Source organism: Hoplias malabaricus, chromosome 5, assembly GCF_029633855.1.
Source record: "Hoplias malabaricus isolate fHopMal1 chromosome 5, fHopMal1.hap1, whole genome shotgun sequence".
In the NCBI taxonomy this organism is placed as follows: Eukaryota; Metazoa; Chordata; class Actinopteri; order Characiformes; family Erythrinidae; genus Hoplias; species Hoplias malabaricus.
Window position 1 is genome coordinate 17,946,524 of NC_089804.1, and position 144,179 is coordinate 18,090,702.

The 144,179-nt window shown below is 40.1% G+C and overlaps 1 protein-coding gene across 1 annotated transcript; it reads right to left on the minus strand.

Moving 5' to 3' along the window:
• Positions 1-23,721: 23,721 nt before the first annotated feature.
• On the minus strand, positions 23,722-93,676 carry LOC136696765 (teashirt homolog 2). Its single transcript, XM_066671437.1, has 2 exons — positions 93,242-93,676; positions 23,722-27,518 (listed from the first exon to the last, which is right to left on the minus strand). Exons 1-2 carry the CDS (start codon positions 93,279-93,281, stop codon positions 24,487-24,489), a joined length of 3,072 nt encoding a protein of 1,023 aa, XP_066527534.1. The 5' UTR covers positions 93,282-93,676; the 3' UTR covers positions 23,722-24,486.
• Between the last annotated feature and the right edge of the window lie 50,503 nt (positions 93,677-144,179).

Below are 144,179 nucleotides of genomic sequence, written 5' to 3' on the forward strand. Positions count from 1 at the left end.
ATCGATGCCCAGTACCATAGATCAACTGTAAATATCTTGCTCCATCAGCTGTATTCGGCAGTATAGGAAAGGAGGCCTTAATACCACAACTCGATGGAACACCAGGACTGACCATGTGTGGGATAGACAGTTCTTTCCCCATGGTTATTCTGCTCCCAGAAATGGAGCTGCAGGAGACACGTCTCTCTCTTTGCAGGTCCTCAGTTCCAGGGATGGAGCTGCGGGAGACACTGCCCTCCCTACGTGGAACCTCTGCTCCCAGAGACGGACCAGCATCAGAGATGGCTCCCTGGGCGCTGCTCTTCTGTTCCCAGAGAAGGAGTAGCATAGTCAGTCCACAAAGCAGTTCACATAGGTCGATATGAGCTGTGAATGTTCTGCCAAAAATACATTTACATTGAATTTATTCCTTTTTTCTGAACTCCTGAACCGAGATCAGCTTCAGCTTTATTTAAACAGTAAACACATGTCTGTGAATGTATGACCGGGACTGAAAGCACGATTGGACCCATGAAATGGCATGGCATCACACTTAACAAGCGGATACATACATTGCTCTGTTTCACTGAGGCGAGCAGCTCCCTCTCTGAGCAGATCCGACACCAACCTTTGCACCCACATTTGTGCTCTCAGACACTTCTATTAGAATTAACTGCTCTGTTCTGGACTTGATTGCTAAGCCTGAATGTGAAAAACATGCCTCTTTCATTAACATATAGTGAGGTGGAAATACATAAATAAATAAATGGATAAAATAAAAAACTATAAATAAATTAATAAGTAAATCAAAAATATAAAAAAACAATAATTTAAAAAATGTATATAGGAATGAATACAAATAGTAAATAACAAAGACATAAATATATTGAATAATAAATAAATGCACAAAATAAAAATAAATAAATAAATAAAACTTAAAAATCATTTTTATTTCAGTATTTATTCATTTATTTATTGTTTTTATATACTTCATTTCCTTTTCTTCTTTATGTAATTTTACTTTTATTCATTAATTTATTCATTTTTGTATATATTGGCTGGTTTGGTTCTCCATATAAAAATTCCTGACAATTAGTTATACAGTTTTAATGTTGCTTGCCATAATTTAAAAACCTCATGTAAGTTACAGCATCAAACAAATTTAGGAAGAGCCTCACAGGCCCAGCACGTCAGGTGGGATTGTTTTGTGTCATGGGAAACATGGGGTAAACCACTGTAAGCCTTAAGGTCTTCAAAATGACCACCCATCCCCCAATTATAACTGCGATATTAAATTTACATAATTATTCATGTACTCCATACACCACAGAAGTAGGTAAATACTAGCTAAGTGCCCCTCTAACAACAGTAATTTGAATACTAACACAGATATATCTTCTAAACTTGTGCCAGGCTTAGTTTACCTCTATACATTAGACTCCTAAAGTTCAGGTCCCAGCTGGGCTTAAACAATACTTAGTGTTTGATCAAGTCTCCTAAATAGTTTTTAGCTTGTGCTAAAATAACTAACAATTTGTACGCATTTGCTAGCTATGCTACCAGAGTTCCATTTCCTAGCATCAAGTTGAAAGTTCCCAGTATATTCTAATGCTAGTAATGCTAGCACGCTAACCACTACACACACCACAAGGCAGGATAGATTCCAGTTAAATGTTGCTACACTGACACAAATCTGAGGTGGAGCTGGATTTACAGTTGACTGGACCTGTCCCAACTCACGACTGAGCCTACAGCTGATATTCCAGAAGTTCAGCCATTTTGGATGTTAACCAAACCTTAAAAGACATCAAGCGGACATTTTTTTCAGTAGCAAACAAACCGTTGGAAGAAAGAGTGACGTTGACGTCCTGCTGATTTGGCCTTTGATGAAAGAGATGTTGCTGGTTTGATTCTGCAAAAACAGAATCCAAAGTAAATATCCCATCATCTGTAGGGTCTTTGCTACTTGTCAGGACATAGGTTAATGGAGACACAGCGATAAGGGCTTTTCCTCAGCTGTGAAGCTGAAGAGGCTCTATCCTTCATAATAAACCAGCATGGAGAAAGTCATAACTGAGAGTCATAAAAAATAATAATAATAATAAAAATTGAGACAAAAAATAAAATGAGAGTGGGAAAGAGAGCTGAACACAAATGGTCTGCTGCTCTGGATGACTTACACTGTAGCTCAGTCAAACTTTTATAAACTTCATTAAGCCAAAATGAAAGTGCTTCACAGCACACTTCAATTTAATAGAGGATGCTTTAGAGAGCGGGAGAGGGAGCAGGCTTCTAATTATGGCTTTCACTGACTTTCCTCAGAGTTCAAATCAAAGCAAATAAGGAAACCTGTTTGTAAGCCCCCCTTTTTCAGCACATTTAGAAAGATAATAATAATTGTGAATGATTTCTCCCTCAGTGGTTAATGCTGGGTGTGCATGCCTCTGTGTATAGGAGAAGCAGATAGAAAAAAGGCACAGTTGTGGTAAATTAATAAATGGATTAGGAACTGAAATCTGATCTCCAAATGACTGAGGTTAGGCCATTGTACTGTTGGAAGTACCCTGTCTGTACCCACTGTTATTACTGAAATTAGCTCTGTTAATAATTGATAATACGGTTCCCCTGAGCCATAGCCCAGTGCCATGGTGTAGGCTTTTATAATGCCTCTGACACACTCTGGGCATTGAGCCTTATAACCTTAGGCTCATGTGCAGCTGCTTTAGAACATCCCATACTTTTTTATACAGGTTGTACAGCAAAATAAACCAACCCATTGCACACTTTACCAGCTCCTCTGACCATACAGGAGCACTTTGTAGTTTTGAATGATAAACTGTAGTCCTGCCGTTGCCCTGTATCATTTTTAAAATATACATTTTTCCCTGTTTTTCAATGGTCAGGTCCCCCACAGGACCACAACAGAAAAGGTATGATTTTGGTGGTAGGTCATTCTTAGTGTTGCTGTGTCATTGATGTGGTGGTGGTGGTATGTTAGTGTGTGTTGTTCTTGTATGAGAGTATCAAACAGTTCTGTAGGAGTTTTTAAACCCCTCAGTGCCTCTGTGGGATAATTTTAATATCATGGCTAATTGGTGTCCAAGCAGCATGTATATAATATCCCCATTCCCTCTCCCCTCCACTTCCCCCTCATCATGTCTACGTCCTTTGTGTGTGTATATATTGGACAGATTCACATTGTGTAATGCTCTCGGAAAATTAAGCCATTCAATGAGCGCCTTGCATCCAACAACCATTTACTAAAGCACTGGAAGAAGATGCACATACCTTTGACGACAACAAGAGACAGGAAATACAGTGAAATGCTGTGAGAAAATCTGCTTAGGAACAGCCAATCAGAAGAAAACAGAAGAAGCAGCACAGACATTTCTTTCTCTCTCTTTCTCTCTGAGCTTTAAATGTATTCTGTGGCCTGGGGATGAACTTGCTGACCATGTGACATATGATTTAAAGGCAAAAGGCCAAGGATTCTTTTACACTGATATATCTGTGCTTCGTCCACTCAGACCCTGCCCTGACACGCAATCGCTCTCTTTAAACTCTGATATAGAGATGGATAACTAAATGTTATAGACCTATTGATTTCCCCGTTTCTCTACTGGCAGCTTCTATTCTCTCAGTGTTATAGTTAACCATGACCTGCTCCACAATGACACAGGGGTTAGTAATCTGTCTCAGAGTTAGTCTGTTTCAGTGTTAGCCTGATCCAAGGTACACCTGAATCAGGGACATTTTGATTCAAGATTAATGTGATTCAGGGTCAGAGTGATTCAGGATTAATACTGAATAACACTGACCATGAATCACTCTTTGCAAGAATTATACTGACCCTGAATGACTTTAATCAGAGTGATTCATGATTAATGTGATTCAGGGTCAGTGTGATTCTGAGTGTGCATGATCCAGGGATAGCCTGATACATTTATAATAATAAAAAATATCAATAATAATAATAATCTGACTTGCTAATTTTATTATCTAATGATTATATCTAATTATTATATGTTAATTAAAATATCTAATTTTAGTTTCTAATGAGCATGATGAAAGCAGTTTTTTTAAAGTTTCATGATTATTTATTTTTGGTGTTTTCATAATAATACAGTTAATCCAATATATATAAAACTTCCACATTGTTACAGCCTTCTCTCCTCTCTCCCTCATCCACTGCAGGGTGTGCATTGAGCATGAGGATGAGGGGAGGATTCATGCTACCTTCGAAACTCATTTATCCTGCAGGGTCTTGGTGCTTTCTAGCAGACCTTGTGTATATAAAAATTTCAGGGGGACATAATAAGAAACACAAGGTTACTTACGAGTACAAGACGAGGTTCTGGGTAGTAGCCAGGTCCGAGTGGGTTCTAAACATCATTCTACTGGCCACTATACCAAACATCAATCAAATGTCATGCAGGTTGTAGATGTACATATACTGTACTGTATTTCTGTTAAAATAAAATATTGGTAAATATATTAACCAATTTTATCAGATGATCTTCCGGAGCAAACATGGTGTTAGGAGTCTTGCCCAAGGAGTTTTTGCCTGCATTGGGAATGGAACCCAAGTCTGTAGCTAATGTAATGTTAAAATTTTGGATTTGACAAGAAGATAAATTTGGAAATGTATATAGTTAGACCCCTGTAAAACCACACTAAAAATCAGTGCTTGCTTAGTAGGTGACAACAATATACACACATTAATATCATTACATTTTAAGAGGATTTCATGTAGAGCAGAATGGGGAGATTTGTCCAAGATTATTACAAAATTAGCATAGTGGTTTGGCCAAAGGTCACCATTTCCAGTGCCAAGTGTTGGCTAGAAGGGTATAAAGCACCTTCAGAATTGTGATGTGCATCAGTGAAATAGTGTTTTCTGGAGTGATGGACCTCCATCCAACACCGTCGGGATGTACTGTATCTGACTTTTACAAATGTTAATGTCACTGAATTCAGTCATTATGGCAGGTGAAGGATAAATATAGCTTACAAAACTGGAGGAGGGGCTCCCCCAGTAAAACCTAGCAAGTTCTAGTTGCTTATGATGTATGTGAACATGCATATCACTACAAAATGATAAAGAGAAAGAGAAGGGTCAATGATAGAGTTAATACCTTAAATGAGGGACTGTTTAGCAAGTCTAAGGAGTGATAATATCTGCAATAGGTGAAGGGAGGATGCACTAGGCCTGCATCTTTCACAGATTGTTTGTGCTTTGCTTGCGCACGACTTTGCAGACGATCGGAAGTAGCAGCTTGCCCATACCATCACACACAACTCTGTCCGTCTGCCAAATTGTTCTGAAAGCGTTTAAACCATTTTAAGCTCCCTCTGTGTCATCATTCCTATTATTCATAGTCTGATGGCTTCAAAACATCAGAACGGCTTATGTTTCCGCCACGAGTTCCTTTTCTCTCTCCCTCTCTCAAGTTTTTTTTTTTTTTTTCAGAACCTACTAATAACTCCATTCTCAAAATCAAATTATGCACATAAGTACGCTCGCATTGCGCCAAGAGAACCGAGCTCGGGCGAAATCGACGCCAGCTTGCATTTGCAAATCCTCCGTCAATCTGTCGTTAAACATGTTATCAAATAATGGTAAGTGCATGCTTCTCGCTTGCACTGCCGTGCCGCTCTCTGATGCTGATGTGCTGTAATGGGGCAAATGTGCAGCGAAATTTGCCCGCTTGAATACACTCGAGGCATCTTCCCTATCTGCCTCACTCTGGTTTCTGTTTAGAGGATGCACATTTTTCTACAATGCGCATCATGGCAAACTTACAAGGGGCACAAGGGCTCTTCAGGCTCATAAACTGAGAAGTTGAGGAATTTAGTCAGGTGGGCCTTAAGGACATTAAAGGAATACTCCAGTATTGTTCAATTTCATCTTCATTTCTTGAGTCTGTATCATACCATCGTTTAGAATAGGTAGTGATTTTGATGTATTTCTAGACTTACTATCCCACAGAGCAAAATTGGTCTGGCCTCGGACTGGTCCACATCCCCTATATTCCTGGCCCACATGCCACATGCCACTTGCCTTTTGGGCCACTTTTGGCTCACATTTAGTTTGTCACAGCCAGCCCAGCTACATTTCAACAGATCTGGCTTTATGGCATGTGGGCTGAATGAGCATTTTTAAAATCTGCATGTTGTCTGGGATATATCCACTCTGAAATTTATTGCTGCGTGTATACATTGTTTAAAAAAAAAAGAAATAAGCGCAAATTTGAGTTTACTTTTTATGTGCTTATCAGTGATATATTTTCATTATCTGTAACCACTTAAACACTTCAGGGTCGTGGTATGTCTGGAGCCTACCTGGAATCACTGGGCGCAAGGTGGGAACACACACTGGAGGGGGTGCCAGTCCATTGCAGGGCAATTCACACTCATACCTATGAACACTTGAGTAAACAATCCACCTATCAGTCTGTTTTTTGACCGTGGGAAGAAACTGGGGAACCCAGAGGAAGCCCACGCATACACAGGGACGACCTCCAACTCAGACAGACAGACAGTCATCTGGAGCAGTATACAGAAAGGTCAAAATATATTTGGAGTGTACTTGTACTTATTCTTTTGATGGTGGTACAATTAAGTAAACTAAGTATTCTTGAATTATTCATAAAGTTTAAGTACATTTGATAGTTTGGGGTTGAATAGCTGAGAGTAAATAATACAGGGTAGAACTGTATACAGTTTTAACCAGTTAACAAAGAAACAGGTAAACATTTGGCAAATTTTCTGGACAATATTCCAAGGTTTTATCAGTATGATTTCACATCTACTTCACTCAAGACAGTGTCACTGGAATCATACTCTGAAATACCTAATGTTGGTAAGTATTTTAAAATCACAGCTTTATCAGAAAGAACTCAGAATCATTTACACATTTGTCATGTCTGACTTTGATCTGTAAACAGTGGATTAACCATGACTATGTCCTCACTGTTTATTAAAGGCTCTGGCAAAGGATTCAGTCACAGTGATGCTGAGCACAGTGCCCTCCCATTGATGATGTATTCTTGGTTCACAAAATTGGTGAAAACATAGGCTGGTTCACTGGATTACACCAAAGTTCTAAGATTCCTAAAGTTCCTGGTTCAAGAATACATTCTTTTGGTGAATAAATGGCTGTATTGGCAATTTGACACAACAGAAAAAGCAGTTCTGGTTGTGAGCCAGACCTAGGTCATAATATTTTGCTTGGATGATAAACAAAATTAAAATCATTGTTAAATGTAATACACTGAAGTTCCAGTAGATGGATACTAGGTTTAAACTGCTGTAATATTTAAAAAAATTGATTCAAAAGGTCATTTAAAAGAGACCTGTGGTATGTACTTGGTACTAAAACAGCACCACATTGTTTTCTGTTGGTTTTCTAAATTTGGAGAATCACGGTCATCCTAGCATTCTGAAGTCAGACATCTCCAAATGTATCCCTTTCGAGTCGATTTCTTCCTCTTAAAGTGTAAAAGCAGCACAACTGGCAGTAGCTGTCAATCTGAAAGCTGCCCTAATCCCTCATAAAAGTTTCACATCCAAGAAGTAATCGCTGTATTGTGCTCCAGGTTCTCTAACAGCCCTCCATCATGCAGCATATTTTATACTAACAGACATTGTCATAATTTCCAGGGCAGTTTCTATCTCCCTCTTTGCAGCTTCCCATTTCTCTGTCTTCCTCATGGCAAGCTCGATGTGTAATGTTATCTTTAAATATTCATTGTGTTTCATTTCTGAGTTTGTTGCCAGGGCCGCCCCCTTAAAAAATAAAAAAAGACAACATGCCCAGTACTGAGTAGCATCTTCTACTTCTTTCACCTGTGAGAGAGAGAGAGAGAGAGAGAGAGAGAGAGAGAGAGAGAGAGAGAGAGAACATTTGAAATGCTTTAGCTGAGCGACACTCAATTCCACTTCAGTCGCTTTTCAAACGGCAGCAGCAGAGTGTGTTGCACAGTCAGCAGTGGATCACAATGCCAAGGAGCAGAGAGACGGAAACACTTCCAAAGACGCAATAGAGATGCACTCAGTAAAGATGCACCCATAAACCTGAGCAGAAGAGACAGGCCTGAGCGGAGATTAGTGACTCCATCTGTTTGATAGAAAATAACTTACTGTGTGAACTTAAACTTTAAATTTTAAGATGGCAGGACTAGTTGGTGGCTCTTAACATCTAAGGCCAACATGCTTACCTGAGCAAGTGGCACAGATGTCCATGTAGCTCTTGAATACTAGTCAGGTACTAGTTATTGTCACATATAATTTAGCAGTTTTACAGTGACTTTTTCAATAAACAGCCCAGTGTTCACTGAGTATTCACACTCTGGCCTTCAAATCAAAGCGAAGTAAAAGAGTAACTCTTGGAGATACATGTTTTTTCTGTGGACAGGGACGATATGAACCTTCAAGGCCAACTTACCAAGTTTCTACAGAGATGAAGGTCCAAATAGGTCTGTCTATTCTTATTAAATTGGTTTTCACTGAGGATTTTTCTTCTGTGTGTACAGACCATTTTTGAAGATACCATTTTTGTTTTTGAACCTGACCTTAACTACCTTTCTAAGTTTACTAAGCAGCTTTTGATAGGACATGTGGACAAGCGATTTAATGTATATATACAATCTTCAAATCTAGACCTTTGTGTTCTCCTGTGTCTTTGGTTATCATTGCACACAGACTACATTTATTTCTTTTCTTTTCTAGAAAATAAGAACAGAGAGCAAAAGACACACTTCTCCTCATGCCCCTTCAGCTGTGTACATCTCTACAGCTTAAACACCATTCAATGTGGTGTGCAGCTGAGCTGGACTTAACATTACAAAGTTTTACTAGGAGTCTTGAACAGAAAGTTGTTTTGAAAGTTGTTCAGAAAATTTGTTCTTCATATGTGGATGTGTTTCGACGCATGAACCTTTTGCTTACTGCTCTATATTTTACAAAACTGAAAGTCAACACATCTGTCCCTGTAATGACACTAATACACTTTAATACACATATATTTTTCTTTCTGACAAGTTCACCACAGCAATTTTGTTTAACATTATGCAAAAACAGTTAATTAAGGTATTTTGAGACCAATAAGGAGATTTTATTTTTGTTTCACACTACAGTGGTAAGAGAGTGATGCAATATTGTGCAGTGGCATGGTATAGTGTTCTCTCTGTGAAATTATAAACAAGACTGGTATGAGTCTGCTCCAAGATGTAGGTCAAACATCAGAGAAGGGTTTTTTCATATAGTCCAAATGAAAATATGGAAAGATAAGCATGTAATATTTTATCTGATTTTTGCATGTACTACGCTGTGAATATAATATTGAAAAGCATTAATCAACATGAGGATATTGCTGTATTCATGCTCTATAGGTGGTAATATTGACTTAAATTTGCTGTAGAAGGAGCTGACTCAAAATTGCAAAGAGCAGTTACTACATGAAAGTAAACACAGATCGAAAGTGCTACAAAATTACACAACTCGACTTACAAAGGATTTTTTGTGGTAATTCAAAGAGTGAATAAAAACATACAGACAAGTTAAATTTCAGCCACATACAAACAGCAGTTTCTCCTCAAGCATACTGTACCAACTTTAAAAAATTAGATTCTGAACATGAACAAACCAGAGAGGAAGAGAACCGCATTTCCCCATAATCTTATACATTGCCTTTAACTGTATTGTTTAGGTGCGTGTTATAAAATATGTTGTAATGTGTGTTTGTAAGATGTTTTATCAGATTGTTTTTGGCATGATGCACCACCCCCCACCCCACCTCACTGCCATTATCAGTGCTGCTGTGATACAAGATTATTTTCAGAGAAATCTGACAAATGTGTATTGTGCTTTGAAAACATCAAAATTTAAAATGTAATCTTTTCAATGACCTCCACCCACTCAGTGGTGGTCCTATGGGGGTCCTGGCCATTGAGAAACTGAAAATGGACTAAGAAAGTATGCAGTGGAACATATGGACTACAGTCTGTAATTGTATAACTGCAAAATGCTCCTGTATGGTCAGTGGAGCTGAGAAAATGGACAAAGAATGTAGATATTAGGACGTTATTTTAAAGTTTCGGCTGAATGTTTCCAATTCTTTTTCTTAAATAAGACTCTCAGAACAGGGAATAATAGGACTTCTGTTTAACAAATTCTTTTGATGACCTGGGTTGAGGTGGGTGTGGTTGCATAATGAACTGCAAACACTTTGAATTTAAGTAAATTACAGTTTTTTTTCTATTAAAGCCATCTTTGTACTGAAACCAGATCCACATACAGGACTAGCAGCATCAGCAAAATGAATAAGTCAACAGTTATGAAGCTCAGGGTATTGGTAAATAGCCTACCAATACCCTGAGCTTCATAACTGTTGACTTATTCATTTTTCAACATGAAGCCAGTTTCTTCCCTTCAACACTGATATGTCACTATTAACATCAACAACAGAATTAAAAGGAGCATAAGATAATATAATAATATAATATTTTATCTTAAAACTAGCTTCAAAATCATCATGATACTTCATTGACCTTTAATAAAGAGAATGGAGCCTCTTTTGGTGTTACTCTGATCTCAGCACTGCAGACATTGCACTATGTAACGTTGCAAGGATAGTTGGAAAACTGCCTCCCTCTTGAGTTCAGGACAGTGCTGTAAAAGCAAATTACACTACACTACTGTAGAGGGAGCCCAAGATTTAAAATACCAAATCTTACCTAGTGTTCCTTTAACTTCTTATGGACTTTCATCTACAGCAGCAGTGAAACGCTCTGGCCAGGAATAACTGCAGCCTATAGGCAGGACCTAGGTACTACAAGAGGGTTTCAAACAACAATTGTACGACCATTACAGTACACATTACTACAAACTACACTTTATAGACATATGTATATTATTCAGTGGTTAAGCCCATTGCATTTTAAACAGTTTGCCAGCACATTTATATTTTTCTATATATGTTTATATCTACACAATTATATTTTTCCTAAAAAATCCCCATATATAAATTAATGTGATTTTGGGCACACTATACTGTATGTCCCAGAGTGTCATACACTGTGTACACCCTGCTAAACACAGGCTTTAGGACATTGTGGGAAAACAATTACTAAGGACAATGAGTATCCGGTTTGGAACCATTAGACTGGACATAAGGGCCTATAGCAGTGTTTTCAGAAAACAATTTTTATTCTCCTAATGAAAGATTATTTAGACTCCTCCAACTGATGATTGACATTGAGCATTGTGACCTTAAGCTTATTTGCAGCTGGTCTAGAGCATATCATATTATTGCTATGAAGAATATACAAGCAGCTGTATGTGTCCATTTGAACATCTGGGACCAAAATGAGTACTCCTCATACAGTAGGGGAATTAATGAATTAAGAGGTGTCAAAGAATACCCATGACATACAGTGTAACATAAACCATATTAGGCATTCCTAGTGTGGACATAACAACATTATGTCAATTATAACAACGGCTATAGAATTATGAACAGCATCTTAATGAAACATCTGTGTCATATTTTGGTCAAAGTACCACAAGCATCCTTTCAATGTTGCTTTAAACGTAAATGAGCCATAGCTCACTTCAGTGCAAGAACCTAGGAGCGAGGAGCAGACGATCCATATTTTAGCCTTTTCACTCAGTTCCTCTCTTTCCTTTATCGTTTTCTCTATATTTAAATCAGTACTCTTATTTTGACCTGCTCATTATTGTGTTTTGTTTCACATAACAAAAAATCTCAAGCACTGTTATTGGAGAGACTCAAATGAGGAATCTGAAACCTCTACAGTATGTTAGAAGCAGCACAAAATCAGAATGACTTGTTTCATCCTCTGTTTTTAGGCTTAGGCAGCCCATAAAAAAGCAGGCAGGGTGGTTTGGTTTCACAGTTTGTCGGTTGATGGGCTCCAAATCCCCTAATTATTGTGTACATGCACTAAACAAGTACAGTTTTGATATGTCCCCTTTAAGTGATTCACTTGTGAGTACACTCATAATCACAGGTGACCAAAGGAATGTGTGGTCAGTGCATAATTGGGTTTTTATTATTGTGTCTGAAAAGCAGCAGCTGTGTAAAGGCACACTGATGTTCCAGCTGAACAATGCTGCGTGTGTGTGTGTGTGTTTACTCTGCTGTCTCAGGCTGGATTGGACGGAGAAACTCACAGTTGATTGCCAGCAGTTCATCAGTGCATCCCACTGATGTGTCAGAGCAGCTAGCCCGGGGCAGGCCGCTGCCTCAGATTGAAGCTGACATTGCCCAAATATGAAAGCAACAAATCACACTTTTTCATTGGGCACTAATCTCCCGGCCAGCCCCTGTGCTGTTGTCAGCACAATCATGGCTGCCACACTGTTGCCCGTCCAGCCTCCTGACCGCCTGCCTGCGTCCAGTCCAGCTGCTGCATGCAGCCAGGACAAGGCCTATTGCCACAGACAGCAAAGCCATCCCCACAGACACTACCAATACAATACGGTTTCAGTGGAGCAGATCCAGAATGGCAATGTGTTGCATTGTGTTTAAGAAATTATATTTTAAAAGAATTATGTTAAAAGGGCCAGCATTGTACATTTTGCATGTATATAATTTTATATTTGTTTTTATATTATTTATATATATATATTTTTTTATACTTATATTTGCCGGACCGCCTACCAGGTCAGCCTAGAAGACGCATTTTCGCTTATTGACTGACTGACTGACTCCTAATGTTGAAATGCACATGCACAAGTAGGAATTGTTAGTTCTGCCATATTTCACTGAAAGAACTTAAGGTGGTGCTACTACACCGTCTGTTGTTAGTTCAGCTATATTTCACATTCCAGTTCGTGAACTATATATGGAACCGTTCTGTGAGTTTCCACCAACATAAACTGGTTCAAGAACCAGCAAAAATTAGTTCTCAGCTGGAACCATTTAAGTAGGTCCTTCAGCGCAAACCATAGCTAAATAATGGGAAATACGACAGGAACTCGCTCCGTTTCTGTGTGTTTCTGGGGCTGTGTTTGGCGCGACACCATGCGCATTGGCCAGAGCCTTAGTTTGGTATTTGGCAACGGAACTTGGCAACATTTACAAATATATTATATCTCACAGAGAGAGAAGGACTGCTGAATGTCTTATTTCAAGTGAGTGTGCGTATTTTCCTGGAATATTGAATAGAGAAGTGGTGGGGAGGCATTTTGTGGCTTTAGTGTGTTTATAAATCTCCACCTAGCTGTGCACAGCCTCCTAGCCTCACATGCTTTAACCTGTTACATTGATTAAATGAATAATTGTAATTCTTAAAATCAACAAAATGTTCTTGGTTTTCTTTGTTCTTTGGTGGTAGAACATCTAGTATTTATTTTAAAATAAAATGAACAAGAAAAATGCCGGTGTTATATATCATGAACAAAACATTGTGCTCCTTTTCTTCATTTCTACATTTATTAGTGCCCTCCATATTTTCTGTACAACACAATAACATAATAAACAATGACAAGGGTATTTATTTTGGGCTTTTCTTGTATTTGGCTATATGGCTAACAATGTTCTGGCAAAACTAGGCTTGCCTAGTTTCTCTTTGCTCTTGTTTATTATATGTCTGCTTTTTCATTTGTAATCATTTTTACAATTGCTCTCTTTTCCTTTCAGTGATGCAGGCTGTTTTACTTAAAACTGACAGACCTTTTCAGAATTACTGGTTTCAGCTTCAGCTTGAGAGCCCAGGAGTGAAGAGCAGTTGCCCATGTATTTTCAAATACTGTATACTACCGGTGTATTGTACAACATAAACACACATGCAAGATCAGACAAACACTGGAAACAAGAGACTATATATACAAGGAGAACACCTGGTAGAGATAACAAGAGGGCACGGCAACAAAGGAGAAACACTAATGAGAGGGCGGAGCTAAGGCAGAGACAAGACACCAAAACAAACAAAGCCAAAGCCAGAGCACATGGCAGAGGAACAGTCATAAAACAAAGTGGGAAAGCACCAGACAGGGCAAGAATGTGACACGTGTCCTCTTTTAAGGAAGCTGCAATTTTTTTTTTATTTTATTCTTTTAATACATTCTTTTAGCACTTTTTAAATAACATTGTGCACTTGTTTGCTCGACTTCGGAAAGAAATCAATCATATATAAAATTACATAAATCATTAAAAATTTTGTGGGCGGCATAGTGGTGCAGCAGGTAGGTATCGCAGTCACACAGCTCCAGGAACCTAGAGGTTATGGGTTTGATTCCCGATCCAGGTGACAGTCTGTGAGGAGTTTTGTGTGTTCTCCCTGTGTCCACGAGGGTTTCCTCCAGGTGCTCCAGTTTCCTCCCTCAGTCTAAAAATACACGTTGGTAGGTGGGTTGGCTACTTAAAAGTGTCCGTGAGTGTGTGTGTTGCCCTGTGAAGGACTGGCTCCCCCTCCAGGGTGTATTCCCGCCTTGCGCCCAATGATTCCAGGTAGGCTCTGGACCCACTGCAACCCTGAACTGGATAAGCGGTTATAGATTATGAATGAATTAAAAGTTTTGTTGAACATTAGACTTAGGATTGCAAGGAGGTGAGAAATTTCCAATAAATTTCCAGTAAATTTTGATGGTAACTTTAGCTTGGGAACTTTGGGAATTTATGGGAATTAATAGGAAATATTTTATAATTTATGAACTATATCATACACTATCATCAATGTAACTTTTTTTGCCAACAGCAGACATGAATGCATAACAATACAAATAATAACTATGAAACATAGGTAGTTACAAGCATAACTTTATAAATGCTTAATTCTTCCATTGAGCAATCAAAAGTTCAGTCAAGAAACAATCAAAAGAACGCAACTCCTGCACCCCCACCCCGCCCCATCAAAAAAGTGCCATTCAAAATGTAAAACAAAGCAGCTCTCCTTCTTCTTAAAAAAAAGATCAAATTTAACATCAACTCAAATAAAGGTATTTTCCCACAAGTTTCTCACGCCTGGCCTTGGTAAGCTAACCTCTTGCTAGCCTGCTAGCCTTGGTAAACTAGTCTCTTAAATGTAATTGCTTATTAAGCTTTTCTGATTTACCAGATAGCAACTGTGAGATTACACCTTGATTTAGTAGTTGCTTAAATGTCCCAATGCTATTACTGTCAATAAAAATATGAACTGTAGTGGTGAGTGTCAGATTTCTAGAAATCACCTGGACATATGCTGTACATGTGATAGAGGAATGAACAGTGCATGCAGGGGGTGTGGTCTCAGTAGCCCTTCAGAGTGTAATGTGCCATGTGCCTGGGATTGAGGAGAAGCTTTGCAATTTTGTTATATCTAATTATTTTAGCCAAGATTATGCTTCAGTATTGGCGGCAGGGTGGCGCAGCATAGTGTTGCAGTCACACAGCTCCAGGAAACTGGAGGCTGTGGGTTCGATTCCCGCTCCTGGTGACTGTCTGTGGGGAGTTGGTGTGTTCTCCCTGTGTTCCCGTGGGTTTCCTCTGGATGCTCCGGTTTCCTCCCACAGTCAAAAAACACACGTTGGTAGGTGGATTGGCAACTCAAAAATGAATGTGTGTGTGTTGCCCTGTGAAGGATTGGCTCCACCTCCAGGGTGTGTTCCCGACTTGCACCTAATGATTCCAGGTAGGCTGTGGACCCACTGCGACCCTGAACTGGATAAGCGGATACAGATATCAGCTATATGTAAGGTTCTTATCTTTAGCATTGAGTATTCCCATTTTATTCCCATTAATTCCCATAATTAACCATATGCTTTCTGACCGCCAAGAACGGTACACCAGTTAAATATTATTTAACAACACTCCTTATCTTTTCAACATGACAAACATTTGTCAGAATAAAAGCCGGTGCTGATACCTAGAAAGCACAAAACGTAGAAGGGGAATACACAATACAATCTAGTAAGTGCTCAAACCTAGAAGGAAAAACTAATCAGTGCTCACCTAAATGGGAAGCATGCCAGTGGAAGTACGTTCCACCATCTGGGCACCAAGATTGAGAAGAGTCTTGATGCTAGTCCTCCATGTGACTTTAGGGATGACAGGTCAATTCAAGCTGTACTTGAAACTTGAAGGGCTTGACATGCAGTCAGAGTCTTGATCATTGCCAGGTAGGGAGGGGCTGGTCCATTCCTGGCTTTGTAGCCAGTGAAGAGAGCGCAGTAGTGAAGTGACATGGGTGAACTTTGGAAAATTGAAGACAAGGCGTGTAGCTGCATTCTGGATCAGCTGAAGTGGTCTGGGGGCCCGCAGAGGAAGACAAGTCAGGAGTGAGTTTCAGTAGTCAAGCCTTGAAATGACTACAGATTGAACAAGCACCTGGGCAGACATCTGAGAAAGTAAGGGTCAGATCTGCCGGATGTTGTACAGTAGGAATCTGCATGACCAAGTTGTGCAAAATCTGCCTTTGGACTGCTTATTGACATTTCCAGAGTCCACTGACCACTCTGGTCTGGGATTGAGATGACAGTAGTGGATAGATAAGATTACTGGTGTTGCTCCTCCTGTGATGGAAATGGTGTCTTTTGACTCTGAAGGGTGAGAGAATAGGAATTGAGAAATGCATGCTGAAAGAACAAGAGAGGGCAAATGAATGGGCAAAGGGTTAAAGTAAGGATACTTAGCCAAGGTAGGAGAGACTTGTCTTTGTGTAGAAGATGAACTTTGAGGGTCCACCTAAATACGTTCTAGGTGCAAGCATTATAGACAGCAGCCCTCTGTAACGGACATCACCTCACTATATCTGTCATGTGGCTAGATAGGCCATCCACAATAATTTACAACTTGAGCTAAACCGAAACCACACCTGAAACTAGTAATTGTAATTAACTGTAAGTAAGACAGGACAACAATGCAGCCTGGTAACTAACAAGGTCTAAGCCAAAGTAAATACACACTCTAAGCCTATCTTACCAGCGGAAAGACAAATCCTAGTCACAATCCACAAGCACACACTAATCTTCAGTTACAGAAGATGAATGAATGAATGCATGAATGCATGAATAAATGAATATTTAGCACATTTTAGAAGCTGCATGTCTCTTTCAATCATAGTCAACCTTTTTATGTTTATATTATGTTTTATTTTAACATGTTTATATAGGATGTATTGGAAATGTAGGCATGAACACTGCAAAAGAAAAAAAGCATCAAAGCAAATGTGCATGTGCAAAGGCTGAAAAGCCTGTGGCCACAAGTGGTTTCACATCTCATTCTATTTTGACAACGCTGTCCAGGGGCTGTGGTTGACACTATGTGGGATTAGTGTGTGTGTGTGTGTGTGTGCACCCATGCCTTCTGTTGTCTGCTAGCCATGTATGGGCAGTGCTGGGCAGCAGGGGCAAGCTAGAGGGATGTTGGTGTTACGTGGAGCTGTAATAGCTGTGCAGTCAGGCCAGTGGCCCTCAGCTTATCTGCCACTCAGTGTGACGTAAATTAGCCGTGACTTCAAAAGATTTCAGACGTTCCCCCTACGTCCTGTAAACACAGCCAGAGTTCACTGACCTCCAGCTCAAACACTGACCATCTGCCCAGCCCGTCACTGCCATCCACCATGTCCTTCAGCTACAGTGTTTTTATGAATTCTTAAGGTGGGGTTCTGTAAGACTAAACAGAGTTTTATGGCCCTTATTTTGGAAAGGTATACAGGTGATAGACACTGGAGATCATTTACATTTATGGAGTTATGTGTTCTCACTGTGTCTGTGTAGGTTTCCTCTGGCAACTAATGCAGAGCTCATTTTGTATTTGTCATTTTTGTGACATCACAGCCGCAATGAAGTAGTATACAAACATGAAAGGCAATATAGAGGACTCTGTGGTTTGTTTTCATTCAGAAGCTCCCCATCTTTTAATCTGGTACTGTAAGTTTGAGTAAGAAATGTAACTGATTCATGTATGTAGCTGAAGTTGAACTCATCTGTTTTTATTCACTCGTTGAATTACGACAGAAACTAATTTGTAACTAGAGCTGTTCAGTTTTGTAGCACTTCCAGCCTGCGTTTGAGTTCATGCAGTTGGGGCTCTGCCAAATTTAGAGTCAGTTTTATCTAAAGTAATGAAATTGTAACAGCACAAATAAGTCAATATTACCCAGCTATGGAGCTGGATTATAGTAACATCCTCATCTCTTTTCATGCTTTTCAACATTTGGAGTTCTCTCTACCATCCAAACACCTCCAGATGCTGTTTTGTTCCCCATTTACTGAGCCAGGGCTTTGTACAAAACCCTGAGCTTTTTCAACATGCAGACAGACCAGAGAGCTAGAAAATTATGGAATAACTTTTTTTTTTTCATTAAAATTGCAAACTTTGCATTTAAGTTAAACTTTGCATTTATGCTAAGTTAAAGCATGTTCCAGGCTGTAGCATAGCAAGCCCATATATGGAAATACAGTCCAGCCTGTTTAAAATCATTGCCATATTGTATCATTACGTAAATATGGTTGTGTATTCTAGCTTCCTATCTCATAGCAGTCCATATAGGGAAACGCAGCACAACTCATTCTGAAATTTTGAGTTGTCCTGGTTGTGATGACACAAACACGTGCAATTTTGTACATGCTCACCTATCAGCTTTGAAATGATGAGGAGTGAAACCGGTTTATAATGGGGAGATGTGTACTCTTAGAGTGATGATCTGCAGAAAAATATTGGTATGAGGAGAGCACACTTAGACAGAGTGAGGTGGGGAGAGGTTTCTGGAATAATTGACATCCGAGGTTAAACAATAGGACCAATTTTGCATCTGTCTTGGAGGATATGTAAAAACTATAAAAATGTCCTAATAAAATCATTGGGCTCAGATGTCGCTTTTCTGGATTCTCCCTATTATTTTGCTGCTCATTTGACATGTGACACTTAACTGCTCTGTGACATTTTTCCCCCTCCATAAATTTAGAGTGTATTTTCAGTCCAGTTAGTGTATCTAAAATGTTTATTATCTGTGTGGCTTAGAATTATTGTCTGGATGTGACTACACCCCCACCCCCCAACCTTTTCCAGTACGGTGACTTAATTAGGCGGAGGACTGACACTTTTCAAGTGTCGCCTTGACAAGCTGATACACAGGGTCTGGGAGAAAAAAAAAAGATGCAGCATATTTAGCTGGATTAAGCATTTGAAAACTGTGTGTGTGTGTGTGTGTGTGTGTGCATCCTTTTGCAAGCAAATCCTTCTTTTAAAGGAACAGCAAAGGCCTGGCGAGGATCTGGAGTCTTTCTTGAATCCAATTTAGATGAGATCCCAGAAAGATGAATAAAACGGTGGCATTTTATTTGTTAGGCTCATCACATGGTGTTAGCATCCCAATTAGCAATTTGTTTTTATGGTCGCTTTGGCCTGCTGTTTGCTCTGCTGCCTTCCTCCTGTGTAAACGTACTAGATGTGCTTAATTAATCGCGGGTTGTTTTAAATCATGATTGTGTATCTGATTGGAGCTTGCCTTTAATGTGGCAATAAATCTCCAATGACTTTGAATTATTGGCCCGAATTAATATTAGAAACAGCTAATTTCCGAGCCATTGAGACAATCAAAAAACCTTCAGAAAAGGCCATTCTCAACTGCACACTCCCATCCACTGGCATCATACCATTAACAGCAAAGGCTAAATGACTAGACTTTGACTTAGTGTGAGTCACACACACACACACACACACTTCCATTTGGCAAGACATTTCTGAGACCCCTTGATTTTAATTAAGAAACGCAAATGGCCGGAATATCATATTTGTTTTGTCGTATTATTCAAGCCTATCTTAAATCATCCTCTGGCCTCCATTTGAAAGAAGCTGATATCATGAAGCATAATGAGAGAGAGAATGTGAGAGAGAGAGAGAGAGAGAGAGAGAGAGAGAGCTGCGGAATCCATAAGAGAGACGAAAAGGCACTAAATAATTTATGGCTTTAATCTGTGCACTGAGGTGTGGGATCTATGTCTGCAATTATAAATGCAAGGTGAAATTATTGCCGAACACTATAACTGCATTAGGCCTCATCTGATGAACAACCGTGATTGTCTGCCTGCTCATTTCCACCAGTGGAGGCCAGGTTAGTGTCAGGACGCACACATCATCACAGTGCACCACCAGTTGGCACTTATAAAACACATATTACGCAGAGAAGCAATCAAGGACATGATTGCTGAATTAAAGAAAATAATCTGAAAGAATGCAAAGTGTACAATGTTTTTATATTTAGAAGGTAATTATTCTTTATTAACTCTGGAACAAAGCAGGCAGAGGGAGATAGCTTTAATTGTTGCGATACAGCTAGGTTTCACAGCACATACAGAAATGGAATGAAGCTCTGGAGTAGATATTAATGAAAGGAAGAAGAGAAAGAGAAGAATCACAGATGAGAGGCACTGGGTCAAATAACACAGTTCATAAATTCTCATAGCAAAAGGAGTTTGTCACAGCTGCCTCTACACTTCTGGGTAGGCTTTACATTATACGTTAAAACATTGCTGTAAGCATTTGATAATACAGTAATCATATATTAGATGATTATTTCTGGATAACAAACACCAGTTCAAACTTTAATATCACCACCAAATTTCACTCTTAGGAGCTGGCTGCATTTTCTACTTCTCAAAATTCTAGCAAAGGGTCTGCACATTGAAACGTTTAAGTACCTGTCTACAGGAGCCTGTTTGAGACGTTGTGTGTGTGTATGTTGGGCTTCTAGCACATTTAATGCAGATGTTGAACTCCATAAAAAATGGGTTCTACAGTGTAACTAAAAAACTGTAAAACGTATTTACACATGTATTGAATACAAAAGTGAAGATAAAATACATAACATTTCTGTTATTCAGAAATTTAAAAATCCAGTTATTTTCAGTAAAGTACACCATAGTAAAGAACATTTTTCCTCACTGCTCATAGTGTGACATTCTTGTCTTTTAGTGTAATGTGGAAAATACTGTATGTTTTCTTCTCAGAGCACACTGCAGCCTTGTTGCCCAGCCCCCCTGTCACACCAGGGTCAATAATAATAATAATAATAAAAGAAATAAAAAAAACAAGGAATACAAAGGAAAAGATGGCCTAGAAGGGGAAATTTGGTTACTGACTGAATTACTGAATCCTAATGTTGAAATGTGCATGCACGAGTAGGAACTGTTTCTTCAGCTGTATTTCATATTCCAGTTCCTGAACTAAATTTGGAAACGGTTCAGTGCATTTCCGATGATATAAACTAGCTTAAAAACCACAAAAATTAGTTCCCAGCTGGAACCAAAGATGTCCTTCAGCGCGAACTGTGGCTGAATAAAGGCAAATAAGACTGAAACACACTTCATTTGTTTGCAACACCATGAGAATTGACCAGAGCCTCAGCTGGGTTGGGAACTCTACAATATTTACAAATGCATTATATCTCACAGAGAGAGGAGGACTGCGGAATTTGTCCGATTTCATGAGTGTGTGTCTTTGTCTGAAACATCGTACAGGGAAGTGGTGGGGAGACATTTTGTGGCGTTACTGTGATTATAAAACTCCATATATCTGCACACAGACTCCTTAAACTTCACAAGCTTAACCTGTGACATTAAATAAATAATTCTTAAAACCAACAAAACGTTCTTGGTGTTCTTTGATGGCAGAACATCTAGTATTTATTTTTAAATAAAATGAACAAGAAAAACACTGATGTCATGTTATATATTATGAACTAAATTTTGTGCTCCTTTATTCATTTCTGCATTTATTAGCCATGCCCTCCAATTTTTCTGTACAATACCATCATATAATAAAAAACACATGTAAACAAAGACATTGAAATGAAGCACCAAAGCTTCTCCAGACCTTCCAATGACAAGGGTATGTATTTTGGACTTTTCTGTTTTTGAAATGCCAAAAATGCCTCTATAACAATGGCTAAATGGCTAATGGCGATCCAGCAAAAATAGGTTTGCCTAGTTTCCAGATTGGAAGCTAGCTTTAAATTGAAGCTTTTCTGGATGTGTTTGTTGTTTAATCATGTAACACTATCATCTTTCTGAGGTATGTGGTGTCTGTAAGGTCATATTCAAGCTCATGTTTCTGATCTTGAGGTCTACCAGTGGCATCTCCTAGAAAAATGCTGAAGGCATGGCAGTGTTTTTTTCCCTTTCTTTATAGTATTTTTTCCACACATATACAGAATACTTTGACAGTTTCTACATTTTTTTAATCTTCCATCAGATTTTTGCTAAGTTCACCTGTGCATTTTTGTATAATAATCAAATCAGCATTTGATTTTGAAAATGTTTTTGATCGTGATTCTTATTTCAAGAGACAGCAAACAAATGAATGCCATATCTAGAGTCCACACTAGACCTTTTATTAGCTTCTTTGTGTTGGAGCTAATGATGCAATGACACGCTTAAGGCAAGAAACAACTGAGTAACCAACTGTCCCTTTACACTAGGGGACCTGAAGTTGAAAGACTACATAGAAAATTGATGTTCACATGTTTTGTCAAACACTACTCTTTAAAAGTAAGGAATCAGTGTCATAGACACATGGGATCCCCAATGACATTTGTTTTAGTGCAGTTAGGTGTCCGTCTGATAACTTGAATAATAGAACAAGAATTATTTTATCCCAACACTGGAATTGTGCTATCACAGTAAAATAGCTGGAAAATCTTTTAGTGTAAGGCCAGAAAAAAAAATGGGAAAATGTATGGGAATCAAACAAATGTAAAATGAAGGAAAAAAATCATAATTTTATGTAGAGTAATAGATTGTACAATGTTCTTTTAAATATCATAAACTACATAAAATATATTTTAGATGATTCACTGAATATTTTAAGACAACATTAGACAGAGTCACCCTGTGAAGGACTGGCACCCACTTTAGAGTGTGTTCCTGCCTTGCGCCCAATGATTCCGAACACAACGCGACCCTGAACTGGATAAGCGGCTACAGACAATGAATGAATGAATGTTAGACAGAAACATTATAAACACATGGAAATGAAAGTTACTTACTTTGGAAAAATAAAGGTTTCTATGAAGATTCCAAAATGTATATTTATTTTGCAAACCCCCAAATTTAAATAGCCCATATAAAGGTAACCTACACTATGTGTTCACTAATTTACTCACCCATTCAAATAATTGAATTCAGGTGTTTCAATCACTTCTCTGGCCAAAAATGTATAAAACCAAGCACCTAGACATGCAGACTGCTTCAATAAACATTTGTGAAAGAATGGGTAACTCTCAGAAGTTCGGTGAATTCCAAAGTGGTACTATGATAGGATGCCATTTGTGGTAACTAGTCATGAAATTTCCTTGCTACTAAATATTCCTTAATCAACTGTGAGTGGTATTATAATAAAGTGGAAGTGATTGGGAATGACAGTAACATGGCATGAATGACAGGCCACGTAAAATGACAGAGCGGGGTCAGCGAATGCTGAGCAATCGTGCACAAAGGTCACCTACTTTCTGCAGACCTCCAAACTAAATCTGGCCTTCAGATTAGTACAAGAAGTGTGCAGAACTTCATGGATTCCATGGCTGAGCAGTTGAATCCAAACCTTACATCACCAAGCCCAATGCAAACCACAGAGCAGGTTTGATTTGTGTATATTTCCAAAATAAAACTGTAACATAATCTAGACATATACGCATACAGACGTTGACACAAACTAAAATGAGCTTGAAACATTGCTGTCATAATTTGTAATAAACACAGGAGGAGAGGTAGAAAAATGTTAATGCTTTATTTGTACTGGTATAAAAGGTGCAGTATTTTCTTTGTCTCACACTGCTTCCTTCTGATGAGACACTTTTTTTTCTGCGATGCTATATATACATTGATGTGAGACATCTTTATGTCAAACCTGTCTAAAACTGTTAGCTCACACACTGAATCTGAGCCTTAACTGGTGATTAAACATTTATTAAAGTGCTTTTCTGTTCTATCATTGCAACACAAACATTTTACAGAGCAATGTACTGTACATTTCGGTAAATGTGTTTTTTTTCTTTTTTTTGTGTGTGTGTTTGGCCACCTGTCTGAACATCGGTATGTCCATTCGGGTGCATCCTCAGAGCTGTAAATTACAGTTAATGCATCAATCAATATTTTGTTAAAAGTAATACAATTAAAACTTGCCATATCATACAAATAAATAGTAGTCATAGCCAGAGCTATTGCATGCAAACATCAGCAATTATGTTTCAAGCAGTAATACATTTCATTACTGGTGATGCATTTGAGCAGGGGTGCAAAGACTTAAGTCAACGTATTCATCTTTTTTTCATTTAATGTACTGTATTTATTTGCACTTCGAATCCAGCCAGTGTGTCTGTTTTGTCCGTTAGTGTGATGAAATATTAATTTGTTTAAAATTGATAAGCACACTACGTAATGCTACTTGAAACATGAAAAATAATCCTGAAAAAAATAATCATCATTTGACCCGTGTTTTAGAAAAGCAGAGCAATTACAGTTATTTAACAACAAGTAAACTACAGGTAGTAAAAAGTCACCACTCTACTCTTTGTCCATTTCAACAAACTGTGAATGATTCTCTGGAGATTTGCTGTGAGTCTTACTCAAGTGAAGTTTGACCGCGTGATTGCTGGCAAATGTCCGACAGCAAAGCTTGCATTTGAACTTCGAGTCCATGTCTTCCTCCATCACCAAAGCTTCAGTTGCTCTGATGCTGAAAGCCTTTGTCATTTCAGGCTCTGCTACCTTTGTCTGGTGCTCTACTGGCAGTTTGCTCATGTCTTTGATCTGGAAACCAAGATGGGACTCAAGATGGGAGATGAAGGCAGATGGCGATCTGAACTGGGATGCACAGTCATTGCAGTAGAAGACTGGATGGCCTGTGTCCATATTCTTCAAAAACTTGGTCCCACCTGTTTTCCTAAGTTGGTATTTTACATTGGCGAGCCAGTGGCTAATGGTTGTCATAGAGAGTCCAGTAAACTTGGAGATGTGCATCCGTTCCTGAGGACCAAGATCAGAGAGAAGATACTTGCCCTCAGAAGTCTGGAAGAGGCTGGAAGCAAACTGGGCTTGAAGGATTAGCAGGTGCTGAGGATTCCAGTTAGACTGCCTGCCTTTACGCTTGTGGACTGAGTACACCTCGCTGGACACGTCTTCAAACCGCCGCACGTCTGACTCCAACTTCATTGCAGGCACTCTTGATGGCATAGAGGGCTTTGGCGTTGTGGCTTTAGGAAGGACCTTCACCATGTCTGCAATATCAGACAGTGCGTGTTTCTGAGGCATAGGGGTAGATGTTTGCAGCGAGAGGGAAGAACTACTTTTGCTGTGTTTGTTTTTTGTTAAATCTATTGGCTGGTCATTATTTGTGAACATGAAGTTGTTGGTCCTGATGACAGCGGAGGATGTGAGAATGGAGGCTGGTTTCTCCAAACCTCGGCTCAGTTCTGAAAATATGGATTGGCCACGATGCATTACGATGCTCTCCTGCTTTGGCTTATTTGCTTTCCCCAAATGATTGTTCAGGACTGACTGTAGTGCACTTAGTGGGTTTATACTAAGGACTTCCTGGGTGTCGCTGACAAGCTCTGAGGAACTGCTGTGCCCATTGCTGGCAGGAGGGCTTGGTGACGGGTTGGCTCTGTCAGAGAAAGCTGGGCTCAACTTCCCTTTGATCGTGTCATTCTCTTCACTTACACAGTCTGCATCCAGCTTTGAAGAGGAAGAGGAATCGTCCTGACAATCACTGTCATCATTCTCTGGCAGATCAAACTTACTGCTCTGGCTCTCTTTGCAATCGGATGCACCACCCCTCTCCTTTTTGATGTCCGGACTGTGATGTCCCTGGAAACTCTCAAGTCCTCGAAGTCCCTGATAAAACTTCCCCTTGGGGGCAATGGGCCTCAATTTGTGGTTGAGACTCTGCTTAAGCTGAATAGGGGGAGATGCCGAAAGTGGGGCACTTTTGATCACACCTGATATCTGGTAAGCTGCATGGATGCTGGGGTAAGCACTCCAGCTTGGTGTCCCCGTTTGAGCCTTATTGATTGCGGTGGCCACTGTATTAGCTAAAGACTTTAGTATGTCACCTCCTCCACTGGGCCCCTGCTCCAGGTCCTCTTCTCGTAGGTACGGGTACTTAAATTTAGCATCGTTAGACTTGTGATCTGCACCATCATGTTGGTCATTCTTATCTCTGACTTCTACAGCTTGATCTTCAGATTTCTTGTCCTTCTGTGGGCCTTTATTAGAGTCTCCAGAGGCAGTGCTTTTAGGTGAGGACTTCTCCCCCTCTGAATCATTAGCTGTGGGTTCTGCAAGTGCCTGCATCTTCTCTATTGCTAAAGGATCAAGAGTTAACTGTTTGCCCTTCTTGGATGCTGAATTGGTCACTTTGATGAAGTGACCAGTGACCATCATATGAGTGGTAAGTTGTTGAAGAGTGTCGTGTGAGCTTCCACATTCCATGCACTTCAGAATCTGAGACTTGCATGTTTCAAACTGCCATGTGTAGCTAGCACCGTTCTGATAGCCATATCGATTGCTGGGAGCATTTGCAATGCCAGCTGACCTTTGGGCCTCACTGTAGCCTGTAACTCCGGTGGTGGAGTCGGGAGAACATGGCCTTGTGGCTTCAAATGCACGCTTCTTAGCTGGTGGAACTAATTTTGGAGTGATTACTGGTATAGGTTCTTTCAAAGGCACTTTCTGGTAATGCTTAGTTTTGATCATGTGAACACTTAGGTCTTGGAGAGAGTCAAAGGAATGGCCACAGAACATGCATTTCAGTACTTTTTGCGCATCTTCTTTGCCTTCCATATCTTGCAGGTTCCTCTTGCGGCTTTTGGAAGACGAAGTGGAGGCAAGGCCCTGTCTGCTGTGGTTGTCATCCTGGTAGTGACCACTCTTGTTCATATGCACTGTTAATTCTACCAAGGTGTCATAGGCGGCGCTGCAGTCTTTGCAGCGGAAACGACTGGCCCCTGTGAAGACAGCACCACATGCTTTGCTGCTTTGCCTGTACAGGTGGACGGAGCTGAACAAGTTGGGCTTTGACACAGGTTTCGGGGACAGTGTTTGCTGCAACGTTTTGGACAGTGCATCTTGATGCCAATCAAACTCACTCTTAGTGCTTCCGTTGGTGCTGTCGCAGTTTGTCTTGCTACCAGTGTTGCCAACCTTTAAGTCTAATCCAATATTTGTCCAGTATGAGTCTGAAAGGAAGTTGGCGTAAGCAGCTCGCATTTTCTCCAGGCTACTAAGCATCTCATCTTTTGGTTTTGAACCATGGCTTTCGTTGTCTCTCTGGCTTTCAGGTGGGGATGATGTCTTGAAGTCAGATAGTCTGTCGCTGCCATCGCTGAGACGGGACTCCAGTTCCACCTCCTGGTTGGACAAGACACTGACAGGGGAGTTTTGGAAGCTGTAGCTGCTTTTATTGTCGATTTCTTTGTCCTCTGGAATTTTAGGGCTGGTCTTCTCAGAACCCTCCTCCTCCGTCTGAACGTCATTCTCTCTTTCTTCATCTGCAGCTGGTTCAGGGACACCAGCATCGTCATCTGGCTCATAGACTAGAGGAAGCAAAAGAGACACGAAAACATCACTAGGCAGCTTCACTTTAGCATAGTGTATGACTCTGTAAATGTATATACACCAGCGATACAAAAAAAAATTGGTAAATCAATTGTCTGTTTTTTTTTTTTTTTTTTTTTAGCAATTATCTGACCACAACCTGATTCTAATGTCATCATGTGACACACAGCATATGAGTGTCTCTATGTTGTGACGTTTACAGTAATCATTGGGCAAAAACCTCACAAAAGACAATTTCTAATAGGCCATAATTTCTAATGTTATTTTATATTATGATCTATCCAAAAGTGTTTACAAATATGACTGATTTACGTTTGGTAAACTGTAAATTAATTGATAACTGTTTAATGATCATAGAGTTGAGTTAGGCAGTTATTTTTAAAGAATAAAGCTTTTTGTTTATTTTTATTTTTTTAATTTTAAGAAGGGACCTGGAGTGTGGGTTTCCTTCGGGTGTTCCGGTTTCCTCCCACAGTCCATAAACACACATTGGTAAGTGGATTGGCAACTCAAAAGTGTCCGTAGGTGTGAGTGTGTGAGTGTGTGAGTGAATGTGTGAGTGTGTGTGTTGCCCTGTGAAGGACTGGCGCCCCCTCCAGGGTGTATTCGCGGTTACAGATAATGAATGAAGGAATGAATTAAAATAAAATATGTAAAATGCTAAAGAGAAAAATATATACATTTTAAAGTAATCAAATATCAAATATCAAGTCCTTATAGCTTTTATACACCCACATACACACACGCACACACACACACACAAACACATGTTGGTTCCACTATACATGTCAGGTTTTTTGATAGGCATAATGGACCTAATTAACCCTAAACCTAACACTAACCTTAACCTCAGCAACCAAAAAATAAAATTTTGGCATCATATTGGGAAAAAAGCATTTAAAACTGAAAGTTGGCCTGAGGAGTGAGTATGTTTTCTGGTGTTTTGTCCTTATTTGTCTCATAAACACCCACCCCCAAACATCAATTGAATGACTGAATTTTAACATGTATCTTTGTTGTTGGATTTATCATACTTATAATAAAAATAAGATCTATGAAATGGATTCAGACACTGAAGCGCTGCTCATGGTACTACTGATATCAGAGAATGTTAGTTTTATACAGCATCTTTAGTACAAAAGTTATATCTGTAATTGGCTTTGGCAGAATCTCCAATGATATATGTTTTATGATGGCACATTTAGTTGGCACTTGGAATTTCGAGAGCAGTTACAGGCAGAAGTGCTGTTAGTTAAATATACATAGGCCCTAACAGTCTGGACCAGGGGCTTGCATTTTGTGTGGTTAATATTCTTCTCTGAGTTACAGACACTCGATGTGGAGGACTGTCAAACTTGAGCTTTAAAAGTACTGCACTGTGCAGTCCCCTCTAGGACCTCATGCTTTGGTTTCTGAAAATAAGACTCTTTTGTTATCAATATTTAAGAGGTACCTCAAGAGGAAGCCCGGAGGTGAACGGTTGCCAGCTAATGGATGAAGATGGAAACAGCACTTTCAAAACAAATATGGCGGAAGGTTTTCCCCATCATGCACACCAAAGAAGACCACCGATGTGTGCTGACCTCGATCTAATGCAAGGAAGATTTTTCAAACAGATGACCAAGATGGGTGATTGCTTCTTGGAACATGCTCATCCCAGAGAAGAGAATCATGTTTTATGGATTGAAATGGAAATATATATAGATTTCACACAGAACTCAACAGCAATGGACTATGACCAATTTCAGTCCGAGGTCTTTTTCGTGATTTCTCAGAAAGGGCAGTCATGATGGATAGAAGTTCAGTATATGCTGACCTTTATGTTTACATATCTTTAATATGTCATAAATTTAGTTATGAAATACATTTCTACATAATATAAGGCATTAAACTGGCTCTGATAATAAGAATAACTTTAGGAGGTTGCACTGATCACCTGTGATACAAACCGGTTTCCAAAAAAGTTGGGACACTAAACAAATTGTGAATAAAAACTGAATGCAATGATGTGGAGATGGCAAATGTCAATATTTTATTCGTAATAGAACATAGATGACAGATCAAAAGTTTAATTTGAGAAAATGTAACATTTTAAAGGAAAAATATGTTGATTCAAAATTTCAGTGTCAACAAATCCCAAAAATGTTGGGACAAATAGCAATAAGTGGCTGCAAAAAGGAAATTGAGCATAAAACGAACAGCTGGAAGACCAATTAACACTAATTAGGTCAATTGACAACATGATTGGGTATAAAAAGAGCTTCTCAGAGTGTTAGTGTCTCTCTGAAGCCAAGATGGTAAAAGGATCACCAATTCCACCATTGTTGCACAGAAAGATAGTGCAGCAATACCAGAATGGTGTTACCCAGCGTAAAATAGCAAAGACTTTTAAGTTATCATCATCAACCGTGCATAATATCATCAAAAGATTCAGAGAATCTGGAACAATTGCTGTGCGTAAGGGTCAAGGCCGTAAAAATGTACTGGATGCTCGTGATCTCCGGGCCCTTAAACGTCACTGCACCTCAAACAGGAATGCCACTCTCAAGGAAATAGCAGAATGGGCTCAGGAATACTTCCAGAAAGCATTGTCAGTAAACACAATCCACCGTGCCATCCGTCATTGCCAGCTGAAACTCTGCAGTGCAAAGAGGAAGCCATTTCTAAGCAAGCTCCACAAGCTCAGACGTTTGCACTGGGCCAGGGGTCTTTTAAAATGGAGTGTGGCAAAATGGAAGACTGTTCTGTGGTCAGATGAGTCCATCCATCCATTATCTGTAACCGCTTATCCAATTTAGGGTCGCGGGGGGTCCAGAGCCTACCTGGAATCATCGGGCGCAAGGCGGGAATACACCCTGGAGGGGACGCCAGTCCTTCACAGGGCAACACAGACACATTCACTCACACACTCACACCTACGGACACTTTCGAGTTGCCAATCCACCTGCAACGCGATTTTGGACTGTGGGAGGAAACCAGAGCACCTGGAGGAAACCCACGCGGACACGGGGAGAACACACCAACTCCTCACAGACAGTCACCCGGAGCTGGAATCGAACCCACAACCTCCAAGGCCCCTGGAGCTGTGTGACTGCGACACTACCTGATGCGCCACCGTGCCGCCGGTCAGATGAGTCACGATTTGAATTTCTTTATGGAACACTGAGACACCATGTCATCCGGACCAGAGAGGACAAGGATAACCCAAGTTGTTATCAACGCTCTGTTCAGAAGCCTGCATCACTGATGGTATGGGGTTGCATGAGTGCTTGTGGCATGGGCAGCTTGCATGTCTGGAAAGGCACCATTAATGCAGAGAACTATGTTCAGGTTCTAGAACAACAATGCTCCCATCTAGACGTCATCTCTTTCAGGGAAGACCCTGCATTTTTCAACAAGATTCAGACCACATTCTGCAGCAATTCTCTCTCTAAACTTGAGAAACTGGTCTCTTCTGTCCCCAGACGTCTGTTGAGTGTTGTAAGAAGAAGGGGGGATGCCACACAGTGGTAAAAAATGGCCTTTGTTGACGCCATGAAATTTTGAAACAACATATTTTCCCCTTAAAATGATACATTCTCTCAGTTTAAACTTTTGATCTGTGATTTGTGCTGTATTCTGAATAAAATATTGGATGTTGGCACCTCCACATCACTACATTCAGTTTTTCACTACATTCTCCACATCCAACTTTTTTGGAATCCAGTTTGTACAAAAGGGTGGAGTAATTCAGTAGAATCCAAAGTAAATGTGTATTGAATTTTATATTGCTCTTTCTATCTGTACTGTGATGCAATATTTTAAGTGGCTGCCTTAAAATATTGAGTAATAAGAATTCTTATCAACATAATGATCAATAACTAGCAAAGAATATTTTATGAAAGAAAACTGAAGAATGTTATATCAGGTGGTTGCTAAGTTGCTTTAGGTAATTGCTAATATGTTTCTAAGGTATTTATGGGCATTTGCAATGGTGTTTTAGGTGCTTACTATGGCATGACAGCATGATGAAATAACAAGAAGGAGGCGTGGAAATTTCAGTGGAAATTTAATGGAAAGACCTTGTTTTGCAGAAAAATCCACTGACATTGAAATGAATGGCAATTGTCCAAAGTGCGAACTCAAAGCTGTTGATACAAGGTGTAAATTACATTTAAAGGCTATGATTTTATGACTCAGTATGTAATGAAAAATGCAATTACATAATTGCCGAACAGAAAATCAAACTGAAAGTAACTCTTGACTTGTTACAAGTGGCTGCACCGTGCTGGGCGTTGTCAGAAAAGAAAAGTCAGCCAGTCGTATTCTCTACAGTCTTTCAAATCTATAAACAGACTGGAATACTCCTGCACACTTCTGCATTTCATTATATTTTTATGAAAGCAGATGATGGTGGTGGGTGGTTATAGGGAGGTCCTCTTGCAGCCCTATTCCACACTCGTCTTCAAATGCATCAGGTAAACACTCAAAAGTGAGGGATATGAACAGGGTTCAATGCTAACTTATTTTCCAGCTTGCCCGGTCAAGCAAGCAACCAGAAAGTTCACTGTCCTGAGCCAATTCTTTTTTGTCCCAAATCCTTTTTGGCTACTATACACAGTGTGACAAGCAAGATTTGTTGTGATACCCCAGCGACTGTATTCTGCAAGTTGTAGTTCAGACAAAAAAAGAGCCACATTTATTTGCATTTTTCAGGTATTCCCTACATGCTTTAGAGAAGGTACAGAGGGGTATATTTGCACTTTGCTGTGTCTTGCTTCGCGTGGGTTTCCTCCGGGTGCTCCGGTTTCCTCCCACAGTCCAAAAACACACATTGGTAGGTGGATTGGTGACTCAAAAGTGTCCGTAGGTGTGAGTAAATGTGTGTGTGTGTGTGTGTGTGTTGCGCTATGAAGGACTGGCGCCCCCTTCGGGGTGTATTCCCACCTTGCGCCCAATGATTCCAGGTAGGCTCTGGACCCCCCACAACCCTGAACTGGATAAGCGGTTACAGATAATGAATGAATGAATGTGTCTTGCTCATACAATGTTTGTCAACAGATCATGCCATTGGTTTGTTTTGACTAAATTTGGGAATGATAAGAACATTTCTTTTCATGATAAGGGGTTAAGTATTCAAATAAACAGCAGGGCTGGCCCCAAATATATGGGTATTCAGGTATTCATTGTTAAGTGTGAGATTCAGATATTTGTCTTTTGGATTAATTTGAGCTAACACGCCACACTCCACCCATTCTCAGGCTCATCATCCTAAAAACGTCCTTCTACAACAGAACCAATGAGCTCACCAATGGATTAATTTAAAAGGTGTGCTGTGCGGTATCCTAGTGAAAGTGTTAAAAGCCCAACATATAGCGCCACATACCCAATTATTTGTCACCTACACACTACAAGAATCTGAAGATCTTTACATTTTAATTTACAATACCTTGATTTTCCAAAAAATTACACTTATTTTGTCAAAAACCAAAACATGTAAAAAAGCATTTATAATGCTGTGTGTATGAATAGGCTTTAATGATTTGATAATAAAAAGACTTATTGAATTCTCACCGTGTATCTGTATATGCTTCAGTATTTTAATGCACAAATAAATTGGAAGATCCCAGGCAAACAGGGTTACCCTTCTGTACCAGTGAGTTTTTCTTTACCAGCCTCTGATCTCTGCCAAGCAGCAGGACTCCAGAATACAAGATCAAATGCAAGGGCACGGCCCCTCAAGACATTAAGTTACGCCAGCCCCACCGTGTAAAACCAGCTACAGCGACACCAGGACACAATATGACAGCTGGGGCAATTACAATCAAATCCCCCACCCGACAGTATTATTGATGCTAAAGTCAATAAAACAAGCAAAGCATGGCTTGAACTAGGACAGGAGCCATTTTTATTCATTTAGCTAATGCTCAATATATATTATTTTAATTTAGCCTAAGCGCAGCGTAAACGCACCAACCCTTTACACACAGAAATGCAGCAATCATTTGAGGCACGTTTCTGTGCTCTGCACTATTTCAAAGCCTTCAAGTCTAACTTGGCTTCCAAAATAAGAGGCTGGCATGCCGACTCTGAGATTTAGCATGTCATAAACTCCTGTAAACCCTCCAATCTGTGTCACAAAAAATTTATATCTTCAGACAGGGATATGCAAAGGTCAAAAAAACCTAAGGTGTCTGTCATAAATCAGCCACTTGAAGTGTTTATAACATTAATCCTTTGGAACAGACTGCTGGCATAACAAGGCCTGGATTTGGAGAGCTGCTTGGTTGTCAGCCAAACGGCTGTGAAGACGAGAGAGCAGAGCATACACTTTGCTTCTCACGTCGGATTCAGTAGACGCAAACAGTAGCTGAATTAGCACTTTTTATAATAAATAATGAAAAGAGCAGACTTTGATTACTGTAATTCTGATCAAAGACCTCAAAAAAAAGAAGAAAAAAAAATTTAAAAGCCCTATTTATTTCCTCATTTAAATTAAACCCAGAAGTATTGGACATTGGCGTCAGCCATTTTGACATACTTTGTTCTCGACCACCAGAAACGGCACTGAACAAATGTGTTAATGATTACAAGTTGACAGATCAAAGAAAGTTTAATCTGTATCATTTCCTATGGCAAAAAGTATGGCACTCCACTCAGACGCACTTGGTAGGAAGCTTGAAGTGCATAACATTTCAATTATCTTCTCATGTAAAATACAGCAATGATGGCAAAAGACAGAAGAGAAAGTAAAGAGAGTGAATCCCAAAGATCCGCCTGTCCCACTGTAGCAGCCAATCCACCAACAGCTCCAAAGAATAAAAAAGGCAGCAGTATTAATACGCCAAGCAAAGCAAGGCTCCACACTGGGCAGCTATTCAACCTCTGATTGATCTCAGTATTCAGCTAACCCACTAAAAGCAGCAGTGACGAAAACAGCTCTTTCACTCCAGCTGTTACTTTACCCAAACATCACAGGAGCTCAAAGAATTACTAGACTCAATCACCTTTCTCAACACTGGCAAACCCTGGGGCCACCAATATCTTAATTCCCAGTGGACACATTCTGTAAGAATTACACCACAGTGAGATGACCATTCCCGGCAAGACACACAAAGTTGTGCTGGGTGTAAATCTGTCAGTCAACATACACTCAAGGGCCTGATTTGCATTAACCCTTTGAGGTTGCAGTTATCACCAGCAATAACACAGGTATAGGGCAGTTCAATAGTAATTACTTCTCATTCTATTTCAACAAGTAGACCTATGCCACAATTACAGAATTTGAAGTAGCCTTGGGCTGATAAAAGATCCTATATCATGATCGTTTCAACCAGTGATGATGTTAAAAAAATATTGTGAATCATTGCAACATTTTTGAATGCCATTGCCTTTATTTAACCATTAAGTTTGTACAAGCATTATCTATGGTAGACAATATTAAAAATTAAGACCTGCATAAAAGAAAATATGGCATATAATAGTCATCAACCATGCATGTTGTCAATCGCACTTCATTTAAATAATGTGAATCAACCTTGTTCCGTATGAAAATAGTGAAGTCCAAATATCGGCCGACACATGCTGATAATTCCTTGGAAGCTCCATTGAGGAAAAAGGCTTTCCCTGCCCAGTGCGTCACCCCAATCCCTGACAATCCAGCCAACAACCACTCCAGGTATATCATGATGAGCTGAAATTATTTTATTTTATTTTCTATGCAAATATAAAACTATTCACCTCTAGCTGATCTAGCTGATGCACCCAGATGGAGCCCTCAGAATGTAAGCAGGGATCTCTTTCACCACAGAACAAGAGGGGAATCTGCCCGAAATGACGAAAGAACATCGGAACGCACAACAGATTCTCACGCCTTTATGAAGCAGGATGATGATGATGATGATCATTCAGTAAGAGTACAGAATTCTGTACTGTTTCTGCATAGATCTAAAAGCCTAGCTTCAACATATTCAACACCAGCAGTAATATGCATGGCCGTAATGACGCGTACGCTTATTAATATAGAAGTGTATTGGCTTAAGTTACCATATCTGGTGTATAGATGCCTACTTGATTGAAAGAGAAGAAAGGCCCTGTAATGTTCTAATGGGGTACTTCATAAATTATTTATGACATTATTGTTCATTGGGAGTATTCTGGAGATTATTACCATTTTTTCTAAATTTACATTATCGCCCAAGCCTATTCTGAAGTCTATTGGATACATTTGTTTACATAAGCAATATATGTAAAAATGATATACATACTGCATACATGATGTATGAATATGCAGTATGAAAAATGTATATGAACAGTATAGCCAAAGCAAAGTACTGTCACTCATTTAGATTATATATCATCACTGTCATATCAAAACATCTTAGAATTCAATACCATTTCAAAAACAAATGCATTCATTGCACAAGAGAAAATTAATTAATTTTCATAATTACATAATCACAAATTTTCAAACTTACATATATATTACATCAAAAGCTTTAAGTGTTTTCTACACGCATAATGGTAAAACCTTCTTCAATATTCAGCTAAGTTGAACTTCATTGGCCCCTCCATTTGAAAGCATGTGGGCAGCCACAGCCTAAAGGTCAGAGTAGCAGGTTTTGGCAAGAAGGCTGCTGTTTTGATCCCCTAAAGTGCCCTTGAGCAAGATACCCAAAGAGCAAGGAGGCTGCCTACAACTGTAATTGTATATGTTTGTGTTTGTGACAGTGAGGATAAATGTCATATCACTTCATCCAGTCCCTGTGAAAACTGGTATCTCTCGACTTGTGTTCTTATGTAGTGAAGCCAGAGCCGATGCCGACCCCTGGAAGTGCTCCTGTGTTCAGACTAGCTGCGCTTCATCTATTCAACATCAACAATTATGCCTGTAGCAGTATATTTCTATCATTGATCAGCTGAAGCGTAGGTGGGCAGGCAGGAGTTGAGGCGAGAGACAGCTGCAGTATCCGGAGCCCTTTGTGAATATCCGAGAGGTAACACTATCTTTGGCAGAGATGCTCTAATTCCAAGGTGCCGCTGACAGGTCTGCACGTCTGGGCCACTTTCGCCACTGCCTCTCGCTCCCTACCGTCTCAGGCTACATTCGTCCCCCGCAACCGCCCCGCCCGGCCCTTTTTTTTTTTTTTTGCCGTGCGTCCAATCGATAGCTCTTTTTACTTCTCATTGATTGCCTAGCAGTGGGAGCGACCTAAGCAGAGGCTGTTATGACATTTCTAGATTTCCCCCTGTCCTTGGGACAATCAATTACACGCGCATGGCAATCAAAACCTCTTTGCAAAATGAACCTGCTCCATGACATTTTCATCTCCTGGATTTATGCCATGCTTTAAAAAAAAGAGAAGATATGAGAGAGAGTGAGACAAGAGAGGGAGAAAAAACAGGGTTGGCGTGTACCACAAAAAATATGTTGGGACCATGCACACACACACACACACACACACACACACACCAATCAGCTATTTACCTGGCATGGTTTGTTAACGTGTGTATGTGGTTTTAAATAATAAAAAAATTATTAATTATATATTTACATTTTTTATATATATATTTATATATATATATATATATATATATATATATATATATATATATATATATATATATATATTTTTTTTTTTTTTGTACACACTACACACTTAACAAACCGTGCCAGGTAAATGGCTGAAAATGGTAAATGGTAAATGGTGAAATGGTGCTTGGCTATTGATCTCTGTTATAAGCTTGACAGCCAAGACCACTGTGGGTTTACTCAACTGTGCCCTATATAGAGTTCAAAAGTCTTCGAGAAGCACAAGGAGACTTTGATAAATCACAGCCACATAAAGAAGCTCTTTTCCTCAAGCCCGGCTTCAGCCTCCATGCCTGCTATGTGGAAAAAAAAACATAAGACAAAAATGTGAAGTACTGTATGAGCACAGTGAAATACCACAGGCATTTATATTGTCATCAAACCTGCAGTGGACAAAGGAGATCATTTAGAGGTTGATTAGAATCCTCTTGTCTAGGGGTGAATGATCAGAACTGGACAAATGCCAGAATTCACTTCTGAAGTAGTAGTGAAGTAGAGTATAGTTGGTTGATTTTTTTTTTTTTTAGTGAGGTTGCAATTTCAAGGTATGCCACCTAAGCATTATTTCATTAATTCATATTTGTAGCTATAATACTATAATATATATAATATATAATATATAATACTACAATTTAGACAAAATTTCATAATGAATGGACAAACAGAAATGGTAAAAAAAAAAACACTGTTAATTTATATATTCATTTATATCCTGCTGCTGTGCCTTGTGTAAGAAACAGGTAAAGTGGAAATACACTATATAATTTCACTGAATATTAATAAAGGAACAATTTATATTTTTACATTTCTCAGACTAGCTGGGAATAGTCAAAACAATATTTATAAAAGTGATTATTTCTATTAATCATTGAAACTTTGATTCTATGAAGTGAAACACAAGTTGAAGCTTTGTAATTCCTCCATATGCTCCATAGAGCAGATCCCCCTGATGGAAAGACTATGTTTAAAATCTGATACATCTGGGCACTAGGTGTCAGTATAAAGGCAGTTTTTCAGAACATGAAGAAAAAAAACTGCTCCGTTAAAGTTGAGATTAATAAATAAATTAATATAAGGTCAGAACTCACATGCTGTCTTAAAGAAAATAAGATGAGTGCCTATGTACACCACCAAAATATCCTGTTTACTAGTAGGAAACTTACATTTTTCTATATAAAAGAAATTATACTTAATTTTCTCTTTTTATAGACTTTTTTAACAGTTGAACCCATTGTTGTATTAATTAATTTCTATTTTATTGGCTGTTTTACTGCCTTGTGCTCAATGATTCCGGGTAAGCGCATGACCCAATACAACAGTTGTAGAAAATGAATGGATAAATGTCTTCTTCTGCTGGATATATTTGATATTAAATGGAAAAAGGAATCTGATACCATGGTTATAGCAGAGTGCTAAAAAAAAATACAAATTATTAGTAATGCATGATATATCGGTGGGCAATATATTATCTGCCGATACGTTGATTTTTTTAGTTATAGTTAACAGTCTGATATTGGAATTTTAGCCGGTATTACAACTGAGAATTTGCCGCCTTTTTGTGCTTGCGCTTTCTGCACTGTCGCCTGTAAATTGTCTGACGTTTTTCACAGTTTCTGCAGAGAAACACTGGGATTAAATCCCTCATTGGTGAAAACGAATTTAAACTATGAACGATGCTCAGTACACACACACAGATAGCTGTGTAAACACACACACAACAGGTTAAAAGACAGTAAGATACTTTCCAACACCACAGTGCAGCAGCCCTTCTTAAATAAAACACATAAAAATAGATATAGAGTCATTCCACGTCTGAATTTATTACAGACACACAATGATAAACGATTAAAAACACTCACTCAATCATTCTCTTCCTCGCTCACGCGGAGCTGCTTTATACGGCCTATCTAGAAACCATTCGTGCGGAACCAGCAGTAAATTTTTGATAAAAGTAAAAATAAACTACACCTAATGAACTTAAAAGACAAAATTAAATAGTATAGGAATGTACAAATACTGAAGAAAAGGCTTGTCCTATGACAACAAAAATCTGTTTTGTTTGTATTCAGTGTGAATTTGCTTCAATTACAAAAAGATTATCAGTTAATAATATCGGTATCAGCTTCTCCAAGGTGCTAATTATCGGGAATTGTATCGGCCAAAAATAAATTGTTGCATCACTACAAATTATAAAGCGTAGAAGGTTTAGATGTGTATTTGTATTTGATAATTTTTTTCAAAAAAATGTATAATATTGAAATTCAAAATAACCTATTAATAAAATACAATATAATTAAAACCACAAGGCAGCTGTTAAAGTTGGTAGAAATGAAGTTGGATCGGCCATAAAAATACACCACTGTCACACCACTGTCTCTGTCCACTGTAAAAAACTGTAAATCCAAAGCACTGAGAAATAGGCCAGCAGACGTGGAGTCAGAGAGATTGCATCACTCTTACACTTTCAATTTTCAATTTTATAGACAATAAAATCTCACAGTCAGAGCCACTTTAGCTGAGACCGCACCTTTTCTCTCTCAAGACTCTTTCTTTTCAGGTAACATTCCTGATCGAAGTAAAGGTGCCTGTAATGAGTAAAGCCAAACCCCACATATTTGGGAGGTTCATTAAATCAATATAAAGCTCTGTAAAGAGTCAGTTGATGTTACCTCAGTTCATGTGTAATAGGCTCAATTAAACCATTTGCCAATATTGAGCTGGAGGCAAAGAGAGAGCTGTGTAAACATCCCCCAATACTGGTATGTGTCAAGATGAAATGAAAATTACCAGAGCCACTGGTTATGAAGCTCATAATCATTTTTATGGCTACTGAAAAAGAGCTAGACAAGCCATTATCATAAGAATAGAGACCTGATATGATACAAATTGTAAGACCAAGACCATTTTTTTGCCTTGTGCTCCATAAAAAACACTTCTTTTCCACCTAATGTGTTGCTCTAAATCCAGAAATATATGCATGCTTATATTATGCTGGTGAAAAAAGCTGCTGCACTTGGCATCTACCTTTTCTATTGCATTTTTTTTTATTTCTCTAAGTTTCCTTTTCTCAGGCTAAGAGGCAGGCGAGCACGAGATTGGAGTTAATTTTTGTATGCATGAAGGAGATGTTACTTAAAGTGCATTACGTCCTTCACTAAACATGAGCTATTCATGCAGATAAATGCTTGGCTTTCATACACCCACACATTAAATATTTAATGGTCTAATATAATCAAATTCAGATCCACAATTGGAGGAGGACAGTGGGGAAAGTTGCAGAGGCATGCACAACCGCGGAATAGCAGCCCTGTGCTCTAGAGGGGACGCCAGTGGCAGCTGCGTGCTGGGTTGCATTTAAAGGGGAAAAAAAAGAAACAAAAAACAAAAAACAAAACACAATACAAGAAAAGCCCACTCCCAAACTCCATCCACCAGGTTAAGACTTTGTCCAGCAGAGCAGAGGTGTGGACACAGCTTTCGAGTCCTAGTTCTGCCACTTGTTATCTGAGGATGAATGTCTCCCAGGATAAATATCACTATTATTTTTGAAAGTAAGCATTGCACAACCAGTACAAAATATTAACAATGTGTTTGTTACAAAAAATATAAAAATGCAAATAATACAATTTAAATAATATATATGCAATGTATAAAAATGATATATATATATAGAATTATCATTGAAACCTGTTATTTTCTAAAGTGACTTGTTTACTTTCTGACTGTGTTTTTAAATGTTACTAAAGCAAGCACCACAGAAGAAATATAGACTTGATAAATGATCAGAGCATTGCTAGGATCCAGACATTTATGTAAAAATACTTATATTTCATATTTTATAAGGTCTGGCTGATAAAAACGTGCTGTATGTGAGATCTTAAATTCAATCTCTCCCCTGTTCCGATTTTAATGATCCGGAAATTTGGGCTGTTTTCTTCTAAAGTTAATGTTAAACAGAAAAACTGCACAGATGTAACTTGATTAACTCGTCAGAAAGTCTGTAACGGTCAGCTGTGTCCATGTATTTGTGTCATTATAGTGACAGAAGTGACGACTTTCAATTTTGTAAAATATAGAGCAGAAAGTGAAAGGCTCGTGTGACACAGAAATGCTTACAAATATGAAGAAGAGACTATGATAAATTGCCTTAACAACTTTCAACATATTTCCCGGTTGGACGCATTTTTTAGGTCCGGCAAAAAGAGGATGTCTGGTCACCCTAATCTTACTGTTGTTTAACCTGCTGTGTGTGTGTTTACACTACTATCTGTGTGTGCGTGTACTGAGCGTCATTCATATTTTAAATTAGTTTTCACCACGGAGAAATTTAAGCCTAGAGACTGCAGAAACCCACCCAGCAGACATTATCTGTAACTGCTTTTCCAGAGCCCACCCGGAATCATTGGGCGCAAGGCAGGAACACACCCTGGAGGAGGCACCAGTCATTCACAGGGCGACACCCACTCATACCTACAGACACTTTTTATTTTGAGTCACCAATCCACCTACCAGCGTGTGTTTTTGGACCATGGGAGGAAACCAGAGCACCCGGAGGAAACCCACATGGACACGGGGAGAACACGCCAAACAGTCACCCGGAGCAGGACTCGAACTCACAACCTCCAGGTCCCTGGAGCTGTTTGACTGCGACACTAACTGCTGTGCCTACGTGCCGCCACTAAATGAGAAAATTACAGCAAAAAATTCTATCAAGTCCAAAGCCAAATATACCAAAAAACCCATGCTAATAAAAATGACCCATGTATAGAATCTGAGACTCTGTAGGAATCATTAAGAAAACAATTAAAACCCCTACCCACTAAACTCAACACACTGAGGCTTGGATGAAAGGCCCAGACATTGTCTTAACTACAAAATCTCTCAACAACTTGCTCAGTTTCAGTCAACTTCACTTTTCCTGTAAACTAAGGTGGGTGTGGGGCACACAGTTCCTAGCATAATCATCTTCACCCCACACAATGAGTAAAAATGTTTCAATTTCATCCTGAGATGTCCAGCTTTATTCCTGAAGGGACCTGACTGGTGAGTTTCCTGCTTCAGCACACCTGTTTCAGCTCAGCAGTTAGCTATTGAACCTAGGAAACATGGCCTCTCAGGATATACCTATAAAGCCAGTGCAAACTGTAGAGGATGTACAGTACTATAGTACTTTACTTTCCTTGACCAATATAGAAAATATAAATCTTTATAAAAGCTCATATTTTTAATAGAAGCACAAGAAGGTTTCAACTACAAAAAGGAGTACATAGACATCAACAGGAGTTAGACTGGAGTTAAACTAGACAAAACAGAGGGCAGAAAAGGTAGGGGGTTGTACTTTGTTAAGTAAAATGTTCGCAGAAAAATATCTATTGACAACCAATTTTTCCCAATGAAAACTAAACGAGAAAGAAATATCAATACACATTTGAAAATGAAAACTACAATGAAATGCTTTGCACATTTTGCAAATGAATAAAAATAAAATGAATATGTGATTTTAAAACTGAACATTGCAAGGAAATGGAAACTGGAAAATGCTCCGTCTGTTGGCTTTTGACAAGTCAACAAGAGTGACTGGACAGAGTAGTGAAGAGGAGCTGACTCCTAAAGAATTGATTCTTAGAGCATCTGGGGGTCTCTGGTATTAACTGAGCCGATTTCTGGAATTAACTGTTGGCCAATGATTCACAAGAGTTGTACCTCTTGGAGTCGACTCAATCTCAGTTCACAAGAGTCTTGTAAATGGTAAAATGTCTTTTTAAATGTAAAATATCTTTTAACCTATTGTTTGTTAGTAATCAATACCTCTAAAATCATAAAACCTTTAAAAAGTACATTACTAAAATTAGGCTAATTAAATAATTAAATGACTAAAATGAGACACACAAAAATACACATTTTAGTCAAAAGAGTGAGATTAAAACTGAGTAAAAAAATCTTGGTTGAGTTTTAATTTCCCTGATCGAATGTCAGTCAAGAATGTTGACTTTTTTAAAAGGCTAATGCCACCTTCTCTGCACCAGATTAGCCCTCCTTTGTTTAGGTTTACGTTTAATGAGCTGTTGCGAGAGGAGGATATAGCCCATTTACACTAACCTAAACTGCCCAGGTTTTTTTTCCATTAAAACTTAGCTCCACACACCTGCAGAGGTGATTAGACAAACACAAGCACCTGGACATAAGCGAGCATGCACAGTTTTTGCACTTGACATTTTACCTATGGATTTCTGCAGCTGAGCTGTTTTGATGGGAAAAGTAAGGAAACCATTGTTGGCTAAACTAATTTAACACTACAGCCCTGCTAAAATATTTTCAACGTATGAAGGCAGTGCCGGATCGCAGCATTATCAAATGCCACGCAGCACCATGAGATGCAGGAGAATGGGACACCTGCAATATAGTGTGCATTGTTTTCCTTTTCCAGTGCCTGCTCTGAGCCCCATGTGGAGGCATTGTGTGGGGTTGGCAGTGTCCTCAGCAAGCTTGCGCTGGAAGTGGGAGAGAATTGCTAACGGAAGCAGATCCGCTGGGACTCCCTCCTCTGTCCTTCTGTGCTTGATATGAACAAAGCCCTTGTGTGGCCTTTGTCTCAGTCACCTTGCCTGACACATATAAAGCAGCCTGGACGTAGCGATGACTTCAAAGACAAAGAAGTTGGGTATCAGAGAATGCCAGCTACATAAGCTACACCAAACCAGGCCTCTTCTATCTAACCCGCATCACGTTTTTACACTTCACATGTAGGTGTTAATTGATTAAACAAAGCTGAAGCTGTGGTTCTGTGACAGATATCACCCTGAGGAAAAAAAAATCCCTGTTGTGACATTGTGAGAGTGAGAGATCTGCATGATATTCAACATCTGTTTGACAACACTGAATCAACAGTGACTGCATTTGACTGGCACTGTCCAAGGATGATGACAATGCCCAAATTTGTAGGAAAGTCTTAATGGACACAGCACTTAAAAAAAAAAAAGAAACAGAAAAAAAACAGCTTTGTATTTTCTGTTAAAAATATCTGCATTTCCTGTCTCAATTTACTCTGAAGCCCCCCTCCTTCCCTTTCCCTTTTCCCCCCAAAGCTCTCTCTATGGATCTTTCATTAGATTCTGGCCTGGCTCCAGAAGACACTTTGCCTTATACAAGCATTTTTTTTTCTTTTTCTTTTTTCTTTTCTTTTTTTGTGCTTTTCAGCAAAGGAGGCATTTTTTTATATTCCAAGTTCATTAATAGGAGATTGCCACTATTTTTTGCTTTGTTTTGTTGCTTTCATTAAAAACAATGAGGCTCGCCGGTATACCTGCGGCAGAAGTGCGGCACTGTCAAGTTTCTGGAGGGACCAAAGGCTGTTTGGTGGCACGAGTGAAAGGAAAAGGAAGGATGTCCCGCCAAAAAAGCTGCGAGGCTGTAAGGGAGATGCAGTGACAGGGAGGTTGGGGGGTGGGGGGGCAGTGGGGAGGAAGAGGGAAGTGCCTCCAAAAGCATACTTCCCTCCATTGCCATTCATTTTAATGGCAAATTTGTCGCAAGCTGTTGTCAGGCGTCCTCAGCGCAATGATTAGGGCCCACTAGTCGCTGCAAAGCGCTAAGTTTCACGATGCGCCTGGTGAGCATTGTCACTCCGTGACAGCCCACGCTGCACACAATGGCTGCCCAAATTGTGAGATGGGTTGGCAAGCTCATTCTTCACAAAAAAAAAACCCTTCCCCCTTAACATCGCCTTTCTACCGTTAGCAGATATTTTGTCGTGTTGATATCGAGTTGTTGATTAGTATAAAAAAGGAAGGAAGGCACTCGACTGAAAGGCCACAGCGCACCCCACAGAGACGTGTCAGCTATTGAGGATGAATGACAGTCTTCTCTGGAGTTAACTTTTCATTACTTCACATTACTTTTCAATAACAACAACAAAAAAACAACAATAGAACGCTTCTGTCCCGTATGCACTGTTTAAGGAGTATAAACTGCTAAGGTTTGCAAGATAAAGTAATTTAAACCTTGCAAATAATTCAGCTGGAAGATGCTATAAAAAATACAGATCAAAGTAGAGGTTTGTAAAAAATGTTGGTCCTTTTGTATACTCAATAAAATAACATAAGTCATGTCCTTCACACTTTTCCTGCAATTTGACGTGCAGGAAAAATAAGTCTGTGTACTTGTTACACTAATTCATTTTTGACACTAAAGAAAAAAAAATCCCTCACGTTATTTGTTGCTTGGCCTTAGTTTTTCCGAGTAATGAAAGGTATTCATTTTGGTAAAGAAAATACACTTAATCAGAGATAAATTATTCCACACCAACTAATCCATCAGAGCAGGCCTCTCCCTCTGAGTGAAATCTGACACTTTGCCATTAGTAACGTCGGACAGATGTTTTAAATTACACTCAGAGGTTTGTGCCGCCGTTTGTGCTTAACGTGAAATTTATGGCATGCTCATGCTTATGCTCAAAGATTACACCTTGTAATGTGCCTCATTTCCTAACACAACTCTTCTATCACACAAGACAAACATTAGTGGATCATTTATAGGGTCTCAAGGTGATTCCTCATGTCTTTTGGAGTTGGCACTGGTGTTTGAAGTAAGGCTGATGGAATCTGAGGATGGCAGCATGCCTCCATATCACTCTAGGGCCCTGTTACATGGCAGCAGCTAATATCAGAACAAATGTGAATCACTCTGAAAGAGGCAGTTTCATTGATATTGGAATACTGATTACAGTGTCTTCCATCCGCAGAGTTCTTATGAAACAGGAAAATGTGTATAAAAATATATGAATGGAAAAGCCCTAAAATTCACACTCAAACATCAAAAAAATAAATGTTTAAGCTCGGATAAAGTGGAAAAGTTAGAAAGGTGAAAAAGAGCGACTCTCCCTCTTGATCTTTTCTATTATCCATGCTTTAGGACCACTCTGTTAGGGGTGCAGCTATAAGAAACATGATGCAAGTAATTTATAATAATTGCACTGTAAACATGATTTGTCATTTTATTTTGTTTTGATCAAAATAAAAGCCCACTCAAATCTGTTCATCTTCCTTGTTTCAACGTCATCTTAAATTTACTGGCAAAAGTGTAGTGGGTGGAAATATGACTCATTTCGCACATTTTTCTGCTGATATTTCTTTATAGCACATAACATTTGTGAAAGCTTTGGATGGAAATATGGCTTAGATTGCACCACAGGGTTAACAGTTGCTCCTCTGTACAATAAAAATATATTATATTGAAATTATATAAAAATAGTATGACCAAATCAAGAAGCACTGAATTGTCTGAGAAATGTTATCTGATCTCACTCACGCATAGGTTGAAAATTTACATTCCTAGTGTTCTGGATATTTTAAATATATCATATTCACTACATCGTAGTGTTTCTCCAGATCCTATGTGATCCTTTATACAGTCTTATTCTGAACGTGTGACGTCCACAATCACAGCCAGCGACGGCTTTGCCTCTCTTGAGCATTATTGAATAGTTTCTCGCCCGTCCAGGGGCTGTGAGCTGTAATGGAGTGGGAGGGGGGGGGGGGGGGGGCATTCATTAGAAGAGTGTGACGCAGCCCACCTCACCATGGCAAGGGGCTGAAAACAGTTAATTTATGGAAGAGAGGGAGGGCACATGAAGTGGTGAGACGGAACAGATACCCCGCAACGGTTTAGGGCTGGAGGTACAGGAGGGAGGGAGGGAGAGAGGGAGAGAGAGAGACAGGGAGAGGGAGGTGAGGGAGGCGGGGACCAGAGCGACAGAGGGAACGGCTAATGGAAATGAGTGACAGGCTTTCAGAATGATTTACAACGGGCGGCTGGGCGGCGGAGCCCCAGCGCTTTGATGGATGATCCTGAAAGACGGCGCGCGACCATAAATCATGTCTTTGAATCATTGACAGAGATAAAGGAGGGGGAGAAAAAGCAATGGCATTGATGTTCATTCTTCCAATAATGTACATTGACGAGTTACACTACCGAGCCTTAATTAAAAAGTGAACATGCGACTCTCTCTCTCTCTCTCTCTCTCTATTTCTCCCTCTCTCTCCAGACTCAGGGTGGTGATATCGGTGGTAATTAAAGATCCAGCTCGGCCCCATCCACGGTCCTGCTCCCACTTCCGCTTGCGACTTGCGCTGGCCAGATTAGATAGTCTCTGTATACAGATAACTTCAAATGGCCTTGACTTTTTCTCACAGAGGGGGCCTCTATGCTCAGTGGTTTTCCAGTCTAAGAAACACACACACACACACAAATTAATTAAATAAAAAAATTAAAAACAAGCACCTGCTTTTGCTCTGCTGGAGAGGAGCTCTGACTGCGCTATGGCTACATCCAGAAAAGCAGTTTCACAGGTGTCTGCCTGCTGCCCTGCCACTGATTTAGTAAATTCAGTCACTAATGTGAGTTTTACTTCTGTCAGACATTTGGTATCCAGCTGCAAGGGAACCCGTCTGTTAACCCTCCAAGATTCCCTGTGGTTTGTAGCGCCTGGAAGCCATTTCAGTGAATGGCCTTGAATATACAGATCAGAAATCCGAAATCCCAATATTAACACTAGACTACTAGAGGTTACATTTAATACCAGGGTATTTCATGCATATCTCATTTCAGGTATTTTGGTTTTGTTTAGCAGGCACACACAAACACACACAAACACACACACACACTCAGATATGAGCGCTTTTCAGTCTACTGTTATTGTGACAAGCGCCGACCGCAGAGAATGACAGGTCAAACTTTTGGAGGACAGTCGTTTCCCGAGCAACCCTTCTTTCTGCTCCGTCCTGATGGATGTCAGGGAAAGTGAAGAAGAGAACAAGAGAAAGGTGGAGAGAGGGAGCGAGATAAAGGAGAATGAAGACAGCCATAGAGTGAGTGAGTGAGTGAGAGAGAGAGAGAGAGAGAGACAGAGAGAGAGCACAGTAGGGGCTGTGGCAGGCTGAATGAGTGGCATTCCACATCAGCTGGGCTCCTCCAAACCACACACAATAGAGCAGCGAGGTGAAAGTAATCCCGAACATCTGTCCCGGGCGCCGTACACGCTCTGCCTGTTTGTTCCGTTTGAGGGAAAAAGAGGCATTAGAGAGGGAGGGAGAGATATCAATTCATGCACTAGTTCTCCAAGGAGATCTGGCCAAGAGCACAGCCGTTGTTGTCTGATGTGAGCACAGAAGAAAATGGAGACGAATGCAGGAGGGATGTATGACTGGATTTGTGCAGGATCAGAATCGTGGTGCAATGTATATTCACTCTGACCAATGTGTGTAATAATATAATGATCTCAATAATGTGAGATGAGCAAAGGCTACCCACTATCCAATGATTCCTATCCATTACTATGTATTATAATAGCCTACAAAGTCTAAGCCCGGTCCTTGTTATTGGAGCTATTTGGCTGTGAAGGAATAAGAATCAGCCAATCAATGTGACCCTAAAATGAAAGTAAAGAGACTGTGGCTGCCCATTGTGTTCACTACCCCTAGTACTCTAATGTACTGTGTGTGTGTGTGTGTCTGTGTGTGTGTGTGTGTTCACTGCCTCAGATGGGTTAAATGCGGAAGACACATTTTGTTGTGCGTTGTACAGTGACAAATAATTGCATATTCACATTTAATAACAACCCATTTCCACTAACTTGGAACTGGTGCAGTTCCCATTTTTAACCCTAATATGAAACCGTTCTATTAGTTGGAAAAGTTTGTTCCCAACTGAAAGCTGAGGGGATAGGAAATGTGAACACAAAAAGGAAGAATGAGAGCCACAGGGCTTAGGCATTGTCAATAAGTACTCTGATAAAAAATAATACTCTTAATAAATTCAGACTATTCTGAAAAGCACTCTGAACCAGCTTGCACACTCACTTGGAAAAATTGTGAGTGCATCCAACAATAAAAGAAGCATTTCATCTTTTATACATTGAATGAAAAACATTAACACACAGAAAATGTCCATTCTACACGATTTGGCCAAACATGTCCATGAAAGTGCTGTAACTTAAACATGTTTAGGGGCCATCACCAAATATTCACAATGTTTAGCCAGCGAGACCTTTGGTTCCCTAAGAGCACTTAGCTAAAATTACTTACTTCTGTCCAAAAGCACGTCATACCAGTGCTGTCCCTACTAGCCTGGTATATGCTTCATCCCCAAAAAAACGTGAAAAGGTGCAGTCCAGGGTGATAACAGCTTTATAACAATAGACCAATGGGTGCTCTTCAGCTGAGCTTAGTGATCAGTACAGATCAATCCACAGCTTCACAGGATGGTCACTTTTAGAACCATTTTTTCATATGGTTCAGAGGATTGAAGCAGAATGTTGATGTAACCTTGGTTAGTAATTCTTTTGGATTTCTCTGGACAAACCTCTGAGCCTGAGCAGTGACTGAACAATGAGGCATTGAGTTTTCAGATGCTTCTTGTAAACACAGGCAGCAGCGTTCCTTATGTCACTGTCGTCAGTTGTCAGTGTCTCTAAAGAAGCTGACATGAGCTTTGCGTCACAGGCCAGACCTCCTCTTGACTTGGATACACAGTGCAAGTTGTCGTGTCTTAGATTGTAACCTTGCACCACGGCTCTGTGGGCATTTGTGTATGTGTGTGTATGTGTGGGCACACTCGATGGAACACACAAAAAATCGAGAGATCTGCCTCCAGCTGGACGATGACATTTTGGCTGTTCAGAAAGAAACCGAGGCAACAACAGTGCTCCTGTGGTGCGGTGCTATGGCACACACACACACTGCTGGGGCCTAGCATGAGGTACCAATACAACACACACACACACACACACACACACACACACACTTACGTCTGTTTTGCTCTCTCCCCAACCGCACCGTTCGGATGAGTAATTATTTTCTGCAGATTTTGAAGTTGTACATCTATCATGTTGGATCCCATACTGACATTTTCAAACACAGTTTGATGGACACCTGAAGTAATTACTTGTCATTCTTCTGTTTGAGGATTTTCATGTTGTGCTGCCACGTTCCTCATATCACTCTGCTGCCTGCTCTCCTCTGGCACAGCCGGGTGGTATTTTAAGAAACTTCATCTTTCGGAGATGATGGCATCTTAAAATAAAACATCACGTTAAGGGAAAAAAAAACTTGAGACAAAAAAGATTTGAGGACGAGTCAAATAAGAAACACATGCACTAAGCAACACTGTGATATTCCACTGCAGCCTTTTCAAGCCGAATGAACCAATGAAGCTCAATAAACTTCAGAGTCACTTTGTCTTGGATTGCTCATTATTTACTCGACTCGGGACCCTGTGATCTTAAACGGTCTTAAAAGATGATCCATACAGTAATGAAGCCAGCTCTCCTGTTGGCTGGATGCCCGAATCGCACAACATAATCAAAGCCAAGTCACCGGGGGATCCTGGAGAGCCGCTCTACTTGACGGGCAAACATTACTTTTATTCGTTTGTCATAGCCATCTCTCGGCAAGCAGACTAATGGTTATTGAATACTAATTGATGTATATGCTGTGCAAATAGATTTGGGATGTGAAGTGTGCTGCTGTGGATCAGCATCAACCTCCTGATAGAGTAATCCTTGCTAATGCTCTACATACTGCTCTGGAATTAGCTGGCAGTTAAAGTAACACTAGGTAGTATTTTTACCTTAAAATTCCAGCTTCAATATAATTGTGAAGTTTGTTGACCTGTCATAAAAACACTAGAGCTTTTATCATTGCTATACATGTCTCAGAATTGCAGAAACTGTGCTGTGTAACTTTTGGAGGAGGGTAGGAAACCATCCACTCATCCCTTCCCCATCCTCCTTGATTTTAGGACATTACCGTAATATACCAAATCTTACCTAGAATTATTCCTTTTACCAAAAAAACATAAACATAAATTATTAACATAAATTAAAGAGAATAGCCACGCAGTGTAGGGTTTCCTACCCTCCTTTATAAGATACATAATGCAGTTTCTGCAGTGCTGAGCCCAGAGTAGAGAAGACAGTAGCTCCATTCTCCCTATTACAGGGCAGTGAGGCATCACACTTTTAACTAGAGTTGTTGCTTTAACTAGAGGTGCTTATGCAGTTTCTGACGCTGCACTGAAATGACTGACCAAAGTACTCACAAAATGTACTTTACAAGAAGGTCTTACCACTTGTTTCTACAAGTAGCATGATCTCTAAATATTGATTAAGCTTGAGGGCATAGTGTTCACATATCTTTAAACACAAATCCAATATATGGGGGCCTGTGAACAAGGGAAAACTTTTTGATCATATATTTTTAATGCCATGACAAGTCCCCTAAACTTGATCTGAGACCAGCTGAATGGGTCCATAGTGCCATCACAGATAGGCCTGTCAACCTGAGGCAGCCACCGACTCGGGACAGTACAAGCCTGTCAGGTTTGCGGAGCACCCTGCTTGTAGAAGGTGTGTGTGTGTGTGTGTGGAGGGGGGGGGGGGCAAAGCTCTCAAGCCAGCAGACCCAAATGCCTTGTTGTTCTTGGAGGGTCGTGAAAGCAAATAGCTGCTTAAAAGGGACCCCACCGCTCCCAGTCAAAACCAAAAAGGCATAGAGCCATTCATCAAAGGGCTAGACAACCTGCTCCTCTGCCGTCCCCCCGCCGGCATGGCCATCTCCCCTCTCTGGGTTTTAACTAGGGCTCCGCATCATTCCAGAAATGACAAATGATACTTATATCTCTGGCCTGTGCCGAATCAATAGGCATGCAGAACGGCTATCCATCTTGCTAGCTATCGACAGCTGCTGCTCCACGTCGGGGAGAGTTTGTTTGTGTGTGTGTGTGTGTGTGCATATGTATGTGTGTGTGTGTGTGTGTGTGTGTGTGGTGTGGGGGCCTGGTGGCTTTATTCAACAGCAAGACACAGCTAATGGCAGCATACATTGTTTTTTTCTTACACTTGAAGTTTGTAAACTGACTTCTCCACCCTCCAGACTTTTCACTTATGGTCTTTAATTCCTGACCTTGCCTGATTACTTCAATTCACCAGACCATAGTTTGGAATTTTAGGGGGTAATTTGGCATACTAAGCAGGTAGAACATTGTTCATCAAGGTACAAACCATGCTATACACTGTCAGAAAATTTGTCACTCTGGTGGTACCTTTTGCTGTCTCTGTGGTGGTACCCTCAAGGGTACATATTTGCACCTTTAATTAAGGAACATAATTGTACCTTATTTTATTATAATTGTAGATTTTAAAGTTGTGTTGATATGTCCCATTTAATCTCCAGGACTTAAATTATGTTTTTATATGACACAGTTCTATAATGAAAGATTACATACATTAATCTCTCCTCCTGGAGAAGAGAATGAAATGTACATTTAACAAAAGTGGACTTTTAAACACTGTTGTACCTTTATAGGTATATTTACACAGTTTGTACTTTTAGTGACCAATATTGTACCTCCAACATACCTTTTTTTCTGAAAGTGTAGAGATGAAATGGTTACCGGTTTTCTCTGAAAACCATGGTGAAATTTCTGATGGTTAGAATTACTGTTTCAATGTATATTCTGATGATTATTATCATTTATAAAACTCACCTAATTTTCAACATCAACCAAAACTATGAACAGTCTTCCAGTGTTCGCAGCATCACACTGCACATAAGGTGGGTTTTGTGTTAGGAGAAATATGGTGCAGTGACAGAGCCACTGTGTGGTGCCCATTGTCATCTCCCCGTCTTGATTTCAGTCCCCAAAGACTCTCAAAACCATGGGAATTTAAAAAAGGATGGAAAGGTGACATTGTGCACTACACCAGAGTAAATGAAGACTTTGGAGTTGCTAATGGGCTATAACTGATATTGATTCTCTCGTAAACCCATATGTGGGTGTTGAAATGTGCTGGTTTGGTCATTTTGTTTCATTTTAAATTACAAACAAGGAGAAAAAAAAAAACACATTTTATCCAGAATTACAAACTGAAGAATTTCAGTTAATTTAACATTAACTTCCAACTTAATATTGGACATTAGAAAAAAACATAGTTTAATGTTACATTCAAACACAGCTTACACAGTTTACATGAAAAAAAAAACTGCAGAGTTGTTCATTTTTATTTAAACTTGATTACAGAGTGCTAATGTTGTGGTCAGTATAAAAGCTCCTGAAATAATTTTGTAATTTGTGTATCAGTACTTTTTAAACTTTTCTGCACGTTTTAACAATACAGTGAAAACCATGATAATTTTGGCCACTATAATCCTGATATTACATTTTCATACTGTTGCATGTCTACTCAGCATTTAGAAGTAAATGCCTTTAGCCAAGACATAGTATACAGAGTCAGTGCCACTTACAAAATGGAATATTGTCTGGTTATTTTCACTACTGATGTACAATCTCTGTTATGTGAGTGATTCCACCTCAGTGACAATTTAGCTCCCTTTGTTTCTGATAGCATATACATTGAAGGTATTTGCTCCCTCAGATTTATGATCACACATGGCTCGACAGTCTATCCTACCTTAGATGATGAGAGCACTTTCCGGATTAGGCCTCCATCAAGTCTGTGAATCTAATCAGATGACTACACCTGACATTATTTTGCAGTCATCCATCAACATCACAAGCCATACTACTATCACTATCACTGAAATGCACACCCCAAAAAATAAAATTCTCCCTGAAAAAGAAGTAAACAGGCCCAAAACAAGGGCTATCGCAGCAGGTAGGATGCGCTATCTCTCATGCCAAACATTAAAGCCTTATCCTGGTGACCTCAGCAGGCGAGTGGGCTGGGCGCTCAGCTCGGCGCGGCACCTGTGCGTGTTTACATGGTCGTGGGTGCTGCTGGGAGCTGATGGTGGAGTGATATGGTTGTGGCCTGCGCAGCGCCGTCTGTATCTCAGCAGCTGACAGATAGCACTTCAACCCAGCTTTAGCTGCACCTCCCCTTGAGGGGACATGATTGATGACTAGCGCTGCCACCTAGATCCATTTTCTCTCTCTCTCTCTCTCTCTCTCTCTCTCTCTCTCTCTCTCTCTCTCTCTCTCTCTCTCTCTCTCTATTTCTATCCCCACTCCCTACAATCCTACTGCTCTCAGGCTGAGGGTTTTTGTCATTTCGCACTCTGCCTTTAGGATGTCTTTATGTATACGGAGACCATTCACAAATACGCAGCTTCCGCTAGAAAAACTTCAAAGACGCATGACATGTGAGATCAGCCTAGATCATCAGCATCAGCGCATCAGGAACACTTGAAAATGGAAAGAAAAAGAAAAGCAGCATAGCCAAAAGGCTGTCCTCTCTCTCTCTCTCTCTCTCTCTCTCTATATATATATATATATATATATATATATATATATATATATATATATATAATTTTTTTTTTTTTTATGGACAGATGAGAGTCTGGCACACTCCATCCTTAAAGAAACGGGTGCCCGAAACGTCAATTTTAACAATGCTACCATAAACGTGTTAACGAACACTTAGCCCAGCCATCTGGAAGACAATTACACTGGAACAAACACACCAGCTCAGCAACTAAAGGTTGGGTCATCAATCACAGACAATGGTCACAAACTAGATGACTGTTTTTGCAGACGTTTTGCCCTCGTAACCCAATGAACTGCTGTGTCCAGGCAGCCGGAGTTTTGGGTCTAATGCTCCTTTGCTGCATTAAAGCAAGAGAACAAAGAAAGAGTAGCTTTACCCATTTAACGTTACGTTAAAGAAAATCAATCCTACTAACAATAGCTCTATCCAAAATGCTGCTGGATCTAAGTGTGCCACTTCATCCAAAAATACATCTCTTGCAATCTGCCTGCATTCTGTGAGGAGTTGTAAAGGAATCTGAGGAATAATTCTACATCATAGGAAATGCAAATACTCAACATGAGAAACCTTTTAAAAGTGGGACAGCGTGAGTAGGCTTCAGAAAACAACACATCAATATGATGCCTATATGAAAGAAAGGGTCTTAATAAAGTGCCAATCCTCAGTGGTGTCCTACAGGCAGGCTTGAGCCAATCTGCCTCTCCTCCCCAAGTACTCTAATTAATTAATATTTTCTCCCTTTTTCTAATTGTAATCATACACCCCTTGGGGAGCTATCACGGGACTGTAATTGCAATTAAACATTTGGAGGAGTTGGTAAAACAATGACAATACACCCAGTACATTTGAGGATATGCTGCAGAGGGAGGGCAGACGGAGGATGACAAATGCTTATTAGCTTTTAAGATGGATTTGGGGTGGGGTGGGGTGGGGGGGGGGTTGTGAAGAAAAAGCACTGTTTCCTTCCTCAACATTAATGGCAGTAGTGCCCTTGAGTAATGCACCTAACTCCCAGTTGCCCTCTGGGTGCTGGTATGGCTTCTATGAACTCTGAAGAGAAACTCCAGAGTATCAGGTCCAGAGATGTGGTCCTTTCACATTCTTTAGGAAAGGGTCAGTGCCTGTGCATTGCATGTTCCACACACGTGTTCAATCAGACTTTACCTGGCATTGTTACTAGAGGCTAGCTAGATACAATCTGTGAAATCTGTGTAAATTCCAGAACAAATTTTACGAGAGTTTGTGTGAGCACATACAGCTTCCACAGGTAAACTCCAGAAAATGTACCATGCCTGTGTGTAATGGGCTTATGTTTGAGTGTGTTTTCAGATGGGTTAAATGTTTAGGAGGAATTTCATTGCTAGAAAAATGACAATAAAAGCACTTGTACGTTTACATGTGTTGACACAGCAATGGAGACATCATAGGAAAATAAGGTCTTTGAAGATATGGCCAAAAGGTATAATCACAATATATTTTTTAATTTCAGTATATATTCTGTAAATCAGATATTAAGATGAATAATATAAAAGCCACAAAAAACTCCCAACAACCAACAAGAAACATGACATCAAAGACAAAAAACTTTCTAAATTTTTTAACTAACTTTAAAACATAGTGCAAATAACTGACGCCATGTAATGGACAGCAGTGAGTGACAGATGCTGTAAATAATGCATATTTAAATACTGAAAATATGTTTTAAAATTATATAACTGTTATTAAAACATTTTATATTGTTATATGCTTTGATAATGAATTATTGTCCAGTCCCAAGGACAATCTTTGGTGGTTCACAATGTTTTACTTTGGTTAACATTTGCTGTAAACAAGGAAGGCTTTACACAAAATGGTAAAGCATTTCTGTAAAGATCTGATGGCATTCACTTACAAGGATATTAGCGAGGTCAGGTGTTGATGTTGGTTGATTAGTTCTGGATCACAAAATCCATTACAATTCAATCCAAAGGTATATTTTGGAGCTCAGAACTAGAGAGTTTTATACCTCAAAAGCCTACGCTTGGTTTAAGCATGAAAAATTCTTAATGCTGAAAACGGGTTTGAAAATGGCCATGAGAAAACAAACTGTGACTATTTTGGGTACACAAAAGCACACAAATCATATTGAAAAAGCCACAACAGATTTTAAAGCCTGCCTTTTACCTGGCATGTGCTTTTCAGCAGGCTTGCTGTGAGGGTATGTGTATTGCATGTGTGTAGAATTAATCAACAAAGAAGCACAAGTTTTCACACCATAATTTATCTGTAATTATGTGGTTTGAAAATGCAGCTTGACCTTTTTATTCAGTTAGGAGACGAAAAGACTTCACCTGGCAGTACCAGCTACTCTCATACTGCAATAACGCCAACCCCACACTCTCTCTCTCTTTCTCTGTCTACTTGTGTGGTCTGGATAAGATGTGAACTAGTCTGGCAACAACCTAATGTTTCCATTTACCTCAGGGGCATCTACTGCAGTTCTTGAGTCAGAGGGAGCCCTGAATATGACAAGCTGATGATCAGGTCAGGTCAAGCCCCCCCACACACCCCACGGCTGGATTCAGAACCCTTCCAATCGCCCCAAAATCACCCCGAGAGCAGCAGAGGACAGCGGGAACAGGAGCAAAAAAAAAAAAAACTGAATAGTGAAACCAGGTGGAAACTAGGGGTGTGCAATATGTGCAGAAATGTTGCTACTTATTAGAGGTGTGGAGAGTGATTATTTAGCCTTATTACCTTATTACAATAAATTACGTCATGTTAATCTGAGCATGGATACCGTAACTACTCCAAGAACACAGATTAACTACTGTATCAAAAGTTGTACCTAAAAAAATACTTTAAGAATAGCATGGGGAAAAACAATTAATGTCCATTTTTGGAAGCACATTTTGTGGTTTTCAATATAAATAATAAATGTATCTCAATTGTTGTCTATTTTTAGTTTCCTATATGATTTGAAGACTGTACCTGTCCTTCATATTTTGTGAAAACTGATGAATGGATTGCTAGAAATGCTAAAAAATTATTTAGAATAAAATCTTTTTACACTAACATCTACTCACAGTTACAAAGGTTTTTTTTTCTCCTATAAACTTTTTATAAGCTACTTTGGACATACATGTTCTTCATTAGACAACGACGAAAAATATATATGTATTTATATAGGCTCTGGACCCACCGCGACCCTGAATTGGATAAGTGGTTACAGATAATGAATGAATGAATGAATGAATATATAAAATTATAATACACAGGCTTATTTTTATATCACACTGTGTTTTTACAACTCTGCCCAGACCTTACTTAATATTGCACTGAACGATGCAATATCTTACAAAGACATCGGTAAACGCTGACACCATTGACCTATTTTCCTCCATATGAGCAAAGGTTTCTAGACTCCTGTTCTTGTTGGAGGATACTAATAGGTAGTTTGCCCCTCTTTGCTGCAGCCACAGGTTCAGTATTTTCTTCTCTGGGAAGGTTTATGGTACATGTTTAAAAGAACATTTCTGTCAAATAAAAAATGCCGTTCCAACTCATCCCAAAGGTATGAGACGGAGCTCAGTCACTCCAGTGAACACAGTTCCACTACACTTGACAGTTCAAACCTACACTTGGCACTGCACATGGTGAGTTTAGGCTCATGTCCAGCTGCTCCAGAGCTTGGCATTTTATTTCAGGCTTTTCTTATACAAGCTCATTTGAACGTCTGTGTCCACAATGGGTGCAGTTTAAAGAACCGAAAATGTTTATATCTAGTGCGGTAAGATTTGTTTCTGTTTTTGGGCTCTCCCTAGAGTAAATAATTTTTTCAGCACTACATAGTGCAGTTTCTGCAGTGCTGCGCCCAAAGTAGCAAAAATAGAAGCCCTATTCTCCTTATTACATGTCAGTGGAGCATCACAAATATGCTGAAATTGTAGTTTTATGGTGGGCGGCATGGTGGCGCAGCAGGTAGAGTTGCAGTCAAACAGCTCCAGGGACCTGGAGGTTGTGGGTTTGATCCCCGCTCCGGGTGACTGTCTGTGAGGAGTTGGTGTGTTGTCCGCGTGGATTTCCTCCGGGTGCTCCAGTTTCCTCCCATGGTCCAAAAACACACGTTGGTAGGTGGATTGGCAACTCAAAAGTGTGTGTGTGTGTTGCCCTGTGAAGGACTGACGCCAACTCCAAGGTGTATTCCCGCCTTACGCCCAATGATTCCAGGTAAGTTCTGGACCCACCATGACCCTCAACTGGATAAGCAGTTACAGATAATGAATGAATGTATCTTTATGGTAAAACATATTTCATAGTTATCCTTTAAATGAAACAAGGTTCAGTTGGTACAATTTGCCTCAGCAAACTATAGTCTTTCTAGTTTCTAATCATTAGAACAAAATTTATTTTTAATATTCAAATTAGGACCATTTTAATATACTGAACTTCTACATCACTGGAACAAAGAATGATCTATATTTACCAGAAATATAAAAAAAACAAAGACCAAATCTTTAGAAGAAAAGAAATAAAAGGGGTCTCTTTTAGAAAAAGTGTACAAACAGCCATACACAACTCCTTTTCATTCCTAACATTCCCTTTTACATTGTATTAGTTCTGGATTGAACATCATCTTTCCTTATTTTAACTGGCCACATAGGGTAAACAATTAATTTGATTGGCTTTGCTCAGTGAAGCTTTTGCTGAATTAACTGGATTAGCTGTGCACGTTGTGAATTGCCACAACTGTCTGGGGAAAAAAAAACACTACATGGACATTAATATTTATTTTCATATATTCATCAAAAATTTGTCATGAGGGCGGCACGGTTGCGCAGCAGGTAGTGTCGCAGTCACACAGTTCCAGGAACCTGGAGGTTGTGGGTTCGTTTCCCGCTCCAGGTGACTGTCTGTGAGGAGTTGGTGTGTTCTCCTCGTGTCCGCGTGGGTTTCCTCCGGGTGCTCCGGTTTCCTCCCACAGTCCAACAACACATGTTGGTAGGTTGATTGGCGACTCAAAAGTGACCATAGGTGTGAGTGTGTGAGTGAATGTGTGAGTGTGGGTGTTGCCCTGTGAAGGACTGGTGTCCCCTCCAGGGTGTATTCCCGCCTTGCACCCGATGATTCCAGGTAGGCTCTGGACCCACCGTGACCCTGAATTGGATAATTGGTTACAAATAATGGATGGATGGATGGATGAATTTGTCATGAATCCAGACAGAACCAAACTGGACCAATGTCTACCATTTGGTGTTGCCTAATATAGTGGACTATGAAATAAAATAGTATATTGTAAGTTGGTTTATTAAAACACATTGAATATTAACCTTCAAGGTTTGACACATCAGGATGTTCAAAGTGTATATTGCTTGTTGAAAGGGGCCTAATTTGCATATTTGCATATTGTAATATGGGTAATGTAAAGGCCACTTGTAATAAGACCTATCAGACTAAATATATATTGGCCAGACAAGGTGCCAACTCTCTGCACCTCTAAAGAATCCTGTCTTTTTTATTTCAGCCTTCATAGGCCTCCCTGACTGTTGAATAAACATTAAGATTCAGAGAACATTAAAGTATAGAACAAGGATCAGTTATTTACTCTTACATCCTAAAGAATACAGTGTCTTAGTAGAAAAATAGGAGCTGATACGAGATCATAGCATTGCTCCGAGTCGTTTAATTTATACTGCATGTACCCTGCACTCATAAGCCACATGGGAGGTGGAGTGCTGTATGTGTGTGTGTGTTTTTCTTCCTAGCAGTTAAATCAAACCTCAACATATTTTTGTGGCAAGTCAAGGAGGAGCTGCTGACAGCAGCATCAGAAATCATTTTATGTGATCAACATGTATGCAATGTGAGAAATCCTATGTTGATGACAGTTAGGGAGTGTCAGCAAAGAAGCTGCGTTTGATAGGGTCTGCTGTTTCTCATTAGGCAGATGCTACTTCTTGGAGAGGCGAGCAAACTGAGAAACTGTTGGACGTGTAGCAAGATACTCTGCACTGATTTAATCTTAGCACAAACTGAAGCAGATCTTAAACCAACGCTTCCCCCATCATTGCTCATTCAATCACTGATAAGATACAGAGATAGTGTTTGTGCTGCTAAGGGCAGGAGAAATGCAGAAATGTAATGTGTTGGTTTCACTACACAATATGTAATACAATGTTTAGCTTTTCTCAGTCTGTGACCACCAAACAAATAAAAACAACCTTTACTAGAATACATTTCTATCTATAAAGGAAAAGGGAATAGTGAAATTTCTTCCTGTTCCCTCTTAAATTCTCAATTTATACAATTTATTCAGTAAGATCTAGTTGCTACAATCTCTTTCCAGGCAAGGTACAAACTTCAAGATTTGTGCTTGGACTCATAGTGGTGTTTCACACTGCTACTTTTGATTAATGTCACATTTTCATAAAGTATAAGACCACTGGCTAAACAAATTGTACATAAACTGCACATTTTAAACTATCCATTTTTAGTGAACACTTTTAGGTGTTTTTTTTTTTCATCCTGTGGCTGCCCCAGTGTAGTCTCTCGTTGCCAGACTCTCTAGGGAGAGTCGGATACCTTTTGCCACTCAAAGAACGGCCAAGAACCGCCTACTACTGCAGGAAAAATAATCTGACTGACATTCAAATGAACCAATCACATGTCAGCTGTTTTGGCATGCCAAGTAGAAGGAGACAGATAGCCAATCAGAATCCTGACAGTGAAGCCAGCTTAATACACTAAAAGTATCACTCTCTCTCTACTTGTGGGCGGAGAGTCTGTGGCTGAGACTACCCTTAGTGTAATTCATTTTTACAGCACTCTACTCGTCAGGGAGGGGGTTGGGTTTCCTATCCTCCACCAAAAGTTACATAGTGCGGTTTCTGCAGTGCTTAACCCAGAGTAGCAATGACAGAGGTTCTATTATAGGTCAGTGGTGCATCACAAAGATTTTGAAGCTGTAATTTTCTCTCATGCAGGATAAACCATTCTTTAGACTGGCACATCTAAGAAAAGCAATTTCTGCATTAACTGTGTTAGCTACATATGCTTATCACCACAACTTATCCTTATTCATTCAATTCATATTCATTCAATAAAATTTTGTTATGGATCCAGAGAGAACTTTCTCCATCCAGGTCTGGACGGGATCTAGCATTTAATGAAGATCACATTATAAGTATATAAACCTGTGTTTCTGTGCAGGTAGTTGTTCAGTGTTCTTTTAAATACTGGAAATACATTCACTTCAGGCATCTTGTAAACAAAAACTATGCTGAGTGATGAGCAAAGCGATGCAATGAACAAATTGTCATACATGCACATGTTGAAGATCCAATGCAACTACCACCATCACTATCATGCTAACATAATGCCATGGTTTTACAAAAAGGGAGATTGAGATGTGCAGTTTGATGAGGGAAAGGGTGTTTTGCTATCAATCAATCAAACAATAAACTGGATATTTTCCTCCCTCCATTTTTAAAAATATCATGCTCCAGATGAATATGAAAACTGTTGCCAGTCCAGCAGGGGGAATTTGTTCCTGTTAAAGAGATGAAATTACTAAATTTAGATTTTAACAGTGCAGATTTTCTATGTGAATTTTGCGGCAGCTGCCCACCGCTGCTTAATTACTGCGGCCGCTTCATCAGAATTGAAATAATTACATGAAACCACAATTACAAAAGCAGAGGGCTTTTATTTTGGAGTGAGGAATTCAAGAAGTGGTAAAATGATGCCTACCACCTACCCCTATGAAAGGGGATTAGTGCTTAGGCAAAGACATCAGCAATTTGGGCCATGTGTCTCAGCTAATCCATCCATCCATCCATTATCTGTAACGGCTTATCCAATTCAGGGTCACGATGGGTCCAGAGCCTACCTGGAAGCCGCCAGTCCTTCACAGGGCAACACACACACACACACACACACACACACATTCACTCACACACTCACACCTACCGTCACTTTTGAGTCGTCAGTCAACCTACCAACGTGTGTCTCAGCTAATGTGTTCATTTTAATGTGTTCAAGTTCGACCCCAACATTTATTTAGTAAATTAAGAGATTTTAATTCAGAAATCATCTAAACTACATGTATGTATCTTGTCATGTATACTACACAAACATATGCATGTGTTTTATTCCTCCACATACAAATAATTACTAGTAATTTTACACAGACTATTGTTGCAATTAATAAAATTATTGAATTTGATTATGTTGTGGCAGCATGGTGGGGCAGCAGGTAGTGTTGCAGTCACACAGCTCCAGGGACCTGGAGGTTGTGGGTTCGATTCCCGCTCCGGGTGACTGTCTGTGAGGACTTTGGTGTGTTCTCCCTGTGGATTTCCTCCCACGGTCCAAAAACACATGTTGGTAGGTGGATTGGCAACTCAAAAAAGTGTCCGTAGGTGTGAGTTAATGTGTGTGTGTGTGTGTTGCCCTGTGAAGGACTGGTGCCCCCTCTAGGGTGTATTCCTGCCTTGCGCCCAATGATTCCAGGTAGGCTCTGGACCCACTGTGACCCTAAACTGGATAAGCGGTTACAGATAATGAATGAATGATTATGTTGTTCTTACATTAATTCATTAATTATCTGTTACCGCTTATCCAGTTCAAGGCAGGACTCTGCAGGGGGCGCCAGTACTTCACAGGGTAACACACACACACACAGGTCCCTGGAGCTGTTTGACTGCGACACTACTGGCTGCGCCACTGTGCTGCCCTTGTTGTTCTTAGGTTGATTCTTTAATTTTAAATGTACAAATCCACTTATTAAAAGCTTCCATGTTAAGAAAGAAAAGTGCAAATATTCCTGTGATTAAACCTCTGGCAGAGTTTCACTATGATAGAACCACAGAACTCTTCTTTAAAATGAATTCATGGAAAATTAAGTGCTCTAAGCCAGGCTGCAATCTATGCAGTTAAATTTATGAAAAAAATGTGTAAATTTTATATATTAATCATATTATATTAATAATATGAAACCTAGTGCTATCTGCATGTATACATTGTAGTTTTTTTTACTTATGTACTTCATTATAAAGAGCAGTGGTGCCCAAGGTAGGGGGCATTTGAGCATTTCTAGCAAAATATGGACAAGTTTTGGAGAGCTGAATGTGCAGCAGATGATGAGTTTTCTCAAGCCACAACTTCCAAAGGGGAAAAAAGAAAATATGAAGAGACATACCTCAAAGCAAGCTCATATCAGTAACTGAAGAGATGAGGGGATTAAATGTATCTTTTTTGCAGAGAAAATGTGCAGGTTTTAGGCTTTTTTTCTTAGGAAGTTGTTTTATAATTAATTCTTTTGGATAGAGAAGCAATTAGAAGCAAATATGTTTAACAATGACTGTTAAGTCATTTACACAATCAGTTTATTATTATTAGCACAATCACTTTATTTTTTTTTCTATAAGCAGAAAAAAGTATACAGTAGTGTATGAATGTATAAGCAAATTCCAGTGGAGTAAAAGATGTGTACACGTGTCAATCTGTGTCATGGGGACTATGGGAGGAAACCCACAAGGACATGGGGAGAACACACCAAAAACATTTGAAGTGCAGATTTATGTCATGCCGTAATTAGTCTTTGTTCATTATTTGCGAAATTAATAATAACAATAATATTTAATGACCTAATGTGATCACATTCCTGCTATACCAACAAACCCCAGCACCAAATTTCTGACAAGTTTATCAAATCTAATTGAAAAAACAAATATTAATCCATGAAAAAGTGTCAATTTTTAAGCAACAATTTTAAATTTTCTTCATCTTCCAAACCTTTGTGTTTTCTTAGACAGAAAAGCACAGATGCAGGTACGATTTTGGCATACAAAGAAAGATGAAGAGAAGAAAAAAACAAGAAGCTAAAGCAGTCTCTCACATCCCCTTGTAGGGGGAAGAAAAAAAACCCTTCTTCCATTTAATGATCCCCCACTAAGGAGAATCCGCACACCTCCGAAAGAATTCAAATCCCTTTTCCCACAACCTCTTTCAGGCCGCATGATAAATGACACCCGTCATTCTGCCGTTGCCAAACAGCTCAGAGGGGAATTGTACTGATATATGATTCACAAGAACAGGAAATAAACTCTCCCTTTCTCTACGGCACGTTCACTTGCCAACTAGGGCGGACCTGGACAGTGTCAAGACTCAGCCAGATGAGAGCAGAGAACGGTGGACGAGGAAAAGGCCAGAAAATTGAGATAGAATAAGAGACAGCAGTTCTTCAAAAGGGAAGCCCTGCCTTCTTGCTTCGCTCAGTACTGACTGATTTAAAAATAGTATAAAAAATGTATATGTACCTTTACTCTACCTCTGCTGAAATAAGCTGATGAAGATTGAGAAATTTATTTTAAAAAAATGGAGAAGAAAATCGGCAGACACGCTTGGGTAATGTAAAAGTATGCAATTACAGAAGGGGGAGGGAAAAAATCTCAGTGAATGAGCAACCTTCCCCTGCCCCCAATTAAAATAAAGCAAGTGAGGCTAATTACTGGCCCTTGATTATCTGAGATTTCTGTCTATGTGTGCGTCTGAAAGACAGACAGAGAGATGGAGGGAGAAAGGAGACAAGAAAGATACAGAGAGAAAGAGAGAGAGTGAGAGAAAGCGAGAGCTATGTCTGTCGCAACCAATGTCATGATTTAATGTCTTCCTCACTTTCGATTTAGTACCCCACACAGGATTTCTGCCCTTCATATTTCGTACATTACTCACTCTGAATAACTGTTTCTTACTTTATCCACTAAGGCAACCCTTATGTACCTTGTGCTTTCTAATGTTTCTACATTTATCACTACATTACCGTTGCTCTGCCAGACTGCTAAATTGCAGCAGAAAGCTTTCTGCATGCACAGCTAGGTCTCAGAGGGGTAGAGACTGGAGAGACTTTGCATGTACAGTGCTGTGAGCAGAAGTGGTAGGCCATTGGAGAAATTATATTTTAAAGCTATAAGCATTTATGTTTGCTCTGGAAAAAAAAAATCCTAGCATTAAACCAAATACAATTAAACACAGCAGCATTTGCAGTATCATGTAGGAATAACATGACTCCACTTTATACTGACACTGATCTTAAACCCATTGAAAAAAAAACAAACAAACAAAAAAAGGGCAAAATGAGCTATTTTAAATAGAAGCACTTCTCTTCAGATGACCATATAAAAGTAGGGCATCTTACTCAAACCACTCAAAACCTCAAAAGAGGAAACTCAGGCCTACATGAATGCATGCGATTTCAGGCCAAATTTGTTATAGGACTAAATTCTTTTGTCTCCTTATGTGTGCAGTCCAGAATTTTCTACTGATACTGGCAATCTCTTTTAGTTTCCATTACCTTGTTTGTAGCCCTGTCAGAATAATTACATTATTGATATGTCATACAATATATGGACATCACCTCAATAATTTTTGCTTATTGGTGTTTGTCTATATAAGAATGAACATCAATATTTTAGCTGCTCTCTCTCTCTGTTCTGTTGTCTAGTATTCTCTCGTCTCTTTAATATATGGATTTGTTTAAAGATGTGCTTTATTTTATATATGCTTTTAAAGGTTCTAAGCATTTTAAATTTTTATATTCCATTTCCATCTGGATATTCCTAAATGACTTTGTTTTTGCTAAAAGGTATAACTGCATTATTAGGCTATTATATTATCATTATATCAGTGACAGAAAAATGTTCTTAAAATTGCAATTATATCATTTATCGTAATTGTTCCTGAAACAATATATCAACCACAAAAACGGTTACTGTGGTAGGCCTACTAGTCTGGCATGTGTGTTTCACCAGTTTTTTTTTTCTTTTTAACCCTATAATCCTATATTTTCTGGATCTAGGCTTTTTAATTTAATTCTAATGGAGAAAAATATTTAAATATGCAATTTTACAGCATATTTATTGTGTACAGTCTGTAACATTTTAATAAATTACATGTTTACATGTTTACATGTAGTAAACATGTAAGCATGGATTCTGCATGGTCACTTTCTTATACAGTGTTAGTTACATATTGCTATATTGAAATCATCGCTTTCCAAATTTCAGTTTTAAATTTATATAGCATGACATTTTTGGAAAAAATATTGTGATACTGAATTTTATCAGTATTGCCCAGCACTAGATTCACATATGCTAAGATATTTCTCATATATTTTTATGCATCCTAGATAGCAATATCATGTAGCAATAAAATGGTAGTATAATACTATATCTGAAATATCATACACCTTCAATGTGAAGCTGTAGAGCAATATGATATCATGTGCACATCGTACAGCCTTGGTGTGTGGCTGCATAGCTGCTCCCCTCTCACCCTAAGCCCCCACACACCCCCCTTTAGCTCGGCGGTAGGCCTCCTGCTCCAGCCGGCGAGAGAGAGAAGTAGAAAGAGAGAGCCGGGGATACGCCGAGGGCCAGGACGAGGAGCATTCAATCACTCCGACAGCGACATCCTTTCGCCATCACCATCATGGGGGCCCCTGTGTGTGTGTACAGACGGGGATATTTATGAGCTGCGCGTTTGCACACACGCCCATGCGGCTGCCACCGGCCATGATCTACAGCCCGCTGGATGCGGCCCACTGAGGACTTCCAGTTCATCTCCAGCTCGTTTTCCAGCCCTGGTCCTGCACCCCTAGAAGTGCTCCTGCTCCCTTTTTTTTCAGAACACAGGGCTTTAATGCAGGCAGCAGACGCTGGACTCCCCACTGACTGGCCGTCAGGGCCTTGCAGCCGTCTGCTCATCCAGCACCTGGGCCCACACATTTTATAATCGCCGTTTAATAGTGATAGGGGCCGCTGGCCCACTCACTGTTCCATTATTCAAAACAGGGCTTACAGTGTTGGAATCCTTTCTCGAGAGTTGTGTGTTGTGTGTGTTCCATGTACTGACTCCATTCACCTATCCATCACCAGAGCAGGGGTCAAACTGCTGAAAGGCTTCTACAGAACTGCTATAAAAACACAGCCATTTTCTGTAACTTTTCTCCATCCTTCAGAGATGTACCAAAACCTTCAGTATTTGTGCTTATATTTAAAAACCTATTTATAAATTGAAATAAATAAATAAAAATATAAAAAGGAACCCATATTTGTGCAATTTCAAAGCCAAGAAATATATACCCAAAGGACTACAATGAATTTACCTGCTTGGTTTGACTTTCCCCACTTCTCTGCATGTTTTTCTTTCTCTCTCTCTCTCTCTCTCCCTGCTCACTCTTCTTCTCTCCAAAGAAATAATAATTGCAAAGGAAGCCTTGCAAAGCCTTATGGCAGATTAGGAAATGAATTGGAAATGGCTTCAAATTGTCGCGCAAAAGCAAAGAGGCTGCTTTGCACCACAAGGGGTTCCTTACCTCAGGCAGAGGAGGATTAAAAGGAGCCATAAAAGAGCTCGGTAATGGCATCTGTAATGTTTCATTGCCATTAAAATGGCTCAAAAAACATCTGCTTTGCATTTTTCACTCCCTCGCTACTCATTTGTCTGCGAAAAAAAACTTTTCGACGTGCCCCCTCGTCTTGAGGCCTCTCACCTCTCTTCCCTTAAAAGTGCACTGTATTAAAACTTCGGTGCTGTCCTCCCACGCTGAATTATGGTTCTGAATCATCAGTCCCGCTCCCTGAGCCTGTGATTTAATGAGTAAACTGTTTCTATCAGAAGCTGAAATATTAGTCGACGTCTGGTGGGGTCACTTTCAGGCCGATTTCAAAGCCACTTCCTGGCTGATTTGACGTGGGGGGGTTGTGTCTCGGCTTTCCAGTGTGTGTAAATTTTGGAGTGTGGGGAGCAGGATAAGAAGGTATTTCCAGTTGTTTACATGACTGAATCATCACTGCACAGACATGTAGATAATAAAAAAATAATAAAAATCATGTACCCACACAAAAATAATCTGTTAATGTGTTTCTGGCTTGCTGGGTCTATGTTTAGATTCCTGTGAAAATAAAAAAAGGTCACTTCATGCAGGGGTCATGTAATGGACTGGGTAAACATTAGAGTAGCTTTACAGCCAAATGCCTGCATGCTTTTCCTGTGCATCTGGGCCAGAGCCGCAGCAATCTAGGCCCTCTAATAAAGCACAGCCTGCTTCATTAGGCCTGTGTGCATGATTGATTGCTGCCAGTCATCGCGGCCCATTGGCAGCCCACAGTTCCTCGGGTGCTGTGGAATAAGGAACTTTTTCAGTCAACACCCATCAAGCCCGCTCAAGGGGAGTATTCACTAAGAGCCAAGAAGGGAGTGGCTCAGGGGTTTTGTGGCATCAGTGCAGGATGGCACTGCAACAGTGATCCTTTTGTTCATGCTTATTTAAGGGCACGCAATATAGAGACTCTGTAGGTCTGTCTTATGGGCTGTATTGGGAATGGGTGCGGTTCCTGGATGAAGACAATGAATCTTTCATGTTTATACCAAGCCAATAAAACTGATAGAGATCAGCATTTTTGCACAGAGCAAAATAAAGCAGCAATCAAAGCATGTTTCAAAAGTGTATCAAAAATAGAAATAGCATTTAAAACAGTGTATCCAAAAACTATGAGCAATAAACCCTTCTCATGATACCTGTTTTCATAGAAACCATAAAACTGAAAGAAACAGCAACTTTTGAGTTGAAAATGGAGACATTTGATATTCAGTTTTATAGAAGGTGGTTCATATAGTCTCAAAATTTGTGTACAAGCATTTTGTAGTTCTACAATTACAGTCCACATGTTTCTTTTTTATTCCAATTTCACCCTGCTCTTCAATGATCATGACCCCAACAGAGCAGGTATGGTTTTGGGTGGTGGATCATTCTCAGTGCTGCTGTGACATTGATGTGGTGGTGGTGTGTTAGTGTGTGTTGTGCTGGTAGGAGTGGATCAAACACAGCAGTGGTTGCTCAAGTTTTCAAAGCCCTCAGTGTCACTGTTGAACTGAGACTAGTCTTCCAACCCAAAATATTCAGCCAACAATGTCCTGTGTCCACTGATTAAGGACTAGATGACAACCAACACAAACTGTGCAACGACAGATGAGCCACTCTCCCTAACTTTACATCTGCAATGTGAACCAATGATGTAGAGTGCACAATGAGTGGACACTGTTTAAAAAATCTAGCAGCAAATGCTGTCTGAGACACCCTTACAGCACAATACACACTAACACAGCACCACCACATCACTGCAGTGCTGAAAATGATCCCCCACCCAAACCATATCTGCTCTGTGGTGGTCCTGTGATTATCCTAACCATTGAAGACCAGGGGGAAATGACATAAGAAAGTATACAGAAAAACGGGATCTGTAATTACAGAACTGCAAAGTGCTCCTGTATTAGATTTTAGATACATAGTAGGTGTTAATAAATGTGTGTGTGTGTATGCGTGTGTGTGTGTGTGTGTGTGTGTGTGTGTGTGTGTGTGTGTGTTGTTAAATGGCTAATTAAGATGAACCTATTTTCCTCCACTGTATCACAAGTGGTCTATTTGTTTCTAATAGTATGTTCTCAGCATATATGCAGTGAACAGATATTTTCTGTTCCAAATTCAACAACAAATGTAATATTTAAAACTCGCTGCGCTACAGTGTGACGTGCTCCTGATCTTCCAAAGAGTCCAACATAGCGTGATTTCAGCAAATCAACATCTCAACTAGAACACACTGTCAAGCTGTCAGGCCAACATAAAAATAGTCCAGAACTAAAGGCCTAAGAGGCATCGAATTGAGTTCATTTGTTTCTTATAGACTGCGCCACAAGACGTGCATGCAGATAATGGTGCAGGTTCAGACGGGTAAAATGAAGGTACGTCTTGTGTCTCTATTAGAAATGTTTACTGTAACCTATTGTGTAATATCTTGAGATTAGGGGTTATCTACAGCACTATTCTCTATGATAAAGGAGGTGAAGCGAAAGGAAATAGAGAGTAAGAGTGGAAGACTGAGACACACTGAGGGCAAGGCGCTGGATGATGTTCGGCTGCAGTAATAAAGTTGGTAATATCGCTATCTCTCGCCCTCCTCTCCCAAGGATTGCTATAAACCTATTTCCAAAATTGCACCCATATATTTGTGGCAGACAGTAGGCTCATCCCGGTGACAGTGCAAACTTTTAGGGTGAATTATGCCGGTGTCATTCAGGAGCGTTTATCAAAACGAGTCAATTACACACAGGCCAAAATTTCCCCGAGTGTCTGTTGCCGTAGCCAGCTCCCATGAAGAGGTGGACGGAGATAGTAAGGCACATGCTGAGCTAGGTGCAGGGCAGCCCAGGCACAAACAACAAGACACTCAATTACAAATACATTAATTTGAGAGTGCCAGAACGTGTGTATGTATGTGTGTGTGTGCTTGAGAGTGTGCTTCTGCTTATTGAGTGGCAAACGTGCAGCTGCATCTCATAGATGCAAATGCCTGTGCAGAGACAGGCCTTCTGTAGTGGAGGGAGAGAATGTTAACATTAGTGTGAGAAACACTTTTCAGAGAATATATTATAATATATTCAAATATATTCAAATATATAATAAATGCAAATAATATTTGCATTGTCCCTTTTTAAGGCTGAAGCTTTTAATAATGTTTAAATGTAAAATCAATAAATACATGTACGACCAACACAATGGAATTATATTTATATGTCACTAGACTCTGTAAAAAGAGAAAATTATGGGGGGGAGTTGTGGCCAAATTTGGTAAAATTATTAATTTGCGTTAAAAAAAATAGCATTAGGCCCCCGTGTGTTTACTTGTTAATATTGACAGCACTAATTCTGATACATACAGTGCAGGTACTACATTGAAATCATATGTATATTGTGTGAAAATATTTAATATTGGCGAGGTGTTTATATCTAACTGATATTTCCAAAATGACTTCTTATATTTCAGAAGAGGAGCTTTTTTAAATATCACTAAGCTACCGTGTTCAAATATCTGTTTGTTTTCTACGTATGTAATCATAACGTGATACTCAAAACTTCCTTGTAGTACTAATCCAGAACTAGTTCCAATTTCATATCGCAATATATACCCACTTTAGCATTCAGATGTAATTTTGCATGCATGGGCAGCAAATGGATGCATGCATTTAACACACAAACACACACACACACAAATATTTAAGGTCATGTGCATGCTGCATGTCTGACTAAAGCATTTTATTCAGACTGTCTTTCTATTCAGCAATAGCCACGCATTTTCAGGGAAATAAGGCATTGCCTTCATATGACTGCCTTTCATGAATAATGATCAATGTGGGCTGTTTGCAAACCACAGACTCTATCTACTCAGTGTGCCTGTAGGCAGGAGCACATTCCTACCACTCATGATCTAAGCCTGAGGTACCTCTATGTGTGTGTGTGTGTGGGTGTGTGTGTGAATGTGTGTGTGAGTGTGTGTGTGGTCGAAGCAGGCAACCAGAAAAAGCGATTTAAAATTAGAGTAACTGACGTACGTCTACAGTTAATATACCACACCGACCCTTTTATGAAGCTGGGGAAAAAGAGGCTTAACTAATCTCAACAGTGGCAGCCTTTTGGAGACGACACACCAAACACTGGAGTCATCAAAGCCAGTCTGGTAATTACAGAGTTAAGTCATCTGACTTCTTTTTATTACCATCAATTTCCTCCCCTGGAAGAACAAAAAAGATACACCCACCACTTTAATCACGGGTTTGATTCACTTCACTTCGACTAATGCAATGATATCATCCAGCCCAACAATGCCTTGCCACATCTCCTCTTTGTTCCCAATGACAGACACTAAGAACAGTGCTGATCAAGGACATCAAAAACGGTTTAAAAAAAATGCTAGAAGAACAAACCCCACACTACATACATGACTCATATTTAGCTTAACTGAGCCTGTTAAACTGGAAAGAACTGCAAGAAATAATCATCTTTCTTGCTGAAACTGTGCAAAATCAAAACAAAATTCAAAATACAAACTGGGAAATCAGGTTCCTTCATTCAATGGTCTGTAACCCCTTATCCAGTTCAGGGTTGTAGTGAGTCGGGAGCATACGCGGAATCACTGGGCACAAGGCAGAAACACACCATGGAGGGGGCGACCAGTCCTTCGCAGGGTGACACACACTTACACATTCACTCACACACTCACACCTAGGGACACTTTTATTTTTAGTAGCCAATCCACCTACCAACATGTGCTTTTTGGACCGTGAGAGGAAAATGAAGCACCCGCAGGAAACCTACACGGACACAGGGAGAACACACCAAAGTCTTCACAGACAGTCACCCAGAGCGGGAGTTGAACCCACAATTTCCAGGTCCCTGGAACTGTGTGACTGCCACACTACCTGCCACCGTGCCGTAGCTAACCAGCCGAAATCAGGTTTAATAAATAAATCATAATAGTAATAACTAGTCATGAAAGCTACAGTTTCACACAACATAATGCACTCATATGCAAAAAAAGGAGTTTCCAAAAGTAAGTAAGAAAGCAAACTGATAAATTGTCATTGCCCAAAGAAAAACGTGTATCTCTATTTTGTGGATTTTTCTTTTACTATGTCATTTGAACACCGCACCTGTTCATTTTTTTCATGATGAATTGACCAATAGAAATTACCAGGAAGGAATTTTTTTACATTGACTTCCACTGAAAGTTAAGAAGTGTTTAAAGGATTTTTACCTTCTCCTGTAAAATTACTATTTTTCAGATACATGTTGCCTTTGGGCAGTGATTGTATGGCATATTTTGTAACATTTTCTACAAATAATTAATCTAGGGCGCTTTTCCACATATCACAAGTTATAAGTTAACTTTAGCCCAGACTTGAGGACTGTCTAATAGCAATGTCCCTCAGCTCTGTTCCTATTAGATCTTGACTTGGGGCTTAGGCTATGTTTTCTAGCTCATTAAGAAATCCTAAATTTCTAAAAGTTAGAAACTGTTTTGTGGAATACCCCCTGACCCCTAACCAGAATCTATGTGCTCGAAGAAGGACCACACTCTGGACAAGGTGATATTTTTGTGTGGCAAATAATTATATATTTGCATAAATGAAATAAATTGCAGAAGTGTATTAAAATTGCCTTGCAAAGCATTAGCAACAACAACAGCTACATGTCAATGTATTTTGAACATGAGTCTGGACGATAATACTTCTCTAATTAAGGCTATTTATTACAAGAATGTTCTGTATCATGTTAGTAGTTCATTCACACTGAATGAATAAAAACACAATACATAATACAATAAAATACAAGTATAACATGGGTCTGTCCCAAAAACCTAGCATTTTATGTCATAGTGTGCATGCTTCTGACATGTAGGCTGTCCCAATTCTTAGATACCTCATTATGCTGTCTACTAAGATATCTTAATCTGGCCAAATTTTAAGGCAGCATTGAAGCCTTCCTCAGCCAAAAAAGCAATCCCATGATGCAACACCAAAACAACTCCCATCTATTTCACTCTTCTCCCAGAGCAAAAAAATTAAAATCATGATTAAAAACAGGAAGATTAGAATCCACTGCACTGAAACACTGAGACGACGCAACAATGTGCTGTGGGCGGGAACATGCCGTGACACAATTACTCTCTAACTACAGCCTCATGAGGACAAATGACCGACAAAGGACACGCTACCTACTTAAACGGCTGTCTATGCAGTCAGTGCTTACCTACACAGCTCACTAGGTTTTAGGACAAATGTAATATAAGTCATTTTGGACAGTTTCTATTACTTGTTACTGTTAAATAAAAAAAAAAAATTTTAGCAAAAATTAAATTTGCAGTGTTAATCTCTTTGCCATGTAGCACATTTTTAGTAGTAAACAAGCAAACATCATGTATTACTAGAGTACTGTGCACATAATACATTTAAAGTCAGCAGCAGCAGGAGGGCCTTATGCTTGAATAACTCAAACTCTAAAGTGTTGCTCGTGTAAACAAGTATTTGACCCGGGTCTACTGTACTATCACACTAATCCAACACAATTACTGTGTGTTGTCATGCAAGGTAGCAGGCAGGAAAGGAGGCTTGTGGGGAGCTCTTGGCGAGGAGGTGGGACTCTGTGTGTGTGTGTGTGTGTAGCCTTCTCTCTTCATTGTGACTAAATCAGTGCAGGAAATGAATATGGATGGCCCCAGGCGCAAGGGGAAGGGAACGCAAAGCCTGATGAGGTCCCTGAAGGAGGCGTCTGGACAGTGCCTGCTACCTCACGCACAAGGCCCCTGCCACATGCTGCCACTGAGTACTCACTGGCTGGGCACACACACACACACTCACACTCACACACATACAGCTGCACTGAAACACGGTCAAACAGACCCACTCAAGCAAAGCCCAGATATGCACAGATGCAACCTTTTTTTAAATAATTTAATCAGATCGCGGCTGTCGGACAAAAACCTCCAACCTTCCTAACTTTTCATATAAAATAATGGAATGAGATTTTATTCTTCATCAAATCATGTCTATTCTTGAATTTTTAAGATATTATAAACTGCAGCTTATATGTTCAAACCAAGTCACAAACACAAGTGTAACAAATGCTTTAGCTGTGACAAGGTCAATTTTTATTTTTGTTGACATAGTCGACAGAGAACCCAGAGGAAATAAAACTATAAAAAATACATAAAAAACATAAATTTTGGCCTGTTCAAATGTTATAACTTATTTTTTTTTTTTTTGCCGGGGGGATATACGTATATTTTAATGTAAAACTCAAGAAATTCATTCATTCATTATCTGTAACCACTTATCCAATTCAGGGTCGCGGGGGTCCAGAGCCTACCTGGAATCATTGGTCGTAAGGCAGGAATACACCCTGGAGGGGGCGCCAGTCCTTCACAGGGCAACACAGACACTCACACACATTCACTCACACCTACGGACACTTTTGAGTCGCCAATCCACCTTCCAACGTGTGTTTTTGGACTGTGGGTAGAAACCGGCGCACCCGGAGGAAACCCACGCGGACACGGGGAGAACACACCAACTCCTCACAGACAGTCACCCGGAGCGGGAATCGAACCCATAACCTCCAGGTCCCTGGAGCTGTGTGACTGTGACACTACCTGCTGCGCCACCGTGCCGCCCAACTCAAGAAATTATAATATTAAATTAAAATGTCCTACAATATTTATATTTATGTTTAGTTCTGTAATTTAATTCCACTTAGATAACCAACCTATCATTTCATTTGACCAGATATATCTAAAACTTTGCATACAACTGTAACAATTAATCAAACCAACATCTGAATGAAAACTGAAAGAAAAAAGTATACACTCATCAAATGTGGAGATTAGTCAAAAGCTGCTAAACTGACAGCATTTCTGAGCAGGGGCGTCTAGCAGGTGCTGTAGTGGCCACGTGAGCAGTGACACACACATACATCTCTGTGATTGATCAGCTTAAGCCGAGTAGACAGGAAACAGAGAGAAATGGATTGGGGCTTCAGGGGCCCCCCCATGGGTCCCAGCAAAACAAGGGCACAGGGGCCAAAGCCAGGTCAAATACAATACACAGTCATCTCAGTGAAGAATGGACCCCAACTCAGTGTACAGTACACTAAAAGAGGAGCTGAATTCACTTGTCTAATTTATTATGATCTTACACGATTCTGCGATAAATGTAAACACCATTAAATCGATAGTTTGATCAATATTTGGATAAAGAGTTTTTGACAATAAAAACAGAGCCCAAATACCTAGAAGGACTAATCACTTATTTAATGTTGTACATATTATTTAGAAGTCTTAAGATTCTACCAACACATAGTGTGAAACAAGACCACCAAGTCAGTTCTTTGTGAGCTGCCTAAAGCAGAAAACATGGGATAAAAGAGATGTTCTGATTTTGCCTTTCTTCATACTCTTTAAAGACACTTCAGAGTTATCTCATTCTCTGTTCTGAGTCTCTCCAAGCACAGCGCAGGGCCTGGGTTTAGGTGAGAGCACAAAGATGTGGTTAAACAGAGCAAAATAAACACAATAAAGAAATAAGAGTATTGATTAAATATGAAGAAAAAATGACAAGAAAGAGAAGCTCCTTGTTCATCACTGCTTTGCGTTTTGTTTCAGGGTGAACAATGGCTCATTCTCATTTAAAGGAACAGGCTCTGAAACCTGTCGTTCTGAACAGGGCTGTTTAGACATTGGGAAAATGTTGCTGTTGAGTTTGATCCTTGTAGTATTTTGACCAGTGCATTTCACAATGTTTAGTGCACATATAAAGAAATAATTAAATATAACATATAAAATGTGCTATGTTTTGAGCAGACACTGCAAATGTCTTTTATGTACAGGATGGATTCTAATTCACCTAAAAACCCAACCACACCATCTCATTAGGCATATGACTACTTATATTGCAATTGTTTGGATGCAAATGCATGTTTCATACTGTAATACTGAGAAATTGAAGAATTTACCATAAGTTTATGATTGTGCAAATCACTGTCTGTGAGTTTCCTCATTTCATTGAGCATAACAAGCACCACCCTACACTGAATCCAGACATTTATGAAAGGCTGGCCTTTTTAAAATCTGCTAAGTGAATGTTTATGCAAACACTACCCAGGTGCAGTGTCTACTATCAGCCATGTTTTGCAACTCTTTTAAAACTGGATCAATTCAATCTTTTGTATTGTAGCACATGCTCCAGATGTCGGCTGAGGGGGGAGGAAAAAAAGCGGATGTCGTTACACTAATAAGCTTGCGTCATCCACCAGCCATCTGCTTGAAGGTTGGCACATAGTTTGGTTGTATCTGAGCGATCACCAGGAAGTCCCTCTTCTAAAATAGACACACACACACACACACACACACACACACCTCATTCCCTCCCCCGTCGTCTCATGGCAGCGTTGTGCCAATGCAGATATTTGCAGGACATTTTCATTGACACTGGTGAATTATATAATACAGCCAGATAGCTCTCCAGTCCCGTTTACCGCAGCAACAGCAGCATTAGCAGCTAATGGAACTGCAGAGGGCCTGAATCGCATTGAGATGGAGCTGTAGTTATTGGTCTCAATGCCTCGGGCAGTAGAGATGATAAGAGTGACCCCTATGCCTAGCCTATGGACACCACTGACCAGAGAGACATGGATCTATCTGTGGCAATTGCCTTAGGACGGCAGAAGACAGAGATGTCAGAGGCTTGTTTAGAGTTGCCCTCCCCCTCAAAACCCAACTTCTGAAAAAAAAAAAAAAAAACAAATAAATAAATAAACATAAAAAAAGGAAAATAAATACTACACTGAATCAAACACATTAGTGTAAAAGGAGACTTAGTCATTTATCCTGTTCAGTTCAGCAGACAATGACGTTATCTGATGCAAAAACTACTTTGTCATTGCAATGAAAAGCATACCCTCAAAAGCCTTCTAAAACTAAACAGAAGAATAGCACTGTAGTGCGAATCTGTGTCTTAACCACACTGATTGATTGGACTTTATTATGTAATTATATATTTTATTTCATGTTTTGTATTTCTGTACACAAATCAAACAAAAGCTTGGATTTGAAAGTGATGCAATGAAGATCATAGGAATCATGCTGTGACATGTCAACAATATCCTCATGTTTCAGAGGTTTATTATTTGATTACTATAGAGCTGAAGAGTGACTGCCCACTATTCCAGCAGCTCCAGTTCTAGAAATAAAAATCCCATTTATTTTCTTCATAAACATTACAAATAATCCTTATATAAGTGTTTTTAAGCACTGAGCCGAACCAATCAGCTAGCAGATAAATCACAATTATCACAATTTTATACAAATAAAACAAAAAACTAAATAACCAGACTGATTTGTATCTTTAACAGCATATATACCACCATCTCACTATCTGCTGCTCATGGTAAATCTATGTTGACTGGATAAAATATAATTTATGAAATCAAAATCCTTAGTGATTTTGAATGGGATTTTTATTCCAGAATCAGACGGCTCTCATACATATATACTAAATACTGAACACAGGCTAGAGCAGGACAACATGGCCAAATTTTATATCACAATATATTTCTTAATTTTGGTCAATAAAATATCATTCTGATATCGATATGAATAAAAAAAGCCACAGAACAACTGCCAAGAACTGAAAGCCACATGACATCACCATCAAGCAAAAACGTTTTGGCTTTGTCAATTTAAATATTTTTAAACTAACTTTTTAAACTAATTTTTTTTTTAATGTAGAGGGTATCTCAAAATGAGTGAGTATTTATGACGTGTGTGTGCTGTGTCAAACACGTTTACGTGAGCCACAGGGAGGGGGCGCTGTGGGAGCTCACTGGAGATGAGACCGTCCGAAAAAGGGCGGAGAAAACCCAAGCCCAGTAGCTCACAGCAGTTGTGAGTTTAGCGCTGAGCTTGGGTTAGGAGAGGAAGAAGGATGAAAACAGACAGAATACTCAGAAGACCCTTCACTCGACTTGCTCACAAGTATGAGGCTTTATCTTCTAATTACGTGTGTTTTGAGCCTCAGTTCATTGGAAAATTATGTGCTGCTGTGTGCTAAACCAAGTGCCTGTTAGCTGGCCAGCTCTGCTTCTAAATAGTGTAGAACAGTCTTAGTTTGCTTATTTTTGAAATTTCTATTCTTCCAAAACTAGTCACTGAAATTTGCTCTCAAAGAAATACGTTTGTGTGTGTTGGTGTGCACTGTTGGGCTGTGCTGTGCAGTTTACACAGAATATTCAGAAAACCATTCATGTTCATAGATGTAAGGCTCAGTGCAGCTCGGCAGTGCACCCCTCCACATACCCACACCCAGCCCACGGTAATACCATATACCACGATACACTTTTGAGACTATATGTCAGTATGAAAATGTGGATACCGCTCATCCCTAATTGAAAATGTGTATTCAAATCATACCATTGTTATTGAAACATTGTATATTGTGATATATATTGATATTTAATAGTTTTCCAGACCTAACATAGGCCTAAAATTCATTATTCTGACATATTATTCACATTATTTTCCACATTTTTCTTTTACAAGCAGGTAGTAAACAATATAAATTGCTAACTAGTAACTCTGTTATTTACCAATACAGCTACCAATAAAACTCAACCTTTTGGAGTGACACCAACAGTGGTATGCTGCCCTAAACTATACATCAGCAAGCACTACTTGAGGTTTCACAGGATCTCACTGCAGTCCTGAAGGGAGTTCTCCGGAAAAAGCGAAAGAGGGCCGGCATTCATTTGCCTGTGATCTGCAACGGATCTGCCGAGTCCTAATGACTCCCTCTGGCAGCGTAATGGCAGGTATTAGAGCGCTTATCCCAGCAAGGCCTTGGGCTTCTCAGGATAGCCACACATGGCTCCACTCAAACAAGCCAATCTGTCTGCTAGGCCCAACCACTAGCTGCTGCAGACCTCCACTGTGGCTCTGGCTACAACAGCTGCACGGTTGCATGGAGTGTAACCTACACGGAGCCAGGTACTGACAGATGGGTCAAGAGACCAAAGTGTGGCCCCAGTGAGACAGTTCTGGGAAATGTGAGGTTAAAAATGAGCTGCAAGAAGATGGAGAGAGAGAGAGAGAGAGAGGATACCTGAGATTTCAAAGGAGACAGATGGATCAGCATCAGTATCGGGACATACTGATTCAAGTTAACACCACTACTCCAGGCAAAAAAGAATGGCAAAGAAATATGTTGCGCATTGTATACATTGTTTTGATGTGCTATAAGCAGTTCTTCCAGTTAGGTGTTAAGGTATTAGGAATTTGAAAGAACAAACTATATAAGTTAAACATAACAAACCTAGATTTGCCAGAAAGCCATTGGCAGCATAGTGTTTGTCATAGTGATGTCTTGTCGCAGATCAACAATGGGAAGGTAGGGTCCAAAATACATACCCTTCTTATTAGAGGTCCTCGAGAGGTTTTGGTGCTGCATATACATTTTTTGTTTGCGTGTGGTTTTAATTCTGTGATATTGTAGCATAGAAACATATAGGGCAGAGCTAATACATGCCCTATATGCCCATAATACCCATACATTTTATATTTTAAAAAATCAATAAAAATAAGGTTATATTTAAAAAGATTTGTGATCATTTTAGTTCTTGTAAATTTGGTAAGCCAATTATTTTTTAAGAAATTTGCAGAATTTTTATGTATTCATAACACCTGCATAATTTGTAGTATCAGTTATGTTTTTTAATTAATGTAAATATTTCTAAGACTAAGGTTTCATTAATTCAAAAAATCTCAATTATTTCTGTGTAACAGCTTAATTAAATAACAAAATTCAGTTTTGTATATTTCAGTTAGAACAGCTTCAATCTGCTAGCAAAAAATAAAAAAAATATAATAATCTCAGCTTCATTCTCTTTTCCATAACAATTGTCAATACTGTTGGAGCCCAATACCAATACTGTTGCTGTTGGATTAATTTTGAAGAGTTTGAATATGGTCACGAGCTGTAAACTAAAAATACATACTTTAATAGAGTTTGACCAAGGCGCTAATCAAAGCCAGGTTTTTAAGGTCGCACCAGACTAACAGAGCTTGTATGATTTGCGAGTGGGGGATTTTGCTTCAAGACAACTTTTAAATAGACAAGCACATTTACACCACTGCATATCTTCATACTCCTTAACTTTGCAATAATATTTGAAGCAATAACACAAACCCATATGAAACGACAATGACTACAGTCAAACTGAGCTTTTACTCCTCTTACTGCAGCTATGGCGCAAGAGCCAGACCTCGCACATGCATGTTTCAACAAAGTTATGTTTTTGGTCAGTCACTCAGTCAGTATGCAAAAACACCTCTTCTAGGCTGATGTTAAAGGTTTACAAATTAGCTGTAATAGACTGGAATGTGGAAATATAATTACAGACATAGGCTAATGGTGTAGTTATGTCTTGCATACTACAAATCAAAGTGGATCTGAAGTGACAAAACAGGAAACAGGAATCTATTTATTTCCTTGGATTTGCAGACTCCTTATCAACTGCCAAAGCTCTTCACAAGAGCTCAACTTTTGACCTCATAGAATGAGCCAATACTTTCACACCTCTGCCATACAAAGAGTGACAAAACTGCTTTTGTACATAAAACAACACCCAATTCACAGTTCAAACCGTCAAAAACACTCAGGAGTGAGATAATGTCAGTGAATGTTACTATGCAGAAAAGTGTAAACCCCACCTACTCACAAGCCCCAGTTAATCTGAGTTTCTAAATATGTGTCACGATGGCACCCATCCCACCATATCATCAGCCCTCCACAGTTTTCACCCTTACACATCCAGAAAGTGACTTTAACTGTACTCCCACACAAGGTTACTGGAAGCTCCACTGGCTGAGTCCAATCAGAAAGAGAACTAGAAGGCCTGGCATCATGTTTTGTTTCAGACTGATACAGTTGGCCCACAATGAGGCATGCGCCTTCCTGTACAAAGGCTCCACTGTGCACTATCAATCATGTGAAGCCAGCTCAGAATCATAAATCCCTCCTTTGAGGGAACCCCCCCCTCCCCTTCAGATTTACAAAATGGTGAGGAGGGGTGGAGACGTGCTCGCTGAAATGTCAGAAGAATGTTGATATTGAAGGATGAGACCAGATGTGTGGGGGTTTTGATTTGGTTCATGGGTAGTTCTCAGTGCGAGTGCCACATAAAGTTTCACTGAGGAAACATAAAAGTATCTATTAGGCAAAATGTGGATAATCACAGTGAGGAAGGGAAGTGATGAAAATCCTGAAAGAAGCATGTTATTATGTATTCATTGGCGAAATCTGTCTTACAGTAAACAGAGCGAGTGTTTTTTTTAATATATTATTTATTATTATTATTTTTCACAAAATACAGTTAGATGGAGTATTCTGAAAGGCCCACAACCAGTCAGAGATATTTGGAATGAGATTTACAGTCAAATGTGATGGACTCACCAGTCTACAAATGTTTCCAGGCTAAATATAGCTTAAATATATTTCAAAGAGATAATGGCCACTTACTGCACTTATTGATAAAAAACATAATAATAATAAAGTAATAAAAGAAGAATTTTAATCTTATAGTTGGAAAGTGTGACTACAAAGTCCAGTTTCATCCCATGCATCATGTGTGATATGTGTGCATTAATTTACCATTGGGCCTTACAGACCCCTTTACTACGGTTTCTACTGGTCACTATAAATGACGGACGTTTGAGTTAAGCTGGAAAATCTTTCAAGAAGGCATGGCAATTAATTGGAAAAATTACATTTAGATCTTAGATCTTTAGCAAGTTCATCTCCCCTGATCAGCACAACACTGTATAATTTTGCTGCTTTGCCCATATTTATTTTCATTTTCTAAATTACAATATTACTCATACACTCATTAAAGAGGCTATGGGTTTTGGGGCTAATTCCTATCACTGTTAAAGGGGACACATTATGAATAGAAATCAGTCTTGTTCAGTCTATGTGCACGTTTTGGATCTGGAGAGTACAAAGTCAACAAAACCATTCAGTCAGTTTTTGTGGGCTCTCTTAACCAGAAAACATGGAATAAAATGAGTTGTTCTGAATTTGTCCTGCTTCTTACATAGAGTGAAGACAATTTAGGATTGTCCCACCTCCTTGTCTGAGTACTGATTAATGTTGGCAGAAACGAGAATGGTGAAGAAAGAGAACTCAGTGAAAACGGCTAGAATCCAGAAGTTCTGCGCCTCGCTCCTCACACACGGGCTCTAACATTGAACTGAGCTTTAATGGAACAGGTTCTGAAACCCATTATTCTGAACAGCCGTTTTGAACAGGAGAGGACACTGCAGTGGTGTTTGATCCTTTTGGTATTTTGACCAAAACATGTGACAGATGTTTCATTATGACCCAGGACTGTGTTCACTTGTGAAAATGGGGCAGAATATGTCCCCTGAAATTCTGCGTTAAAACTATTCATGGCATTTATTCCTCAGCATATGGTCAAGTGTTGAGGAGAGCAACATATTGCAAAAGAGAGACAAGGTCTAGACATGGGGAGAAGCCCAATTTAACGAAAAATAATATATATGACAGATATTAATATGTCTTCTTCCACTAGAGAGTGCTTTGATATAATACAACATAATATAATGACACCCACACAGGATTTATTATATTCTGCCATTTTTATTATTATTATTATTATTATTATTATTTTGTTATCTTTAATTTTTCCAAAGTTCACCCAGGTTAATTCCTGTGGTTATTGTCAAAGGTGCTTTGAATGGACCACTTAACTCACACTGCTTAATACCACAGTAGGACAAACAGAAATCAATGATTTAATTACTAGCAAACTGTAAAGCATGCATCAAAACAGTTTGATGACCTAACTTCTAACTTTTATAACCACAGCAATGTAGAATGAAATCTAAGGGCTTTGCATTTAGACCAGCAAATGGTTAAACTTTTCCTCACACTGTGTTGTTAAAAAACTGCACAGTGCATAGTGCCTCTAACCATTAATATGTTCATCGAGTTTCCCTTAATCAAGTTGTAACTACAACTGAATTATTCTATATCCTACAAGGACACCTAAGCTGTCACAGCTTTTTAATGAGTTTCAATTAAGCTGTTAGTTTCAGAAGAATGGTGCAGCACACAGGCATGCGCTCGCGGCCCGGCAAGGACACAAACAAGACATTTTATTATGCCAGACTTAGCCTGTGTAAATGCTCAAAGTCTTCTAATGACATCAGTTTCAAAACAAGGATATAAATGTATTAAAACTATATTAAAAGGCGGGGAAAAGGGTTAACTACATTAACTAGGTGACTTGTTTCAGCTGATGCATGAAAATAAAGTCCTGTATATTCGCCTCCAACTGCCTTGCTTTGAGGGCAAGGAAACCCTCGTTTTCTGTGCATCTTCAGACTTACATTTATGATCGGCACATGACCCAAATGACATTTGCGGTGCATCTAAACTCAAGTATATTGACATTTCACTAGTTGGTACCAGAATGTTCCCCAGCAAAATAAGCTGTGTGGTTTAGGAGCCACAGCAAAAACATCACCTCACCTCTACTATAATAAACGGTAATTTTTCAACTAAACTGGTGATTTTCTGATTTGTGTCAAAGTGCAAACGTCATTGCTCTGGGCTTACAGTGGAGTAGCATATTATATTAAATCAGTAAAACTGATGATTGATAGATAGATAGATAGATAGATAGATAGATAGATAGATTTTGTGCTGCATCTTACACAGAGACTTTAGGAGGTTCCACCTTCTCAAGAGTCTCTCCAATCACAACAATTTTTATTTTTATTTTTACCAATGACCTGTGTTTATGTGAGAGCGCAAAGACGAGGTTAAACAAAGTAAACAAACAATACGAACGCAGAGAAATAAGAGTACTGATTAAATGTCTGGCCCAAAACCTAGTGCGCTGTTAACATAGAGAGAATTTTACGTCATAGTATGCATAGCGACACGTAGGCCCAATTCTTAGATACATTAAATATGTTGCCTACTGAGGTACCTTAATCTTGGCAAATTTTAATGTGATTAAAAAGAAAAGAGCAGAATCCATAATGCTGACGCACTGAGGTAAGAAAACACTGTTCGCGTGCAACGAGTGGGAACGAGCAGTGATGCAATAGCTCTCTAACTGGTGCATTTCAATAATCTGCCTCATGAGGTCAGGTGTCAGTCAGAACACTGCCTACTTAAACAGCTGTGTACAAAGTCAGTGCCTACCTTGGCAGCTAACTAGGTTTTGGGACAAGAGCTATGGAGAAAACAAGAAAGGAGAACGTTTAAAGGAACAGGCTCTTCTGAACAGTCCTGTTTAGACAGGGGAGAACACTGCTGTGGGGTTTGGTCCTTGTATTATTTTTATCAAAGCATGTCACAAACATTTTATTAAACCCTAGATCTGTGTTCACCTTTTGGAAAAGTGGTATAATATGTCCCCATTATCTATAAAATGTAATGTACACAGTACACCAGAAATAAGCAACATTAGAAGACTATGTCTTACAGAGATCTGTAGTTGAACTATATTGTCTATATAATATAATACAGAACATTACACCATATTACAAAGGCCAGTGCATAGTGTTACCTTACACTGACATTCTGTGCTTCCCTGAGAATGTGGATATCACCAGTACATAAAAGAACACTAGGTAAGATTTTGTAATTTTGCTCCTGGTCTCCCCCTAGAGTTGTAGAATGTTATTCACTTTTACATAACTGTCCTGAAATCAGGAGGAAAGGGTGGTTACCTACCTTCCTCCAAAAGTTATATAATGCATTTTCTGCAGTGCTGAGCCCAGAGTAGAAATAACAGAGACTATATTTTCTCAATTACAGGTCAATGAAGCATAACATAAATTTTGAAGCTGTAATTTTAAGGAAAAAAATTGTTGCCTTAAAAAAACAGACCTGTATATTTCATAACAGAGCATAATTATTCCTGCCTCACTGAGTTTAGCACAGTACACAATGTGAAATATAAAATATCTCATCAAATTTCCAATGTATGTGGTGTACCACAAATCTGTATTGTGTTATAGTTATAATTCAGTAGTACTTATCTTAAAGCACTTCTTGCTTCTATAAAAGGTCAAATGGGAATTATCCTCATCATCATCAGCAGCAGCATGTGCAGTGCCTTCTCTGGTGCAAATGTGTGAGCTAAGCTTTGGAGAACATACGACAAAGAGGTCAGCCAAGACTGGCGAATATCAAGTTGATTCATCAAATGAGTTCTTGTGTAATTGCGTGGCATGACTCGCTGTGAAACTTATCAGCAATAAAGCTGTCAAGAAGACATCAACAGCCATGTTAAACGAAAACACAAAAAGCACAGGGGGTTCAGGACTTGGTGCTATTTGGATGCCGGCCAGGGAGGTGTTCGGAGATGCCGCCGCCTCAAAGATTTAGCTGCGACATTCTCATCAAGATGTGTACTGTAGCGATGCGTTTATTGCATTAATCAATACGATTTCCACAGATGCTTTAATTAAATATCTTGCCGAGAGATGCCTCTTAGTCAAGGCTTAGGTCTAATGATAGTATGAAATTAAAATTTTAAATAAGATTCATGAAAACACCTGACAGTCAGTCTCTCTCTCTCGTACGCTCAAACATGCAACACAGTTATAAAAATGTACTTCACCAGAATAGGAAATATATTGGTATCCTGTCCTACTGCATTACATGTGAAGAGTCAGTAAGGCACCCATTATTAAATAAATACATTTAAAATAAATATATAAATAAGAGAAAATGAGTGCTGATGGAGTAAGTGAAGCAGAGGATGCCTGCTAACATGATAAATTCCACCTTTACCTGAAAACCTTCTGGCGCAGCGCTAAGTATAGTCCTGTGAAGTTTGCCTTTCTAATTGTTACAGATTGCACCATTAGCAAAATATTGTCGTAGCTCCTGCACCCATAGACAGTAGCAGGCGAGGGTTAATTTGCATAATAAATCTTAATTGAGACTCATTAAGCACTTGATTGGAAGCAAATCAGGTACACTGTGGATAATGTTGAGATTAATGAAGTTTCTATCTTTTTTTTCCCCAGCAACACAGTATTTTTCTCTATCTGCACATGATGCGCCCTGACCAGAGATAAGGCTTCTATTTCAGTAGAACTAGGGCAGGTAGTGCTAAAGCTCAAGGTTAACAACGAATTCATCATGGATTAGCAAGCAGTCTTTACATATTACCTGCACAAGGACAATTATATTGGATCATATGCGACATGCCTTAACAGTGCCTTAAACCAAGGGTCACTATTAGGCAGACTACTGTCTGGCTCTGGACCTGGATGCTGCTCTGTTACAACATAGACCTATAGCTGCTACACTATTGAGAATTATTTGAATTTGAACAGAGTGTTTATTTTGTCTGACATAAATTTTCTAGCCATTATGGTACTGATTTAGCTGTTCAGAAAAACAGTGAACAATTTTTGTAGTGAACAATTGCACGCATTGTACACTACTCAGATCTGTACATTACGATGAGCACTGTGACTTGACTGGATGGCACACACATACTGCGTCTTAAACTGTGCTCTATTTGCTATATAGTGTACTATTTAAGGTTGTGTCCTAAAAGCATAGTGGACAATTTTCAGTGCATTCAAACAATTCCACAATGCAGTGCAAAAGTAGTGTACAACCCCTGTAGACTAGCAGATAGCAGATCTATATAGATACCCATAGTTCTCTGCATTATTCTGCAACAACACACATGAGGTTCTGTCAAAATAATGCACTACCCCCTTAAATTCAGTTCCATATAACAGTGCACTATATAGTGAATACAGAGCGTTGTCCTCTGGCCAGTAAATATAGCTCATGGGATGAGATAAAAGGTCTTTTGAGACACTTTCAGGACATATGTTTTTATGCGATAAAACAAAAAAATGTATAAATATTATAAGACCAAAAACAGTTTGAAATATGAATGGGGGTTCTCATAAAAAAACTAACAATAATAATAATAATAAAGTGGTTACAGAGGCTGAATGAATGAATTAATGTATGAATGAATGAATGAATGAATTAAATATATATTTATTTTATTTAGAAATGTATACATTTGCTATTTATTATTTAGATAATTAACAAGTCTGTGAGAAAACTGAAAAATGTTCAAATATACTGAATTGTAATTATCATTTTTTGGACATTCAGTTGCTCTTGGTTTGAGGAAATGTTCTCTAACTTGATCTTAATGAATTGTTATTATTTACCTATGCTTTAAAGAAATTGAAGCTCTGTCTTTGTTGCACAGTTCACAAGAGCATTAACACAGATGACACGCACATGATGTTGTGAAAAAAAAAAAACAAATTGAAGACGAGCTATCAGAATGATCTTGGCTATTAAGTAAAAGGTATAACAAGTTCCTGTTGTACCCTTGTGACCATGACACCTTTTTAAGCCAAAAAAAAGCATTGTATTCATATCAACAGGATTCTATCACAATGAAGTGGGGGTAAATATGTCAGAACTCTGAAACCTAATGCTAGTCCTCAGCTCTTGTCCTGACATGGACACTCCATCTGAAATCCATCTGGAGATGGTAATATGAGCCCACAGTGATTGTTTTTGAACAACACTGGGGCCATATGGCCTCCTGAGGTGGGTCAACTATTAGCCTAGCACAACAGCATGCATCTCTGGTTTCACACCAAATCTTTGTTCCGCTCTCTTTTTGCGAGAAGAGTGGGAGGGTTTAGGAAAAGCCTTCCTGAAGAGCAGTTGAGGGGTCTGTATGGACCATGTCCCCTTGTCTTCCAACACGGTTAAAGATCGGCTCACGTTCGACAGGTGCACTTGGCGTCCGGTTCGACCTCTTCAACCGCTGTCGAGCACTGCAACACCACCAGAATTCCTGCTGGTGATCAAATAGCAGGCGCACAAAAGACATTCTGTGTCATCGTTAGGCCCTTTCCCCCCCTCGCCTCACTCTCACTCAAGGAATCGACACAGATCAGTTCCCCTTCCTCTCTCTCTGACTGCCATTCCGACCTCAATCTTCCAAGCCTGCTATCTGTGGAGACTGGGACAAAACACCATTTTGTAATTTCTTTTATACTTTGATGTCAGGCAGGAGTAATGAGTTTTAGTCTGTGTGCAATAAAGTCTCCCCATAACCTCAGCATTTTCATGCTTAATGAGGGGAAAAAATCATAAAAAAAAATAGCCATTTCTACTTTTCACAGGGATGATCGTGCAGAAACGTTATTTGGCCCAGTTGCCCTGCTGCTGTATCAAATTGTGTCATTTGCCTGGAAACTGGCACAGGTCTCAGAGGGAAGGTGAGGTGAACGTACGGTTGAGGTGGCAGGGTACGAGGCGGCACTCTGCTTGCCTCAGGACCTGGTTGCTTTTTTCCCCTCCCCTCCCTTTCACGTTTTTTCTCCACCTCTCCTTAGCCACATAGAAGTGAAGAGCAGAAAAGCACAAAAAAGCATGGTGCTCCAGGCACATGAGCCTTCTTTCTTCTCACCTCACACCAGCCACAGTGTAAGTGCCTTCCCAAATCGCATCCAGCTAGCCCCACCCACAAATGCCAAGGCAGGCTGGTGGAAATACCATGACATCATGGCCACAGAACAGGATAAGTGCTTCTGTGGTTGAACTATTACAGTGATATAAACAAACAAAAGAGGAATTAGCACAACACAGGGGAGAGCACGGCTGTAACTAATCGAGGCTAACAGACCTAGAAGGCAAACTGAATTCATATGCTATGGCCTAAACACTTCCCTAAACAAATCCACAAAACTTTTGACATTTTTAACCTAATACAGAATTTCAAAACAAAAAGGACAGAGGTGTTAATATAAAAACAGAAGTAGGACAGATGTGTCCACACTTCTGTTTCCCTCCAAGCTTAAATGGCTCTTAGGCAAATGACTACACTGTACGGCTTCTCCTACCTAGAGTAGACAAACAACATCTGCCTTGATCCTTGGATGTTTCCAGAACAGACCACTTAGGAGGACTCGCAGCTAGCCAATTCCCAGAAGCCCCTGTCACTCACTTACTGGCACGGCAACACTTAATGCCTTTGTCTGTTCTCCAATTTATCTTGTTAACAGCAAATTGGGCTAACAGTTTGAAGCAGGAGCTATTGTAGGGCTGATAAGTGGAATCACTTCGGAGGCTGAGAAACAATGTACAGGCCTACCCACGTTACCATAATAAAACTTGCATGAAGATATGAAACCTGTTTGATGATATGATTATCGCCAAGGACAATCAGGTCCCTAATTTAGAGTGGGTTCACCCAGAGCTCCTGTAGGAGCAAAAAGGGAAAATGAGCCGAGAAGTTGTCCAAGCAAGTTTATTTCATAACGCAGATATAAGTATTCCTTAAGTCTGTGCTTGCACAGTAAATCCAATATGTCTGACCTTCACGTGAACGCTGACCGTCTCCAAATATTAATTGTGTAATTCAGCAGGAAGGCCTGAAAGCCTGCCCAAAATATATATATATATATATATATATATAATACACACACACACAATCCCCTATCCAACGTGGAAAAAAAATTAACTGTAGACAGCATTTCACACACACATAACACAATAATACCCATTTCACACAGAGACCTCCTGTCTCTTACTATATGTCACGCACACCCACAAAAATGGGGGGAAAAAAAACTCATTCCTTGCATCTTCTCCAGTCTTATTTTAATACCACCCCCCCTCTCTCTCCTTGTTCACCCCTCCACACATCATTAAACATATTATTATAACATGAGTGTCAGCCCGCGTCTCTCCCTGCTCCATTCTTGCACTGCCAGGTAATCAATTTGTCGTCACTCTCTATAACCCCAGTAAAGTCATCAAGCGAAATGAGTTACAGCTGCAAGAAGCCTTCAAGAATATAGGAAAGGGGAGGGTATGAAGGATGGGGAGGTGGGTGTGGATTGTAGGGGGGGATGGGGTGACAACACAAGCCCCGGAATATTCCTCCGCTGATAGCACATCCCAGGTCTTGAAGATGAAATATTAATGCACAATTTGTTTATCTGCAGGCCCACATCTCTCCTGCGCCGAGCTGTTAATTTTCTATCGGCGCAGACAACAGATCAGTCAGTCATGAACTCTTCACAGCCATTACCAGGAGACATTTTGATTAAGTATTCCTAATGTAGTGGATAGGAAAGAATGAAAACACTCTGCCTGCCAACTTTTGATTGACCATTAAGCCACTGATGAATGTGCCTGTCAAAGAGGAGACAATTACCTCAACAATGAAGAAACTCTTCTGGAAGGCTTATTTCTCCATAGGGCTGACACATTTACCAGATTACAGGCGAGCAGGCCCAGAGCGTGTAAAAGGATCGCTCAGGAATCTTCGCCGAAAAGTTCACCCAATAATCGTGCTGCCTTGCCTTTGTTTGAAACTAGGGGGTTTTAGCAAAGCAGGGGAATTTATGTATGTGTGTGTCTGTATGTACCAGACAGAGTGCCTTTCAGGAAGTGAGGTACAGTTAGAGGGTCTCAGAATCAATAGGTGGGCTGAAAATTTGCTATTGCTGGAACTTTAATTTCTGGAATTTAATTTCCCTTATCCAAGCTGTGCTCAGAGTCATTATTAATATCCACAACTCTAGTTATATAACCTATTATATTGTTATTATATTTGTTATTAGTTATTATTATATCTAGTTAAAACTGTTATATACTATTATAATTTCAGCACCATGTCTCAGAAAAACAGTCAAGAAAACTGCACAGGTGCTTTCCTCTCTTAATACAATAAAAGGTCTTAACACTTATAAACTGCTTACATACAATATACATAATTAAATATATAGTTATACATCTGTTTATTAATAGCATTGTTGTAACTCAACAAATTACCCAGAATCACTCAGTTCAGGACAATTTGGCCCAAATCATACACAAGCTGAAACATTCAGGCATTTGCCTGTACGCATTACAGATTTATTACAAGAATTGTCAGATGCTTTGCTACTGTGTGTGCTGTGTGTGTGTGTGTGTGTGTGTGTGTATATATATATATATATATATATATATATATATATATATATATATATATATATTGACATCATTCTCTCTTCTCCTAGTTCACTGACACCTCATGAAAGCGTAAAGTCAGTGAGACACAAGAAAAAGATTGAGAGATGTTGACTGTGATCACAGCAGGGCATGAGGCTATGCGTGAAAAGCTGTACCACACTTTATATGATTTCAGATCCTATATCCTATATAGCCTTAAAACAAAGATTTAAAAAAGATACCCTAACATATTATGATCCCTCTCCACTTTCTACCAGTAAATTTGGGCAGTAAAATTTTACAGATATAAACATGATGACAGAGAGTGTGTGGGATCTGGAGTCATACATAAAACATGTGACCATGATCTTCATTACGTTTCTCAGTATAGCAGTCACGTGCAATCGTGAGAAAGAAAACAGATTAAAGAGGCGTTGCTTTGCTTTCCAATTAGAATAACCATGATGGAGCCTGGGCTACTGTGAAATAAAATTATGGAAAAGAAAATGTTACTGCTGTTCTCTTTTTAGGAATACCAAACTGAAACTGTACTCACAAACACTATCGGATTCTCTCTCATTCATGGTGTGTGTGTGTGTGTGGGCCTTGTGAGTAATGTACCACCTCACACGTTACCATTGTGTGTAAAACCTGTTTACACACTTACATTGTGGGGACTCATTTTCCTTGTGGGACCACAAGCTGTTTCTAACGTAAATATTTCAATGTTAACATGTAGGCGTATTGTGTTCATGTAAGATTTACCGTAAGTCTGCTCAGCATGAATGGAAGTATAGACACTGTCCCCACATTCGTGTGTGTATGTGTCCGTTTGTGCATGAGATATTAAGGGTTCATAGGAAGTTCAGCTGATACTCGGATTCAAGCCCATCCATCTCGAAAATAATTCCTGAGCTGTTGGCTAAATCTTTGACGGTGGACCTAGCTTAAAAACACACTGATAAAGTTCTGAACCTGAAACTTTCAAAAGTCGCCAACTGTGCAGCCTGCCGCTCGGTGGACAATGTGTTAACATCATAAACAGCGAACACATGTAACACGTAATATAAAAAACCCCAGAAACGCTATAAAAAACATTGAAAACGGTAAAGAATTGTCAGCCTCTAAATACGTTACGGAAAAGAATCGGCGCGAGCGAGCCGTTTTCAAACTAGCTCCAGTCCACACCGCGTCTGGGCGGTTTAAACACTGCGTTTCTCGCCGAGGAGTTTCACTTTACGGGGTATTTTGAAGAAAACCTGTGGGCGACGTGTGAAGGGGGGCTTTCTCGTGTCATCGTGTGAGAGAGACGCGCGTGTTAGCCCAAAGAAATGGAGAACATCTTGACGAAGGAGAATGATAGGTGTCAGTTGCTTGGTCCTTACCCGCCGCTCGCCTCGGCGCCTGCTGCTTCCTCCTTGGCATGTTGAACTCGGGGTGTGCGGGTGAATCGGGCCAGGTGAAAAATCGCAGGCGCTCTCAGATAGTCCGCACACGAAGAGCTCGGTTTATCTCGCCTTTTCTCAACGCACTTGTCCTCCTCTTCCTCCTCCGTAGAATCCAGTATCAGACTCGTCGCCTTGTCAAATCAGCTGTCAGTTAGGACGGGGACTCTCTCTGCCTCCCTCCGTCTCTCTCTCTCTTTACCTTCTTTTAGATCTTCGGCGGACTATGTTTTCTCGCCTCTCTTCGTTTCTTTTCCCTCACCCCGCCGACAGAAAGCAAAAGGACGAGTCGTTTTCAGGGGCCCAGCTCTTCCCAGATTGTCCGCGAAGAAAGAAACAATAAGGAAAGAAGAGAGAAGGGGAGCGCTGGTGTGAAATAACTGTTCTCTGTATCACACACACACACACACACACACACACACACAGGCAGGGTAAAGCGATGCCAGCGAACATCGATCCATAGAGCAAACTGAACATTAAAAACTCCTCCCTCCTCGCCTGGACTTGATGATGGCAGCTAGACATTTGTTACACTAGATAAGCACGAGTTTATTAAAGAGACAGAGACCAGAGAAAACACCACGGGGAGGCACCAGGAGGGCGACACAAGACACAAAGTCCTGTCATAAAAGTAGGCTTTTATGTGCGTGTTTTTTTTTTTTTGTGCTTTGAGATATTTACCGTGACGCTAAAACACATAAGCTAGCAAAGGATGCACACTTTGACGAAGTTGGGTTTGAGGAAAGCAAATGCAAGAAAGCAAAACCATCAGAGGCTGTTATTTGTTTAAATCTACATTTGTTTGGAATTGACTTTACCAGGTGTTTTAGTCAAAACCATTAAAGCCAAGACTGAGACAGGGACACATCAATTCTGAGTCAAGACCAGAACACATTAAGCCAAAGTCCAGATCAAACATGGGACACACTGAGTCTGAGCCAAGACAGAGACTGTTTCTCGATACAAAGTACATCAAGTTTGAACTGCCATACTTGGTAGTACAAGCTTGTGTAACAATGCCAATTCCTTGTTAATAGTGTTCAGTTATAGTCCGTCTTTATCTGTTATTTTCATGTTTGTTTATGTAGAATTCCACAAATTTTATTTGTTTATTTAACTTACCAGACGTGTCTGTGTAACTCCTGTTGATGTGTGGAACCTTTCTTTTGTTAGTCTTCTCTTTTGTACCCCTATGTTTGGAGTGAAAATTTGGGAAGTTTAGTAATTTTAAACCATCTGTAATAAACAATAATGTCTTTGTTTGGTTTGTGTAGGGGCTTAGAGTGAGTGATCGCTAACCGGATATAATCGGTTGTTGTATTCAGTACATTACTGTGTGCGCCCTCCCCGCGCCCCCTGTTCTCTGTGGCATTTGGCGGGAGCGGGGCTTAGAGTGAGTGATCGCTAACCCGAGTGTGATATTTTGTTCACTGTTTTGTCAGCCAATAAACGAAGATGCACTCCAAAACACATCGGTGGTCCGGCCATTATTAACCAACACAACAAAGAAAAAAGAAGAAGCCACCGGTTACACTTGGCGAGTTAAATTCACAAATACAAAATCCGAGGACGCTGTGTCATTTTGTAGTTGGAACACCGACATACTTGATGTGTCGCTGTCTCAGTGGCGGAAAAAAAACATCTTGCTGAGGTTGGTGCGAAATGCATTGTAGAATATCAGACTCTCTCAAGTCTACAGAAGTCATGGCTCAGTGCATCCTCGATTACAGGCAGAGTAAGAACACATCCAGGTATTTGGACTGTACTTGGCTAGATGTGGACATTTAAACTGAACTCTACTTGGACTGCAACTGATGACATTTCCCAAGAACAGGAGAACGTAAGAACACACAAGAATGCATACTGAGAAACAGACTGGGCCAAACTGAATCAGAGTCAAGACAGAGACCAGATCACACTGAATCAGAGTCAACACTGAGATTGGGTCACACTGAATCAGAAGATGCATTCCAAAACCTAGGCTAGGCTAGCCTAGGATGCAGCCAATGTAGGACATGTCCTCAGGAGGACTGTCCTATTAAGACTGCTTCTTAGTAAGCCAATCACACAAATTTATTAAATCTCATACTTCAAGTTATAAAGACTCAAACATCATCTATAAACCTTAACATTTCAACTGGGATTAAAAATAAAATACTACTAAATATATGCTTTCTATTGTACTGTAATATGCCGGTAAGCTTTTTGATTAAATATGGTATAGAGACAAATAATTTACTGACAATATTGAAAGTCGGCTCAGAAAAGTAAAGTGTTTATTAGAGTGAACTTGTTTACAATAACACTAAATAATTGTAATATTTCCCTCCTTTATTATCAGGGTAAATGTAGATCCAAATATAGGCTTCATTTACAAACCGGATTCCAAAAAAGTTGGGACACTAAACAAATTGTGAATAAAAACTGAATGCAATGATGTGGAGGTGCCAACATCTAATATTTTATTCAGAATAGAACACAAATCACAGATCAAAAGTTTAAACTGAGAGAATGTATCATTTTAAGGGAAAAATATGGTGTTTCAAAATTTCATGGCGTCAACAAATCCCAAAAAAGTTGGGACAAGGCCATTTTTTACCACTGTGTGGCATCCCCCTTCTTTTTACAACACTCAACAGACGTCTGGGGACAGAGGAGACCAGTTTCTCAAGTTCAGAAATAGGAAGGCTCTCCCATTCATGTCTAATACAGGCCTCTAACTGTTCAATCGTCTTGGGCCTTCTTTGTCGCACCTTCCTCTTTATGATGTGCCAAATGTTCTCTATAGGTGAAAGATCTGGACTGCAGGCTGCCATTTCAGTACCCGGATCCTTCTCCTACGTAGCCATGATGTGGTGATTGCTGGAGAATGTGGTCTGGCATTATCTTGTTGAAAAATGCAGGGTCTTCCCTGAAAGAGATGACGTCTAGATGGGAGCATATGTTGTTCTAGAACCTGAACATAGTTCTCTGCATTAATGGTGCCTTTCCAGACATGCAAGCTGCCCATGCCACAAGCACTCATGCAACCCCATACCATCAGTGATGCAGGCTTCTGAACGGAGCGTTGATAACAACTTGGGTTATCCTTGTCCTCTCTGGTCTGGATGACATGGTGTCCCAGTGTTCCATAAAGAACTTCAAATCGTGACTCATCTGACCACAGAACAGTCTTCCATTTTGCCACACTCCGTTTTAAAAGACCCCTGGCCCAGCGCAAACATCCGAGCTTGTAGAGCTTGCTTAGAAATGGCTTCCTCTTTGCACTGTAGAGTTTCAGCTGGCAACGGCAGATGGCACGGTGGATTGTGTTCACTGACAATGCTTTCGGGAAGTATTCCTGAGCCCATTCTGTTATTTCCTTGACAGTGGCATTCCTGTTTGAGGTGCAGTGACATTTAAGGGCCCGGAGATCACGAGCATCCAGTAGAGTTGACCCTTAGGCACATCAATTGTTCCAGATTCTCTGAATCTTTTGATGATGTTATGCACGGTTGATGATGATAACTTAAAATTATTATCTTTCTGCGCAACAATGGTGGAATTGGTGATCCTCTTACCATCTTGGCTTCAGAGAGACACTGACACTCTGAGAAGCTCTTTTTATACCCAATCATGTTGTCATTTAACATAATTAGTGTTAATTGGTCTTCCAGCTGTTCATTATATGCTTAGTTTCCCTTTTCCAGCCACTTATTGCTACTTTTTTGGGATTTGTTGACACTGTTGTTTTGAATCAACATATTTTTCCTTTAAAATGTTACATTTACTTAGATTAAACTTTTGATCTGTCATCTATGTTCTATTACGAACAAAATATTGACATTTGCCATCTCCACATCATTGCATTCAGTTTTTATTCACAATTTGTTTAGTGTCCCAACTTTTTTGGAATCCGGTTTGTATATTTCTGGTGACCTACTGTAAACATGGCTTCTCAGCAGTTACTACCAGTGTATTACACATTGTAAGATACCAGAAATAATTTAAACAGGCAATGAATTTTCTGCATCAGCATACACAAAGGCCTTGCCTTACAGCTGCTGTGATTTCTGCAGCAGTCAGCGCCACATTTGGACACTTTCTAGAGCAAGACCTATGTAGTTGTGCCCGGGTAAAAATAAATGCATTCTATTTATCCTTGTGTTGAATGTGGTCAGAATGTGTCTCTAACTTTATCTGAATGCAGTGCGATTTGGCTTTTCAGGTAGAGGAGTGAGGACCATTAAAAGGCAAAGTAGGTGTATGGGCCAATGCCCCAGCCAAGCATGAAAAAACATCTTAAAACTTCCACTTACCATAACCCAAACCTTAAACTTAGGCCTAATCTTAACCCTAAATTTGACTTTAAAATGAATACTAAGCTACCAAATTTGTTTTGTGCTTCTTTAACTCTAACCCTAACCTACATTTAACCCTAAACTTGAGCATGAACCTAACATTAAACTCCAAAACCTTAGAAACAGCATTGGTTTTTGATTTTGTTTGAACCTAAATCTAACCTCAAACCTAACACTAACCCTAAACGTGAGCCTAGTCCTAACCCTAAACTAGACTGTAAGCCTAATACTATGCACCAGAACATTATAAATGGCACTCAACTCCTATAATACCATCACATAACCCCAACTTTTAAAACTTATACTAACTTCCAAAAAAGTAGAAACAGCAATGTGATTGTGTAATGCTTTCAGTGACAGATAACAGCATGGTTTCTGCATCTATTCATGAACACAACAAAGAGTTTGGAATGTATTTGTACTTAGAGAAATGAGCACCAGTGGGCAGGAGATCACAGTATAGGAGTACACACAGAGAAATCATAGGGACAGGATTATAATGAAACATTATATGAATATAATGAAAGTATAAATGTTAGGAATATCAGAAGTGCTCACAGAGCAGGCATGATTCAGGTGGGGAATCACTGTCAGTGCTGTAGTGACACTGATGTGGTGGTGGTGTGTTAGTGTGTGTTGTGTTGGTACATGTGGATCACACACAGCAATGCATGAGCTAAAGGGGTATACAGTCCTATAGTATACAGGGTATACTAGTAGTGGACTATGAAACTGTGATTAAATACCCATGAGATGAGTTTAAGTGGTGTGTGAGCTAAAATAAACTATCCAACATCAGAACCTGATCTTACTAAAGCTCTTGTGGTTCAGTGTATTTAAATCCTTAAAGCGTTTTTCCATTAAAATCCAGAGGAACCTAGAAGTGATTACTGCAGGAAAGAGGACAAAGAAAGAAGCAGAAGCTACTAAATTTCAATGCTACTGTCCCGTATTGCAGACTTGTTAGGAAAGACAGAGTTAGGAAGATGCCCGTCTTGCATGCTCTTGTGCCATCCTGCGGTTTTGTGTCCCAACCTCTCCCCATCGCCAATCATTGAGGTCACAGATAAACAAATGGCTGGCTATTACTCACAGGCCATGGATGACCTCAGTGCACAGCCCCTCGCCTATAGCTGCGTGATAAATGATAGCAGTGTCATACAGAGAGATGATACTGCATTTGTTAATCTGTTATGCAATGACGTTATTCGATTCCTATTTTCTCTGTGTCTCCAGCTCTCTCTCTCTCCCTCTCTCTCTCTCAGATATCAGACTTGTGGATGTCACTCACAGTGGCTTGATGGTAGAGACCTCCCATGAACTTGAAGTGAACTTAGACAATCAATCAATGTTGCACTTCACTTTGGCCTTAACTGCCTGACAGCTTTTAACAACTGGTGAGTACAAAAGCTTTGTGTAGTGACAGCTATCAAGCAGGTATGTACGCTAGCACACACAAATGCATTGACTCCCATCACCATGTACCCATGTATTCCGCACCACTGGCAAAGTGACCCCTTCCAGACGATTCACTCCAGTGCCCATGTAAACTACGACCACAGCCAGTCACATTCACAGTTCTTATGCGGGGTTCAAACGGCTGTGTGATTTTAAGGCTTCATTGGCCTGTATCTGGTTCCTAAGCAACATTTAGCAAACGGGCTCGCTGACACCACAGCTGCCGTTGGGATTTGTGCAGGAAATTTAACTCACAAGAAGGCAAACCTGATGTGTGTATACACACACACACACACACACACACACACACACACACACACATATATATATATATATATATATATATATATATATATATATATATATATATATGTGTGTGTGTTATATCAGTGGCGGATGCCAACAAGGCCTCTTTTCCAGGCACTTGACTAGTGTCTTCTCAATGGCCAGCAGAGCTAGGCTCCTTAAACAGCCTTGGCCCATGTGAAGTGTGTCCGCCTGTGCTGTCACGGATCTTTACACCAAAGGATCGCTGGTTCGCTCATTTTGCTGTCAATCAAAAAGAGATTCAGCCTCACACATCTCATCCAATCAACATGCAGAAGCTGAGCGTCCAGGCCAGCCGAGGCCAGCCCACTGCCCCTTAGACCCCCAGAGACGCTGAGCGTCCGATGGGCGGGACAAAACCCAGCATTTATCCAATGACTTGTCTCGTTTCGCTGCACTTCGCTGCTTCGCTACTGAACTCACACTGTTTAAAGCACTGTGAATCTGCGGGAATGATTGAGAGGAAAGCCGCGTCTTTACCAGTGATAAGAAGCTGATTCTGAACAAAAGTTGAGCGCATTGTAGTGCATATTTATTCAATGGCATGTACACACAACAGTATATATTTGATCACTTATTTTTGACCTTTTAGGGGAAGCTGAGCGTCCCTTGCAGTCTTAGAGCAATCACCACTGATATATATATATATATATATATATATATATATATATATATATATATATATATATATATATATATATATATCATTTTAAGGGAAAAATATGTCAAACACAAACGTCTGAGCTTGTGGAGCTTGCTTAGAAATGGTTTCCTCTTTGCACTGTAGAGTTTCAGCTGGCAACGGCGGATGGCACGGTGGATTGTGTTCACTGACAATGCTTTCTGGAAGTATTCCTGAGCCCATTCTGTTATTTCCTTGACAGTGGCATTCCTGTTTGAGGTGCAGTGACGTTTAAGGGCCCGGAGATCATGAGCATCCAGTAGAGTTTTACGGCCATGACCCTTACACACAGCAATTGTTCCAGATTCTCTGAATCTTTTGATGATGTTATGCACGGTTGATGATGATAACTTAAAAGTCTTGCTATTTTACGCTGGGTCAAATAATATATTCACAATTTGTTTAGTGTCCCAACTTTTTTGGAATCTGGTTTGTATATATATAATTGATTCTCTCCAAAAAAAAAAATCTGTCAATGTCTCATTAACCTAGAAGTAATGGTTAATGGAAATGGAAATGGTTAAATCACATTCTCTACTCGAGTCCTACCTCCCTGTATCACATATGGCCAGTGTGATTGGCTGGGCCTTTCCCTGCTGTCACGTGAGTCTCTAGTTTGGTTGTTATCCATGCCTAAACTGGAAGGAAAACTTTCAAGTCATAAGCCACTATTACTGTGCAAGACTCAGGCGCATTGTGGGTGACACATGGGTGTCAAAAGCGAGGATCGCAGCAAAGAAGAAGAAGGTGGACATGAGCTATTTTTCAAAGAAACAGCAGGCTAAAATCATCTGTATGATAACATGGTTTGGAAATTAACTGCACAAAAAACTGCCAATTGTCAGTTCTCTTACATTGTCAGGAATATTTACTCATCTGCCTTCACACACCTATGAACTTGAATAACATACCATTCTTTATGGACATTACACATGGTTTAAAACAGGGGTGGGCAAACCTTTCAGCTCAAGGGCCACACAGGGATTTAAAAATTGACAGACAGGTCGAGAGGTGGGGGTTATGGGGAGTGGGATCTAATATACATAAATTACACGTGAAAGCTAAGAAGTAAAGATTGCCTACCAACCTTATTCAGTTTAAGTGGGAACAGTGTTGTTGGTCACCCTTTTTTGACAGTGCGTCGAAGTTTGGTGACAAACAGAGTCAGCACATTCAAACCTTTATGTTTCAACATAATCAATAAATTATGTATTTTGGAATATAAATGAAATGCCATACTCATTTAATTATGTGAACGTTTATGGGTGAATGTGCTTTTGTAATGTATTTTTATGCTTGGTGTATCACAGTCTAAACAAAACCAGTGCAGGGTTTAAAGCAGCACTTTCAACAAGTTAACAGTTTATGCGTGACATCTTAAACCAGCCAAGTGGTTAGATCACACTAGTGTGTTTATGTGTTTATGGGAGATTTAGACCATTTTCCCAGAAGCAGACACTGATTTGCGAGGTTAGACACTGATGTTGAACGAAAAGGCCTGGCTCTAATTCATCCCAGTGGTGTTCTATTGGGTTGAGGTCAGGTTCTTCCACACCAAACTTGCTCATCCATTTCTTTATGGACCTTGCTTTGCACTGGTGTGCAGTCATGTTGGAACAGAAAAGGGCCATTACGTAGATACAATAAAATCTACCTTAACATATATCCTTTCACAAATTTCTCATGGTCATTATTTAGGTAGGTGTACAAAGGTGTACAAAGGACAAGGGGTCCTAAAATGCATCATGGTGTTTTTTTATGATAATTCACATTACGAGAAACAGCTCAAATAACTAAAGTTTAAGTTAAAATATTTGCAATTAGACTGTAAGCTCCAAATATATTGCTCCCTGGCTGGTCATTACTGCCCTGCTAATAATCTCCCTTACTATTTGTTACTATATCGAAATTCTGAACAGCAACTACACTGAAAATATTACTGATGCCAAAACAAAGGGAAATATGTAAATGGTTATTCCGCAAAAATAAAAAAACAAAAATTACTTACCATGCACGAGAGGTGATTATTTAGGACATTGGGATGTATTTGCTTGGTTGTTTGTTTTTTCTTCTGAGTGTTAAATATAGTTTTAAAAGAGGGAATTACTTTCAGCAGCACAGGCTAGCAAGCAACATTTAAAGTTTTAAATCAATTAAATAAGCCTATATTGCTGACATTTTGAGGTAAAAATATATTTACTATCTTACAAGAAATTTACTTACATGTATTTTGTGGAGGGAGATTTCAGCATGCTTCATTGAAATTGCACCTGTTTCTCCTTGAGTGTGTCACTGCTGGACTGAGAATAGCCAAAATTCTCCAGCCAACAGTATCCTGTGTCCACTGATAAAGGACTAGAGGATGACCAACACAAACTGCATAGCAACATATAAGCTACTGTCTCTGACTTTACATTTACAAGGTGGGCCAACACGGTAGGTTTGTCTAACAGAGTGGACACAGGGTTTAAAACCTCTAGCAGCACTGCAATACTTTGTCTGATCCACTTGTACCAGCGCAACACACACTAACACACCACCACCATGATATGTCAGTGTCATTGCAGCGCTGAGAGTGATCCACCACCTCAATCATACCTGCTCTGTGGTGGTGTATGCATATCTAAGAATTTGGTCTAAAAATTTTTATTCAATTTTTGTTTTTTTCCATCTGGAATTATATAGGGGTATTTTGTCTGTATGTTTTCTGAAACCAGCACAGATATTAACAGTCTTTCTTTCTCATCTTTGTTTTGTAATACTGAACCAGCCCTGTCACGGATAAATGACTTCCAAAAGACACTTTTACAGCATGCATTCCTAAGTGAACACACTGTACATCCTGGTGCCTTGTGAAAAATATGGTTCTGATTCACAAACATACTCAAGGTCTTACATTTCAAGCCAGTCTAGTCTGGGCTTTTCTAATCATTGTCAAGACAATCAAACATGGCCATGACGTTGATGCTGTAGACAGAAGAACTGAAGATGCCCATAACAGATCTCCAAAAACTCTGACCCAAAGCCCTAAGAATTGCAGCCCACAAGTCCCTAAAAACAAGCTGACACTGAGTGACAGAGGAAACTTTTTTGCAACTGTTTCCAATAAAGGCGACACAAGCTTCATTTACATGGCCGGGTTTTTCTTTTTTTCTGACTGTTTAGTTCCGCAGCCTTGCTGCAAATCGGCAGCACTGGCGTGCTAATTAAAATGCGCTCTCCATGATGAAAGAGCCGAGGCCTGGGGATTCTGAACCTGCTTCTGATTCAAAGCTGAAATTTCATGTGAGACGGACAGCCGGTGATTGAAGTTTGGAGACCCGTAATTTCAAAGTAGAACAACAACATATGCATATTGTTAACAGCAGATGCTTAATTTGAAAATCTAATACATATAACCTAATTAAAAGTGGGGGAAAAAGAGAACCACGAGCAGAATTAAATAGCCAGCCATGGTGCTTTATGGGCTGAAATATTCAACGCAAGCCTTGTTTGTGGTAATTCAAATGAATGCAATTCGCACTCATAACAAACCACTCACAGTCTGGGCAGTTGTAAAACATAAGCACTTGGCTGTAGGACTTGCAGCATTTGATTTTCATGGTGTCACTTTCTGAAAGTGCTGTCTGACATAGTAACTAATGTCAGCAATGTCAACATTATTTATGTAGGAATTCATATTAAAATACGGGCAAACCCACTCATAATTAAGCTCTGTCATGGGCTGATATTGCTCCAGAAATTAAGTGATATTTTATATTTGCTGTGTTTGCTTTGATTCAGATTACAAAGCTAGACTGGTAGCAATTATTAATAGACAGTTAAATTACATATATTAATTATAGGTTATGTCTACATACTATTGGACACAGGCTGTGCCTTGTACGTACAGCAGGGGGCTTCATTCAGGCCTATGTGAAGTTTTGTTGGTTGATTCTCTAACATGTTGTGAAGAGACGAGCTGAACGTATCACCCAGAAGAAAGAAAATGACTCACTCCCTCTCCAGTTTCTCATGATGTTCCTAACAAAATAATGGAGGGTTAATTGTTTCTTCAGGCCTTGTGTCATTGCCAGTCTTGCATCATGTCCACATTTTGCACCTTGATGTCATTTGTGTGTAATAAAGCAAACAACACTAATTTGAACGCAGCACAAAGGCGCGTCTGTTTTTTGCTTTGTTTTTTTTGTTTTTTTGTGGGGGGAGCGGGTGGAGTGGAGTGTGCTGGGGATGAATATATGCACTTATGCAGCTTTTAAAAAGTTGTATTTTTGTGATAATTTTAAACAGAAAATGTAATATGTTCCAAAATCATATTTGAATTTTCTTTTAAAAATTTTTATTAAAAGAATAGTAACATGACAATGTTATTGTAGCAAGTTGTATTTACACATTCATGAATGAATCCAACTATATAAACTTGTATATCAAGGTTATTGTCAGGATCGCAGGGCGGACTGATGGAGGCAGACACACATGCTAGAACACAGCTTTTATTAAACAATAAATAACAAAACAGAGACAGACTAGGATAACATAACAGGATAACAGAAAGAGAGAGCAAACTAAAATGAGGAACAGACGAGACAAACAGACTAGGGAGCAATCGAAGCGAGGAATAGACGAGACAAAACGAGAAAAGGGATCAAGTGACAGACAGACTGGAGTGAGCAAAACGAAAGGTGGAAACAATGACGGTGAAACAGCAGAGACAAATAGACTTGGTAACAACATAACAGTGGAAACGAATGTCCGATATTATGGCGGGGAAAACAGACATGACAAGGGCGTGACAGTTATTTTAATTTTTATTATTATCCATCTATCCATCCATTATCTGTAACCGCTTATCCAATTTTAGGGTCGCGGGGGGTCTAGAGCCTACCTGGAATCATCGGGCGCAAGGCGGGAATACACCCTGGAGGGGACGCCAGTCCTTCACAGGGCAACACAGACACACACACATTCACTCACACCTACGGACACTTTCGAGTCGCCAATCCACCTGCAACGTGTGTTTTTGGACTGTGGGAGGAAATCGGAGCACCCGGAGGAAACCCACACGGACACGGGGAGAACACACCAACTCCTCACAGACAGTCACCCGGAGTAGGAATCGAACCCACAACCTCCAGGCCCCTGGAGCTGTGTGACTGCGACACTACCTGCTGCGCCACCGTGCCGCCCTTTTATTATTATTATTATTATTATTATTATTATTATTATTTATTAGTCTTTTTTGATGGGGGGATGCACGAGACTGGAAATTGCTCATGGACATATATGTAAAAAATTCAATTGCATTGTGTTAACTAAACAGAGACATGAAAAATGAGATGATGAGAAAAACGAGAAATGAAATTTGAAATTTGAAAGTAAGTAGCTAAAGTATGCGGACTTGGCAGCTGAGGTGAGGGAATGCGGATGGCAGGCACATGTAAGACCGGTGGAAATAGGTGTTAGGGAATTTGTAGTCATCTGTCACATCCCTGCTTAGGCAGCTGTGAAGGAGTTATCAGAAACAGCTAAAAGGTCTAGTTAGTGGTTGTGGATAAGGAAAGCACAGAGTAGTTGGGGAAATGCACTGTAGAGGTGCTGTTGTGGTGGTTGGTGATGTAGCACGTAAAAGTCATATGAAACTGGTGGTACTGAGCATGAATTAACAGTGCCTGTGGGGCTAGGTACAGCCTTCATTGTTAAGATTTCCAGAGGTGTTGTGAGCTTAATTCATCAAAACACTGATGAAGGGAGGTGCCTACCTGATGACCCCTGTGAAGCAATGGGTGGTTTGGGTACTGATGTGATGGGCTCAATGAGTAACCATAGTTGTTGAGGGTAGCTGGTTGCTGATAGGATCATAAATGGACACAGCAACATTAGTGTCTAGGTGTAGGATTGAAACAATATAAATTTTGTGACTTCAGGTATGAAGAAATTGGGGTGGGCCCACTGTGAAGCTCTAATGGATTGGCATAGGGTATTTGACATCTTATCCTGAGTATAATTATAATTATTTATGTAGTTTACCTAGTGACTGCTGTGAACAGAGCAGCTGACAACAGGGGAAATACCTTGTGGCAGCTTGGAGAGACAGCTGACATAGGGGAATAGACCCTTGAGGGGCTGCCAGAGACTAGCAATCCAAATCACCAAATCAGCAGCAGCCATGGTGTGATTAACCAAGTGGATGCAACCAATAAAGGCTACAATGAGACATATAGATTCAATACCACTTGAGTCTGAGAGAGCAGGGGTGGACGATAACTCACAGGAGTATTACATGGCTACAGACAGTGGCCCGGCTTTGACTACAAGAAAGGAGATAAAAATAGTGGCAACTGGGATGGTAGGAGAAATTTGTGGATGGGAAGACATGATATCAGTAAAAGAACTTAGGATCCATCAAACAAAAAGGAGGTACTTGAATGAAAGAGTACAGGGGCCCTGCACAGAACAATACTTGTTAAAGGATTGCTCAAATCAGTCAGTTGATATCCAGCGACAGGTTACTCACCACAGTTCACAGGATATCAGTCTGATGAGAACACAAGCACAAGTGTACATGTGTGAATCTTATGCTAACCAGTGCAATGGTGAAGAGCAGGAGAGGATGAAACACAGGGCGAAAGAGAAAGGAGCTGGGCAGAGAGTAAAAGTAAAATGGCCAACTGCATGTACATATGGTGGGGTGATAGTGTATACATGATGATTTGAAAGGGACAGAGAATAAATTAGATAGTTTTCATTCCGTCAACGTCTGTAACCACTTTTCAAATTCAGGGTCGTGGTGGGTCTGGAGCCTACCCTGAATCACTGGGCGCAAGGCAGGAAAACCCTGGAGGGGGCGCCAGTCCTTCACAGGGCAACACACACTCACACATTCACTCACACACACACCTATGTACACATTTGAGTCACCAATCCACCTACCAACTTGTGTTTTGGACCTTGGGACAAACTGGACCACCCGGAAGAAAACCCACATGGACACAAGGACAAGGATGGGTCACCCAGGACAGGACTTGAACCCACAACCCTAGGACCCTGAAGCTGTGTGACAGCGACACCGTGCCGCACTAAGTTAGGTAAAGTTATTTATGAATATGGAAAGGTTTGGTTGGTGGCAGAAAAAGCAAAGGGGACAAGACATAGTGAAGGCAAGACAGCAAGTAGAAATATATTAACTAATTCAGGAGTTAAGGGCTCTTAGAAAGCAGTGGAGGCGAGTAGGAGAAGAGGAAAAAGAGGGCATTAAGGCACTACAGAAAGAGCTTAAGGGTAAGATGGTCGTGGTGAGAAGAGCAGAGAACTTGAGGAAAAAGAAGGAACATGATAGGGCAGCATTATAAAGTAATCCTTTAAATTTTGTTAAGACCTCATTTGGTAAGGAGATATCTGGGAATTGTAAAGTCGGAAAGAGGGTATTAGAAGAGCATTTCATTTGTGTGTACACTGATAATGATAAAGCAAAAAGCTAGAGCTGCCATCAGATATTTTCCACTAGGTAAAATAAAGCGGCAAATGGAGGTTAGCCCATCAAAATGAAGTGAGGTTCAAAATGTGGTGCATCATGCAATGGCAGGTTCTGCTTCAGGGCCTAATGGTGTGCCGTACAATGCATTTACGATGGCAGTGGAGATAGTAATCAGGACTTCTAAGTGGGTCGTAGGCAGGGAGAAGTTGCATGACGGTATTTGGCCACCCAGTTAGGGCTTAATAAATCAAAGCAGATAAAAGTGAATCAGTGTTTTACGTTAAACCCATATACTTTTAGTATAACTGCTGCACTCTGTGATAATAATACTATATAAAATGATATTTCTGCACAGAATAACAAGTTAGAAACCATTAAGAAACTGACATTTTATTCATGGTAAATACAACCTGTTAACACATTATTGCGATATTATCATCCTGTTATTACAGCATTCAGCATCCAGGACCTAGTCCTTTTGGGGCGAGGGTCTGTAGTGGATAATCCAGCCGTTTAAGTGAAATGAGTGGTTGCAGGTGTTTGAAGCATTTCACCCTCTCAAACCTTTGTCAGGAAAATAAAACGGATGTTTTGTTGTTATGCTGATGTTCTGATTTTACCCTTTCTCAACCGTCCCAAAGTCAAGGCCTTTCCCACCCCCTCAGTGAGGACTCTCGTTGGGGGTTTATCCAACACCAAAGCGCTTGACCTATTTCCTCTCATGTAATGTATCGTTAAAGCAGCCTGCTGAATATGACTTAATTATTCATGCTTGATTTCAAAATGTGGCACTTTAAGAAACATGGCACCATGGGAGGATTGACACATGTGACGGCGCTCGTACAAGCACACACACTGAGCGGATGCTGAGCATGGACGGGGGGCCATTTCCATGTGGACCCTCTGCTGGGTTCAGTGTGTAGGCTGCATTAACCCATTAGCCCGCACCGAAGATAAATGCCCCTGTCACTTGCTTCTGTGATTGATTTTAAACACCTCTCTACATGCTCTTTCTCTCTCTCTCTCTCACACACACACACACACACACACACACACGCAAACACAGGAAACCCCTTTGGTTTGCCATACAGAGGGACAGTGCTTGGGTGGAATATGAAAACTTTAAATTATCTTGTGATCAAACACTTTTTAAACCCTAGACTTATTATTTAGTGTCTTTTTTAAATCATGCATTTTTCATCTTATTAACAATAATATGTATTACAGATAATTCTCTGAGAGACAAGTGCCAAAATTATTGGAGTCTCCAAACAAGTAGCAATGGTTTTGGCTCATCTATGCTGCATGGAGGCATTTGTGGCCCTAAGCTTGTGGCTGAAATGTCGCTGGTTCCATCCCCTGAATGTGCAGAAAAAATGGGCTGGAGAGTAAAAGAACAGCACTTATACCCCCTTGAACATCCACAGCTGAAGTGCCATTGAGCAAGAGATCTAATTTCCATTCCTCCCTGTGTGAGTTGGTTGCCTACAACTCTTGGTTTGTGTGTTCACTGCCCCAAATGTGCTCAAATTGCACAAAGTGTGTGTGTGTGTGTGTGTGTGTGTGCAATTGACCATCTACATCCACTATTCATACATTTATAGTAGATGGATTTACTCATTACAAAGAGTAGGCACCTAAATTGGAACTTTACATCCACCAGCCATAACATTAAAACCACCTAAGCAATTTATCAGCTTCACTAATAATAAAGGTACATGTCAATAACAATATCACTTAAGGTAGCGAGTGATGCACCTCCTGAATAATTCCTTCTCTGTGGTGATCCTGTGGAGGTCCTGACCATTGAAGAACTGGGGGAATAGTGCTAACAATATATGCAGAACAACAGCTGGGTTACAGTGTTTAACTCCAGAACTACAAACTGCACTTACAAAGTGGTCAGTGCAACCAATGAATGTAGAAACAAGGAGGTAGTTGAAATATTATGGCTGATGGGTGTATGCAATGTAGGGAAATTAACTAACTCAGAGTACATACTGTAACTCGTACTTTGTTAATGTCTCTGCCGTTGAGAATGAGGGAACAGATTGATGGCCCTCAGAGCTGGTTTTCCAGACATGGATTAAGCTTTGTCTTAATCTAAACTGTCTAAATCAGAGATTATTCATTAGGATTTCATTTCACTTTGGGCTTGAGCCTGATCCTGGTCTGGGAAAGTGTCTCCTAATGTTTAAAGTGTTAAGAAGCAGGAAAGATTAGTGTGAGTAAGAAACTTTAAGCCTTCAGCTTCATCTGCATTGACCGTCTGATCGGAGTCTTCCTTGCCATGCTGATGTCGTAGCATGGAAATTTTGCAGAGCTTGGCATGCTTTGACAAATCAAATATGATCAGGGCCAAGAGAGGCTACTGCCAAGTGTCTGTCAAGTCTCTGATTGGATCCAGAAGAGCAGCAGTCCTGTCGTAATGAGACACTGAGATCTGCCACTGATTCTTGAACGCGTATGAGTGTAGTGGGGACATAACCTGTAGACACACACAAGCACACAGGTATAATGCCAGGACATGAGGTATTACACTGCATTATGCATACTAGAAATTAGTTCTCTTGCATGACTTCTACTGGTCCGATCTTGCAAAATGTTGGGTCACGGGTAGTGGAAGTTATGAGATTCAGTTAGTTTGTTAGTTGACAATTAAATGGTGTGTTTGATGTGGCTGGCATGAGGATCACCAACCTTGAGGTTGAGACAACTGTAATTACCAGTAAAGAAGGCAAGTTCCCTGCAGGAAAGGGCAAGAATCCACCCCAAACCTCTAATGCACTAATGTGGGAAAGATGAAAAAAATGGATCTCATACATAGTTCTTCTCCCTGCACTGGAGAGACTCTTACAACACTCAGAAGCACAGAAGCCCACAGCCTTTATGTCTCAAGAGGATTTAGGGTCCCACTGGGTTGTATAATGGAGGAGAAAATAACTCTGTTAAACTTATTAGCATTTTTGTCAAAAGATTTAATAGAAAACAGTTAGCACAATAGACTCCAATGTATTTCTTTGCTAGTGACAGAATCTGAGTTTTTCATACACAGATCATATACAAGATTCAGTATAATCATGTTTACAGGGTAAATAATCTGATCCCACTGTCCCTGCACTCTAAGAGTGGAACAGATTCTTGGAGGATAATATTTATAGCGCAACTGTCTACCTAAATTATTCCTCTGGTTTGGCTTTGATTAGTTCTCTGTTGTTTGAATGTGTGAGTGGTAAGTGAGTGAAGATGCAACGAAGCCAAGGCCGAATCCAAAATATTGCTTTACACTCTTTGTACGGCACCTGCAGTTTTTCCCTCATTTCAGACAAACTTTTGGACAAGTTGTCTGCAAACTTCCCTATAGTTTATGAAAACAAACACATGCTCTCTCACACACACTTCCTATTTCTTCCCCTGTACTGTATTAAAGCCTTGGCCTGTCTTGTCACTTATGCCCTTGGCAGCAGGGTGTTCCGCAGCGACAGAGTGTCCAGCCCACTGCTGACCTGTCTGCTTCTGTTTGTGTACATGACCATTGATGGATGCTTCCAGAACTGCTCCTTCATGTCCATCAAAAAGGCGGGACGCTTTGCTGCCATGTCCAACCTGGGCTTTCTGAGTTTTGTTGACAGATGCAGAGGGTGGTCTGCAGTTCTGCCAGCCTTTATCAGACAGGGTCCAATCTGACGCCAATCTGTCAGCTTGCTTGCTGTGCATAAACAGTCAGTTTGCGTTCAAGTGGCCTACTCATTGTAGTCATTCTACAATGAGATGTGGAGCCCAATGGTGTTTCAGGGGCTGAATATCAATTTTCTTTTGTAAAATCTTTAAATAGAGTTTTCCATTACATAATTTAGATATAACATTAAAATGACCTTGTCTTTGTCTATTCTCTCTGCTCTGCTGACCTTAGAGGAGCACTTAGTAGTTCTACAATTACAGACTATAATCCATCTGTTTTTTTTTTTTTTTGCATAATATGTTAGCCCCCTTTCACCCTGTTTTTAATTGGTCAAGACACCCAGAGGACCACCACAATGCAGGTAAGCCTACTTTATAGTTAGTGGATTATTCTCAGTGCTGCAGTGACACTAACGGGGTGTGGTGTGTTAATGTGTGCTTGGCTGGTATGAGTGGATCAGACACAGCAGTGCTGCTGGATTTTGTAAATCTTGTCCACTCACTGTCCACTCTGTTAGGCACACCTACTTTGTTGGTCCAGCTTGGAGATATATGAAGTCAGATACAATAGTTCATCTGTTGCTGCACAGTTTCTGTTGTCGTCGGTGACTGCAATTAAAGGGGATGTGTACGATGTGAGGAAATGTTGTTCTCTCTTGCTTACATTCAGAAGCCCAGCAAATGGTATATTTGAGGGGACAAAAGCAACTGTAGTTTGCACGCAGCTGAATTTAAACTTGTCTGTAAGTTTAACTTACTGTTTGCTTTACCAAAGGAACTCATTTGTAACTTGCGTTGTTTAGTTTTGTTGTAATTTCGATATTTCACTGGAGCAAAATTACCAAAATCAAGAAAAAAAAAAAAAAAAAAAAAAAAATATATATATATATATATATATATACAAACCAGATTCCCAAAAAACCTGGGACACTAAACAAATTGTGAATAAAAACTGAATGCAATGCTGTGGAGATGCCAAAATCTAATATTATATTCAGAATAGAACACAAATCACAGATCAAAAGTTTAAACTGAGAGAATGTATCATTTTAAGGGAAAAATATGTTGTTTGAAAATTTCATAGCGTCAACAAATCCCAAAAAAGTTGGGACAAGGCCATTTTTTACCACTGTGTGGCATCCCCCCTTCTTCTTACAACACTCAACAGATGTCTGGGGACAGAGGAGACCAGTTTCTCAAGTTTAGAAATAGGAATGCCCTCCCACTCATGTCTAATACAGGCCTCTAACTGTTCAATTGTCTTGGGCCTTCTTTGTCGCACCTTCCTCTTTATGATGCACCAAATGTTCTCTATAGGTGAAGGATCTGGACTGCAGGCTGGCCATTTCAATACCCGGATCCTTCTCCTACGTAGCCATGATGTTGTGATTGCTGCAGAATGTGGTCTGGCATTATCTTGTTGAAAAATGCAGGGTCTTCCCTGAAAGAGATGACGTCTAGATGGGAGCATATGTTGTTCTAGAACCTGAACATAGTTCTCTGCATTAATGGTGCCTTTCCAGACATGCAAGCTGCCCATGCCACAAGCACTCATGCATCCCCATGCCATCAGTGATGCAGGCTTCTGAACGGAGCATTGATAACAACTTGGGTTATCCTTGTCCTCTCTGGTCCGGATGACATGGCGTCCCAGTGTTCCATAAAGAACTTCAAATTGTGACTCATCTGACTACAGAACAGCCTTCCATTTTGCCACACTCCACTTTAAAAGACCCCTGGCCCAGTGCAAACGTCTGAGCTTGTGGAGCTTGCTTAGGAATGGCTTCCTCTTTGCACTGAGAGGTTCAGCTGGCAACGGCGGATGGCACAGTGGATTGTGTTCACTGACAATGCTTTCGGGAAGTATTCCTGAGCCCATTCTGTTATTTCCTTGACAGTAGCATTCCTGTTTGCTGTGCAGTGATGTTTAAGGGCCCGGAGATCACGAGCATCCAGTAGAGTTTTACAGCCTTGACCCTTATGCACAGCAATTGTTCCAGATTCTCTGAATTTTTGTATGATGTTATGCACGGTTGATGATAATAACTTAAAAGTCTTTGCTATTTTACGCTGGGTAGAACCATTCTGGTATTGTTGCACTATCTTTCTGTGCAACAATGGTGGAATTGGTGATCCTCTTACCATCTTGGCTTCAGAAAGACACTGACACTCTGAGAAGCTCTTTTTATACTCAATCATGTTGTCAATTGACCTAATTAGTGTTAATTGGTCTTCCAGCTGTTCGTTATATACTCAATTTCCTTTTTCCAGCCACTTATTGCTACTTGTCCCAACTTTTTTGGGATTTGTTGACACTGTGAAATTTTGAATCAACATATTTTTCCTTTAAAATGTTACATTTACTCAGATTAAACTTTTGATCTGTCATCTATGTTCTATTACGAACAAAATATTGACATTTGCCATCTCCACATCATTGCATTCAGTTTTTATTTGCAATTTGTTTAGTGTCCCAACTTATATATATATACATCCTCTGTCCAGGATGTGTTCCTGCCTTACACTCGAGACCCACCATGACACTGAACGTGACATGATTTCAGAAAATTAATTATTGTTTTCTTCATTTGCATCATATTCAGTTTGCAAGGATTAAAATATGTAAACCGTGTCAGTAGTACAGAAATAAAGGACAACCTACTTTAAGTTACTTGACAAGTGTGAGCAGAGGCAATAAGAAATATGATTTTACAAAGATGTTAATTATTTTATACATTTACAACACAAACAGGACAGAATAAAGCAGAGCTGACGTTTATCCTGAAATAGACATCAGTCTTTAACTGGAATGTTAAGATAATGTTTAGATCAGTGAACTGGGGTCAGAATTGTCTGGACCACCCAGCATAGACCACACACCACTGTCAGCAAATATATGTGACCTTTTGCAATGTAATGATTTTCATGATCACAGACATGGACTCTTTCTTTGCATAACACTTAAACCATTTGTTATTTTCTAAAGATTATATTTATACACTTCTAGCCCCTGCATGTCACTGGACGACAAATATATTTATACCCTTATGCAGTCATTGTGGGCAATGGTTTTGTAAGGAGAGTGTACATACAGAGTGTAAATGTTTAAATGCCTATTTCATATACTGCACATTAAAGTAGCAGAAATCACTCACTGTAAGAGGCAACTACATATATTGGGATATAACATACATATTCCTATTCATTATTGTGCCAGCTCAAGGTATTTTTAAAAATGGAATAACAGCAACAAGAGGGTAAATACAGTATCAGGCAACATTTCGCTGTTTTTTACATTACTGTTTTATCATTAAGTTCTTTAAAGGACAGTCTCTGCATTTTCATCTCCCAGTATTTAATCAAAAAGATATCTGTTGTTTACATTCCGTGGCAATTCATTCCTTTGATTTACAGGAGGCCAGAAAATAGGGACTCAAAGCCTCTTCGTTTTAATGGCGATGGAGGAGAATTCCACCCATATTCCTCTGTGTTCCCTCATTCTGGGATTTTTTTCTTTCTTTTTTTTTTCGGGGAACAAGTCGGCTTTTAATAAACATGTAATAAGAAAGAAAACAGCTGGTAGCTGCATCCCAGATGGTGCCGTTCTTGGCATCTCAGAGGAGGGGACCACACATGCAGATGGCTCATTATTCCAGCATTTGGTTATGCATATTGCACAAAATCTTATTCCAAAGCTTAACAACCAGTATAAGCAATGCAGGTGTTATTGTTGGTTCTTTCTTCCCTTGCATGCCTTTGCTTCACGGTGCTCATCCTGAGGAGGTTGCTTTGGTCATGCATGCATGTCATATGTATCTCAACCCCCCCAACCCCACATCCCCCAACATCCCCCCATCTTGATCCTCATACCCGCCCAACAAATGTTCAAAATATCAGGCATGCACATGTTGACATGTTCACATGACATGTTTTCTCTATTTATGTTCCTTATTTCTTCAATGCACTGCACTTCCCAAAGCACAACTACACAGATATTCAAACCCAGCTGTCTATGAGCCAGGTTTATAAAGCATAAGGCACACTATATATTTTGCCCCCATTATGGACACAGGTGCACAAATGTGCCCACACAGGTTGTATAATTTCCATCAAAAAGCATGGAATGAAATGAGATGCTCTTGGGCATCTGCACATGGGCCTGATGTCACTATTGTCAATTGCCCGTTGTCAAGTATCAATAGCAGGTGTATAAAGGGCTCTTTCACATTTGCCTTGTCTGGTCCAGACTTTCAGACTTTGATAGATAAATTTGATAGAGGTTGTCACAGTACAGATAAATGCTCATTTATGCTCAACATTAAATAAGGATATGGATACAGACAGAGCCTTCTGTTCATACTCTGCGTTAATTCCATACAAAATTTGCACTTTTTCCAAAAGCTTATGAATGTGGACAGAACAGAGAAATACCACTGGAGACAGTGGGGGCAGTACAAGAGGCGAATGGTGATGCTAATTGCTTTGCCTCACTCACAGGTGCACAGTGTGATTTGTCATGCCTGATGTGCGAGGCTACCCAGCAAAGCAAGTTACTGGATGCCCTGGCAGACACCAGAAAGTTTTTTATAAATTACTTTCTTCAGCAATTTCACTCATTCGTAAGACAAGTGAATAAATTCCTCTATCCAAATGTCATGCACTATTTAATGGCCTCACAGACCACCGCCATCTAGAATGCTGCCTTTTTTGTTGTTTTTGAATTAAATACAGTTCTACAAGTTCGCCATTTTTAATTTTTACTCCAAACTGCCGCTACCCTATTTGCATGACCTGCCTGATTTGGACGGCTCATGCGCTGACCTTCACACATATAGCTTATAGCAGCAAAGATAATGTTTTTCAAAGTAAAGAACAGCTTTTTCTTCAACTTCTTTTTCTTAAACTCAGACTGTCCTTTACAGTTTTAAACAACTGGAGCACCTGCGCCAAACAAAACATTTTGTTAAACAAAACATTACAAATAACAATGTGGGACACATGGAGTTCAACCAAAGAGGGCTGTGTCTCTATAATTATACTTGAAGGAGAAATTAGTAAAATATGTGAGCTATCAGTAAAGTTTACAAAAGCATGGTGTTCTGTGCATGCGCAGTCCAAATCTAGTAGCGACAATGCCCTCTACTGGATGTGTTGCCCAACAAACATGTCAACAAAACTGACACGAGGAAGTATGCGGGCAGTGACGGTTATATTGCTTGAAGCACACACATATAGTTCCGTAAGCAGAGGGAGTATAAATGAGCTTTAATGCTGAACTAATGTCTGGTTTGTGTGCAGTGTGAAAACCCTTTTATAATGGTTCGGACTTTCTGCAAAATTACAGGAAATTCAAGCAATATAAAAGACAAAGATGGACATGCCAGACATTATACTCATTGCCCTCATGGCTGTGAATCGCATAAAACATGTAAGAAACTTTTAAAAACAGTTTGTTATAAAATTAAAACATTAAACTGTCTCAGGTTTTATGATGTGTTACTGTTGTAAACATGAATAAAATCTAATCACACAGCTCCAGAATCCTGGGATTGTTGATTTGAGCCCAGCTCTGCGTGACTGTCTGTGAGGAGTTTAACGTAGTGTCCCCATGTCCACATGTCCAAAAGTGTTTTCTCTGGGTGCTTCCTCAAGAACAGAAATGAATGAATGAATAATTGAATTTAAAGAACTGTGATTACTTCTGCTTTATCACAAACTGCACACTAGCATGCTAGGGTATAAATAATATTGCATCATTAAGAAGGGCACTCAGTAGTGTAGAATGCTATGTAATTTGGGACACGGAAGTCATCAGCCAATGCAATGAGTTCAAGCATTTAAATGTGATTCATGATTGTAATCCAATGTAATGTTTTAATAACGGTCTAATGTGTTAGGGTTAGGGATGCACGTAGTGTCTGTAAATGCATAAAAACCTGTCTCTGTCTGGTATGGTAGGCTTCTGAATTAGGCTCCAGAAACTCTAAGTGATCATAATTTGATGTTTTATGTCTCACGGAAACATGGGTTAGACCAGATGAATATCCAGCTCTAAATGAAGCTACCACTTTAGGCTATAATTATGTACACAGCCTAAGATTATCAGGCAAAGGAAGTGGAATATGTGTGATCTACCAAAATACCCTACATATCAGTTAGAAACAACATGTCACCTTCACTGTTTTTGAGGTTCTTTCCATTATCATTACAAATCCAGTCACAAGAAAGAACACATTTTCATTATTTAACCTTTACAGACCACCAAGGACTTACTCAGAATACTTAAAGGAATATAGTGATTTGCTGCAAACCTAGCTGTGTGTAGCTGTGTGTTATAGAAAGTTATAATTGTTATAATAAGTATATAGAAAAGTAATAAAATATATAAAAAAGTTATAAAGTTATATAGTATAAAGTTATAATAAGAGACTTCAATAACCATTTTGTGAAGGCAGATGACCCACTAAAAAGCATTAACTTCAATCATAGACTCTGTTGGTATTACCCAAAATGTAACAGAGCCTACACACTACTTTAGTCACATTTTAGATTTAGTTTTGACGTTAGGTCTTAAAACAGTCAAGCTTAATATCTTACAGTAAACCTCAGCAATCTCTGACCATTACCTAATTTCATATGAGTTACATCTTAGCCATAATATATGTACGTCCCCTCGCTATTCTACAAAGTGTTCAATAAAACCATCTACCATCCTACAATTTATAGAAAACCTCCTAGAACTATAAACCCCAGTTCCCACTCCATCAGACCCAATGGAGCTAGATGTACTAACCGACTATTTAGAAATTACCTGTCAATCTACTTTACATAATGTGGCATCACTTAAAAGAAAAAGTATAAGACAGAGAAAGCTCGGCCCATGGTACAATGATAAACTTGTACTTTAAAACAGTACATGCACAGTAAATCCGACTCGGCAGTCATCTGATACGACTAATATAAAACATAAAGTCATTGCAGAAAGACTGGAAACATTTTACCCACACACACAGCTTCTTTTCTCTGATCAAGGCCACGTATCCCTGTTGGTGCTATTTGATCTCAGTGCAGCTTTTGATATGAAAGACCACAATATTCTCCTAGAAAGGCTAGAAAATATGGTTGGAATCACAGGGACAGTCCTATCGTGGTTCAAATCTTACTTAAGGGAATGTTATCAGTTTGTAAAGGTAAACAATTTATCTTCCAATTATTCTAAAGTATGATTTGGAGCTTCTTATAAGGCCCACCCCACTCTCTTCCTACCCACAACTACAAAAGTTCTATTATCATATATTTTTTAAATCCTACACCTAACCACTAAGATTGCTGTGGTTGTTTATGATCCGATCAGCATCCAACTACCCCTAACAACTAAGGATACTCATTAAGCTCAACCCATGAGCACCCACAATACCCACTGCATCATTAGCTGTTCACAGGGGTCATGAGGTAGGCAAAAAAAGTGAATTAAGTAAAACACCTCCAGAAGACATCCCAGGCCCACTAGCTAATTTTACATCACTAAACCATCAACAACCATAAATCCATACTGGCCTGCCTGGTGAGTGTACCTAGCCCCACTGGAACTCTTAATGCATGCTCAGTGCCACAAGTTCCATGGGGACTTTACTTGCTATATCACCAACAATCACAACAAACTCTGCAGGAGTGGCCTGGTTGGCCGCCATCTCAGGGACAGGAGCGGCAGAGGAAGTCGCCATCTCAGGGACAGAAGCGGCCGAGAAAGCTGCCATCTCAGGATCAGGAGCGGCTGTGGAAGCCGCCTTCACAGGGACTGGAGCGGCTGTGGAAGCCGCCTTCTCGGGGACAGGAGCGGCCGTGGAAGCCGCCTTCTCGGGGACAGGAGCAGCCGTGGATGCCACCATCACAGGAACTAGAGTGGTCGGGGTCCCCGCCAACATGGAAACAGAAGCAGCGGAGGTCACCGCCATCACAGGAACAGAAGCGGCTGGAAACGCCACGGACAGTGGAGCAGCAGCAGTAAGTAGTCCTGCAGCGACATCCACGGAGGCAGGGGGCCCTGCGATGATGTCCACGGAGACAGGGGTTTGTGCTGCTCGCAGGGCAGTGCTGGAGCCGTTGAGGGTTTAGGGAGTCTGATGGGTGCACTCATGAGCGATCTCATCAACCGCCGACTCTTCTTGCTCCGATTTCTCCCACTGGAGCAGTCACTCGACCCAATTAACGACTGGATTATAGATGCTTGGACTTCTTTTAGCTTCTGAAAATAGCTGTCTGTGCTAGCTGCGTCCTTAAATGTGTCGGTCATTCTGTCAGGAATCGCGAAGGGCGGACTGATGGAGGCGGACGCACACGCTACAACACAGTGAACTTTATTTACAAAAAGAATAACAAAACAGAGAGACTTCGATAAAAAGACAACAAACAGAAAGCTAACAGAGACATGGAGAAAAGGAGCTAAACGAACTAAACTTGGACACAGAGGTAAACAGACGAAACCTAAACACTAAGTACTAAACAGACTAAACCTAAACACGGAGTGCTAAACAGACTAAACATAAATATGGAGTGCTAAACAGTGCTAATGGGACAGACAGACTAGAGAGCTAACAAAGTAACACAGGACAGAGAGCTAAACAGACTAAAGAGGAATACAGACAACCCCCCCCCCCCCCCCCCAAATGTGCAACTCCCGGTGCACGTACACCTAGATCCACCTAGGAGCGGGTGCAGGGGAGAGCATGGATACAGGAGACTGGACTCGGGACATGACAGGTGACTGACAAAGGGTAGCGACGGGAGACTGAACAGGTGACTTACAAAATGGCACAGGAGACGGGACCAGGGACTGGAATGGATTAGACAGGACGGGAGTGGAAACACAAGACTTGACGGGAGACTGGGGTTGCACACTGGGCAGGAACTGAGACAAGACTGGGGACTGAACAGGTTTAGGAACGGGAGACAAGACTGAGGACAGGACAGAACCAGAGACAGAGACAGGGGCATGTGACAGGACAGGGTGTTGGACATTGGGCTGGATACTGGACGGGGATGGAGACTGAACAGGCGTAGACAATGGAGACAAGACTGGGGACAGAACAGGACTAGAGACAGAAGGCTGGACAGGAGCAGGTGACAGAACAGGGGACAGGACAGTGGACCGGAAGGGGGAAAAGACAGGTGACTGAACAGGGGACAGGACATTAGACTGGACACTGGGTGGATACAGGAACTGGACATGATTAAAGACTGGGGACTGTAATGGAGACAGGACAGGTGACAGAACTGGGTACTGGGACTGGACAGGGGACTGGACTTGGGACAGGACAGAGGGTTAAAACGTGGACTGGACAGGGGACAAGACAGGAGACAAGGTACTGGACCACAACAGGGATTAGACAGGACTTGGCAGGGGAACAGGGACCAGAACAATTACGGGGACAGAAACGAACACAGTGACAGGATACAGGAACAGAGACAAAGGCAGACACAGGTACGGGGACTTGGATAGAGATAGGAACCAGGACAGGGACGGACAGAGGAATCAAAACAGAGGGGTGCCCAGGACTGGCCAAGTTTGTGGGAATGTCCAAGAAGCCAGCCTGGGCAAAACTCTGGGGATCAGCCCCGAAGTCCTTGGGGCCGACCTACGGACACAAACTGAAGTGGCCGGGGCCACAGTCACGGGTGCAGAAGCGGCCGGGGCCACAGTCACAGGTGCAGAAGCGGCCGGGGCCACAGTCACGGGTGCAGAAGCAGAAGGAACAGAAGCGGCGAAGGACGCTGCCTTCACCGGAACAGAAGCGCCGGGGGACGCCGCCTTCACAGGAACAGAAGCGGCGGGTGATGCTGTCTTCACAGGAACAGACGTGGTGGGGGACACCGCCTTCGCAGGAACAGAAGCCGTGGGGGACGCCGCCTTCGCAGGAATAGAAGCGGTGAGGGACGCCGCCTTCGCAGGAGCAGCGGACGCCTTCACAGGAGCAGGAGCGGCGGAAGGCGAAGCCGCATTCTCGGGGACAGGAGCAGCCGTGGAAGCCACCTTCACACAAACAGGAGCGGCTGAGAAAGCCGCCTTCACACGAACAGGAGCAGCCTGGTTGGCCGCCTTCTCACAAACAGGAGCGGCCTTCAAACAGGACAGACAGACTAGAGGGCTAAACAACATGACATGGGAATTGAAATGAGAAACAACATAGCTAGGAAATAAAATGACAACATGACACAATGGAGACAGACAGACCGGACTGAGCGACATAACAAAGCAACAATGGAAGCAACACAAATGACCGACAAGAGGACTTAAATACATAACACAGACAAGACCTGGAACAGATAACGAGGGGGAGGAAGAAGAGGCAGGACATGGGCGGAGACATGGACAATAACAAACAGAGCAATGTGCTAAGAGAGCACAATGGCGGGGAAAACAGACACGACAGGACAAGGGTGTGACATTCATAGTACAACCAGTACCAAGTTCGTGTTGTTCCAATTCCTAGTCGTGTTCTAATTCCTAGTCAGTTGTTCCTTGTTTTGTTTCCTTGTTTCATGTTGTTGTTTCTAGTCCTTTCATTTATCAGTTGTCGTGTTTACCCTCAAGTCTGTTTGTGTTTGTTTTGCTATTCTGTTTAAATAAAGGTCTGTGTTGTAGCATGTGTATCCGCCTCCGTCAGTCCGCCCTTCGCGTTCCCTGACACCTGCCAGAAACCCCGTTCTGGAAGTTCAAATTGAGGTGTGATGGGGAGCGTCAGATTTTGTAGATTTAATATATCTATTTTTAAAAGAAAACTGTGTGTAGTTGTTTTACACTGTTTTTAAAAACAGGTTTAATTCAGCAACATGTAGCCAATGGGAAGTCAGTTTAGAGCAGGGTTCCTTGAGTCTCCATGCTAACAACACACATCATAGTGTGTTTTGTAAAGTTAAAGTAGCAGAAATTTCACAGATTAATTACGTTGTTAGTTTTTATATTAATTAAGTTGTAATTTGGTTTTGAAATCAGTTCAAACATGAATAAAACATGAATAACAGCTTCATGTTATAAATTGGAGTCTTCCTTTCCAACTTAAATGGGCAGCATTGTTTTGGTGCCCAGTTCGCTGCTTTCTACAGTAGTATTTTTAACTGATATTAATGAATGAATCAAGTTTAAGCAGATTCTTGGGCTACATTCATTTACAAAATCATGATTCTAATATAAAACCAGTAAAGCTTGTTGAAATATCCTGTTATTTTTAAGGCAGGACATGAAGTGGATTAAATGAGTAAACATTTAAAATGTGTGTAAAATATGCCCAAACTAGGTATTTTAAGGACATTTTTTGATCCCAGGGGTTACTTTAGCAAAACCCTGGCCTGGTGCCTTAATGCACTTCATGTATTGTAAGGCACCTCAGCTTAATCTCATAATCTTTTAAGGTGAAATGGTATGTTTGGGTGAGTAGCAGATTGTTGTTTGTACGTGGCTGAATTTGAACTTGTCTGTTAGTTATTATTCAGTGTCTGAATTACCACATAAACTCATTTGTAACTCAAATTATTTAATTTTGTATTACTTTTTGTATATGTTTACTTTCATGCAGTTAGCAGTCTCCTGAATTTGGAGTGAGTTCCTTCATAAGTAATATAACTCTAATGGCCCGCTAATTACTGGGTAAGTACAGAGTAAGTACCTGATATGCAATCTGTAAGATACAATAAGTACTGAGTAAGTAAAGGGTATGATACTAGAAATACATGGTTATTACTGGGTATCTTACAATTCATTTCATGATTTCATCATTATTCAACTATGTACATATAATGCCTCAATACATATAGGCTAAACAATGTAAATTATCTCCTAAGTATGTGATGATGATTATTGTGGTAAATCACATGTCCTGAACATAATGAGTACAAAGCACCATGAAACTCTGTTAGTGCCTGTAATGAAAATAGCTGACCAGGTACTTCTCTGTATGTGCACTGTAATTCATTTTAAAGGATATGTCCCTTATTGGTAAAAAATGACAGCAATAGTCACTTGCATAAACTGTCACACTTTTAATTAAATTTTGTAATCTAAAATTATGCTTATAAGTACAATGGATTCGGAATGTAGTTTTGTGCCTTATTTGTAAAGTTTTTGTGAGATATACCCAGTAATGACCACATATTTTTAGTATCATACCCTTTACTTACTCTGTACTTACCTTATTTGTAAAATGTTTCTTGTTTGTAAAACCAAATATTTCTAGTATATTGCCCTTTACTTACTCAGTACTTATTTTATCTTATGGCTTACATACTTTGTACTTACCCAGTAATTAGCAGGCTGTAATTTATAGTGTTACCAAAACAAGTCACCTATGGAGCAAGAATAGAGCCCCATCCTTATCTTTTTCATAGGTTTTTCAAAGTTTGGGGGTCTCATCATTGTCAAAATGCCTCCAGATGCTGTTTCCGAGCAGGCAATGAAGAGAAAATGCTCCTGAGCCAGTCCTGAGTGAGACAGTTTGTTGCCCATTTACTGGCAGGTCTGTGTACAAACACCGCACATTTTTCCAGAGCTTAAACAGATCATAGAACCAGCAAATGGTGAGGAAAAGTTATCTGAATTTTGTAAGTGTACTGGATTAAAATTGTGAAAATCACCTTTAACTGTATTAGCTGTTTCTGCACCACCTTCTAAAAGTCACATTGCACCCTTGTGTAGGTGCCCTATTTGGGAAAAGCAAATTATTATTATTATTTTTTTTTTGCTCAGCCAAATCATCCAAGCACCCAAGAAAGCATTTAAAACATCAGAGAGCTTGGAATGTTTTCTTTGATTTTCCCTGCTCTCCCTTATCAACTGCTGACCCATACTGTAAAACTTTACTAATGAAGCGTTGCAAACATCTTCCTAAGCTAAAGCAGGACTGCAATTACTATATCTGTACTTCCTGCCAGAGTATTCTTTTCAGAATGAATATATAATGCCAGACCTTATGAATAACCCAGGAAATTGTCATGTTACCCAGGGTTTATCAGTCCTCAAGCTGAAGACAGGAACGGTTCTTTTATGCAAGGGTCCTGAGAAACATTACATTGACCTTAACCACAACTACCCTAACCCTTAACATATATTCCCTGTATAATGGAAGGAACATAGGGATATACATTTTTCCCCATAAGGAAAACAAGTGCCAAAAATGCGAGAGTGTAAACAGATTTTCTGTATCTATGAATTGTGGAAAGTTGACATAGACTCCCATGTCTGTGTATATCACACACAAACACACACACACACATACAGATCAGTGGGCAGCTACCTCAGCACCCAAGGAGCAGTTGGTAGTTAGGTGCCTTGATCAAGGGCAGGTCAGTCATGTTAGGATGTCAGGATGTTCAGGGAGGTGACAGTGCTCTTCAAAAAGAGTAACAGACTGCATAATTCAGTGAAGAACATGCAATGTTTTAATGTCTAGATTGTCCTCACCTACTTCACCATCTCACATGTCACCTGTGGGAGGAAACCAGATCACCTGGAAGAAACTAACATGGACACACCAAACTCCTCACAGTCCCGAGGCGGGCATTATCCCACAATCCCAAGACCCTGGGATACCTGTTGTGCCACTATGTCACTGCAATACAAATATAGCCATTTAAGATTTTGCATTTTAATGGAAACAATTCTCTGTTTGCACATCCCGAGCTGACTCAGCTCACTGTTTCTTCATGCTCATGTTTTTCCCATTTTACACAAAGAAACACCTCCCTCTCTGCACTATCTGATGAAGTGAGCCAACACACACTCCTTCCTTTAAGTTGATGATTAAGTGTGCATTAATCAGAGCGAAAGCTGTGGGTCCTGTGCATCTGCAAAGATCAGTGGGATTTTCCTTCACTTTCCCTCACACTCCACACCATACATCTGCCTCAGCTGTCCTTTCTGATATGTAATGTGTAGCAATGTGACCTTTATTCCAGCTATAACCATAATGCACTTTAACACATGTCACTCTCTGGCCCTGGCTGCTGTTGGAGGCAGGTCCCGTCTGGGAAAAATGAAAAATCAAAAAAACCCACAGAGCATTAGGAATTTCCCCTCACGCCTCCAAACTTCAAAATGAAGCTCCACTTATTGCACAGAATGGCATTTTGTGACTTTTAAGCTTAAGAGACATTTTCTATTTGCTGGGGCTATGAGGAAGCTCAGGGGTTGTTTCCATTTATAGTCTTTCTAAGGAGATGATGCCTTGTCAGGTTAGCAAAGTGACGTGGATGAAGATGATGATGGTAATAATGATGACATTTGATTGAAGTAGTATAAGAATTTGGGGAACTTTTCTGCAGAGACACTGCATATTCCAGCTGCTGCTCTGCATACTTTGCTAGCCATTTTTCACCCTGTTCTTCAATGGTCAGGACCACCAAAGAGCAGGTATGATTTGGTAAGTGGATCATTCTCAGCACTGCAGTGACACTGATATTGTGCTATTTGGACTGGACCAAACACAGCAGTATTGCTTGAGTTTTCAAAGCCCTCAGTGTCACTGCTGAAATGAAACTAGTCCTCCAACCTAAAATATCCAGCAAACAGCATCCTGCATCCACTGATGAAGAACTCGAGGACACCCACCACAAACTGTACAGGATGGAGCAATGCAGTAGGTGTGGACAGAGTGGACAGTGAGTGGATACAGTTTTTAAAAACTCCAGCAGAACTGTGGTGTCTGATCCATTGTACTAGCACTGCAGCACTGAGAATGATCCACCACCCAAATCATACCTGCTATGCATTGAAAAACAATGTGAAAGGGGACAAACCAAGTACAGAGGTGGCTTTAATGATATGGCTCAGCCAGTAGTGTTAATATCAGTGTTGGTATTTGCAGGTGTATATTCTGCACTGCTTGTTTCTGCTGCATTTCGACACTGCTGTTCACCTCACTGCTCATCAACTAGGTTGACAGGTTGGCTACATCCTTTTGATGCCATCACTGACAATTAGCAAGATGATGCTGCACAAAACCATCTGGACAGGCACATTTCACCGTGCTGAATAAGACAGTTTTTGGCATGACAAAAATACATCCCAAGGTCAGCCTTTTGGCACTGGAAGCATCACATTGCAGGGGCAGCCAAAGCATGGACTTCACTGCCATTCTTTCATTCTGCTGGAGTTCATTTAGAGTGCTGACTCTCTTTATCACCTGTCCATTCTTTATTTATCAGAAATAAAGGCTATTAACAGGTAGTGTGTCCAACTTCCTCCCTTTGCTGCAGTAACAGCCCCTGCTCTTTTAGGAACGCTTTACAGTACACACAAGAACATAGCTGGTAGGATTTGATTGCATTCAGCCACATGAACATCAGTGAGGTTAGGTATTGGTGCGGAAATCCATCACCCTAGAGAATGCAGTTCCACTGCTACACAGTGGAATATACACATAATTGTAGATTTTAAAATTGTGTTGGCTTCATCTTCAGCCCTTATAAAATGTTTTATTATTTTATGCATTTTTATAATGAAAGATAACAAATATTCACCTCTCCTTCTGGAGAAGACAATTTAATTTACCTTTAAGGCACACAGCTGGACTTTAAAACCACTATTGTACCTTTAAATGTACATTTACACTGAGTCTAATTGATTTTTACTATATTTTCCTAGCCTCCTCCAAATGTTACACAGTGCTATTTCTGCAATGCTGAGCCCTGAGTAGCAATGATACAGGCTTTATTCCCCCTATTACATGTCAGAGAAGTATTACAATGATTTTGAAACTGGAATTTTAGAATAAAAGTATTACCTAGTGTTGCCTTAGGTTGAAGAAGCTGTCAGTCTGAGACAATGGGTAAATATCCTTATCTTGTTTTTTTTCAGTCTAAAGAATATTATATATATATATATATATATATATATATATATATAAGAGGTGTATTAATCTAGTGTCAGACTTTCAATACCATTAACATGGAACCCACTGTCACTCTCCCATTTGGAATCCTAACTATTTTTTTTCATTTGTCCGCTTTGTTTTCTTGATCTATAACACTCTCGAGCCATTTTTCTATAAAAAATTTAGTCTCGGAGCCAGGTACAGCTGGATGGGGCCAGGCAGCTAGATACAGATGTACTAAAAGATAAAGTAATATTAAAGAAAGACAAAATAATATTAACATCTGTCATAATAATATTGACATTCTGGAGGGATTCCAGGGCTCATTTATTAGTGATTGTTGGCTCAGGCTGCAGGGATGGGGTTGCAGAGGGGTCAGAAGCCTCTAGGAGATTACACTTTGGCAGGTTTACTACCGCGCCAAATATGATAGACCTGACGTGTCATTTTTCCCTGCTAGAGCACCCTTAGAAAAGCCATAAATTATCAGGGGGGAGCGGAAAATTGATTCTCTCTCTCTCTACCCTGAAAATGTTCTCTATAAATATGCAGTGATAGGACATAGCTCCTTTTATTAACTCGCTGTGGAAAAGTGGAGGGGTATTTAAGCACTGCTGAGGTGAGGTTTGGTAGCCAACAAAGCGTTTCCGTCATCTTCTGTGTATGTAAGTTGCATGGTCTGGTCAATTTGCTGTTTTCTTGCCACAATGTTACATAGAATTACATAACACACACACACACACACACACACACACATATATATATATATATATATATATATATATACAGGGTTTGGACAATGAAACTGAAACACCTGTCATTTTAGTGTGTGAGGTTTCATGGCTAAATAGGACCAGCATGGTGGCCAATCTTCATTAATGACACATTGCACCAGTAAGAGCAGAGTGTGAAGGTTCAATTAGCAGGGTAAGAGCACAGTTTTGCTCAAAAGATTACAATGCACACAACATTATGGGTGACATACCAGAGTTCAAAAGAGGACAAATTGTTGGTGCACGTCTTGCTGGCGCATCTGTGACCAAGACAGCAAGTCTTTGTGATGTATCAAGAGCCATGGTATCCAGGATAATGTCAGCATACCACCAAGAAGGATGAAACACATCCAACAGGATTAACTGTGGACGCAAGAGGAAGCTGTCTGAAAGGGATGTTCGGGTGCTAACCCGAATTGTATCCAAAAACATAAAACCACAGCTGCCCAAGTCATGGCAGAATTAAATGTGCACCTCAGCTCTCCTGTTTCCACCAGAACTGTCCGTCAGGAGCTCCACGGGGTTAATATACATGGCCGGGCTGCTATAGCCAAACCTTTGGTCACTCATGCCAATGCCAAACGTCGGTTTCAAGGGTGCAAGGAGTGGGCTGTGGACAATGTGAAACATGAATTGTTCTCTGATGAGTCCACCTTTACTGTTTTCCCCACATCTGGGAGAGTTACGGTGTGGACAATCCCCAAAGAAGCGTACCACCCAGACTGCTGCATGCCCAGAGTGAAGCATGGGGGTGGATCAGTGATGGTTGGGCTGTCATGTCATTGCATTCCCTTGGCCCAATACTTGTGCTAGATGGCCTCTGCCAAGGACTACCAAACCATTCTGGAGGACCATGTGCATCCAATGGTTCAAACATTGTATCCTGAAGGCGGTGCCGTGTAACAGGATGACAATGCACCAATACACACAGCAAGACTGGTGAAAGATTGGTTTATGAACATGAAAGTGAAGTTGAACATCTCCCATGGCCTGCACAGTCACCAGATCTAAATATTATTGAGCCACTTTGGGGTGTTTTGGAGGAGCGAGTCAGGAAACGTTTTCCTCCACCAGCATCACGTAGTGACCTGGCCACTATCCTGCAAGAAGAATGGTTTAAAGTCCCTCTGACCACTGTGCAGGACTTGTATATGTCATTCCCAAGACGAATTGACGCTGTATTGGCCTCAAAAGGAGGCCCTACACCATACTAATAAATTATTGTGGTCTAAAACCAGGTGTTTCAGTTTCATTGTCCAACCCCTGTATATATATAATGACAGATTATCTAAGGATCCTTTAAACCTCCCCAACCCAAATCCCCACCCTAAATACACTCTCATGATCAAGAATTCAATGAGCAATTCCTGGTGCTGGTGAGATAAACACAGTTTCAGACACAGCTGTGGCCACAGCAAGTATCCGTCACACAGAAAAGGCCAGAGTGCCTGGAATCTGGAATGTGTTACTAATATCTGCTGTGATATGAAAAGATGTTTTTATCATGGTGGTATAAAACTTAAAGTATTATATGCTGTTGGAACCGATGCACATGGTAATTGCATTTGCATTGTGGCCACTGAAGGTCCAACAGAGCAACATTAGTAGACATCCACTGCTTCACAGAAGTGGGCTCTGTTCCACAAAATACCCTATAAACAGCAGCTTTTCATAATACACTGCATGATCCTAGTGACAGTGTGGTGGAAACATCGTTATTAATGGACCACAATCCATCAATCAGGTCTTCCCGTGATATGTCTACATGTCCAGACATGCCAGTGATGTTGAATATTTCAAAACAGCATGACAGCTGCCATCATGCTAAATGAATTATGTTAGCTTGAGCCTTATCAGAGAGACCATGAATCAATTATGTGTCACAAACACTCCTTTGTATTCTGGCATGACTTCCCTCAACTGTCCTTATTGTTCTAAATGACCATTTTGGATGACAATATTTTGGAATACTCTTCAGTCATCGACATTGAAGTCATGCTTACCTACGCTAAACCCTCTGGAGAGGATTTACACCAAATTTGGGAACATTATTTTGAGGAATGTGTCCAAGCTCAAGTGCTTTAGCCAGAGTTGGTACAAACGCTTGAAGATAATCCATCCTAAATGTATGAATCAAGGCCTATTTATGCTTCTGTGTTGATTCAACACTGTGTCTACACTGTAGCTTGTGCAAGTACCCTATGCAGTTGTGATCGTTAATACTTGTGCATTGGTGTATCTAAATCATTTGCAATATAACCGTCAAAACACTACGTCTGAATCACAAATAACTTTTCTACACTATATAGTACACAATGTAGTCGTGTAGCAGTATCAGTTTTATAATCTGTGAAATGCACTCTTTAGGGAGAAGGATGCTACTTGGAACAGAGCATAGTTTACCTGTGGTGCCAGGAAAGAACAAATACAAAGAAAATTAAATGGCACATTTTGTCTGGTTGTTATGAGTTTTTGGCATCCGTATATTTCCTTTAAATTATTCCAAATTTTTATTAATTGCTTAATGTCGAAACCTAAGGAAAACTCTTGCCATCAATTTGCTTCAGTGTACAGTTTCTGTAGTGTGGAGAAGAGGTTATAGTTCTGGACTTCCTCATCTAGTCTCTTTTCAGCTTGATTTATGTTGGTCCTATATGCCGACTAATCACAGTCATGCGGACTGTGTTCATATGACACATAGTTACATTTCTGGGGAGGGTCACCTTAGACTATGCTGTAAGATTTGCATCCATGCAGGACCGTACAGTGCAGGTTCAAGAAGCATACATTGGCCCCAACTCCTGAGAACACAGTGCTATAGGGTGCTTTATTCCCTTTAGCACACACTTGGCACTATTTATTTATTTATTTATTTATTATTTATTTATTTATTTTATTTATTATAATAAGCAATTAATAATTTTACCAAATTTGTTCCTGTCATACACAGTGTCTCTCCTGTTCAGTTCTAATATATTAAAGTGAGTATTAAACATAATAACTAAATCTTACCCTTCCTTATCTCTCTCTTACTTTTTCACACACATGTGCACACAGTTGGAGCTCCTATTTTACGCTGCAGTGTTAATTTTCTCCTCTGAAACTATTATGTCAGATGGTAGGGCTCTCCCTGAAACTTTTACTTAGCAGGTTTTAAGTCAAAATCTCCAAAACTACTCCCAGATATTATAATAAAGTTAAAAAGAACGGATGCTTCTGGTCAGTTAATCATGCACATAATCACACTATACATCTCCTAAAAATACAAGGAAGTACTAGCATTTTAATTTTACTTTATGATTATATTTTTAAATAGATATACACTACTAATGAATAAAATTCTATTTAGTTGATCTTACATTAATTCTTAATTTACATTGAAATATCCATTATTAAAATTTCAGTCTTAATTGTCTTAATTGTCTAGGACAATTTGATTAATCATGTTTAATCACAGCAAACTGTGATTTAAAAGTTTTTTTAATCAATCCACAACCCTAATATGTACATGTATGTAATCCTTGTTGTTGGGGACTGAAATTGTTATCCATAAAAAGCTTAGTAGACAATGATTAAATTGAGTTGGGAAAAATACTGAATGAAGTAATTCTAATAAATAACACCTATTTATTTATTACACAAGTGTTGTTGTGTGACAACAGAACTACACGACAAGGTTTGCTACTCCATGCTAAACAGTTACATGTGTTGCCCCATCACTCCATACGTCAGCCTTTTGTTTGGCAATGAGGTCATGTTTGGCCACTTTACTTGCAGAAAGAGAGAGAGAGAGAGAGAGAGAGAGAGAGAGAGAGCACTGAGGCCTGGCGGAAAGCTTTTGAAGCTGGCTTATTCTGACAGGAGTTCTTTGAGGCACGAGGGGCTCTCATCCCGTCACCAGATGCTTAAACGATGGCATAAGAGTCGAGCTGTTATTTACTAGCTCCAGGTCCAGGTGGGGGGTTGGGCGTGTTGTGGGCTTTTCTGGAGGTCTACCAGAAGGAAAAGGCCGCATTCTGCCTTCTCTCCCTCTCTTACCGTCCCTGCCTCCATCATCTGTCACATCGGTCTCACTCCACCACTTGTCACGTGCAATTAACCCAGCTTGGCAGTTAACCCCTTCGGCACCCGAATGCTAAAAGAACAATCACTCATTCGCTTTTTTCTCAGCCACTGCTGATCCCATTCATAACCCACAGTCAGAAAGATAAGAATGTTGTGTGGATACATTTTTGTTCAAGGGTACGACAATGGTCTTAACACTAGAAGCGCTAAAAGCACCTTTTTTTTTTTGTAAGGTAAAGATCCCCGTACCCATGCTGTGAAGCAATTACTGGCTATTGTTTTGCTAAGTAGGAGCGCTAAGTGGGGGATGGGGTGAGGAGTGACAGTCTGAGCTTTGGATGAGAGTCGCCAGTGGCCAATTTTATATTTTACTCGGCAGCCAGAGTGTTGGCACAGGTGGTGCTGGCCAATTCTGTATTTTACTCGGCACCCAGATCATTGGCACAGGTGACACAGGCTGATTTTGTATTTTTCTTGACAGCCGCATGTCAGGTAAAATAAAAATAGCCCCAAACACTAAAACATGTTACATAAATAGACTTTTTAAACACTCATCCAAAGCTTGTCATTTTCAATCAATGATTATTTTCTTTGTTTTGTATTTTACAATAGGATATATATATTATTACATTATCTTATTACATAAGACATTTTCTCCATACTTGTTTTTTATTTAGTGATTCACTGCAGCTTCAAGCTAAGCTAAATATGCTAAATACTACTTTTCCAGGACTCATCAGAAGCTAAAATTTTGTTACAGTGCTATGGGCACCCAAAATTTGGGCACCCCTGATAATAATATATCATATTATTATATTAGTTAAATATATCATATAGCTGATGAACACAAATGAAGTTTATAGGATTTATAAAATTGTGCAATAAATATTTAAACAAAATTAGGCAGTTGCATAAATTTGGGCACCCCTGTCACATCCTGGCCCAATCCTGTTTGTTTTCCCCGCCATGTGCTCTCTCAGCACATGGCTCTGTCTATGATTGTCCATGTCTCTGCTTTTGTCCTGCCTTTGTTCCGGCTCCTTGTTCTTAATCCTCGTAATCTGTTTCAGGTGTGTCTCGTCTGTTCTTGTATTTAAGTTCCCTTGTGTCACTTCCTTGGATTGGTCATTTGTTTCGTGTTGTTTCCTAATCGTAGACATGTCCTCGTTCTAATGCCTCGTCAGTTGTTCTTTGTTTTTGTTTCCTCATGTTATGTTGTTGTTTCGAGTCCTTTCAGTTATTCAGTCGTCATGTTTGCCCTCAAGTACGTTTGTGTTTGTTTTGTTATATTCTTTCGTTAATAAAGTATCTGTGTTGTAGTGTGTGCGTCCTGTCCCAGCGAGGGCAGCTTCCTCAGCCGCTTCTGCACCCGTGACTGTGTCCCCGGCCGCTTCTGCACCCATGACTGTGGCCCCGGCCGCTTCTGCACCCGTGACGGTGGCCCCGGCCACTTCTGCACCCGTGGCTGTGGCCCCGGCCGCTTCTGCACCTGTGACTGTGGCCCGGCCGCTTCAGTTCATGTCCGTAAATCGGCCCCACGGACTTCTAGGCCGATCCCCAGAACTGTGCCCAGGCTGGTACCTCGGACAGCCCCACAGATTTTTGCCAGTCCTGGGCACCCTCTAGTTGTTTTGGTTCCCCTGTCTGTTCCTGTCCTAGTTCCTGTCTCTGTCCTCATCCCTGTACCTGTGTCTGCCTTGGTCTCTGTTCCTGTCCCTTTCACTGTGTTCGTGTCTGTTCCCGTGAACGTCCTGATCCCTGTTCCCCTGCCAAGTCCTGTCCAGTCCCCTGTTACTCCTGTCAAGTCCCCATTTCAACCCTCTGTCCTGTCTCAAGTCCAGTCTCCTATCCATTCCCAGTTCCCAGTCCCGTCACCTGTCCTGTCTCCAGTCCAGTCCCCAGTCTTTAATCAAGTCCAGTCCCAGTTCCCCGTTTCGTCACCTGTACAGTCTCAGTACCCAGCCTCAGCCCCATCACCTGTCCTGTCTCCATTGCCGTCCAGTGTTCCGTCAAATGTCCAGCACCCTGTCCAGTCACGTGTGCCTGTTCCTGCCCTGTCTCCGATTCTGTCCTCTGCTTTGTCATGATTCCCGTCTCTTCTTTCTAGTCCTGTCCAGTGTCCGTTACGGTCTAGTCTCTTGTCCCCAGCTTCATTTCCTGTCTTGTCCTGAGTCTTGTGGGTTCATTCTGTTTTGTTTTCCTGGCCCCTCCTGCGCCAGCTCCTGGGAGTCTAGCTTTACGCGCACTGGGAGTTGCGCGTCTTGGAGGGGGCATCTGTCACATCCTGGCCCAATTCTGTTTTTTTTCCCCGCCATGTGCTCTCTCTCAGCACATGGCTGTATCTGTTATTGTCCATGTCTCCGCCTTTGTTCCGCCTCCTTGTCCTTAATCCTCGTAATCTGTTTCAGGTGTGTCTCGTCTGTTCTTGTATTTAAGTTCCCTTGTGTCACTTCCTTGGATCGGTCATTTGTTTCGTGTTGTTTCCTAATCCTAGTCATGTCCACGTTCTAATGCCTTGTCAGTTGTTCCTTGTTTTCGTTTCCTCATTTCATGTTGTTGTTTCGAGTCCTTTCATTTATTCAGTCGTCATGTTTGCCCTCAAGTATGTTTGTGTTTGTTTTGTTATATTCTTTCGTTAATAAAGTATCTGTGTTTTAGCGTGTGCGTCCGCCTCCGTCAGTCCGCCCTTCTCATTTCCCTGACACATCCTTTGGAGAGTGCTTCTCTACTATGCTTCATTTACATAAGGGTAGCTAATAGTCCACTAATGGGTTGCAAGAAGGAGAAGGGATGTCCTCAGTTTCTGAAAACTCCAGCCTTTCAAGTGTTAAGGTCCAACTGTGTATATAGAGTAATTTTAGAAGGTACTAGTACATTCACTTTCTCTTATGTTTCCAATGGGATGGTGCATATTAGAGTATATGGGGCACTTTCTAGCTCTATTGGTCAGCAAATGCTGAAGACAGACCAGCAGCATCCTGTGGGCAGTGTCCAGTGACCAAAAAATGATCAACTCAAACTGTGGGACAACAGATGAGCTGCTGTCTCTGACTTTACATCTATAAGGTGGACCAACAAGGTAGGTGTGTCTGCTGTGTTTGATCTACTTGTATGAGCACTACAAACAAACACTAACACATCATCACCATGTCAGTTTCCCTGCTGCTCCCAGAATGATCCACCACCCAAATCATACCTGTGCTGTGGTGGTCCTGAATGGATTTATTGAGCAACCCAACACTGAAACACCCACAAAATGGCTCTCATTTTTAGTCTTACTCCATGGAAAATGGCAGTCCAGGCCTGAGAGATAAATTATGTTGCAAGGGCCAAAGACTTAAACACAAAAGCACTGGTTGACTGATTGTGTATAGAGTTCATATTCTGTGGTGTTTCACTCTGAAATTGCTAGGCCCGCTTCAGGGTGTAGTATTGTACCAGACACAACAGGATGTTACAGTGGTGAGCGAACAATAGGGGAATGATGGCCAGGTATGGGAATGTTTTTATCATTAACTAAGCATCGAGTATAACAACACAGGCATAGGAAAGTCATTTGGAGTAAGGCAGGGTCCCTTTGTGTTGCCAGTGTTCAGAGTTTTCTCCACTCTACTTTCTATCACTTCGTTTTCTGTCAAGTGAGCAGCACCTGAACAAAGCCTCCTGCTTCAGATTACAAAGTTCTAAACACTGCCCAAGTGTACTCTAAGCCCACCGCCTTCTGTTTTAAGTCTATTTGTAGAAACATGTCAGTCTCGACCTCCTCCTCTGTGTTTTCTTCCCAGCAGGCCCTGGGCCCCGGACTGTCACTGAGGTATGGTTATCCTTCACCAGAGGCTGACGGAGGCATTATTCCGATGGGGATTGTTTGACTAATAAGCATTTTCACTGCACAAGCACAGACTCTGGTCAATGTTGCCCTGTTCTCACAGAGGACACCTTGTTCACGAGGAGGTACTGGACACCATTAAATCTAAGCACTGATCCATTATGTCTATGTGCCATCTCCAGAGAATTACAGGAATGTTATAAAGAACAAAAGTCTTAATTCAAGAGTATGAAATGAAAATCTGGCCAGTTGGAACACTTAGTAAATTTTATTGTCAAAATCATCATCACAGCATACCACAGAAATCAGGTTTTGGGTTATGTGAATAGCTTGAGACACATATCAAGGGAAGTCTATAAATGGTCAGAACACATGAAACTACATTCTGATTGATTACAGAGCTGACCAGAAGGTCTACAGTACTGTGTTAACCAACAGTGTTGTGTTAAGTTCAGTTCTACTTTTAATTGACTGGAATTAGAGAAATAGTTTTTATTTTAGGAAGTAAGAAGTTATTTAACATTACCTTGAAAGTTACTTTGGTGACAGCACATTTTGCAGGTGAAAAAGCATTCTCTCTGGAGGCTGCCTCTGTCAATCATCCACAAGGGTATGTCTTCTGTCTTGGAGGAATATCATTCAGAAAAGCCAGAGTGTGCAATTAGTGGTCTCCAGTCCAGAAGCACTTCTGTCCATTTTCAGAAAGGCCGGGTTTGTGAGGCACTCAGGTACATGGCAATTTGAGAAACATCTGTCACTCCGCTACACAATAAAGAGAAGCGAGAGGAGGGCCAGAAAAGGCCCATATCTCTGCCTTTCTCCAGTCCTTTTAACTGACAAGAGCAAACAAAGTGCTGATAGATGTCACACTGAGACTCTCAGGAATCACACCAAAATGCCATGTGATACTCTACTGTAAAATGACTGTGTTCAAAGACAAGTCTGACAAAACCATATAGGCAAAATATACAGATTTATCTGTTTTTAAAATAAGTTTATTTTTACTGTGGTGCTTTTCCAGGTTACAGTACTCTCACAATGCGGTTTATAAGGTTCCTACATCCCAGGGATCAGTGAAAAACACAGCAAGCACTGAGAACCGAAGCAGGCTAGAAATTTACTGCTGACTAAAAAAGTAATAGTCTCAGTTTTAAAAGACTTAGAGGACATAATCTACCCCCTTTTCCCAAAATAATGGGTATTAAACACAACCGCACCTGCGTCTTTAAATCAGTGCCTGTTGAAATGAATGGAAAATGAGCCACAGTTAAATTCAGTGTGAGAGCCCAGGAGCAAGGAGCTGAGTTTTAGTCACTTTAGGATTGTAACAATTTTTAGCCATTTTCACTCAGTTCTCCACTGTTCCAATTTGTCCTTTTAGCACGTTTTCTGGCTAAGTCAGCCTACAAATTACTGGGTGGTCTTTTTTGTATAACACTATGTAACAGTTACCATAAAATGACAAAAGAACCTTAGAATGTATGAAAAAAGGCTGCAAATCTTATTTGTACACCTACTATTTCACATTAATTCAATTTCATTAATAATCAACAACAAGAAGAAAAATGTCAAAAACTTCTGATTCCTGACCTCTCCACAAGTAACAATATTGTGGGATATTTTATTACAATAAGCATTATTGACAATAATCAGAATAAAAAATAAATCACTATAGTAGCTATGTAGCTACATGTCATATATGTAATTACTCTGGTGGTCGTCATGAAACAGACGCTCCAGATGTCTGGAGTGACTGAGTTCCATTCAATGTCTTGTGGCCAATGATTCCAGGTAGGCTCCAGACCCACCGTGACTCTGAACTGGATAAGTGGTTACAGACAAGAAAGACAATATTGTTAAGTAAATAACATGTAGTTGTTTAAGGCATAAGTTGCTTTAATTTTGGTAATCTTCTTTTGTTACAAGAACCTTCAGTTCCCGCATTCCACACATCCAGGATTTTCTTTTGTGTCGACTGACCGAGGGCCTAATATGCTCAGCTAAAATATACTTTCTCTCCCAGGGGCTGCGGGCAAAGGCAAGACAACGTGGCAGCGCGGTGCCCCAGCTTTCTAATTCTCCCTTCGCCTCCCAGCTTAATTGAGAATCTGAACAAACAAATTAATCATTGCAGCCCATAAAAATGACAGGATTCATGCAGTAGCATTCTTCATTCTCTCTAATTTGTTGTGTGAGTATGTGTGCTGTTGTCTACCTCATCCCCTCCACACACACACACACACACACACACAGACCGATGCCGCTCTTCTTATGTGCTGATTCTGCGAGTTTGGCCCTTATGAAAATTACAAATAGTTGTCAAGGTTAACGAGTTAATATTCTCATTCAATATTTATTTTATGGGCACGAGAGAGCGTCTCCCTTCACCACATCCCACTGCAGAACGCCAACGGGTTTGTTAATCAAAATGACAAGGACAGTGTCCTTTTGATAATCCCCTGAATCATCGAGAATAAAAAATGAACTTTATTAATCAGCAGGGCCCCCTGATTAATTGTTATGAAGTGGAGCCTCGTCCATTTCCCCTCCGCATTTCCGTAATTTCCACAGAAGCCTAACAATCTCCCTGATGATTTGAAGCCTTTTGGGCTGGCATGGAACAAAGCAGTTCAGCAATAAATAGTCCGAACTGGCGCGCTTCCTTGCGGCCCATGCTGAAATACTGGTGACAGTTATAAAATACAATTATATCCCTTCTCTGCTTATAATTCCCAGCATTTGCATATGAAGAAAAAAAAAAAGGGGAGGGGTGGGACTTTCTGAGATCCAGTGAAACGAGGCCATAAAATAGAGAAAACCAAAGCAGGAGAGATTCACTGCAGATTCACCCTGAACCATATGTGTGTGCTGTGGCTCAACAGAAGCAGCTTCATTGTCAACTTGATAGTCATCTGTTCCTGTTGGCTGAAGGCTAAAGTGCAGTTTCTCCCTGTTGTTTCATGATTCAGCCAGTACTGCAGTTTTGTGCAGAGGTCACCCTCTGCATTAATTGTATCTTCTGTATGTTATTCATTTATTCGTTCATCTCATATTCAGTTTTAGTTTAAAGGTAAAAGCAATAGAAAATTTAGCTAAAATTAGAGTAAGCATTAAAGCAATGTTAGGTGATATTATTAGCTTAAAATTACAGCTTAAAATCACATTCCACTGACTTGTAATAGAGAAGAAGAATACAGCCATTGTCATTGCTACTCCAGACTAAGCACTACAGAAACTGCATTATGCAAGGGGGATAGTAAAGAATGTACAGAAATTTGAGTGCCTCAGAATGTGAACAGATCTCAGTGCTTCCATTCTCACTTTAAACACACAGCAGCAAAGGGGTCCCTCTGGTTTACTCATAGACATACATGCAGGGTCTACTGCTGAGGGGCAGGGTTTGCTGGTAGTGTTTGCTGAGATGTTCTGTAACATGGGCAGCTATTTTGCTCTTTGTTTATGCATATAACTTATACTTTATATGCATAAATCTTGGCGCCACCTAATCAGAGACACTGCCAATTAAGCCATAAAATAGAATACACTGTACAAAAGCAATAGTGCTTTTTTTAAAAAAGAAAAGCCACTCTGATGATGCAAGTGTGCTTGGGCTCGGAACATTAAAATCCAGGGTGAATGCTGGCCAGCGGGTGAATGGGAAGGGGGACCTCCGTACTCCGGCATGATTCAATTCAATCAGGCCAAGTGTGAGCACACCCTAAAAGAGCATTCCCATGATTAGTACAATGAGCATAAATTATAGTTTCATGCCCTTCGTAGAAGAACACAATGAATTTCAGAAGCATACCCGGTGTGAAAAATCAGCCTCAGCAGTGTCTCTAACTTTAGTCCTAGGCCTAACACTATCCTTGCCCCTAAACGTAACCCAAATCATACCAAGGTCCAAATGGATTATTAAATTATTGAATAAATTTTTTTTAAGTAAATAATCACAAATTAAAAAAAACAAAACACAATGTGCTACCTGTAAAAATATCAAGATCCTTCTTTGGGCTATATATATATATATCATTGCTGTCCAAAAAAAATGTATCTCTATAATAGGGGAGAAGGAAAAACCTTCTTAACTTCGAATGGAAACCAATGTAAAAAGATTTAATTTCAAGTCATTTTGGAGCATTTCTATAAGTTTCATACACATATAAAAATATGCAAATGCTTTTATAAATATGGTGCAGACGGCAGACCAAAATGCAAATGAGGACAGTGGATGCCCAGCGCTGCTTTTCTCTTGCAGCCAAGGTTTTAGTTCCAACAAGAATTCCTGCTGGTTTCCACTGAAGACCACACATCTGTGGGAAGCTTCTTCTCAAAGTCTCCTTCAGACCATCTCAAATGATAAGATGCTGTAAAGAAGAAAAATGTAGGGCAATTAATACTGCATACATTCTGCGTTTATAATTAATATATAAAATGAAATTAAGTTTGCACAGTGCAGGAGCAAGGTTGGATTTCTTATTTAATTTACATGAGCATGTCAGACACTCATTTGCTCTGAAGTTCGGACCATGAAACAGAATATACAAGCTCAGAAAGTTTTCACATCTTCGGGGGGCTTTTACTTCCCCCACTGTAGCTCCGTCGCCGTGGCAAAAGGACATAGGGAAGGAAAGCAGAGCTACTGGTCTTTAATGAAGGATGCTCCTCTTGTTTTATCAGACATTCACTATTTCTCTGACAGTCATTTTGACAGGGCATCACTTTTTTCATGTTCAAGACGACTCTCAAGGCTGAGATGCCTTGTTCAGATTATGCTTTGGAAAAATATGAATCTGGATACTGAATAAAATATATTGATAGCCCACACCTCTTAACGGTACACAACAAAACACACACCTTATGTACTGTAATAAGCAATTCACATTATGTTTGGTTGAAGATTAACTGTAATAGGCAGAAACTGACAAGGTGGTGATGTGTTGTTCAGTGTATGTTGTTCTGGTACAAGTGGATCAGATACAATAGTGCAGTTGGAGTTGTTAAACCCCTCACTGTCCGAGACCAGTCCCCCCAGCCAAAAATATTCAGCCAACAGTGTCCTGTGGGTAGCAACCTGTGATGAAGGAATAGAGCATAGACTTTTTCAGCCAAATAAACAATAATATTTAAATAAATAAAATTTAACAGACACACAAAAAAGAATACTTAAACAAATGCCCCTTTGTGCAAGCTTTACATTATGCAACAACCCAAATTGTCTGGTTAGCCCAGGTCCAGCTGTTCAGCTGTCCAGCTTGTTTTCAAGTGTCATCCTTGGAACATAGTTACATGGGACAACCCTTCAGGAACCTAATACATTATAAACAAAAAATAAATAAAAAATGGTGCAGTACCTTCAGGTGCTATTGCTTCACTATTTAAGCTGGAATGGGAAATTAACTAGCTATATGAAGACATCAGCAAAGTACAAGTTATGGATTATTCTGGTTATGAAGAGAAGAGTAATAATCCATTACATCTACCTTAGTAGTAGCCTCAGTCACAATAAAAATCATGAAGAAAATGTGGGTTGCTTAAAGAAAAGTTTGAAAACCTCTGGACTAGAGGACAACCAGTACAAACTGTGCAGCGACATATGAGCTACTGACTTTAAAGAAAAAGGTGGATAAACGAGGTAGGTATATTTAATATAGTGTACAGGGAGTGGACACAGCATTCAAAAAAGTCTAGGAGCAACTGATGTGTCTGAACCTCTTGTATCAGTACAACACACACTAACACCACATCAGTGTCAATAAAGCTCTGAGAATAATCTACCACCTTAATCATACCTGCTCTATGGTGGTCCTGTGGGGGTCCTGACCAGTGAAGAACAGAGTGAAATGGTGCAAACAATATGCAGAGCAAGAGATGGACTACAGTGTTTAATTAAAAAAAAACTACAGAGTGCTCCTTTATAGTCAGTGGAGCTAATTAAATGGACCCTGAATGTAGAAACAAGGGGAGGGGCTCTATAATATGTCCGATTTGTTCTGATGTTATGTTATATACATTCATTCATTCATTATCTGTAACTGCTTATCCAGTTCAGGGGCGCGGTGGGTCCATTGCTTACCAGGAATCATTGGGCGCAAGGTAGGAACACACCCTGGTGGAGGTGCATTCACAAGGCAACACACACACATTCCCTCACACACTCATGCCTACGGACATTTTGAGTTGCCAATCCACCTCCCAAAGTGTGTTTTTAGACCGTGGGAGGAAACACAGGAGCACCCAGAGGAAACCCACACGGACATGGGAGAACACATCAAACTCTTCACAGTCACCCAGAGTAGGAGTTGAACCTACAACTTCCAGGTCCCTGGAGCTGTGTGACTACCTGCTTCACCACCGTGCTGCCCTGTTATATACATTACAATATGTTAACATAAGTTTCCTAGTTAAACATTAATTTATAATTAACATTAGTTAACTTGCTGTATGACTGCATATTAACTAGACAGAAAATAAAATTTCTGATTGTGTACGTTCGTTTTATGGTCTAAAGTAAACAGCAGAGGGCCAGTAAATATTTTTCATTATATGGATTTAATAGGAAACAGTGTTTTCTTTCCTCTTCCATTTGTTTCCCTGAGATTCCCCGCATAGTCAATTAATCCATTCCTCATAGGTGTCCAACCTCTAGCCCTCTTGTCCACATGTATAAATGAGTGCCAGTGGTAGGAAGTGTGTGAATATTTTACAGAGAGCCGTCAGTTCCGCTGCTTCCTCTGCAGAGTGGGTGGTGCTGCGGTGTGGCATGCCGTTAATTGTGGAGGTGTTTTATCCATCAGCGTGAATTATTCAAGGAGTTCGTTAATAGCTATCCCAGATCCAGGAGACTACAGGAATACAGAGAGAGTGTGAGAGAGAAATACAGACAAAGCCCAAGGCATCATTAGCCCCTAGCCTCTGATCTGAGCCTACCCCACCTCCTTGCTTCCCAAATGGCCCCATGAGCTGCTCCTGAGACCAGCAAACAAACAAACTGCCAACCAGGAAATCATAAATCCAAAGTGAAGCTAAGAGAGATGGCCAGTAAAAAACCCTGCACAGGTTCTCAACAGGAAGAAACAGCAGAGTGGCTGATTGGCTGAGATCACTCCAACTTGTTTTACTGAGGTCTTTCAGCACACACATATGCACACACACACACACACACATTTGGATCCTACATAACTACAGTATTTCATTTTTTTTCCTGACGTTTACAACAGTTACATACACAGCCTCTACTTTTCTGGAATTTCTTTACACTAAATTTTGGAATGTTCCTGTGAGAATTTGATAGAATTCAGCCACAATGGTTTTAGTAAAGTAATATACTGATGTCAGAATATCAGAACTGGATCACAACACCACTCCAACTCAAGCCAAAAGTATTGGAAAATGCTGTCATTCCAGACAATGTTTTCCTTGGTCCACAGCACAGTTCTGGGGGTTTATTTCACACTTGCCTATGCTTCACACTGAGCATGCTGCCCTTAGGCTAATGTGAAGCTGCTCCTGAGTTTTTCAGGTCTACTGCCTGCTTTTTCTAGAGATTCCGCAAGCTACAGCCAATGTGAGTGTATGGTAAAGCAGCTGATTACACTCATTATAAAGAGGTCATTGTCTGTAACCCCTTCATCCTGTTCAGGGTCACTGTGGGTCCAGACCCCACCCAGAATTCTAGGGTGCAATGAATCCAGTCCATCACAGGGAGCAACACACTCACACCCTTGGACACATTTTGCTTAGTCCACCTACCAACAGGTGTTTCTGGACTGTGGGAAGAAACCCACGCAGAGACAGGGAGAACACATCTCACAGGCAGTTGTTTAAACCCTGGACCTCTAGACCCTCAAACTCAGAGGCAGTGACAACATCTATATTAACCCTTCCACCTCTTTGTTGTCTTGGCTCTGTATTTTCATAGTCTTTACTAAAGAAACCTTTAGGACATTTTAGGAAAGGATCAGCCACATTTTTGATGTTCCTGACCTCTCCTTTTTAGTCAAGAAATATGCCCCAAATGACATTGTAAGGAAGTAGCCCCTCTGCACAGAAGGCCATCCAGAATTTCATAGCATTTTGAAACACATACACCCACACACACACACTGTCTTAAGGTCTTGCGATGAGAGCAGTCATAATGCAAACAACTCACCCTGAAGTGATAAACCCAAGTCCATCGTCGTGTTCTCTGTGTCATTAAATGTGTGTCCTCACTGCCTCTCTTAGAAAGCAGTTCAGCAGGAACAAATTGATGCCTTTTTCTAAAGCATAGCAGAACTGATTTTATCACTTAAAGTTTTCTCAACAAAGTCTTCAAAAGGCCTCCACAGCCAAGGATTTCAGGCTCATCAAATATTTCACTGGGTTTGAGAATGCCAGTGAACTA

What these genes read in the sequence shown, in the direction of transcription:
- LOC136696765 (XM_066671437.1), bottom strand. Translation starts at nt 93,281, where the DNA reads ATGCCAAGGAGGAAGCAGCAGGCGCCGAGGCGAGCGGCGG. An exon ending in GGCGCCGAGGCGAGCGGCGG is followed by an intron (nt 27,519 to 93,241) that starts GTAAGGACCAAG and finishes TGCTTCCTCTAG; the next exon opens with TCTATGAGCCAGATGACGAT.